Source organism: Beta vulgaris, chromosome 8 (assembly GCF_026745355.1).
Source record: "Beta vulgaris subsp. vulgaris cultivar EL10 chromosome 8, EL10.2, whole genome shotgun sequence".
Taxonomy (NCBI): domain Eukaryota; kingdom Viridiplantae; phylum Streptophyta; class Magnoliopsida; order Caryophyllales; family Amaranthaceae; genus Beta; species Beta vulgaris.
The window spans coordinates 38,571,341-38,715,519 of NC_079209.1; the positions used below are offsets into that span (position 1 = coordinate 38,571,341).

Below are 144,179 nucleotides of genomic sequence, written 5' to 3' on the forward strand. Positions count from 1 at the left end.
TTGTCATACAAACTACAAGTAAAACTTGGTTGATTGGAACAGTCTGGGAACAGATCTGAACCAGTCCTCTAAGGTTTACTTCAGGCATTCGTATTTTAGGAAATTTTTCTTTCCGCGTAAAATTGATTTTCAAAATACACGGATGCATGGTTTGTTACGTGAGCAAGATTTCTTAAGTATGGTAAGTGTGTTATATGATATTATATACTGAGTATATTTTCCTTGGAATAATTTCCATACTTCCGAGGAAAGTATACTCACATAATATCATGTAATATTTACTTAGCAAAGGCTTATTTAAGAAGGACTGCTAGCATTCAAACCTTAAGCTTTTGCACGCATATTTTCAAATACTCTAAGCAAAAGCACTTCATCTCTTGAACTCTCAAATCTAAGCATAAACCTGAATACCACATAGATCTTAAATTACTTTCATTCTAAGCGTGTAAGGCTGTTTTGTTCTTGAGAGAAAAATTGATTGTATTTGAGCATTCTGTGAGTTCAGTTTGCTGGGAAGTTGATCAGGGATCAACTTCATTTGAACCATCATAGTTGGTGGTTGAGTCGAACTTCCATAGGTGGAAGTTGGGGAATCATCTTGTGCATAGGTGCATAAGTGATTGAGTGTAATTCTTTTGTTATTCTGAGTTGATTAATAAAAGATGAGTGAGTGGAGGACGTAGACTTATTAGAAGTCGAACCTCGTTAAATCCTGGTTTTTATTCATTGCTTTTATTTCCGCTGCTAGAGAACTGTTTTTTACTGTTCTTACTATAATCGAAAAAAATTACAACATTCGGACAAACACTCAATTCACCCCCCTCTTGAGTGTCTCTTGCACTTACAATTGGTATCAGAGCCTAACTTCTTGAAAGGGTAACACCTAGAGAAGGAGGACATAATGACTACTCAAGAAATGACCAGTGGACCCGGAGGATCAAGGCTACCAAAGTTCAATGGAACTAACTATCCTTGGTGGAAGAATTGCATGAGAAATCTGATCATTGGCACAGACTATGAGTGCTGGATGATCATCAAGAATGGACCAAGGAAGGTGGCTAACAATTCAGATGGAACAGAGAAGAAGGAGAGTGAGTACACTACTACAGATCTGAAGACCTTCGAGAAGAATGCAAAGGCCATGTCACTACTTCAACAAGGTATTGCTGATAATGAGGTAAGTCGTATATTAGCATGCTCTACTGCTAAGGAAATATGGGAAACCTTAGAATTAGCCTATGAAGGCACTAGTGAAGTCAGGAGATCTAAAGTTGATATGCTTATGTCTAAATATGAAACTTTTGATATGAACCGAGATGAAAATATAAGAGATATGTTTACTCGTTTCATGACAATTATCAATGAACTTAAATCTCTTGGAAAAGACTTTACTAATGAAGATTTGGTGAGAAAGATCTTGAGAAGTTTGACAGGTAAATGGCTGCCAAGGTGACTGCTATTCAGGAGGCTAAGGATCTAACGAATTGTCCATGAACAACTTATTGGGTCATTAATGACTCATGAGATGTTGGTGGAGTCAAAGGAGGAAAGCACAACCAAAAGTCGTGGGTTAGCTTTGAAGGGTGAGGAAAATGATGAAGATCTGATGATATTGGTCTCATGGCTAAGAGGTTTGAGAGGAGTCTCAGAACGCAGTTCAAGGGGAAGTCTTGGAAGAACAAGGGCAACTTGAAGAAGACCAGTTCAGCACTGGTTGCTTCAAATGTGGAGAAACTGGACACATGATCAAGGATTGTCTAGCATGGAAGAATGATAAAGCAGGATAGAGAGAGAAGAAAATGACTAAGAGGGCATGCTAGCCGCCCGGGGTTATTCTGATTCAGGTGGTGAAAGCGAGGAAGATGAAGCCCTAATTGTGTGACGCTCTGATTGGAGACATAGACCAGAAGCAGACCAGTTTAGGAAAGAAAGGACACATGTGCTCATGGCAGGAAGCAGCTCTTCCGACGAAGAACAGGTAACTATCTCTAATATGCAAGAACAAATGAGATATTGTGATAGAGATGAGTTACTAGATTTTATTGATTCTGCTATTGAACAAAATGTTAAAGGAAATGCTGCTTATAAAGCTAACAAAAAGAAGTTGAGAGAAGTAACTCGAAACTTAGACCTAAGTGAAAGCCGTTCTGCTGAACTTGAACTTATTTGTACAGAACTGAAAGAAAAAATTTCAGAGCTTGAAATAAGTTTGGATCAGAAGAACATTGAGCTTGAGATGCTAAGACCTCAATCAGATTTTTCAAAAACTGATTTTATCAAAATAATGATAGAGGATTTAGTAAACTCAAGGAGGCTGAAGTTGAAGGTATAAATTTCGAGTTACTCAAACAGAAAAGCTTTCTTTAGAACATTCTGATTTAATTTTGGCTCATAATATCTAATTGATGATGTGGAAGAATTGTTCAATGAGTATGTGGATTTGAAAGCTTCTTTTGCTAGCACAAGTGGTCCTAGTGTTAATGTCGAAGACTTATGTTTGGAATATGAGGGTAAGATCTGTGATCTTCAATCCGAATTATAGAACTAAGAAAAGGCAAGAACATTGGACCACTTCTGAACCAGATCCAGAACTGGTTTCAAAACTTAAGGATGAGCTTCATAAGGCAAAGTTGGATCTTGCCATTGCTGCAGAATTTAATGAAGCTCAACTTAAGAAACTTGAAACCAAGGAACAGGATTTGAGTGACTGCTTGAGACAGATGAAAGGTTGCTCGATGCTCAGAGTACTTTAAACATTCTGACTCACAACCTGGTAATCCTCAGAGGTTTGGATTAGGGTATTCTGGAACCAGTTCCCAACAGCCACCAAAGTTGGGAAGAGATGAGACTTGGATTTCGAATTCAAGAGAGGTAAGTACGTGTTTGCAAAGGACATGCACGTATGTACCTACTTGGTAAGAATGGTCATGTTATTAATACTTGTTGGACTAAGCAAAAACATGATAAAAGAAACAGTCTCATGTTCACAATGTCCTTTATCAGAAGGGTCACACACACAATTGGTCTAACAATGGAAAACATGATAAAACTAAGAAGACCAATGTAAAACAAATCTGGGTTAGAAAGGACAGAGTCAAACCAGTTGCCAAGGACAAGGAACCCAAGAAAGTCTGGGTTCCTAAAACTAAACCTTGATTTGTTTGCGCAGGTTAGAGTGAGAGCAAAACCATACTGGTATTTGGACAGTGGTTGCTCGACACATGTCAGGAGATAAAAGTCAATTTCTCTCACTCGTAGCCTATGAAGGAGGAAGTGTCACCTTTGGAGACAATAGCAAAGGTTTGATTAAAGGTATAGGTAAAGTTGGTAAGACACTTTCTCAAGCGATTAATGATGTTTACTATGTAGAAGGTTTGAAACATAACCTCTTGAGCATTTCCAACTATGTGACAAAGGAAACCATGTTGAATTTGAAACCAATCTTTGTCATATAGTCAACACTGAAACAAGGGAACTGGTCTGCAAGGGATTTCGACATAACAATGTTTACATAACATTTTTAAGTCAGATTCCAAAGACCAGTGCCACTTGTCTTAGTGTTATAAAGGATGATCATTGGCTGTGGCATAAGAGACTTGGACATGTGAGTTTTTCTTTACTAAATAAACTGAGATCTCAAGACTTGGTGACAGGTTTACCTAACATCAAGTTTGCTGCAGATCATATTTGTCATGAATGTGCTAAATGTAAACATGTCAAGTCCTCTTTTCAGCCAAAGAAGTTTGTAAGCACAACTAGACCTTTCGAACTTGTACACATGGACTTGTGTGGGCCCATGCGGTGCAAAGTCGAAATGGTCATAGTTATGTGTTTGTGTTAGTTGATGATTATTCTCGTTTCACTTGGACAATCTTTTTGAAGTTTAAAAATGAAACTTTTGAAGAATTTGAAATTCTGGTAAAACAAGTCCAAAACAAGATTAGTCATCAACTGGTCTCTATCCGGTCTGATCATGGTTCTGAATTTGACAATGTCAGCTTCGTAACCTACTGTAATGATCATGGTGTATCTCACAATTTTTCAGCTCCTAGAACTCCACAACAAAATGGAGTGGTTGAAAGGAAAAATCGCACTCTAGAAGAAATGGCAAGAACAATGCTTCTAGAGAGTGGTCTTCCTCGAAACTTCTGGGCTGAGGCTGTGAGTACTGCGTGTTATATTTTGAAAGAGTAATGTTGAGACCTTTACTGAAGAAAACACCTTATGAGCTCCTTAGGGGAAGAAAACCAAACATTCACACATTTACGTATTTTTGGGTGCAAATGTTTTGTACACAACAATGGTAAATCAAGTTTGGACAAGTTTGACCCTAGGAGTGATGAGGCTGTTTTCGTTGGATACTCTTCACACAGCAAGGCATACAAAGTTTTCAATAAAAGAACCTTGTGTGTTGAAGAAAGTATCCATGTCTTGTTTGATGAGACTAACATGTTCAGCAAGCATGTGCAGGTTGAAGATGCTGATGAGTTCGAAATTGGTATGCTGAACTTTACAGGGCTAAGGATGAAGAAGGTGCTGAACCAGGCTCACCACACAACTCTCATAGAGAGGAAGAGTCTGGTCCAGCACAGAATCAGGTAGCTCAAGAGGTAAGGGAAGGAGATAGTGACTCAGATGCTCATCCACATGAAGATGATGCAATGAGACCACTATGGAAACTGGTTCACCTGCTCAAAACAACAATGAGACAGGGGGAACCAGTACAGGAACAGGTTCAACATTAGAAGGCACAAATGCAAACTTTGATATGAACAAATCTTTTAAGTACAAGTCCTCTCACCCCACTGATCTAATCATTAGTGATATTAACAAGGGGGTGCAGACAAGGAATCTATTCTTGCAAAACTTTTGTGCATTCTATTCCTTCTTATCAAATGTTGAACCTACTGACTATAAGGTTGCTTTAACGGATCCAGATTGGGTTTTAGCCATGCAAGATGAACTCAATCAGTTTGAGAGAAATCAAGTATGGCATCTTGAACCCAGGACGGAGAACATGTCTGTTATTGGAACTAAATGGGTATTCAGGAACAAATTGGATGATTCAGGAATTATAGTCAGAAACAAAGCTAGGCTAGTGGTTCAAGGGTTTAATCAACAGGAAGGAATTGATTATGATGAAACCTTTGCTCCAGTAGCCAGGCTTGAAGCTATCAGGATATTAATTGCATTTGCTGCTCAAATGAATTTTAAATTTTTCAAATGGACGTTAAGACAGCCTTTCTTAATGGCTATTTGAAAGAAGATGTTTATGTAAAGCAGCCCCCTGGTTTGAGGATAGTGATTTGCCAAATCATGTTTTTAAACTCGATAAAGCTTCTATGGTCTCAAACAAGCTCCAGAGCTTGGTATGAGAGACTTTCCAGTTTTCTTTTAGAAAATGGTTATAAGAGAGGATCAGTTGACAAGACACTATTCTTGAAAGAAAAGGGGAACTGATCTGTTAGTGGTCCAAAATTATGTTGATGATATTTTGTTTGGAGCTACTAATCCTGATTTGTGTAAAGAGTTTGCAGATTTGATGAAGAGCGAATTTGAGATGAGTATGATGGGAGAGCTTGGATTCTTCCTTGGTCTTCAAATCAAGCAAACCAAAGATGGAATCATGATCCATCAACAGAAATACCTCAAGGAGCTGCTGAAGAGGTATGGTCTGCAAGATAGCAAGTCCTATGAAACACCTATTCCAACTTCTACAAAATTGAGCCTTGATGAGAAGGGAAAGGATGTTGAGGGAACGCTATACAGAGGTATGATTGGCTCCTGCTCTATTTAACAGCCAGTAGGCCAGATATAGTGTTTTTCAATAGGGTTGTGTGCGAGATTTCAAAGTAACCCTAAAGAATCTCACCTAAAGGCTGTTAAAAGGATTCTTTGATATCTCAATGGAACTGATGATATGTGTTTTGTGTGTATCCAAAGGGTAGCAGCATGAGCCTCATTGGATATACAGATGCTGACTTTGCTGGTTTTATTGTGGACAGGAAGAGTACTTCTGGAATGGCCCACTTCTTAGGTTCTTGTCTCATTTCATGGGGATCTAAGAAACAAAATTCTGTAGCTCTATCCACAGCTGAGTCTGAGTACATTGCTGCTGCTTTGTGCTGTGCTCAACTCTTGTGGATAAAGTCACAACTAAAGGATTTTGGGGTCTGTTTCGGAAGTGTTCCGATTTTATGTGATAACACAAGTGCAATCAATATTTCGAAAAATCCTGTCCAACATTCTAAAACCAAGCATATTGAGATTAGGCATCATTTTCTAAGGGACAATGTTGAAAAAGGTAATGTTGAGTTGGAGTTTTGTAGGTCAGAAGATCAACTAGCTGACATATTTACAAAACCTTTGAGCAGAGAAGTGTTCATCAAGCTTCGTACCTTGTTGGGTATGATTAAGATTAGACAATGAGCTCTTAGGTCTTGACTTGTCCCTTTGGCTAGTCAAATGATGTCATTTGTGTACATATTTCTTTTTCTTCTGTAGATTTTTTTCTTTTTGCTTTTTAGGGCTTACAAAGTTCTTATGCGATGCTGAACTGATCATCTTAGTACTTGGTACTTAAGCATAAGTCTTAAAAAGGTAAGTTGGACAGACCAGTTGCAGACACTTGGGAACCAGATTCTTGAGGCGGTTATTCTCTGAATACTTGGTTTATTTTTCAAATTTCAAATTAGGAAAATAAATGAAGTGACGGTTGTAATTAAGGCAACTGCAGTTTGCGAAGAACGGATATATCCGTTTGATTTTTTTCTTTCTTACCATCTTATATATATTCTTGCATTGATCATACTTTCCTTATTTCTCTTCATTCTCTTTGATCACATATTTTCCTGATTTTTTTCTTTAGTTGCGTACTTTCTCTCGATCAAACCCTAATTTCTTTCTCGAATTCTTGAAACACAAATTGTTCAAGTTTTCTTTTCTTGTTCTCAAGTGCTCACAACAGAGTAAATTCAGTCTCATCATGTCAAAAAGAAGGAGTTCAAGGTTGGTCGAAAAGGAGGTTGAAGAATCTCCTGAAATTGAAATGAAGCAAGCAAAGGAAGTAGTTGATCCGGTTGTAGAGGAAGAGGTTGAAGAAGACGAAGTAGTTCCTATGATATGGAGGTCTTCAAAGAAGCCAGCAACTGCAAAATCCACCACTACAAAATCAACAACACCACAAAATCTACCACCACAAAAGCGGTTACTTCAAAATAAACCGCCAAAAACACCAAAACCGCCCCTCTCAAAATTACAAAAACCACCACTCCCAAAAAGCCTGTCACACCAAAATCAAAGGCTCTCTCACCAAAACCGGTTGAGGAGTCTAAGCCAGAGGAGTCGGAAAAGATGGAGGAGTCAGAATCTGACAAGGAGTCGGAGCCGGTGGATGTTCGAACCGGAAATCAGGAGATGGAGGAAGAAGAATTGAAAGGAGGAGTTGTAACGTTGAAAAGGCAAAGAAGGTTGTTGCCCAGAAACCGCTCCAAAGCGGTTAAGTCTGTTGAGAAACGGTTCCAAACCCATTCCTACTAAACCATCAATCAAAACCACCAAGCCAAAATTCTACCCTACAATTCACCCAACCAGTGGAGAAATTAAAGAAGAAAGCAGATGCTGATGTTGAGGGGGAAGTTCTAAAAGGAGACTGTTAAGGCTGGTGCTAGCAAGGGCCCTAGGATAAAGACGGTTGCTAGGAAGGTGCTGAATCTTCCAAAGGCAAGGAGATCAGGAGCAGGAACCGAATCAGACCGGTTCCCTGCTGACAAAAAGAGGAAGGTGCCTGACTGCTGCTGCTGAGGGTTCTAAACCCAAGAAAAGTAAGTCTATTACTCCTGCGCCTTTGTATGATTTGAGGGATAGGTCTATACTGGTTGGTTTTTCTGTTGCAAAGAGTTGGGTTAATCAGAAATTCTTGCATGAGGTTAAGGAAGCCCTAGATTTTCGAAATGGTCTGTCTTGTTTGTCAAAGAACTTGATGTGTTTATGCCTTTGGTTGAGGAATTTTATGAACACCTGCATACTAAGGACGATGGGTCCTACTTTGCTTTTGTTAAGGGCACTCCCATTAATTTATTTGAGAAGAGTCTGGCTGAAATTCTCAAAGTCCCACACAAGGGACTGGATGAGTACTCAAGGGAGAACTGGCCCACAGTTAAAGGCCTCACAGCAGAACAGATCCAGACCAGGTTGTTCACTGGTCCTCCTGACCCTAAGCAGGGGTATACCATTGGCCATCTAAGGGAGCCAATCATGAGGATCTTTCATACCATAGCCTCAAAGATTGTGTTTCCCATAGCACAAGGGCGCATGAGTGTTTGGTTGATGGATAGTGTTCTTATTTACTGTCTCATGGAACATATTCCAGTCAATCTCCCTGCTATGATTTTGGGTCACATGATCGATCTGCTGTGTGGAAAAGGCCAAGCATGCACTGCCCTATGGAGGATGGCTGACCTTAGTGTTCACTCATTGGAAAATTCGTATGGTGGGAGACTATGGCACCATGTCTCACCTTACGAATCAGATTATAGGTCAGAAGGGCATGTCATATGCAGGTGGTGTTCTGAAAATGAAAGTGCAGCAAAGGGTGCTGCTATTGGTGAAGGGACCAGTACGGAATCAGTTCAGGCTACTTATGCCTTGGTGAAGCAGTTGAGTGACCAGAATCAGATGATGCAGAATATGCTGAATAGTGTTACTCAGCTTTGCACTGCTCTTCAGGAATCCCACAAGAGAGTTGAGGTTCGCCTTGACAAGGCTGGTATTCAGGGTAGAGAGGATTCTGAGGAAAAGGATGAGTCATCCCATGCTGCTGGTGATGAAGATGATGAAGAGGAGGAGGCAGAAGAGGAGGAGGAAGAGCAAGAAGAAGAGGAGGAGGAAGAGCAAGAAGAAGAGGAGGAGGAAGAACATGAAGAAGATGCTTCAGAGAACCTTGAGGAGGAAGAAGATGATGGGACTGAAAATGACTCTGGAGCTGATTAATTCTCTTTTCTTCTTACTATCTTTTGCTGGTAACTCCTCTTTTCTTAAACTTTCTATCTGGTTACCCCCCCTCCCCAAATTACAAAAACAATTGATCTTCTGTAATTTGGTCTACTACTGGTCTGTAATAACTCTTAATTAGGACAAGTAGCTTTTGGTACTCTGCAGGAACTTTGGTAGCATCAGCATCCCTAGAATGTTGTTTGAGCTGCCTATTTGGCTTGAATTAGTTTATATTATGTTCCTTTGATTGTACCCTTGATTTATTTTGATGATGCCAAAAGGGGGAAGCAGGTGCGAAGTTTTGTGATCTTTTCCACCTAATCTTAGGGGGAAGTAGATCTGGTGCTATAAACGTGTGTGTTGCAGCAACTAGAACAAGGTGAATGCCTTGTTAGAGGTGGCAGACTAGACTGGTCTGGAAGTAGTGTATTCAAAGCACTTTACTTCTTTTCACCCTAATGACTTAGAAATAAGTCTGAACAACTAGGATGTTCTTCTTGCGAATGCATGTTTAAGTCTAAGAGCTCTGAGTCTAATTAGTATTTGCCTATGGTACTTAGAAACTCTTTCTTAAACTGTTGTCAGTTAGTTGTGAACTGGTGTACTTGTAAATAATGCTTAATCTGCAGGAATAGTACGAGACCAGTGCCTTGAGTTCTTTCTTAAGAAATTCAAATTTTTGAATAAGTTCTCAAAACAAATGATATTATTTGCATGGGGAACGTCAGGTTTGTCATCATCAAAAAGGGGGAATTTGTTGAGTTCCCTGTTTTGAGTTTTGAATGATGACAAACCACGTTGAACTATTATATTGCATGCATGTTTTTGTTTACATGTGTAGGTGCCAACGTACAAGTTCAATGGATAGAAAGACGAAGCTAGTGAAGCCAAGTCCTGACGAAATTGCATGAAGACCAAGATCAAGTTGTAGCTTTTAGGTCTTAGATGCAATGTAAGTGGTATAAAGGTTTTGATGCACTATAAAGGTTTGAAACTTGAGAGATGAGCTAGTTGTGAATGACAAGTAACCTCGGGTACTTGTCATACACAACTACAAGTAAAACTTGGTTGATTGGAACAGTCTGGGAACAGATCTGAACCAGTCCTCTAAGGTCTACTTCATGCATTCGTATTTTAGGAAAGCTTTCTTTCCGCGTAAAATTGATTTTCAAAATACAAGGATCCATGGTTTGTTACGTGAGCAAGATTTCTTAAGTATGGTAAGTGTGTATGTTATATGATATTATACTGAGTATATATTCCTAGGAATAATTTCCATACTTCCGAGGAAAGTATACTCACATAATATCATGTAATATTTACTTACCAAAGGCTTATTTAAGAAGGACTGCTAGCATTCAAACCTTAAGCTTTTGCACGCATATTTTCAGAATACTCTAAGCAAAAGCACTTCATCTCTTGAACTCTCAAATCTAAGCATAAACCTGAATACCACATAGATCTTAAATTACTCTCATTCTAAGCGTGTAAGGTTGTTTTGTTCTTGAGAGAAAAATTGATTGTATTTGAGCATTCTGTGAGTTCAGTTTGCTGGGGAAGTTGATCAGGGATCAACTTATTTGAACCATCATAGTTGGTGGTTGAGTCGAACTTCCATAGGTGGAAGTTGGGGAATCATCTTGTGCATAGGTGCATAAGTGATTGAGTGTATTCTTTTGTTATTCTGAGTTGATTAATAAAAGAGTGAGTGAGTGGAGGACGTAGACTTATTAGAAGTCGAACCTCGTTAAATCCTGGTGTTGTTTATTCATTGCTTTTGTTTCCGCTGCTAGAGAACTGTTCTTACTATAATCGAAAAAAATACAACATTCGGACAAACACTCAATTCAGCCCCCCCCCCCCTCTTGAGTGTCTCTTGCACTTACAAGAAGAGCCATGGTTGCTGCCTGGGGAGAATCGGATTCAGACGAGGAGCAGGAACAACCAGAAGAGGAAACAGCTCATTTATGTCTCACGGCAAAGACAGACGAGGAAGAAGACTTGCCAAACAACAAGGTACGCATTAATGTTATTGAAGAAGAGTTAAAAGAACTTTCAAAGAATCAATTAATAAAACTACTTTGGAAACTTTGGATGATTATAAGGCCATTTGTGTCAGAGAATAAAATTTAGAAAAAGCCTTAGAAGTCACCAAAGGACATTCAAATTGGTTTAAAACAGTGAATGCAAACATTGAGGAAAGATTCTTTGAAGTTTTTGATGAAAATCGACGTATTCGAGAAGCTTTTGAAAATGCTAAAAATGAAAATTATTTTTTGAATATGGAAATGGCTAAATTGAAACTATTCGTTCCTGAAGGAACCAGTTCCTCTATAAATACCAGATCCGACACTAGTGGAAAAAACTGCTTTTGCTACTTATCAAATGCTCCGGTTAACTAATCAACCCGAGCATTTGTGAAAATTTCAATAAAAAAATTCCCAAACGCTCAGGTTGATTAGTCAACTGGAGCATTTGAATTTCAAATGCTCCGGGTTGGTCAGAACCAACCCGAGCATTTAGACCGTCTCTCAATTCATGTTGCATTGTACATATTTCTAGGATACTTTTATTTCGACCCTCATCATCTTTTTTTTCCCTCGATTGTTTTCCCTCCCTCAGTCCCAATTCCCAAGCCCCTCGCTCAAGTGAAGTTTCGCACTGTACTCCACCACCATCGTCCCTCCCTTCGTCGTCCTTTACTCACCCCACCATGTCCTTCGTCGTTCTCTCTCTCTTTCCCTCTCCATCAAACTGATCAAACTGCTTCTCTCTCTCTCTTCCCCTCTTCACTCTCGGTCTACTCCTTGGAATGCATGTCCAGGTAGTTTCCTTCGACATTTATTATTGTAATTTAGTTTTATTGCTGTATTTTAGGTTTTTTTTTGGTTTTCTAGATTTGGGGATTTTGTTAGGGTTTTCTTTGATTTTGTTTGGGGTTTTATTTGGGTCAAAAACTTTATCTCTTACCTCGATTTCCTAATTCTCTCGCCCTCTTTCGTGATTCTTCCAGATCCGGAGCCATGATTGTCATCGTCTTCGGTAACCTCCAACTCGCCGGCGAACAACACGCTGTCAAATTTAGTCGAATTGATGACTTTCATTTAATTGTTCTTTATGTCGTAAAAGTTCGAATCACAGGTTCATAATAATTTGTATTCATTTGAGTGTAGTTAGTAGAATTAGATTGTTGTTCTACTGATGAATTTATCATTCTGAAGATTAGCAAACAGCCAAACCTCCCTTCCCCATATTCAATGCACTACACCTCTGTTTCGCAACCTCTCTGCCCACTGCATGCTGCCTTGTCACACACTCACCGGTTTTTAAGTGTCTGATTTCATTGTTATTGTTTTAGTTATATTCATGTCATTGCAAGTTGTGAAATGTGGCATCTTTACATCAATTTAAGAATGATTGTGGAAAATATATTTTCAATTTATGTGAAAGTGAATTTTGAATGGAAAATCTACACTAAAACATATCCTTTTGCTTTTTAATGTGTTCTTTCCTTGCATTTCTGACTGCTAATCATGTTCCTATATTTTCAATTTATGTCAATATCACAGCTAGAGAATGATGTTAAGTACTCAAAGTTATATCAACTACTGAAGATTTTCCTGACTCAGAGGCTTGATGCTTACGTAGATTTTGAGGCAGCAAACTCTTCCTTGTTGAAGAGCTATGGTAAACTACATTCCTTGTACAATATGTCCTTTTTCTGCCAGGGAAGCTATATGAGATACTTGTATTAAATTTATATTAGGAAAGGAAAGATTGATCTTTGAAACTTAAGCTAAAAGAGTGCCATACAAAGATATTATAGCTGTCACTATATACACAAAGCATCCCTCTTCAACCAAATTTCACCACAAACTCTGGAATGATTATTTTTACTTGTTTTTATCCTTTTTGTCGAAGATTGTGATTTTAGTACTAAAGGAAAACTTACATATATGGGGGGAATATGAAGGCTCCTCAAATACTACAAGCCGGAAGTGCTTAGCGTGGTCAGTGGTATTGATGGTGCAGTGATGATAATGGAGTCTGCTTATATCTTAAGCATATGTGGGAGGAAGGACTTGGATTGAGCAAGGAAGGGACTCAGTGCAAATCTCACATCGTCTTTTGTGTCTTGACCCTTCTACCAATTTATAAACCATTATTGTCTCCACTTGTTATCATATCAAGTTATTAACGTCTAATAGTGCAAGTTCGGTTGGAACGGCAGGAATTGGTGCAATGCAAATGATGGTTTTAGAGGGTGGTGAGGGAGGTCAGACTGTTGCAGAACTCTTGATAGTCCTTCCACCACCCTGTTCTCCACTAGTTAACATAAGAATTTTCACTGGTGCAACTCATTTAGAGTATGAATGGAATTGACTCATTGCTATTGTAACATTGTCGCATTTATTTTGTTGGGGGTGGGATGGGAGTTGGAGGGGGGGGAGGAGTTGACTTTCTTCCATCATCCCATAAACCATCCTCTTCCACCATTGGTATGACTGTTGCTTGACGACATATGAGCAAGGACTCCTTAAAGCCAACTTTTCATAGCCTTGCTGAAGAGCATTGTGCATGGGGTTGGAGGGGGGGAGTTGACATTCTTCCATCATCCGATAAACCATCCGCTTCAACCATTGGTATGACTGTTGTTTGACAACAGATGAGCAAGGACTCCTTAAAGCCAACTTTTCATAGCCTTGCTGAAGAGCATTGTGCATCAACCACTGTCGATATTTGCTGTCTGTTAGATATATACATTCGAAGATCATGTTGTCCACTTGTCATATCTTGTATTCTATATAGCTCTGTTTAAGGATCTGATTAGAAAAGATGTGGTCTTTGTCTTGTACAGCTACAATGGGCATTTCCATCTAAGTTACAAGATTTTGATAACTATTGACTAAATATCATTTTTTTATGACTTGGTCTGTCTTCTTAATATCACAAATTCATTGTACATTACTAGAAAATCAAGGTCAAAGATTTGAGTTTGAGTCAAATTTCAAGTTGAGAAGACAGTGGGGTGGTGCACTGGTTAGGGTGATGGAAAGTTTATTGAACTCTTCCAAACTAATTAATAATTTCTTTTTTGTTTTTGTTGTTGTAGTCTTTACTTTTTTAAATAATTTTGCTTACTGCTCAAGCTCTGTATACTTAATATTGGTCTGTTTTAGACTTTGTAGGTGATGAAACTCTCCAAAATATCGATATTTCATTAAGAATGGATTGTTCTGCTGTTCTCCAAGTGAAGACTATTCACATTAGTTCTCCAATATTAGCTTTTTCATTCTTCTGGTATTTTCTTTTACAAGACAAGAATATATACATGAATTTTTGTTTATTAGTTTTGAATTTCGATCGAAACGAATGATTCGTTCTCTCATTGTGTGGCGAAACATAATAACAGCATTAACCAAAGATTTTGGAAAACCAATGGTTAGAAACACTGCCAGCTGCATGGGTGCCAATTATTTGCTAATTTTAGTAGCCAATTGATGCAGCTGAACATGCTGCAGTGAAGTTTCTCTGTTTATACGACATAGGATTTGCTGCCTTCAGATTCTATCTTATGTCAGAAACCTGTGTTAGTATAATATGAGGTTCTCCGCTCCTTTAGCTTGTATTCTTTCTCTAGTATTGGTTAGGCTAATATGTTATTAATATAAGTACCCTTTACTACTAAAATGTTTTTGTTCTGCTTTGTTTTTTTACCTGAATACATGGTATAACTGTAATTTGACAGCCTGACGGGGTGAGATTAAGTTTGAACTTCACAACTTTTTCTACTGCGGCTTTATCTTATGGATATAATATATCTGAAGAGTAATGAAGTTGATAGATGGGCATTTTCTGCTTCCTGAATAGGGGAAGTTTGCTAAAATCTGTTGTCTATTTGTCGTAGTCACAAAAGAGAGGAAAAAACTTATGGATGTATTTCTTTGCTTACCTATACTGGGCACCAATCTTCTGGCTTAGTAAAACAATGTGAATGCCTCTTTGCTATGCTTGTGAGTTTCAATGGTTTTCGTCCCGAAATTTCTTCACATTCATGTTATTCTAATCATGTATATGAAGCATACGTAAGAAATGAAAAGCGTGAGATAAAAGGATAATCTCACTGATATATCTCTTCTGTGATGTGAAATACCTTAAACTCTCCAAACTAACATTTTGATCAATTGGGTATGGAAGATGACCGACAAAGAAAATTCTCCCAGCCATACCCTAGCTTATCCTGAGGCTGTTTTACTCACCAACCCAATTGAGCCAGAATTTAAAGGAGAGGTACTTGTCATCTTTTGATTTTCACTTCTATGATTGTAAATTTTAAAGTATTGACCCTGTTACAAAAGTTGCATTACTCGTATTTTATCTTAATAAAGGTGGTATGTGGCCAGTGGTCTAAATCTTGCAACTGATGAATCATATCTAATTAAGTTATCATGCTAGAACTTTGTCACAGATCTTAGCTCAGTAGAAGGAATATATCATACTTGTTGGAATATGGTGATAATAAGGTTTCCACATCTGATGAGTACACTGGTTTTTTGAAGATAACCCAGTGTCTCTTCTCTTTTGAAGTAGGAATTTTCGTAAAGCAAACAATTTCTGCTTGGACTCTGTTGTCTGTACTCATTTTGTAAGTTGAGATGGCTATAATCTTTTGCAGACGCAGAAGTCGGTCAAGCTCCCCCCATCGTCGTAAAAGTCGTTCACCTGTAAGGCGTCGTAAGAGCCGTTCTCCAACAACACGGCATTACAGGACAAAGAAAAGTAGAAGTTCGTCTCGCTCTCCTCCAAGTAAGTCCCGCAGTCCAAGTGTTGCATCAGCTGAGCGCAAGGAAGCCAAAAAGAAACAGAAAAAGGAAGAAGAAGAAAAGAAAAGGTAGTTGCAGTAACGCGTAAATTATGCTTCAAATATCTAACCCTCATCTGGTCTAGTTGTTATTCTGCAAGTCTACGGTCTGCATACTTCCTTATTGTCAACTGATTATGAAAATGTCTGTGAACACAGGGATTCCGCACAAGCTGGTGATTCATTTGTCATCTGATTCTTTTTGAAGTCTGGGTTAGTGTATCAGAAAAGAAATCACTCATTTTTTTCTTCATATTGTTGTAAATATTCTTTGTTTCTACATCTATTTGCTTGTACTTTCAGTTTGTTGGCTTTTGGTTTTGCCTTCGTGTAAATTTTGCTTCCTTCCTTCATGTTTTTGCTTTCGTGTTGGACCTTTCTGTGTAGCTATCTGTCTGGTTAGCAGCAGACTTCTTCCATATCTTATGAGCTGATTCTGACATGTGCTTCTCTTGGATTTATAATTATAAATATGCTACGGGTTGCTTGAGCTTTAACTCTGGTGAACCTGTTACGCAAGTGAATGACAGAAAATGATTGGAACGATGACAGACCTAGCTAAGCTAGCTATACTTAATTGTTTTGTTAATGTAAACATTATAAACCAATGACACATATATTTTATTGTATTTATTAAGTTCTGGAATGCTTCTCATGTTTCTTGATCCCATGTGCTCAATGGAGCATAGGGAAGAAGAGGGGAAGAATTTGAGACATGCGTAAAAGTTGGAGCTATGCTTTATTGTTTTGTTGATGTAAACCAATAAATCATAGATTTTGTTACAGTTGATACATTTCTTCGCTACTCATGTATTCAGTTGTGATTTTTTGGCTCCTGTTATAAGATGGAATTTTTGTTTTGTTTTCTCGTGTTTTGCAGACCTGTTACTCATGCTGCTGGCCAGCAGGGGTAGTAGGTCTGATTTTTTTTTTATAAGAAAAGCTCAAATGCTCCGGTTGTTAAGGAAAAACCGGAGCGTTTGTTATAACAAATGCTCCAGTTTTTCCTTAAAAACCGGAGCATTTAAAAACAAATGCTCCGGTTGTAAACCGGAGCATTTGTAAAATGTACAAATGCTCGTATGACATTTGCTACGCGTTAAATACGGAGCATTTGGGGCCTAAACAACCGGAGCATTTGAGGTTTTTTCTACTAGTGCGATTTCGAAAAGTTAAAATTCGAACATGAAAAGGTTTTAAGTAAATATCTGGTACTTAAAGAAAAAATGGAATCTTCAAGAACGAAACTTCCTGATCTAGTGAGTTGGATACAAAAATATAAAAATGAAGGAAGAAGTGGGTTAGGTTTCAATCACAAGAAGAAAAACAAAATGAAAAAATATGTTGATCTTCCAAGCAGCCGAATATGCTCTTATGGTGGGAACAGTGGACACCTAGTGTCTGACTGTTCCTCCAGAGAAGAACATATTGAGATGAACACTCACTTAATTAAGCAAGCGTGGAAAGTTAAGAGAAATACTAGCCTAACAGAGGAACCCAAGTCAGACTGGGTTCCTACCACTGACTGATTATTGTTTTGATACAGGCTAAAGTGAGGGAGAACAACCTGTGGTACCTCGATAGCGGTTGTTCTAAACACATGACAGTAGATAAAAAGAAATTTCTCTCGCTTTCAGCCTATGATGGAGGAACTGTGACCTTCGGAGACAATCTTACCGGTAACATTGTAGCAATAGGGAAGGTAGGAAAGTCTAAGTCACATTCCATAGATAATGTATTTTTGGTTGAGGGTTTAAAACACAATCTGCTTAGTATTTCTCAATTTTGCGACAAAGGGAACAATGTAAATTTTACTAATGAGTATTGCGTAATAAGTAATGCAGGAATAGGTACCAAGATTCTGGAAGGAACTAGGAAAGGGAACACTTACGTTGTTGATCTCAACCTTGTTACTAGGAACAATCTAACTTGTTTAAGTGCCGTCGACAATGAACCACTTCTTTGGCATAAAAGGTGTGGTCACGCAAGTATTGCTCCATAAGCTAAGTGGTAAGGACTTAGTTGTTGGATTACCAACAATCAAAGTCTCAAATCATGAAGTTTGTGGACCATGTGCAAAAGGTAAACTAGTTAGATCATCGTTCAAATCAAAGAAAATGGTAAGTACACAAAGTCCTCTTGAATTGATTCATATGGACTTATGTGGCCCTGTTTCGAATCCAAAGTCGATCTGGTAAGAGATATGTGCTTGTTATAGTTGATGATTTTTCAAGATACACTTGGGTTATTTTTCTTCATAGCAAAGATGAGACATTTGATGAATTTGTTAACTTTGAAAAAGAACTCAAAGAATAAGTGGTTTTAAAATTAAGCACTTGCGTTCTGATCATGGTAAGGAGTTTGAAAACTCCAAATTTGATGAGTTTTGCAAAACGAAGGACTTGATCACAACTTCTCAGCTCCTAGACTCCACAACAAAATGGCGTGGTAGAAAGGAAGAATTGCACTTTGGAGGACATGGCAAGAACAATGATCATAGCAAGCAATCTTCCGAAGAATTTCTGGGCTGAAGCAGTGAACACGGCATGCTACATAATCAATAGAGTCATGCTAAGACCCATTGTCCTGAAGACCCCTTATGAGCTACTCAAAGGAAGAAAACCCAATATCTCATACTTTAGAATCTTTGGTTGTAAATGCTTTGTACATAACAATGGTAAAGACAATTTAGGAAAGTTTGATGCTAGAAGTGATGAGGCTGTTTTTATTGGATATGCTTTAAATGGTAAAGCATATAGAGTTTACAACAAACGAACAATGTGTGTTGAGGAAAGATCCATGTTATTTTTGATGAAACTAACTCCCTGCAGGAACTAAGTCATGAAAATGACTTTGAAATAGGACTGACTCGTTCTGAGGAGTCAGTGAACATTGATGAGGAACTAACACCTGCAGGAACCGACAAAAAGCATATTCCTGAAGAAGAGATAGTTGTTCCTGATCCTGTTATACAGGAGGAACAGGCAGCAGAAATTCATCCAGTAAACGAAACGAATGAAGCTCCTCAAGCTGGAGGAGCAGAGACAAGGAGATTTGAACCAAAACCATGGAAACCTGAAAACTCATCCATTGGATTTAATGTAAGTGATATTGAAAAGGGAACTCAAACGAGATCCCAACTGAAAATTTTTTGTGCTTTCCATGCCTTTTTGTCTATGACAGAACCACGAGATCACAATGATGCCCTACTGGAGTCTGACTGGATAAATGCCATGCAAGAGGAACTGAATGAGTTCCAGAGGAACAAGGTCTGGCATCTTGAGACCAAGCCTAAAAACCAAAAGGTGATTGGACTAAATGGGTCTTCAGGAACAAGCTGACGAACATGGAACAGTCATAAGAAACAAAGCCAGACTCGTAGCCAAAGGGTATAATCAACAAGAAGGTATTGACTTTCGATGAAACCTTTGCTCCTGTAGCTAGAATAGAAGCAATAAGAATTTTGATTGCCTTTGCGCATTCATGGGTTTTAGGTTGTACCAAATGGACGTCAAATGTGCCTTTTTAAATGGATATTTATTGAAGACGTCTATGTGGAACAACCTCCTGGTTTTGAAAACCCGGATCTTCCTAATCATGTCTATAAGCTAGATAAAGCTCTTTATGGGCTTAAGCAAGCTCCTAGATCATGGTATGAAAGACTTTCAAAATTCTTACTTTCTAATGATTTTATACGAGGAAAAGTTGATAGGACCCTGTTCCTTCGATCCAAAGGAACAGACATCCTAGTGGTTCAGATTTATGTGGATGATATAATTTTCTGTGCAACTAACGAATCTCTTTGTAAAGAATTTGCTGAGTTAATGCGTAGTGAATTTGAAATGAGCATGATGGGAGAATTAAACTTCTTTCTCGGTTTGCAAATCAAGCAAACTGAAAAAGGAACAATGATCCATCAACAAAAATACGTAAAGGAGTTATTGAAAAATATGGACTGGATCAAGCAAAAACAAACCATACTCCTATAGGAACAGGTACAAGGTTAGATGAAGACCAAAGTGGTAAATCCGTAGATCAGAAACTCTATAGAGGTATGATTGGTTCCTTACTTTATCTAACTGCTAGTAGGCCTGATATCTTCCTTAGTGTTGGTTTATGTGCTAGATTCCAATCAAATCCTAAGGAATCTCATTTGACAGCTGTCAAAAGGATTCTTAGATATTTGAAAGGAAGTGATGATCTTTGTTTGTTCTATCCTCGAAGTGACATCTTTGATCTAGTAAGCTATTCCGATGCTGACTATGCTGGAGACTTGGTAAATCGAAAAAGCGCCTCGGGTATTGTCCAGTTCCTAGGGTCAAGCTTGGTTTCTTGGAGCTCAAAGAAACAACACAGTTGCTCTTTCCACAGCGAAGCTGAATACGTGGCAGTCTGCTTGCTGCTCTCAGGTATTATGGATCAAGCAACAGGTACGTGACTTTGGCATAAAATTTAAGTGTGTTCCTATACTCTGTGATAATACTAGTGCATTTGCATTTCCAAGGATCCAGTTCATCACTCTAGGGTCAAGCATATTCACATTAGACATCATTTCCTAAAAGACAATGTAGAAAAGGGATTAGTCAAAGTTGATTTTTGTCCAACTGAAAATCAAATAGCTGACATATTGACTAAACCTCTATCTAGGGACAGGTTTGAAAAGATAGCTTGGAACTAGGAATGATAAAAATTTTTAAATGTACACATGATGTTGATTCCCCTCAATTGTTTCTTACTAAGTATGTCCTGCAACTTTCATGAATTAAAATTCATACACCTAGGGTCAAGTATAAGGACTCACATATGTCTTTGAATATTATATATCCTTAGTGCCCTTGCACATATTTGGTACGTATGTAGTTTGTACATTATGGATACATTTTATCATATGCAAGAGTAATTTTTGGTTTGCTATTTTTCTAATTTTCCCTCCAAATTTCCTTGCTTCTCTTTCTTTTCACACCTTTCCTTCCAAAATTAAATACGTTAATATGAATTATAGCCACTATTACGCGTTCAATTAATCTAAGTTAAATGAAGAAACTTCATTAAATGCCTTCCAAAACCCCATAAACCATTTCAATAAATCTAACTCTCCACTTCTATTTCACACGGTATTATGATTACTTTATAACCCAACCCATCACATCAGTGACCCCTCATAATTTCCAACTCTCACATCAACTCATCTCTCTTTCATCGCTCATCTTCAACCTCTCTCTAAAACACTTTTACCATGTCTTCCAAAACCCAAAATACCGGTGATCGCGAAAATTTCCCCAGAGAGAAAACACCGTCTCTTGATGAAATCAGTGCTCAAGAATCATCCAAGACTAAATAAGATTTTGCCGGGTCAAAATCGAAATCATCTGCTCCTATTTCTCTCTCTCCGAAAAAAGAAGATGGTGAAAATGAGGTTGAAAGCGAACAAGAAAAGGAGATTTCAGTACCTACAAAGCGAGGTAAGAAAATAAAATCCTCACAATTTCTTGTGGGTTTCTGTATCGATGTTGCATGGTGCAAAAAGTCCAAGTGGACTGAATTATTGAACATCTTAAAATTTCAAAAATGGTGGAAAATTGTCAGTTTGGATGAGGGTCTTTATGAAAGAGTTTTGTTCAGGTTTTACTAGAACTGAGGGTGTATGTGTGTCTGTAGTAAATGGCTCTGTGGTCACTATAACTGAGAAGAAACTGGGGGAATGGTTTGATGTCCCAATTGAGGGTTACAAACATTATATTAAGGGTAGAGCAAAGCTGAACATAAATGGAGTTTCAAATGCTAAAACTCTTGCTTTCTTTAACGACAATTCTAATGCATTATCTTTAGATAAAAAAGAATTGTCTCCATTTCACAAATTGTTATTCCATTTTGTTTGGCGTTTCATTCTACCTCGTTCCTCAAAAAGAACCCAGGCGAGTCTAATGGATCTTTCCATTATGTACTGCCTTGCTCACAACATCAAAATCAACCTTCCCTCTTTGATTATTTCACATCTCTCTCACTACATTTCCCATAACACCAAAGTGGGTTATGAAAATCTTCTCTCTTCTATTTTTAAACACTGCAAAGTTAAACTGCCTGCCAGTCCCTCTTTTTCCCTTGAGCCAGAAAATTATCTTACAAAGGACACTCTGACCAGGCTTAGTTTAAGGTTGGTCAATAGGAAGATAGACTTTGAGAGGGAGGAAACGCCTGTCAAGGTTGAGGTGGGTAGTAAGAGGAAGATGGGTGAAGAGGGGGTTCCAAGTGGATCTGTGAGGAAGACTCAAAGGTTGGCTGGGTCCAAGTCTCTGAAGGAGCAGGATCAAGGTGAAACAGTGTTTATTCACCTAGACTCGGATCCAGTTCCTTCTACTACTGTGGATTTTCCGTTGTTGTTTACTACTGGGCTCAACAAGCTTACGGGAAATTCAGGACTCCTTGACCCTTCTGCACACCAGGATCAATGCCATAGAGACCATTGTCTCTGTTCTGGACTCTCAGCAGCAACAACAACTGATTGCCATCAAGAATGCTAATATGGGGATCAGGAACAAGGTGGATGGTGTGCTCTCTAAGATTGATTTTGTGGTCTCCTCTCTCTTCAAACGCTCCAAGCCCTAACTTTCTTTAACTTTGGAACAATTGAACAAGTTTTTTTGTGCTGTAATTATTAAACAATTTGTTTTGGATTTATCTTCTTGTGTCCTTCTGAGACACATGAAGCACTTTTAAATTTCTCTTTAATTTCTTCACTTTCTTCTACTTTACTCTGCATATTGCTTAAAATCTGATGTCCGTATTGTTGCTTTCTGCATGCTTATTTTGTTTGTGTGTTTGGATGGCTAATATAATGAGATATATGTTTGAGCAACTTGCTTGATGCTTAGACTGTTGACTCTCTAGTGCTGTAGGTACATTTCTTGGTTTTGATAATGACAAAGGGGGAAGAGATATTGTGTCTAAATTTTTTTTATCTTAGTTCCTATGCATGCTTTTCTCATCCCTGTTCCAAGTCAAGTCTGATCCTGTTCCCAGTCTTAGTTGAGTTTACTTAAGTCTAGTTTGTGTATTTTTTTTGTTTTGTGAGTTATAGTCTTAGTGTCTAGATTTTTTTTCCAAAACATAAAAATATATAAAAAAAAGTTAAATTATTTGTCATAATCAAAAGGGGGGAATATTGTTGTTTCATTATTTTGATAATGACAAATAATTAAACTTTATTTGATTTTAGTTTCTTTTTATCCGTATGAATCTAGTTTATTTTGTTAGATTTAATAACGTGTGTTTTAACTTAGTTTATAGTGTAGATTTATACTTTCAGTTTAAATTAGTGTATTTATTTTAAACTTCACAAATAATATGTTAAATAACTTATGAAGAATTGATTAGGAGATTAATCAAAATTAAGTCGTTAAACTTTATTTGTGACAAAACCGTTGATATTATATGGAGGTAAAAATTATGATATGTTGTGATTCCATAATATTCTGTCTAGTTAGTTTGTGTGCAGCCTTTTGTATATTCCATAAACAAGGAGCCGCCAAAAAGCTAACCTAAACAAGCGCCTAAAAAGGATGTGTTGTGGTAGTTCCTATATTTTAGGAACCACAACAACCAACCTACTACCAAGGCTGGGAAAGTGGAGATGCGCTCTTAGTGGCTGAGTTGTGGACATAACTAACCAACACGGTCATATATCAACGGACATATTATGGGAGAAGTGGCTGAATTTAAGCTCGTGTGATCATGGAGAAGATCATGGAAAAGATCGTGGAGAAGAACATGAGAAAATTGGTCTCTACAAATAAGTTGTTTGTAACAATCTTTTTTATGTATGCTTTCAGAATTCTAAGTGTAATATCTTAGTGAAAGTGTATTCGGTTTTTACTCTTCCTACTCAGTGCATTATAGATTGGGTTGAGTGAATCTAACTCTGTAATCATTTTGAGAGAAAAAGAGAAAGAGAAAGAGACGAGAGAAAGAGAAAAGACTTTGAGTGAAGTCAAGAGAGAAAGTCAATTGTTCAGGAGGAACAAGCTGACTGGGAACCAGTTCCTAGTGGAACAGAGTAGGTCCAAGTTTAGGTTGTACAAAAGTGAGTCTTTTGGCCTAAAGTTATTAAAGGGAATTGAGTCAAAATCTCTCATGGTCAAGGTTTTTCTTCCTATTGGGCCTAGGAAGTTTTCCTTGTAAAAATCTCGTGTTCCTAGTTCTTTCTTGTTCATGCAATTACTTCTTTCTTATTCAATCATTCTTTTATTTCCGCAAAAAGTTTGAAAATCTCCCCAACTACAATTCAAACCCCCCCCCCACTTGTAGTTGTTTAAGTGTTCGTCCTAAACTAACAACTCGTATGAAAAAACGAAGTTACTTTTGTGAACAAATGAAGTTACTCATTTGAATAAATGAGGTTACTAATCAGATTACTTTTATGAATGAATGAAGTTACTCGTTTGAATAAATGCGGTTACTTTTGTGGACCTTTGGGGTTCCTCGTATGATTAAATGAGGTTACTCGTATGATTTATTGAAGTTACTTGTATAAATAATAAATGAGGTTACTAGTATGAATTAATTGGGTTATTCGTAAGATTAAATGAGGTTACTCATAGATTAAATGACATTAATAGTAATAATTAATTGGGTTACTCATATGATAAAAATGGGGTTACTCATATAATAAAGGGTTACTCGTCCATCTTCCTCAGAATTGTTCACAAAAGTAACGTCATTTTATTATATGAGTAACCCTATTTTTATCACATGAGTAACCCAATTAATTCATACTAGTAAAGTCATTTAATCTATTAGTAAACTCATTTAATCTTTTGAGTAACCCAGTTAATTTATACTCGTAACCTCTTTTATTTATACAAGTAACTTCAATAAATCATACGAGTAACATCAAGTAATCATACGAGTAACTCTGAAGGTTTACAAAAGTAACCGCATTTGCTTATAAGAGTGACCACATTTCTTTATAGGAGTGACACCTTTTTATTGTTAAAAGTAACCACATACTCAGACAAGTTACTCCATTTAATAATAAGAGTAACTCTATCTGTTCATAGGAGTAATTCCATTTGTTTATTTCAAAAGGTCATATCTCATATAACACTTAATATTTTGGGAAGATTCAAGTTGGATAAAATTTGGCTCGATAGCTTTCCAACGCCTGATCAAAATCTTGATTACGACTAGAATCGAGTTAGATATGACCACTTGCAAATGAGCTGATGGGTTGACAACGTGTCGTGCGTGCGGCCACACCTATAACTTCCCGTGTGGTCGGTCACATATAAGAATTTGTGATTAAAGATAGATTGGATATTGCACGATCGAGCCTTTCATAAATGGACTGATGTAAAGCACTTTTTCCAAGAAAATGAACTTTGCAGCAAGGGGATGTCTTGCGCATTGGCATTAGAGAGAAGATTTGGTAGTACGACCACCCAACTTGTCATCAAAAGAAAGTATTTCATTAAAATCGTCAAGGGCAAGCCAAGGCAAAGTACATGAGTGAATGAAAGTTTCTAAATCATGCCAAAACTCTAGCTTATTTCGTTCTTGATCTGGTCCATAGAGTCCAGAAATTAAAAAGGCTTGATTTAGAGGTTTGAAAGTAATATTCAAATGCGCACATCTATTCGTGGTTTAATGGCTAGAAATATCAATTTTATTATTATTCCAAACGATCCAAATACAACCACAATGATCAATGCAATCAATAATTAATTTGTTATCAAAATGTAACGCTTTTAGAATTCTTTGACTATTTTGGTGCGAAGTCATAATTTCAAGGATGAACATGATGTCCAGTTTATATTTGTTTCTTAGAAACACAAGCTCGACAAGGGCTACGGGTTTCTTTCCGCCTTGAATATTCAAGATCTTCATATGATAACCATTGTGATAAAAATGGGTGCAGAGAGTACTAAAAGGCCATAGCGGATGATTATCATCCGTTTCATAAGAGGTTGAGAAAACCCAAATAAGAAATACAAACGAAAAATACTATAAGCAAGAAAAATGGTGCAATGCGAATAGCAAAACAAAATACATAAGTAATACATCAGATCCAATTTCGCGAAATTGATTGTCTGAGAATAAAAATCATGGACCAACCAATACGAATTAAAGAGTTGCCATTTAGAGGCAATCTTTTCATGAACCTGAACAGTATACCAAAGATGCAGGGTATCTGTGCAAAGGATATCCTTGATAGTAATTCATCTACCTTTAGAGCTAACTTCCATTATCCCTAAGAATTTTGTGTTGCCGATTTGTCTAGTACAAGGAAAAACGAATTTTAATGGGGTGAAGGAAACCCCCATGCCCTATAGTAGGTGGCAAAGCAACCGGTACGTTTGGGATTGTAAAACCTGTTCCAATACTATATAAAGTAATCTTTGTAATAGTGAGAACATCACCAATCTTTCATAGTAGATGCCAAGCATATGTTTCCAAAGCGGATGGATAGGCATCCAATCCAATAAGATAGTAGTAGCCAAAATAAGTGCATTACAAAGACGTATCTAGAAATGTTGTAAACAATGAGTACCTAGGATCCAAATTGCATTATCATTCGGCAAAAGCCATCTCATTTGACAAGATTTCACCATCAAAACCCAACCTATACTTTCCAGAATTAGAAGACAAAACTCAAGCATAGCAAAAACTAGCTGCCAATCAAACAAAAGAAAAAGCCACAAAGAGTTCCCAGATTATGAAGAACTAACCAAGTCGATTAAAGGCGATAATTAAAATTTAAACATGTGCACTACTAACAATAGCAAGAAGGAGGGAAGTGAGAGAATAGTCTTTACACACAACATGTAACACCAAAGGAATTAACAGTAGTAGAATGCCAAACTTCAACAAATTTGGGATGAAATGGAGGTAACTACTACCAAGAGAAATCATCCCTTCATAATGATAGTTCACTGGCCAACTTTTTCTCAGAACTAAATATAGCTTACAAACCAGCTTATCATATCATATGGAGAAATCACACAATATAGTACAATCATGATAGACAAGAGTCAAGCAAAGATCAAGAGAAGTATCCAATAGCAAGCATATAATTAAAGAATAAGGGCCTTTAGTAAGAAGCGATAAATAAGATAAAAAACAGATTGAGAAAATTTAGAGTAAACAACATCCGGAAACTAATTAACATTACAAAAAAAAATACGAAGCAAAATATGGATAAAAAAGCTTGGATCCTGCGGTGGAGGAGCGAAACAGCCTCGCCATCTTGAACCGCCACCCTTCGCGAAAACACATCGATTCTAAGCTTGGCATGGTTCCGACCATCTGTGGTCGAACGCGAGACACGCCGTGAGAATTTTGACTTGAGAGAGCAAGGTTCCATTGATTTTGCAGAGAGAAAAGCTTATGGGTGGCAATTTTTTGGTAGATATATCTTGTATTGAAGGTCTTGAAGGATGAAGGAGTGAGAGGGCTATGGATTTTCAGAGATTGACAGACAGGGCATCGGAAGCATTTAGATGAAGCAATACTAGGTCTGGCTTTTCTTGGGGGTTTCTTGCTTTTTCTCTTTCTCTCTCTAGAAAACTTTTGCATCTTTTGGTTCGATACAACTAGGTACTAGTATTGTGTTAAATTTCGTTAGTTTAACAAACTAGTAAAGCACAAACAATAGTTTTCTACCAATTGTTGGACTATTGAAAATTCTTCTTAGAAATTGATTATCGAACTAATGAAAGTGTTATTTATTCAACGCTTTTTAGGGCCATTAGCCAGCGGACAAGCCCGATTCGTTTTTAGGACGGGTAAGGATAAAGAAGTCAAACTCACAAAAAAGGGCTTGGTGATGCACTATTAGGCCCGTCGAAAAAATATTTTAGGAATGGCCCGTCCCGATCCCGCAAATGATCACCTCTACTCATAAACTGGTGATTGCTTTTCTTAAATTTGACAAAAAAAATAAGTTGATCCAAATCTGAGACACAAAATCAAGTTTGCTTGGTGGAGGTGGTGGGGAACTCATCTTGTGACTTTGAGGTGACAAGTTCGAGCCCCACTACCTAGTTATGCTTGGGAGTAGTGATTCCCTTAATCCTTCCCTACTCTCAAGCATTGACCTGTGCAGCTAGACTGATTGACTTGCGATATGTGCTGGTCCAGTAGGGTCCTTCTTCTTACCAAGGGGTTCCCAGTGGTGACGCAAAAAACAAAAATCGAGACACAATATTCAAATCTATTCTAAAGTACTTCCTCCTTTTTTACTTTAAATGTTTTCTGTTTATGAAGTTGCATATTACTTGCAACATTGACATTTCAGCAATATATTCTCTTATTCTCTAACCTAGCATACTCCCTCCATTTTCTAAAGATCTTCCTTGTTACTGTTCCTACGGATACCAAGAAGGATATATTTGTGTGGGGTGGGTAAAGTAGGAGAGAGAAAGGAGTTAAGATAAATAAACAAATGAAAAGGGGGTTAAAGAAGGAGAGAGAAAGGGAGTAAAATTGAATTAATAATGGAATGGTGGACCATATGACAGGGACATGAGTAGGGGTGCTAATCGAGCGAGTCGATCGCGAGTAGGGCCTTGCTCGACTCCACTCGAAAACTCGCAAACCTTGCTCAACTCCACTCGAAAACTCGTTAAGCTCTTGCTCAACTCGTGCTCGTTAAATTTTTTTCCAACTCGAATCGAGCTCGATAAGCTCGGTAAGCTCGATAAGTTCGACAAGCTCGATAAACTCGATAGGCTCAAATCATTCTATCGCCAATAATGAATAATGTAAATTAGTTTTACCTTGTTTTTTTTCAAATCATTAGAATTACTACAATTACCAAAACATATTAAAATTATTCAAGTTCTTCCATGCATCCTTGCCTCCATTTGATTATTTTAAATAAAGGATAAAATTATCTCTAAAACAACAATATGATCATAAGATGCAATTACACAACTCTTAACCTCTTACATAACAAACATCCTATTACAAAACAATTTTAAAACATTCAAGATCCCAAATATTTCTTCATAAAATACTCTGTTACAAGTTTGATGCTTTAATCTTCTCCAAAAGTCCAAAACACCGACTAACATTTATGTACAAAAAAAATAGTAAGGATCTTCATTGTTTTGAAAAAACACACATGATAGAAGTATTAATAAAATTTATTACCAACTTTAGGGAATTGGAAGAATGATTTATTTTGCCTCATCTTCAATGTTATTCTACATGATATAGAATAAGTTAGTATATATTTGGTAAAGTATAGGGGCAGCCCAAAAGAAACAAAGTAAACCAACAACAAGAAATGTAAAAAACATAAATCGAAACCAAATTAAAGAAAGTGAAAGACATATACTTAAGAAAAATAATAATAGTCTTACTTTGTTTTCCCTCTTTACTCATGGAGAGAGACACCAATCTCCACTACAAATCAACATTTGCACGATCTTCAGAGATAATGAAGCTTTATAAGGATCAATGACCCGACTCTCCGCACTAAATGTAGCTTCCGAAGCCACGGTTGTTATAGGAATCGCCAAAATATCGACGGCCAACCTAGACAAAATGCGAAACTTCATGGCTTTTTCTTTCCACATACTATAGGATCAAACTTTTCACCCACTTGAACCATTAGCACTCCATCCTCAAGGTACTCATCAACTTCGGATTTTTGAGCACCACCTACCTCCGAAGAGGCCACAACTTGTAAAAGTTGAGTCAACTTCGTAATGTTTCTTTCTCCAACGTCAACTCTAACACCACTTTCACATTCGCCACTATGTTCCATGGTAGGAGGAAAATACACACTAGCATACTCATCAAATAGCTCATGTAAAGTTTCTCTAACTCTACGCATATTATCTCGAACCTCTTCACAAGAAAATATTGAAGGAAATGTAATTTCAACACCTTTCATTTTCAAATGAGGATCCAACACCGATCCTATTCCCATAAGCAAGTTACATTCACCCCAATACTTATCAAATCTATCTTTCATATTCTCTACCACACTTCTAACAAATTCATTAGAAGAATCCATATTCTTATCCAACATTACTTTAATCCTATAAATCTCACTAAGAAATAAATTAGAAGTTGGATATTCGGATCCCGATATAATGTTAGTAGCATCACTAAAAACCTTCAAAATTTCAAGCAATTTCTCAATTTTCACCCAATCATCGTTACCTGGACAATAAACATATTTTTTATCCTCCAAAGAAAGTCTAGAAAATACCTCTTTAAATTTGATTGCACAAGCTAACATATCATAAGTTGAGTTCCACCTAGTCTTGCATTCAAGCACCGATCTTCTCTCCTTTAAGTTGAATTGTTGAACAAGCTCCAGAAAGTTTTGGAACCGATACTCACTACCATTGATGTAATCAACGGTATCATGAACATTCTTGATGATTGTCTTCACTTGCTTTAATCCATGTTGAACCATAATGTTCAAGATATGCTCACAACAACGAACATGGAATACCTTCCCACCACAAATCAACCTCTTAGTCAATGAAAAATGTTTCTTTCAAGATCTCTATGCATGTGTCATTTGTCGTTGCATTGTCAACCGAAATTGTGAAAACCTAAGAAAGAAGTAAAACCTAAAATGAGTAAATTGTAAATATAAACTAACAAGTATGTAGAAAGTACTTAAAGAAGTAATGAACTTACTTTATTTTCAATGTCCCACTCCTTCAAACACTTAAATATGCAATTGGCTATGTCTCTTCCTTTTCGAGGCGGAGGTATATGAACAAAGCTCAATATTCGCGGAGCTTCCAATCATGGTCAACAAAGTGAGCCGTAAGAACCATATACTCAATTTTTTGAGGCTTTGAACGCCATAAATAAGTGGTCAAAGAAATCCTATCTATGGTATTTAACAAATCCTTTAACTTCTTCTTTTCAATCTTATAAGTTTTGAAAGCATCGTTTCTTATGGTATGGCGAGACACACTTTTCCATTGTAGGATTCCTCTCTTTAGCATCAAATTAAGACCTTCTTTCTCAACAACTGAAAATTATTTTTCATGCATGACAATCCAATGTGCAATGCCTTCTCTCATCCATAACATGTCTAATTTACCATTATGTAAAGCACTAACAAAAGAAGACTCAGGTGTTCCAGCACTAGAATCAGATGGCAAAAAATTAAGCAATGTACTTTGCCTTGCTGTTTTAGGACATTTGTCTAAGTGATGCTTATAATGTGTAGTACGACTAGAGTTAAGAACTTTAAGTTTAGTTTCACAATGCTTACAAAAAGCAAACCATTCTTTGTTAATAAATTTTGGGTTACTTAAATCCTTCCAAACACCAGATTGCCTTGCTCTCTTAAAAGGACCCGATAGAAGTAGATCATTGTTACCTTCACGAGTGTTAATTGGTGGATGTACTTCCTTTACCTCGGGTTCTTCTTCATCTTCCTCCATCTCATCATTGAGATTCACAAGGAACTCCTCAACAACATTAGGATTGTTCGGAGCGGTCGTTTCTTTGTCAACATTACTAGATAATCTGCATTTAAAGGATGATAATATTACATTACTAGATAATAGACAATAAAGACAACACACCACTTACTACACACACCACTAACATAGTAGACAAGTTGCAGTGACAAGAAAGACAAACAGTAAACAAAAAACAGAAAAACTTTATCTACACATAACAATTCACCATACACCACACACTACATTACACACCACACCACACCACACGCCACACTACTCCGCACATCACGCAGCACACCACACCACCCTACACACAACACCACGCTGCACACCACACCATCCTACACACCACACCACGCTGCACACTACACACCACACACCACACACCACACCACCCCCACACACCACACCACCCCACACACCATACCACGCTACACACACCGCACGCCACATCACGCAGCACAACACAAAACATAGCGACACAACGCACAAAAGAAGAACAACACACAACAGTGCAACACACATCACAACACATCGCACAAATGGATACTAAGCACAAAGAAGTAACAATTTAATAAACATATTCATAATAAATCGAAAAACTTGTGCGCAAACTAAATCAAAAAAACGATATAATAAATCGAAATTAGAAAACTAAATCAAAAAAGGGAAAAACAAATGGAAAAAAAGATAACGTGTACCTGTCATATATTAGCCGAAAAACACCAAAAACTTGCCGGAAAACCTTGAGTTTTTATGTCAGTGACGAGCTTTTACGCCGCTAGTGATAAGGTGATGTTGAAGACCGACGTGAGAACGGTGTTGCTGAGCAAAGGCGAGAGTCCGAAAGAGAGAGAATGAGTGAGAAGACGGCTGGGGCGTTGGGCTGGGAATTGGGGGGAAATGAGGGACTAGGGTTTTTCTTTCAATTTTCAAACAAATCTTTTCTTTTGTGTATTGTTTTTAAAAAAACTTTTGTTACTAATTTATGATATGATCATGAGTTCATGACATGGACCACAAAGTAAAAATTATTGGGCTTGGTTAGTTGGTCCATATATCTCAAGTTTTTAATAAATTTTTTTATTAAAGAAAATAGTATTTAAAAAACATTATCGAGCTGCTCGCGAGCTTAACGAGTCAAGTAGGGTCTTGCTCAACTTGTGCTTGTTAAGGTTTCGAGCCGAGTCGAGCTAGTTGGAGTCGAGTTTTGACCGAGCGTTGACCGAGTCAAGCTCGAGTTGCTCGCGAGCTGCTCGACTTGATTAACACCCCTATACATGAGAGGGTAAAAAGGGAAAAAAATTTCAAATAAGAAATAAAGTAAAAGAGGGAAGATCTTTTGGAAACACACTTAAACAGAAAGAGGGAAGATCTTTAGGAAATGGAGGGAGTACGAGGGCTTTTTTTATTTATCTCTCACATCTCCTAAATTCTTGTGCAACGTTTTAAGGTTGTTTGTTTGCAGCTTTCAAGGTAGCTTTTAACTTTTTACAAATTATTTAAGTATTTGACAAAGTAGCTTTTAGAGGTAGCTTTCATGTTGCTTTTAGCTTTTGATTCGCTTATGCCAATAGGTAGAGGTGATCAACTTGGGTCCGGCCCGAAAATGGGCAGGTTTCGGGCACAAATTTTCGACATGTTATCGGACTCGGCCTAGTAGGGTCACGAGAAACTTAAATATGCAAAACAAGTCTAAATTTTGACACAGCCCGAAAATGGCCGAAAAACCCGTTTTACCCAACCCGAATTTGTGGGTTTTGGCCACGATTCGGCCCGCGATTTTGGCCCGAAATGGGTCATTTTTTGGCCAAGTCCGGCCCATGATCACCTCTACCAAAAGGTAAAATCCGAAATTAGGTTTATGGGTAGCTTTGAGTTACAATTTTTACATATTATTTACACATTACAATTTTGTGAACAACTATTATTACTAAATACTTGTACTTTAAACTTCTAAAATCACAACTAAAAGCTAACAACTACCTTCACAATTAAAAGTTTACAACTAACAACTATTTTTGTCAAAAATACCCTTAATATTACAAGTAAAAATAAACAAATAAAGCTAACGGTTTTTTCACCATATACTCCTGACAAATTTTTTTTGCATCATATACCATCGCAAGTTTCCAAATTCACCATATACCCCCAACTTTTCAAAAAAATACATCCACCTACCCTTAACGACTAACGACATTACCGTTCGTTAGTCATTAACCCCTAATCCCTCCCTAATCCTAATTGACTAACCTAAAACTAAGCCAAACCCTAACCATAACACCCCCACGCCCACCCCCACCCCGCAGCCCCCTCCCCCCTTCCGCCACCCCGCAACACCGCAACTCCCTCCCCCTTCCGCCACCTCTACAGTCCCCCTCCCCACCATCCCCGAGTCCCCCCTCCCCCCTTTCGCCACCCTGCAGTTCCCCTCCCAACCACCCCAAAGCCCCTCTCCCCCTTCCGCCACCCATGCAGTCCCCCTTCCTACCACCCCCAAAGCCCCCCTTCCCCCCACCCCGCAACACTGCAACCCTTCCACAGCAAAATTGCGTAACCCCCTCCCCCTGTTTCTTTCCTTCATCTTCCTCTTCGCAGACATTTTTATGTTAAGTCTTCGCCTTCTTTGCCAAAGGAATTCAAAGAAATCTGCGGCCGACAAATTCACAGAAAGACGAAGGAAAGAAACAGGGGGAGGGAATTGCGCGATTTTGCATGGGGAGGGGGGTTGCACGATTTTGCGAGGGTGGTGGGGAAGGGGCTGCAGGGGTGGCGGAAGGTAGTGGTGTCAAAACAGGTTGTCAAACAGGTTCTGGGTATACCCACGGCGAACCAGGTCATACCCGGACAGGTCAAGATTCTGATTGTCAGTGTTCCAGGTCATGATTGGTCAGGTTTTGTTCAACTGGGTCGAACACATTTGAATCATTGGATTCCCGGGTGCCGAACAGGTCTGAGCGTTCCATTTACGAACCGATCCAATCCCGGATATGATCACCCGTTGATATCTTTTTTACCCGGTTTGCGTCGGTCGTATTTAAGTTTCATGTACGGTTGTGTTAAGTCAAATATACTCAGGCTAAATTAGTAATGACCTTAGTTCGATCATTGTGAAACATCGGGTCCATTCGCTATTGAACGTCCATTCAACTTCAAATAACTCCTGATCGCGCCATCTTGATTTTGTTATGTATTTTGTAAACGAATCATATTAATAAAAGTATTAATTTAAGATCGACATATATATACATACGTGTGTGTGCGATAAATATATGGATGACAACGAAAAACCAATAAAAACACTATATTGATTACTGTGATGTTTAGTGTATTCTCTTAGTCAACTCTTATTTCGAATAATCAACTGCGTAAGACCACTTTAATGAGTAAAGGACTAGAACGACTCTTCATATGTTTTAATATTATATACTATAACCAACGATAATAATAACGAGTAGACGATTAATTTCAAACTTTATATTGATGATCTATTACTATAAGCATTATGATTGATATATAAGTTTGTAAATAGCTATGATGGGATGAGAATAATAATACTAATAAACATAAAGCGACAATGATAATATATAAAAATACAAATAATAACAGTAATAGTAACAAGGCTAACAATAGCAATAGTAATACAAATAAGAACAGAAATACTAACAATAACAATATAAATACTAATATGTTGAATCATATTAATATAAGATTGATGTCAAAATAATTGTATAACCAATCTAATACTATATTGATTATAAATTAGTATAACGACTCTTAATATGTTATAATACTATAACAAATGACAATCATACATTCATGTGTTTCCAATGACGGTTATGTGAGGCCTAAGTGATTACAACGAGGCCGGATTCATAAGTTGCACAACCATATAGTAATTTGACACTTAGACAGTTACTCGGTTATTCCCTTGTCCATAAGCATTATCATTTCTTAAATCTCATATCATTGACCAAAAAACAATACGAGTATAATGTGATCATAATTGGTGATAATGATGATTAAAGTCGATCAACACAAGCTAATACGAGTATAACGTGACGGAAGCTAATGTAGGGGGTAATCATTAGGCTAAACTAAATTAGTACATAGATTAATGTATTGCATTTCGACTATATGTCAATGTATAGATAGTGTATAAATCAATGTATTACATTTCTAGCTAGTATACATTAGTATAAATACAAAGTAATACAAATGGATTAGTGTATAGATTAGTCAATGTAAGTGGGTAATCATTATGATAATCGTCCTCGAGTGTAATGCATTTCATAAACAAAGAAATCTACTTGAATGATTCAAATTACATATTATACTAAACGAATGTGTCAATGGTAGTTGATAGGCTAATTAAGATAACAATACAATATTGAGTTAGTCGTCTTTATGAGAAATGCATTTTGAAAAAAAAAACATCTACTTGAGCTATATGTCTTAACTTTGTATATAGTGACTATAAACAAACTATTTTATCAGTAGACTTAAATACTCTAGTACGATATAATAATATAGGAATCATTCTAACTAATACGCGATTGATTATTAATGAGTATAGACTCTTAATATGTTCTAATAGCATAACTAACAATAATAATAATAAGTATTATATTATTATTTGAAAAATGGGGTTATAAGGTATGAGATTTGGGGTTTAGGAATGTGAAATATGGAGATTAGTTGTTATAAATAATAATTTGGTAGGATTATTTGTTTTCTTAAGGCAAAATCCAAAATCATCTAATGGGCAAAATCTAAACCGTTAGATCATCATAATCAAGGGCACTCAAGAAAATAACACAAAGCACACGGATCATGAATATTAACCGTTGGATACATGTCATAAAACAAAATCAACCGTTAGATCGTCTCCTACCCTATTACCTTCTCCCATCTCTCCTCCAAACCTAAAAATCCTATCTCTATGTTCAGCCGCTGCTCTTTCATCTCCTCAAAAAAAAAAAAAAAAGTCGCTGCTCTTCCTTCCTTCCTTTCTCTGTCCTTGCCGGAATTGGACGCCACCACCACGGCACCACCCTTCCTCCCTTTTTCGATGCTCTTTCTCTCTCATCATCCTCGCTGAATCGACGCTCTTCGCTCGTCGTCGTCGTTCGTTGTCGTCGTTGTTCGTTGTCGTCGGTTGTCGATCTTCGTTCGTAGTTCGTTGTCGTCAGTCGCACCAACACCCTCTCGTCTTCGCCGTCGTTAAGCTACGATTTTTCGAAGTCGAAGCTCCGGTGAAGTTAGGGTTTGGATCTCTAATTTCATTATAATTCTTGAATGATTTTCGATTTTTATTTTTGTAGTTGTTTTTGTTAGATCTATCAAATGTATAATGTTGTGAATTTTTCCTTGAATTATTTTTGTAATTACTCATTTCAGTCATGTTTCTCTTTGATGAATTAGTTTATATATTCTAAATTTATTTCAATTTATGAACATTTTTTTTGTTCCTTACTTTTAACTACATTCACATGATTATGATGAATCAATTTGGTATAATAGAGACATCAATTTTTTTTTTTTTTGTTGTGAGTAATGTTTTTGTTAATGGTTGCTGTTGAATTTGAAGCATGGGAGATGTTCCTGATTCTTTGTCAACTTCATTCCTCTTCTCAGAATGTATTTAATGTAATGTATTCCGTTGTTTCTCGAATGCTGAAGAATTGCAAACTTAGCTTAATATTCTTATGGCTACTTTTTGCAATACTGGTGTTAGAATGCCCATATTGCTCCCACCATTCTCCAGATATTAAGTAATGTTGTCTGTTAGATTAGCTTTTGTCATTTATTTTAAATGTCAAATTAAAACAAGAGAGTAATGTACATAAATAATTCAAAAATAAATGAAAATAAAAATATAAACCAATATATGATATTGAAAGTGTAACCTCAAATAGTCAAATTAAATGTAATTTAATTTTTTATTTAATTAATTATTAAATGTAGGCAAATTTATAAATTAACATATTTAAATGATTTTGTAGATATAAAAAATAATTGAATTTTAATAATATCTTGTTGATTACGGTCGGGTTCGGGTTTGAAAGCAGGTCTGTCTGAACAGGTCAGGATATAATCTTGTCAGGTGCCGGTCAGGTCTGGGTAATCCCAGGTCAGGTTTCGGTCAGGTCTGGGACTGACCCTCACAGGTCGAACCAGGTTCAAGTCAGGTCAGAATCAGGTTGACCCAGCGGTCAGATCTGTTTCTGACACCACTAGCGGAAGGGGGGTTGCGGGGTGGGGGAAGGGGGACATCGGGGGTGGTGGGAGGGGGACTGCATGAGTAGGGGGTTAGGGTTAGGGTTAGGGTATTAGGATCAGGGTTAGGAATTGATATAGGTTAGTTAGGATTAGGAGTAGATTTAGATTAGTTAATTAGGGTTAGAGTGGGGATTAGGGGTTAATGGCTGACGGAGTTTAACGCCGTTAGTCATTAAGGATAAGTGGATGTATTTTTTCAAAAAATGATGGGTATATGGTTAATTTCAAAAATCGAAAAGGTATACGATGCAAAGAAAAATTTATCAGAAGTATAGATGAAAAATCCGTAAAAATAGTCCGAAAAATTAAAAAAAAATGAAGATAAAGTCCGAAAAATAAACAAATGAAGTATATACCCTAATTACTTTGGAAAATGCGATATTGATTCTAACCATTATAGTCTTTTAGACCAATTCTTTTTTTTTTTTGATAAAAGAGCATAGCATAAAAACAGCTCAAGGTGGAAACCTCAAGGCTGGATCATGAAACTAGACCAATTCTTTATACTTCGGTCTTCCCCCTGCAGTTTTACTTTTACAGGTGAGCGAATTGCAACACCATGCACTCCCAATCCATTTCTTCCCTATCCCCTCTCAATTTCCCTCCAAACTCGAAACCCATCAAACCCACACCCTCTTTCACATTCTCAAGTAAGTTAAACCCACCTTCATCTCCAAACAACTCCAAAATTGAGATAAGGGTGTGCACAAACCGGACTTGCAGCAGACAAGGATCTTTGCAGATTCTTGAAACTCTAATGGGTGTTTCACCAGCACATGTCTCTATAAATTCCTGCGGCTGTCTCGGCCGCTGCGGAAATGGTCCCAACCTTGTGGTCTTGCCGCTGGCTGCCATGATCAGCCACTGTGGAACAGCGGCTCGTGCCGCTGAGCTGGTTGTTGATGTATGTGGTAGAGGAGCTGATAATGCTGATCTTGTTAGGAGGAGTTTGGATGCTCTTGCTTTTAGGAAGAGAGCTCAGATTGAATTTGACAACCACAATTTTTCTGAAGCTGAGGCATTATTCTCTCGGGTATTCATTGTTTTTCCTAATGTGCTGTTGGTATCATTTGAAATATGTGATTTAACTGATTTCCCTTCTTTGCCTTAACTCTTAAGCACTGCCTGCAATTTTTTATGCTTTCTGAATGCAAAAATTTCAAGCAAAAGTTGGATGGCTAAAGTAATATTGTCACGTCATTTTCTTTCTTGAAGCAAAATTGATGATTCATGTTAATTGATGATTTGATGTTAGGAACTTGAGCATATGTGGTATGGCGATTCTTAGTGTTGGAAATGGAAACAGAAGAACCATTTAGTTTACATTCTGTTTGGTACAACGGGTGGAGTAATAGTTTCGTTTCTTGAGGTTAAAAATTTTCACCCAATTATTACCCACCTCAACCTCATGGTATGCATTATAGTATCCCCCTAATCCCATAGAAGTGTTTCCGTTTTATAGTGGAACCAAACACGCAATAAAGGTAACAATTGTCTTTACCATTTGTTCCCTTTATTTGATTTACTTCCCTTTATATGAGTTGAACCAACCATTCACTAAGTATAATTTTTATAAATATATGTTGGTAGAAGAGATGACGCTGGCATGTTTGCTGTTTCAGGCTATAGAAGCTGAACCAATCGGAGGCGTTCATATTTCATACAAGGGAAGGTGTGTGAAAGCTAATGTCTTATTGCATTAACAGAAGATAAGAGCACTTGTTTTGGTATAAAGAGCGAACAAGGAGTGAAATTTGTTACATGATTTGCGACTTAGGTCGCTGATAGCTTCACTATTCTTTATTGGTTTAACACTAATGTTGTCTTTAGGATGCTTCTTATCTTCATTTGGATTTGATTTTCACAATAAATATGGCATGTAAAATTTTCAGTTTAGAAGCTGTCTTCACTGAATAAGTGGGCATCCTGTCTCCACTCAGGTCTGCTGTAAGGTTGGCATCAGGCAACTTCAGTGGGGCACTTGAAGATGCTAGGGAAGCTCTAGTTTATGCCCCACATTATGCGGAGGTGGGTGGTTACTTGCGGTTCTAGTTGTAGGGAGCTTCATGGTAACTTGTGGTTTTTAAAGCACTTCTTGGACTGTAACCGATCGTTGGTTATGTCAAAGTTTAGCTTAGTTATATACAGTGATGAAGCTATCCTCCCTCTTAGAGACAGTATAACTTTGCTTATGTGGAAGATATAGTTTTGTGAAAAACTAATAGAGTAACTAGGACTTTATATGTGCCTTTATTAATATTATCTTCTAGTTTTGGTGGTGTAGACTATAAATTTACATGGATATGTGCATTATGTAAATAGTATAATCAATTGTGCTTCGGGATATGTAGAAATCTTTCTAGAAATTAGTAAAGACGCACAAAGCAGTACTGTGGCCGCTGGTCTTACTGTGAGCTGTGCTACTCGACATGGTGAGAAGGGGGAGTACTGTCTTCAGGATCTGCAATTTTTTTGCAGTTTTGTCCGCTTAATTCATACAGTTTCTGTACAGATTTATGTGTTCCTCTTTGAAGTAGTTGTTTAAATCACTTACATAGAAGTAATAACTGACTAAGGGAAGTTAGTTATGAATTTGACATTGCTTAATAATGTGGTAGATCTCAATGACTGACTTAAGTTATGTCACATGGATTTATATTGCATTTATGCCATGATGTGGCACTCAACTTGTGTGTTAACAAGTTCTAGCAGCATATCCAATTTCAAGGTTTATTTTTTGTATTTGTGATTGCTGTCTTCCTCCTTCCATGCCTGGGAAACTTTAGTGTCCTTGAGCTAAAGTCATTTCAATAACGGTAACAAGCGCACACTTTATTTTGTCGATAAGATAATTCTCTTAGGATCTGAGACGTATGATTGGAAACAATTAACAGGTGTACTTTAAAAGAAGATAGTACAGTTCTACTGTCAAATTCACCACCCCTCCTCAATTAGACATATACTTGGGTGTCAATCTCTCTTGTTTGGTTTTGTTGATAGAATCATAACAAGTGTCTAGAATATTTTATTAGCCTTTGGGAACACCACCTTGTTGCATGCTAAATGTCTTCTCTTGCTGCTCAATCAGGAAAGTTCAAGCTTAAAGTTTTCGGTCAAAATGCAGAAACAATTGTTTGGTAATGCTGCACTTGAATATTGATTTTGGACAAAGCAGATCATCAGATGCTTTTCAAGTGTAGATGCATAATGGTGCATTTATGCCATCTCTTGTGGAAATTTATATGTAAAATTCTTTCCTTGCTCTCATAAGAAGGTTAAGAATAGATCCACAGGGGGTGTGGGGAAGAAAATAAAATTAGCCATATAGCCTAGCAACGCATGTATCATACATCATAGCAGAAAGTAACCTTTGAATGAGATGGATATTGGATAGGAAAAATCACGCTAAAGGATATAGAAGTATTAATTTGAATAACCCTTTTCAGTAAGATAGGCATTGGAATATGGAAGATTGTTATTGAACATCTGCGATTTCAAGCTTTCCCTGAGAGTTACATAGACATAGTATTAAGATGCATTAAGATATGTTTATCAGGGAGAAGAGCAAGGAACCTGTAGAATAGCAGTTTAAGTGCTAAAGGAAAATTTGGAACTCACTGAAAATTTATCTTACAATCAGCAATATTAGGAATCTTGCTTAATGCAATTTGCTAAAGGACAGTTGATTTTCAACGATGGTTATACAGTTCAGAGAAGTACTGTGTACTATATAATTGAATCAGATTGGAAGAACTCATGGAAGGATGACTCCTTTTCTCTTATCACATTCTCTATATTTTCTTTGTCCTTTTTCCAAGGGACAAGCTAATAGGAAATGAAATCCAGAAACTTTAAGGTCGCATAGGTTTGAATGTATATTCTAGAATAAGTCTTGGTTTGGGATGTTAATAATGTCCCATATGCATGCTTTTGTTGTATGCTTGTATGGACCTAGTGATATGTTTAATATTTCTCATGGTAGTGTTACCCAAGTGGTACACTTTATGATGTCTTGCAATCTTTTGGTGGAAGGGGTATTAACTTCATACAGAGTCATTGCCATACTGAAAACCAATGGTCATAATATGTGAAGTCACAACAATTATATATCCTTTTTTATGGTATTGTGCTGGGGTTTATCTGATACTTTATAAATCTTAGGCTTATATTTGCCAAGGTGATATTTTTCTAGCAATGGATCAACTAGAAGCAGCTGAAGAGTCATATGCCATGGCGCTGGAGACTGATCCTTCTCTCCGTCGTTCTAAAGCTTTCAGGGTAAGTTCTCTTAGGACTTTTGCGTATAGGCTATGTTTTTCTCACATTAGAAAACTGAGTTTCTAAGAAAAATAAGTATTAGGTTTAGAGAAAAGTCAACTTTAAAAGGAATATATATGTAGTAAAGGCCCTCCAGATTTGGGTCCCTGAGCAAATGTACACCCTGTACTTGTTGATGGACCGCTATGGCGTAATCGACTTGTAAGGGATGAATGAAAAGCATTGTGACCGATGGGCGCGTGAATTTTCGTCACATTAATGGGTTTTCAAGCTTATTTGTGTCTTTCTAGTTTAAAAAGTATTCTTTTTAACATATCATGACCAACCTATATAGCATATGGTCTATATTTGGTGAATGAAGAAACTTTTATAATATTATGTTTAATCAACTATAGAATGAATTAATAAAACATTTTTTTTCCAATCTTGACAAGAGAGTGAACGTAAAGGGAAAAAACATTCTAATACCTCGAGTCACCATTTTGCAAAGGACGACCCTGTGAGGAGCATGTGATTTTTACCGCATCGTTCTGTATCGAAATTTCACAGTATGACTATTCGAAAATCTGCTACACTTGGTTTGTTTTGTAACGGATGGTCTTGAGTTTTAGTTTCATGGGTAGTACTACATGTGGCACAAGTAGGCTATGGGAGATTTATCTTGACATGTTCAAACAAAGAATGGAGTTTAGCTTTAAACCCATCAAAGATAAGCAGACAAAATCCATAATTTAATCAGTGCTGGAGATGGTATTTTGGTGATAATGCTATATGTTTTAATGTGATTTGACTACCGCCTTGCTGCATGGCCTTACTTACATTGGCATTGCCTCTTGAGCTACCCAAAATTTGCAGGGGTTTGGCTTTCTGTTGCATCATATTTACTCTTTAAAGTGACAAAGAGCTATATCTTTCTTTTACAGGCCCGAGTTCAGAAGCTTCATGAGAAAGTGACTTCTGAAGCTATGTCTTGACATCCTAAGAATTTTGCTGAAGCAACTAAAGATGGAGCTCTTCTATATTGTTGAGGTTTGATTTCTTTTTTACTTTTAAATTTCTATAGTCCTTGATCATGTAATGCCTTCTCTGCCTTGAGAACTTCTCACTCAATTAGAGGCTGGGAAACTTTAATTTGCATAAAGATCTCCTATAGTGTTTCTTGGTGCTTCGTATTTTTTATTTATTTATGCTTCCTTTATCTATCTTTACCAATTAATAGATTTTGTTGCTGTTTAATGAGTTTATGTGAATTCTGATAGTTGCATCCATGATCCAACACATTGCGGTTAGCTCCTCCGTAGACATCGGACTTATTTGTGAATTTAATTCTGAAGCCTGAATCGTAGTATTCTGCTTCCGTTTCCTTTTTTTGGGCCTTTTCACCTATGGTGTTTATATCCACCTATTTTAGAGAAAGTACTGCCAAGTCATTATGTGGTATAAAGTTCCTTCTCGTTTATGACATATCACGCATGTGATCACTACTAATCTAATTCTCTTCCCCTTTTATGCTGTGATGGACTTCTTAGTTTTAGCTTGAACTCTTTGTTTGACGTAATGGTTGATACTGATTTTAGCAATGTGTTTCACTTACTTTACATAACCTGACTTCTCTCCGTCGTAGTTGCAGCCGATGTTGTGGTTGTTCGTCGGTGTTGTGGTTACAACCAGTGTTGCTGCAACTCCACTATTTAGCCGGTGTTGTGATTACAACCAATGTTGATGCAGCTCCGCCGTTTACAAATAGAATGAGTCACATGTCGGGCACGTGACTTTTGCTTATTGCAAAATCGTGGTCAACGCATGAGAAAATCGATTTGGTAGTGGTCAGCAATGGTTGTATAGCTAAGGTATTTGGGACAATTTTGCTTGGTTAAATAGTTTCTTGCAAAGTCTCTAAAAGACAAAGTTGTGGTAGTTTGGACAAAAAATCCTGATTTTTATTTTAGATGGTTGATTTTGTGATGATATTGTTGATTATGTCATAATATAGCTGATTTTGTTATGATATATTGGGTTGTCATGATATAGTAGATTTTATTATGATATTATTAGTTGTCATGATATTGTTGGTTTAATTTACGATATAGTTGGTTTTGTAATTATATAATTAGTTTTGTCATAATATAGTTGGTGTTGCAATTATATAGTTAGTTTTGTCATGATATAGTTGATTTTTTGCTGATATACTTTGTTTTTTCATGATATAGTTGTTTTTGTCATGATATATTGCATTTTTGTTGATATGTTTGTTTTGTTCTGATATAGCGTGTTTTTTTGTGTTTAATATTGCAATTGGTTTTGTGCACAATATTCTGGATCAAAGGATGTTTATGATGTATTTTAGTTTCCTCTACATGAATGAAATGATGTTGTTGATGATTCTAGGGGAGATAATGCAGACAATTCACATTTTGACTTGAAAGCTAGTTGGAGAAAATATTTTGGAGTTTATCTTGAGAAATGACATTCCTATGCCTCTTGTTCTTGTTGAATTACTTCATCTAGAGGATAGTGGGGAGTTGTTTAGGAAGTTGTATGTGATATGTTTTCTCTTCATTTATAGCTCCAATTGTCAATAACATACTAGATTTGGGGCGGGTGTTCGCAGTGCATGAGGTTTGTAAGATTGCTTCTTTCAATTGGTGTAAGTATGTATTAGACATGTTTAAGCATGCAACTTGTCTTTACAAGAATGCATTGTTCACAAAACGTTCTCATGGTCATTTTAATGGGTACATTATCTTGTTGGAGTTGATTTACTTTTGTTACTTACAGATTAGTAATGGTTCACTTCCAACTAGCCCGCCTTTGTCGAGTTATTTGGAGAATCAATCAATTCAAAGGAGAATTCATCTTGAGGTAATGCACCCAGTAAAATAAGAACCTTTTGTGAACAATGCATTCTTGTAAAGACAAGTTGCATGCTTAAACCTATCTAATACATACTTATACCAATTGAAAGAAGCAATCTTACGAACCTTATGCACTGCGAACACCCTCCTCAAATCTAGTATGTTATTGGCTACTAGGATTTTACATGAAGAGAAAGCAAATAACACATACAACTTCCTAAACAACTCATGACCATCCTCTAGACGAAGTATTTAGCAACAACAAGAGGCATAAGAATATGTCCTTTCTCACGATCAACTCCAAGATATTCTCTCCAACTAGCCAACTCAAAATGCGAACTAGACGCATCAACAACATCATTTCATTCATGTAAAGGAAACTAAAATACATCATAAAAATCGTACTAGTTGATCTTAAACTCTTTTCCCTATCCAACCCTAAACATAAGAGAACCACCAAAAGAAATTATTAGTCCTAGTAATTCTTAAATCAGGAAGAGATCTAACCAATTTCTATCACAATAAATTAGTCAAAACTTTTATGCAAATCACACAACTTATTACCACAACAAGTTGATTCTTGTTGTGAGAAATAGAGAGAGAAGTTATGCAAATATATCAGAGAGTTTTGTATATTGAAGTATTTTGATCTGATGCCCATATGTAAATCTTACGCTTACATATTTATAGTGGTAAATTATACCACTGTTTACATATAGTAGAGTAGTAGGGCGGTAGAAAATTGTTGCATTGCATTGAATGTTGATGGGCATTGTCAAAGTTGGTATGCTCCAAAGTCCAACCTGACAGTCACAACTGTTGCAACACTCCCCCTTGAATGTCAGTGTTGGTTCTATGTTTTATATGCTTTTGATATACTCTGCTCATTAAAAACCTTGTCAGGAAAAACCCGGTGGGATAAAAACCTGATCGAAGGGAAAAAGAGTGCAGCGCATATAATACTCCCCCTGAATCTAGCATATATCACGAGATGATGCATTCCAATTTTTCGGACTAATTCTTCAAATTTCTTCGCCGGAAGGATTTGGTGAATAAATCTGCAAGATTCTCACATGATTGGATTTGTCGGATGTTGATCGTCCCTTCCTTTTGGAGGTCATGAGTGAAGAAGAGCTTTGGTGATAAATGTTTAGTTCTGTCTCCTTTGATGTACCCTTCGCTTACTTGGGTGATGCATGCAGTATTGTCTTCGTAGATGATAGTTGGATTTGTTGTTATTGTTTCCATCCCGCATTCTTCTTGGATATTCTTGATCATTGACCTTAGCCATACACATTCCTTCCAGCTTCATAAAGAGCAATTAATTCTGCATGATTTGATGATGTGGCCGTCAAAGTCTGCTTCGTGGATTTCCAAGATATTGCAGTACCTCCATAAGTGAATAGATATCCGGATTGAGACTTAGCCTTTTGTGGTCTGATAGGTAGCCAGCATCTGCATATCCAATGAGTGACGCATTTGGTCTGACTGATAGAATAATCCGAGATCTTGTGTTCCTCGAAGATAACGTAATAAGTGTCTGACTCCATTCCAATGTCTCTTGGTTGGTGCATTGCTGTATCTAGCTAACAAGTTTACTGAAAAAGCTATGTCAGGTCGAGTATTGTTAGCCAAGTACATTAAGCACCAATTGCACTTAGATATGGTACTTCAGGACCAAGAATCTCTCGTTTTCTTCTCGTGGTCTGAATGGATCATCTTTCTCATTCAGGGAACGCACTACCATTGGAGAACTTATTGGGTGGGCTTTGTCCATGAAAAACGTTTCAGGATTTTTTCTGTATAGTTTGATTGATGGACAAAAATCCCATTTCTTAGATGTTCCATTTGCAGGCCAAGGCAAAATTTTGTCTTCCCGAGATCTTTCATCTCAAATTCTTTCATCAAGTATTTTGCAGTCGCTTCAAGTTCTCTAGGAGTTCCGATAATGTTCAAATCATCGACATATACAGCAATGATCGCGAATCCTGATTTAGATCGCTTAATGAAAACACAGGGACTGATTTGATTATTTTTGAATCCTTCTTTCAATAGGTATTCACTAAGACGATTATACCACATTCTTCCAGATTGTTTTAACCCATAGAGTGATTTTCTCAATTTTATTGAGAACATCTCTTTGGGCATGCAATTTTTGGTAGTTTTAGTCCTTCAGGAACTTTCATATAAATATCTGTGTCAAGTGAGCCATACAAATATGCGGTCACTACATCCATCAATCTCATTTGCAATCCTTTCGAAACTGATAAACTTACCAGAAATCTTAGTGTAGTTGCATCGACTACTGGAGAATATGTCTCATCATAATCAATCCCTGGCATTTGCGAGAAGCCTTGGGCTACTAATCTTGCCTTATATCTAGTAACCTCATTTTTCTCATTTCGTTTTCTCACGAATACCCATTTGTACCCAACTGGTTTTACACCTTTTGGTATTTGGGTTATTTGACCGAATACTTCACGTTTTTCAAGTGATCTCAATTCTGCTTGAATTGCCTCTTTCCATTTTGGCCAATCTTTTCTACGGCGACATTCATCAACTGTATTTGGCTCTACATCATTTTCATCGTATGTCATTTCAACCGCTATCGAGTAAGCAAAAATTTCATTCAAGACAACATCTTTTCGATTCCATTGTCTCTTTGTAGAAACATAATTAATTGAAGTTTCATTGTTGTCTACGCTTTCATGTTCCTTTTCTTCTGGAACACGTTTCTCTTCATTTTTGTTTTCATCATGCTCTGTTGGGAGATTTATATTAATTTCGTTCGTTGTCTCCCCTTGCCTTTTCATTTTTCTCGGTTTTAAATCTTTAGAACCGGGTGGTCTGCCACGTTTTCGACGTGCTATTGACTCATTTTCAATTGCCTTATTGTCATTAGGAATTTCAATCCGTTCCGGAGCATTCGCAGCAGGTACATGTGACTTTGTCACTTTCTTAGAATCTGTGAATGCATCTGGCAATTGGTTTGCAATACTTTGCAGATGAACAATTTTCTTGACTTCTTGTTCACATGAATTTGTTCTCGGGTCCAGAAACGACATTTGCGATGCGTTCCATGTAATTTCCGATTTTATATTTTGTGGGTCCACTTTCTCTCCCCCTAAGGATGGGAATACCGACTCATTAAAATGACAGTCGGCAAATCGAGCCGTAAATAGATCACCAGTTGTTGGCTCTAAATATTTGATAATTGATGGAGATTCAAATCCAACATATATTCCCATCCTTCTTTGTGGACCCATTTTAGTACGTTGGGGAGGAGCAATAGGTACATGTACAGCGCACCCAAAAATTCTCAAATGTGAGATATTCGGTTCTCGACCAGATACTAATTGTAATGGTGAGAATTTGTGATAGGCTGTCGGCCTTAATCTTATCAATGTTGCCGCATGTAATATAGCATGACCCCAAGTAGTAGATGGCAATTTTGACCTCATTATTAATGGTCTTGCAATTAATTGTAGTCTTTTGATTAATGATTCAGCAAGACCATTTTGTGTATGTACATGAGGTACAGGGTGCTCAACAATAATCCCAATAGACATGCAATAGTCATTAAATGTTTGGGATGTAAATTCCCCAGCATTGTCTAATCTTATTTTCTTTATTGTATGATCTGGGAATTGAGTTCTTAATCGAATTATTTGAGCCAAAAGTTTTGCAAATGCAACATTTCTGCTTGACAGAAGGCTCACATGTGACCATCGAGTAGAGGCATCAATTAATACCATGAAATAACGAAATGGTCCACATGCAGGATGAATAGGCCCACAAATATCTCCTTGAATTCTTTCTAAAAACATTGGAGATTCAGTGGCAATCTTATTTATAGATGGCCTGATTATCAATTTGCCAAGTGAGCATGCAGAGCATGTTAATTCATTTGACCGAGGAATTTTGACATTCTTTATAGAGTGTCCATTTGAGTTTTCAATGATTCTATGCATCATTCCTGTGCCAGGATGGCCTAATCGGTCATGCCATAGAGTAAATGATTTTCTATTATCTAACTTCTGGTTAGATATCATATTAATTTCAATCGGACGTATATCTATGCGATATAGTCCCGAGGAAATTGCTGGCAATTTTTCATAGATGTATTTCTTGCCGTTTTTCTCTGCCGTTAGGCATATGAATTCCTCTTTGTTCACCGTCATTGTTTCCAAATGGTAACCATTCTGACGTACATCTTTGAAACTTATGAGGTTCCTTCGAGATTTACTCGAATATAATGCGTCATTAATTATCAATTTTGTCCCATTTGGAAATATAATGCAAGCTTTTCCAGAGCCTTCAATTAGCTTGGCTGTCCCAGAAATTGTACTAACATTTGCTTGGAATATTGTAAGTTTTGAAAAATACTCTTTATTTTTCAATATGGTGTGTGTTGTCCCACTGTCCAGGAGACATTGTTCTTTAATTCCAACTTCTGATGAATTCATATCTTCATAAATAATAAATACGATGATTAGTATAAGAAAAATACGTATTTTTATTAATAATAAAGGAACAAATACATGAAAGTGGATATTGAAGCAGTTGAAATAAACTAAGCACATTAATCGATTGTGATCTAAACAAACTTATTTTCAACTTCAGCATCATCCATAAAAAAATCTGAAACATCAAGGCTGGGCATGGATGTAGTGGCTTCATTAACAAAGTTTGCTTCAGCATTTTTTCCTTTGTTTTTTATTGAAGCTTGATATAGATCTACCAAATGTTTGGCAGTACGACATGTGCGGCCCCAGTGCCCGGTCATGCCACATCTATGGCAAGTATCATTTCCTTTATAGGACGTCTGCCTTGATTTCCAGATGATTGTCCCCAATTTTTATCAGAATGTTTAAAATTATTATTTCTTGGGGAAAATCGGCCTCTTCCACGTCCACGCCCTCGGCCACGGTAATTACCACGTCCTCTCCCACGACCGTTGTAATTACCGCGTCCACCACTATGTATAGCATTTGCTTCTGGTGGATTAGAGCTTTCTATAGCATTTATCTCATGAGTGGCTGAAGACCCCGTAGGTCTAAGATTATGATTTTTCAGCAAAAGATCATTATTTTGTTCAGCCACAAGTAGTACTGAGATTAGCTCAGAGTACTTTTTGAAAGCTCTGAACCTGTATTGTTCTGCCAATATGATATTAGAGGCGTGGAAAGTGGAGAGCGTTTTGTTTATCATTTGCTCTTCTGTGATGGGATGATCACAATATCTTAACAATGATACAATTCTAAACAATGTTGAATTGTAATCACTGACCGTTTTAAAATCCTGGAACCTCAGATTGGTCCAGTCATAATGTGCCTTTGGGAGAAGCACATTTTTGTGATGCCCATATCTTTCATTTAGGCTATCCCATAGTTCTTTTGGATCATCCACAAGTAGATATTCACTTTTTAAACTTTCATGTAAATGATGTCTTAGGAGGACTAAGGCTTTTGCCTTTTCTTGTACAGTCGCAATTTTAACTGATGCGGCTGTTGTAGTTGCATCCCCTTGTTGGGTTGTCACATCTTTAATTGTATGTTCCAGTCCTTGGGCCTTTAAATTCATTTGGGCGTCCACCGTCCATTCTAAAAACTTTTGCCCAGATAGATCTAGTATGTTAAATTGTCTTTTCACTAGATCTCCCATTCTTTTGACTACAAATAGGTAAATATTTGAAATTAGTAATGATGATAAATCACATATATATATATTATCTCCCCCTGATTTATATCATTATTATTATAGATAAATAATACAAACAAAAAAAACTAAAAATAGCGTACAACAATAATGAAGCTAAGCAAAAAAAACAAGAAAATACCAGAAAAAGAAACAAAATACAACAAGTGAATAAACAAAAAAAACTTCCTAAAATGCACTGAAAGACAAAAAAAATTGATATTCATGTGCATTTTTCGCCATTCTTCCGGGGGAAATTTTTTTTTTGTCTCCTATTTATGTATTAGGAGATATATCATTAATGCCATGAGGAGGAAAAAGAAACCGGCTATAAGAAATAAGTAGAGTTTTATTTTCCTAAAATCCTCTTCAAAAGAGGAAGATGAGGGTGGAGGACGGTTGTCGTCGGCGTTAAACATGGTGGCCGGAAGGTTGAGGAAGAAGGAAAAAAATTTGTGGGTTTAGAGAAAGAAAAATCGGAAGAAGATAAGGGATATGTGGTGAAAATGGGGATGGTAATCCGCTTTTATAGAGGGTTATCCCTAACTGTGCAGTTCATATACAGTTAAAAAATATACAAGCAATAAAATTCTAATATTGACAAATATATATTAGAGCATGCTAGTAAATTGGTAATATAATATATGTAACTATAAATGCAAAAAAAAGTAGAAGATTAGAGACAATAATATATAATAATGTTCTGAATGCTTGTTCCCTGCATACATACGACATTATTGCACATATAAGACATAATAATGCTATCATTTCACTAGGCCGTCCATATAGGTGGCAATAAAAAAATTAACCTGTCCATATAGGCGGTTTAAGAGCAGATAAAATAAAATAACGTAAATAAAATGTCCTTGCCCTCCATGAAGGTGGCGTTAAAATTATTTGTTTTCTGCGTTAGTAGTATGGTGACGTTTACTACTAGTTTCTTCCTGTTCATCTCTATCTCTTTTATTACTGGGCGGAGGTTGATTTTCAGCTGTTGTATAGGAGGGTTATTATTGGTGTTGGGAACAGGGGTTTGTGGGTTTTCTCTGGTATGAGTATTTGTACCGTTGTTACGGTTACTGGGTCGGGGCTGTATTACAGTTCCCCTCGCTGGGTTGGTAGTGAATGGCACATTATTTCGCTCTATCCAAAAATAAATACCCGAGACAGAGACATTGTGTAAAACAATGTTAATCCCGTTACTTTGTTGGTCCATGTTCGGGTAGTAAAAGGGTTGGGCTTGGAGAAAAAAAATTTAAACTTAAAAACAACAAATGGATGTAAAAATTTTAAAGATACCTTAAAAAAAATTTCCGGTAGAACACTCGTGCTGATAACGTGTTGTGAGAAATAGAGAGAGAAGTTATGCAAATATATCAGAGAGTTTTGTATATTGAAGTATTTTGATCTGATGCCCATATGTAAATCTTACGCTTACATATTTATAGTGGTAAATTATACCACTGTTTACATATAGTAGAGTAGTAGGGGTAGAAAATTGTTGCATTGCATTGAATGTTGATGGGCATTGTCAAAGTTGGTATGCTCCAAAGTCCAACCTGACAGTCACAACTGTTGCAACAATTCTAACCAATCTTCTTAGTTGTTGCATTTGAAGTAGTAACAAGTGTACCACGAGGATTACTAGAATCATTTCTTTTATTAACGGGAGGATTACTAGAATCATTTCCTTCAACTTGATGTTCACTAGCATCTTTCTGCCCAACATCCTTTGATCCAGAATAATTGTGGAGGTTGCTCTGCAACAAAATCAATTGTAGTGTTAAACAAAAAAAAAAACACACTGTATCTTAACAAAATAAACTATATCAACAAAAACACACTATATCAAGACAAAAACAATTGTATCATGAAAAAATAAATTATATCAACAAAAGTTAACTATATTATGACAAAACCTACTATAAATTACAAAATCAACTATATCATGACAATTAATAATTTCAATAACCAAAATCTACTATATCATGACTCATTCTATCATTACAAATCAGCTATATCATGACACAATCAACAATATCATCACAAAATCAACTATATAAAATATAAATCAACTATATCAAATAACAGAAAGTATTGGGTCAGACCGTCTGACGTATTGTTTACTGTCAGACGGGCTGAGCCCAATACATCTTCTCTCTGCTTCACTTTTTAGGTCACATTCTCTCTCCTCTTTCTTCTTAATCAATCTTCAAGGATTTGTTCAATCATTCCGTCGGTAAGGGGAAACCGGAAAGCTTTACTTTTGGTGGACCGGAGTTTGTAAAATTATATTACATTCAGAAACTAGATGAGTATTGATAGTTTGTAAAATAATCGGCAGAAATAACCTGATCAGTAGCATTTATGATCTAAATTGAAAGATTATTTCACAGGCAAAAGTTCGTCATACCAAAATCCATTTCAATGCTTTGTAAACAAAGTCCATTTATGTCATAGATCAGTAGCACTTAACACCTGATATTGAAAATCCATCGCACCCGCAACCAACAAATGGGAAAAGAAGTGTGGTTTGTCAAGAAAAAAAGCATGATCAAGAGGAATGAAGAAGAAGGAGAAAGTGAAAGAAAGCAGAGGTTAGTGTTTTGTTTTTCAGTTGGACTTTGTTTTGTTTCAGTCGGACTTTGTTTTGTTTAAGTTGGACTTTGTTTTCTTTCAGTTGGACTTTGTTTTCTTTCAGTTGGACTTTGTGTTTCTTTCAGTTGGACTTTGTTTTGTTTCAGTTGGACTTTTTTTTTTCAGTTGGACTACCTGAAAAAAAAATGAAGACTACCTGAAAAAAATGAAGACTACCTGAAAAAGAATAAAGACCAACTGAAACCCAAAGTAAGTCTAACTGAAGTACAAAAACCAACTGAAAAAAAAAAGAAGACTAACTGAAAACAAAATGAAGACTACCTGAAAAAAAATGAAGACTACCTGAAAAAAAAATTAAGACTACCTGAAAAAAAATTAAGACTAACTGAAAAAAAATTGGAACCACCTGAAAGTCGTCCGACCAAAGATTATGGTCGAACGAGTCCGACACAATACGTTCTCATCAAATAAATGCCAACTATATCAATTCCAAGTTATTTATCACATAAAAATCAATATATTTAACCTCAAAGCGACTATAAGATAGAATAAAACAACCACTACATACAACAAAAATCAACCACAACAAAACGACAATAACAATATCACACAATAAAAGTAACAATAACAACTCGCAAATTAGGTCAAACAAAAAATACCTATAAAAAACAACTATATCATGGTCTCTTACAAGACCAACTGATTATTCTATTAGCTACTTGACCCACCACATGGACCACTATTACAATCTCTCACAACCACATTCCCTCTTGTCTCTTATTAAAAAAATAATAAAGTACTCACTTGCGCACTAAATAATAAATGACCCACTTGCATACTCTCTCCTCTTTTTCTTAATTTATAAAGCTATAGTGAATGAGTAGAACTTTATAGAACAAAAGTAGTAATGTGCAAGAAAAGTATATAAAAATCGTTTTAGAACTTATTTAGAGAGAAAAAAAACTTTCGGATTTTGGAAAAGTTAAAGGAAAGACACAATAATAAAAAAACACGAATATTAGAATCATGCTAAAAAAGGAGATCGTTCGGTCAAACCTGCAACAAAAAAAAAGAAGAAAAAAGAAATGCCCGAAGCGTCCGATCGGACAAACCGCAACCCCGCGCAGGCAAACCGTTGCCCGATCAAGCGGTTCTCAGATCGGAAAACACGGCTTAAACAACGTGACGCCATAGCTCGCACCACCCTTCCTTTGCGTTAATTTCATCAACATCCAAATCTATAGCAACAGATTTATTTCTTTCTCTAAATTTATAGGGACATTTTTTAACAGAACAAGAAGAAACAAGTAGAATTCGAGCCTGTTCTCCCCAGCTTATTTTCAGTTCAGTTCAGTTCAGCTCCAATAAGTTCAGTTCAGTTCAGCTCCAATAAGTTCAGTTCAGATCAGTTCAGTTCAGTTCAGCTCAGCTCAGCTCCATTCTTTTATAATCATTTTGTTAAATATTATTATTATGTTGGTATAATTTATTTTACTAATTACTCTTATTATTATTATTATTATTATTATATTATTATTATTATTATTATTATTATTATTATTATTATTATATTATTATTATTATTATTATTATTATTATTATTATTATATTATTATTATATTATTATTATCATTATTATTATTATTTAAATATATATCATTATTATTAAGTATTATTATTATTGTTGTTGTTTCTATATATTATTTTGTTTATTATACCTTTACTCATTATTATTACTATTATTATTAGGAGGAACATGGTTTAGGTCAAAGACAAAATAAACCCACTTTTTTTAGCCCATAAACCAATCAAATCGCGTCAAGACGTTTTATGATGTAATTTTCGCGGTCCAACCCAATCATTATTTTTATTACTAAATATTTTTATATTATTAAATCTAATTATTAAAATAGTAATATTAATTTATTTCTTAGATATTATTATTATATCATCATCAAGTATTAATATATTAATACAAATAATATAAAATAATTATTATTAAGTATCATTATTATCATTAATTATTATTATTATTATTAATTTATGATTATTAATATTATTTATTTATAACTATCATTTAAAAATATCCAAAATACTATTATTATTATTATTCATTATTATTACTTATCATTATAATTATTATTTAATATTCACATTATTATTGTTTAAAATATTATTTATATATGTATTACATTCAATTTAATTCAATTTAATTTAATTCAATTCAATTCAATTCAGTTCAGTTCAGCTTCGATAAGTTCAGTTCAGTTCAGTTCAGCTCCAATAAGCTGTTTTATGCCGAAGAGAACAGACCCTTCCCTCAAACATAAACTAGAATTTTTTGCACGCGATGCGTGCTTAAATTTTTTTTCGAAACGGAAACTCGATTTTCTTCGGCATAAGAGTCAAAATTTGAACATTAAACATGCGAAGTATAATTGTTTTTAGTTGCAAAATTTGATTGGTTTAGTTTCTGTCACTTAAATCTCTCACCATTCTTTTTGTGTGTGTGTGTTTTTTTTTTTTTTTTTACTTTTTAAAGTTAAATTCTACGAACAAAATAGAAATTTTATTGAATTTATTTATGATTTCTAATATTATAATTTTTTAGTTGATTTTTGAATTAAGTACAATACTTCATAAAGTGTAAAGAAAGTAGACACTTTGATTTCAAGTCAATTTTTTCATAGTTTGTAGTTTGTAAGTGAATTTTTAAGTTTTTGTAAAGTTTCCTCATTTTAGTGATTTGCATAACGTAAATTATGCAATTTTATGATTTTAATTGACTTGTGAGTGATTGTTATATAATTATATTTTTTGATATTTTTGTTTGAAGCGTCCTTTGATTTGTAAGTGAATTTGTAATTTAGAATGGGAAGGAGGTAACATAGTCTCTTCATTCATTCGGGGACACCATAGCTCCCCCCCTCCCCTTATATAATAGAGATATGTTGTACTTTAATTCTTGAATGATATTTTACATAAATCTTTTTTACCTTGATAATTAATCGCTATTATGTAATAGAAAAAAATAGGTCCAAATATATGTAAAAGTTTCATTATATATAGGAAACACTATAAAAAAGTAAATAATTTTTTTCCTTGCTTGTCTAACTTCTAAATTTTGATTTCACTACAAATACACCTCTATTTATTTTTTTTATCATGACCCACCATTAATTGTGAATGGTTCTTGAGAATAGTGATTTATAAGTAAATTTTTGTAAATATTTTTGTATGTATTGACGTTCTAGGTTATTATTAGCTAGTTTTAGTTTGTATGTTAATTTCAAGTTTTAATAAAGTTTTTTGATTATTTGAGTGATTTGCGTGATTTTTATAATGTGATGATTTTCTCAATTGTATGGGTGAAGTGTAAAGTTTCTTCTTTTAAGTGATTTATGAGTGAGTGTTGTAAATTTATTTTAGGTAGTTTTCTTTGAGTGTCGATTTTGATTTTAACAATCCTTTTGTAATTTAGCAAGGGAAGGGGGACAAAATAGGCGTTTCAAAAGAGGACACCATTGCTCCCCCCTTCCCTTATATAATAGAGATAAATAAACTCCTCCCCCGGAATAAAAGTGGAGGACAAATCTATGCACCGAAGCAAAAATTACATAAATATAATTTGTTAACTTGTAGTTACATGCGATTACAAAATATATTAGGCACTACTAATTTATTGATTCTACAAATATACTTCCTTTAGGCTTGCTATTTCTGAGAAAATACTAAGACCAAGATCCAAGCACCAACATACCATTGAGATTAAAATTCTACCAAATTAACACTCATGGTATCAAATAACCTAAGCTATAAGTAGCAACATATTACAGTACTCAGTGAGCAACGGACTTCGAGGGATGCGGTGTACAAAGAAACAAGAGATCAGAATTCTTAACCTTGTTCCACAACTTAGAAAATTTGACACCTTTCTTGTCAATGCCTCTTTCTCTCTCTCCTTCAAAGCAAGCTTCTGTGCTCACACCCTCCACATCTTTGCTCTTCACGTCCTCCCCCATACTCGTACTAGTTTCTTTGCATGAAGAGCATTGTATCTTATCGCGCTTCACCAGTTGTTGATGATACTCTCGGTTCCTCCTCTCCAACCCGAAAATCTTACCTTGAAGCTCCTCAATTTTACGACTAAGCATACAAACTCGGTGATTCTCCCTCATCTTTAATACACACCTAGCTAACTCTCCTGCTTTCCTCTTCATGAACATGGACTCTGAAGCTAATCCCTTGTTCTCTTCAATTAGAGCACCAACTTTATACCTCAATCCCGCATTTTCATTCAAAAGAATCATCCTCTCGGATTCTAGAACCTCCAAGAGGCTCCTCTGTAACTCTATCTTCCTTGAAGAATCATGGCCTTGCCTTTCCATCATCACAAGCTCATCAACCATAAGATCATACTCCACATTCTTGATGACTAACTCGGATATGATTTCATCACTATGATTGTACTCAGGAATTACTGAAACTGATGATCCGGATGGTAATTGGTAGGAAAGTGAGCTTTCAGCTTCAGATTGGCAGTCTTCTTCACTGGGGTTGTCATGGAAAGAAGAAACTGAGACGTTCTCAGAGGAGGAAACGGCCCTGTGGTGATATATAGGGGGATGATTATGATGTTTGTGCAGAGATTGACAATAGCGTTCTGCCAACGAAAGATAGGCATTGTAGAGGTCTAAGAGAAGAGATAACAATTGGGGTCTTTGCTGGTAATAACTCTCCGCTCTTTGAGCAAATGTATCTGCTTCACCTTCATCTTTGTCCTTGTTAGAGCTATGGACTAAGGTTGTTATCTTCTGGTCTAGATCTGCAGTGTATACAACATGATGCAATCACTTCCATAACATTATTATGAATGTAGTCTACATCTTAGTGCAGTATATGTAACATTCAAATATAAACATGTCCAACTTTTTTTTTGAGAAATTCTAGAATTATATACTTCCTCCGTTTTTTTTACATGTTACACTTTTCAAATAATGGACTCCTAGACCATATTGGAGAGGAGAGAGATAGAGACAAAAAAAAACAAAAGGGTCCCGTGTGAACATGTGATAAGAGAGAAATAGAGAGAAATTATTATCCAAAATAAAGTATGACATCAGATTGAAACTTCCTAAAATAGAAAATGTAACATATAAAAAAACGAAGGAAGTATATCATTTATTAATAATTTGTTATTCAAATTTTAAACTATATAAATTGATAAGAAAATGCTATTTTTATACTTATACTCTCTCTATTTCTTATTATAACTTGTTCCACTGATTTTTTTTTACGTTTTCCCGTGCACAATATTGGCCATTAATATTTTTAACAGATTTTTCACCAAGTGTCCTTGAGGTTTTACGAAATTCATGAGGTACCGCTACGATTTCGAAAATTCATCGAGTACTTTAAGTTTGCATGTAATGTACCAAACACCCTCAATAACTTACTCGTGTTGATTATATAAACTTAAATTAACCAAAATTAGTTGACCCATATCCTTATCCCAATAATATTTCATATTGTACCCAATAATTTCTTTTAAAAGCAGACAAAATTTTCTAATAGGTACTTGCGTCATCATTAAACTATTTTGACCGCATAAAAACAAGAATTTATATCACCATAAAAGGATTTTTTTTTGCATTATGTGTGTTAATAGGCGAATTAGGTTTGGGTTCAAGTTATTTCATGTCATTTAAGTTAATAGAATCAACACCAATCAATTCTTGAGGGTGTCTAGTACATTATATGCAAACTTAAGGAGTACCTCATGAATTTCGTAAAACCTCAAGAGTACCTAATGAAAAATCCGTATTTTTAATCCTCAATTAGTAAAGAATTTAAAAATTAATAATTTAATCGAGTACATTACGAAAAATCTTATGACATTTTACATAATAAAGTTTGCTTGTGTAAGTAAAAGAACATGGTCGATGTGAATTATGTGGACAATACAAAAAGTCTAAGCGAAACAAATAAAAAAGAAAAAAATTGACATAAATAATCCTAAATTTCTTCCGTTTTCTCAAAATAATCCCAACTTTAGATTATTCCATAATAATCTCAACTTTAGATTATTCCACAATAATCCCAACATTTGAGAAAACCTTCTCAAAATAAGCCAAACTTTTTTTTTGCCTACAAAAACCCATTTTTGGTCTATAATATATTAAAAATTAATAGTTCAAATTACTTTTTACAAAGTACTAATTTAAAGTTAGAGATTATTTTGAGAAGGCTGATAAAAATTGAAATTATTCCTGTTAATTTTTCCTAAAAAAGATAATAAGGAGTATTTTGTAACGAGACCCTTGATGCCACCGACGGTTCAATATAAAGATCATTAACAGCATAGGGTATGAGCCCAATAAATATATCTATAGAGAAAACATATCAATCAGTAAATTCAGAAACAGAAGGAAAAAAGAAGTATATAATTGATGTTTGATCAAAGTAACACTTTGAAAATGATGTGTCCATTTTCATGATTTGATAAGATGAGAATGAATGAATGATGTGTTTTATACAACAAATTTAGGTTTCAGATTTATTTTTCCCACCGTTGAAAAGTCTGGCAACAAGGGCAGAGAGAGGGAAGTTTAAAACTTAAATTTGCAAATGGAAGGTAAAGTCCAGAAAGCGTGTCTGACAAAGGAATCCTTTAAGGGAAAAGATACAGGAACTGCACAAAGAATAGAGAGGTTTTGTCGCATGAGACCAAAAGTTGGATTTCATGAGAGCTTTGCTCTGCAACAACCATCATTCCTGTACCACCACTCATATCCTTAGCAAACCCAGTCACTAATTCAGATGAGTATGCTTATTTGACTAAACTTTAGTACTTAATCTGAATTTTTCCAACTTTAGTGGAGAAATTTTCCAAGAGTTAGGCTATTCGATTCAATTTTAGCGAGCTAAATTTATCTTTCAACTCTTCCTGTCTTTTTAAGTACATATATACTGCTCAATTTTTATAAAGGTTGCACTATTTTTTTTCCGCTCTTCAATGTATAATTTTGACTATTGATATTTCCAACTACATAATATAACATAATATATTCTGAAAGATTTAATACTCAAGTACATACTAACACGAATGTAACAAATCACATATTATCGACACCAATTTAACCTGACCTGACTTGTTCCAGCACTAAGGATGAGTATTCTAACCTTGGATTAGAGAGCACGTGGACACTAAGAATAAAGTAATTATCAGTCAAAGCAGGGAGGACTTTGAGAAACACTAGCAAGGTCGATGATTCATAAACCAATGCTAGCAAGGTTTATCAGAGCATTCTATTAGATTTAAGAAGGTTCTGCACTTCTGTCTAAGTTCTTAACTTCTGCAGTTGATATACACATTAATTATAATAGAGAAGATCTTAATAGAGAAAATCTATCTTCACAACTACGTAGGAAGTAGGAACTATGAAGGTTTTCATTGTCAATATGCCCCAAAGTACTAAGCTTAACATCCCTAAATTTTTATCCATTTTCCTAAGAAGACTCAGAAGGCCATTTCATTTCAATCTAGAAGATTTTTTTTTTTTGTTGTTGATAAATCTACAAGGTGTCTTTAGTAGTAATCATTCGAAAATACCTTCGATTTCATCTAGTCTGCCAATTTAGCAACACCATATTTTTCAACATGGCATAAATTATCTTATCAAATTCACAGATCCAAGGAAGTAAGTTGTATAATGTTCATAAGAATCACAACACAAGAATGGAGGATTACATGACAAGGGGGCTTGAGAGTTGCTATGAGCCCTATGACAACTGTAGTCTTAGGGATTTCATAATGATTAAGAAATAATTGCCTAATCCAAAGCTACTACCACATTGTTAAATTGCAAGTGCAAAACTAGAGATTAACAAATTCAAAATATGGGGTACATTATTATTTCTCATTGAGCACCTCCATTCATGGGGCACCCCATTTTTTCTCTCTCCTCACCTTATTTGTCCACCTCATTTTCCACTACCTCCCCATTTTACCTTACTCAAATTTGAAACACATACCTCCACTCATCTACCTCCCCATTTATCTTCTCTCTCTTATTTCCTATACTCCACCACCTTTTCTCTCTCCTACTTTCCCATACCCCACCAATATTTTATCTATTTATTATATACCCCACCACCTTTTCTTCATTTGGGCACCTCCCCTAAAACTTGAGCATCCTCATTAAATGGGGAACCAACCCCACTCATGGGGAGCCCCATTTGAGGAGAGAGAGTCCATATGGGGAGGGTAAAATTTGCCATTGGAGGTGCTCGGGTACTTTTACATGATTTTGGGAGCACTTGAGTGACATTAAAAAATCCAACAGATACACATTTATACAATTATACTTCCTCCTAATTTATGACAACAATGAATACTACCTTATATTCTTTTTACTTGTTTCACATCGGCCTCTAACGTTTTGCAATGCAAAACTTTAATTATTAATAATTTTAGTTAACTATTAGTAAAATTGATTAAAAATAATGATGGATTAAGAATATACTACCTCCTTTTCTACATACATGCAATGTTGAATATTTTGGTGTATTGTTATGTGTGAAGTCAACAAGTTGCTTGTATTTAGAAGCGGAGAAAGTATGATGAGACAATTCATACAAAAACATTTCTATAACAATACTTATTTTGACATACTAGAAAAGAACACTGTCAAAGTAGAAGGAAGTACTTTTTTTAAATTAAAAAGACAAGTCCAAACCAAAATATAATTTTGAATAGAAAAAGCCAACACTAGACGAGAAGACTTTATCTTGACACTATTTGAAAGGAGTAAAATTGTCAATGTATATGGAGAAAAGTTGTCAGTCAAATAAAAAAGTGATCTAAAAAATTGGACACTATCAGTCAAACAAAAAAGTGATCTCGAAAATTCCGATGCTAATATATATAGTGTTCATGCTACTACAACTAGTGTTCGTGTAACTATAACTAGTGTTTTTGCAACTAAAAATAGTGCTTGTGTATAAATAGATAGTGTTCGTATTTTTTTTTTTACATATCTAAATAAGAGATAGAGAACAGTAAAATAAAAATATGATGAAATTATATCAAAATGGATGTCTATTTGTAAAGAATAAAAATATATGAATATTGGTATATTTTTTATTTTTTAAAAAATATTTTTTTTTTTGAGAAGTTTAAAAATTGCAAAACGTAATTTGTTTTGGACAAACAATATCGTGACATGTGTGCTACTTATATGCTGCCACATATATGTTAGATGTTTGGCAAATATCTAGCAAGAAGAGATTTATCATCCCTCATTTGAAAGCTTTACCTACTAATCTACTGCTTGTCTGCAACACCACACAAGTACAACCACAAAATGGAAGCCATATCTAATAGTAAAAGGTAGATAGGTGACAATTATGGGAAATGGAGTAATAGTAATTCATTGTAAAGCAATATGGGCCATATGATACTACCCATAACCAACTCTACCTTTGTCAAATTTAAGAATCTTCCAACAATACAATACAATACAAACAAAACAAAAAGAGTAGCAAAAGCAACAAAAAGAGTAGCAAAAGCAACAAAAAGAGCAGCAAAAGCCATTTTGAAAAACAATGATAGAAGTGTTAAGAGTAACCCTTACCAGCAAGGGTGTTTAGTAGCCAAGCCGGCCTACTACAGCAGGATACCCGCCGTAACTCCATTTGAATTGAATAACCTCCACTGTCATCAAGTGTTTTCCACCGCTTCGTCGTCGTCCTCTTCATACCTTCGACTTCCATACCAACAGAATCACTAGTTCAGGACAAACACGTTAAGATTTCAATCATGCATTCATGTTATGTTCCTGTTCGTTATGTCTTCATTTTCAGATTCGAGTTTCATGACTACCAAAAGTATCTTCATTTTTCAGATTATAGTTTAATGAATACTAAGAACAGTAATACGAAAATCAGAAGAAGAAAAAAAGTTGTTTTCTAGCTTTCTATTGTTGGTATTAAAAACAAAATGACGAATTTGAAGTTCTTTATGCAACTACATGATATGAATTCTTAAATTTTAAAACAACAAAATGTGAAAACGGGTAAAAATATGGAACGAGATGTTTAAAGTGTATTTTCTTCCCCTTAATTTTCTCAACTTGTCTAAACTTATTAAAGCATGGAGTATATTTTTTTTTTGATCCATATAAGCCACGAAGGCGGTACAAGCATAGAGTATATCATTATAATTAATCTTAACTTATTAGAAATATGCGCTTATCTAGATTTATTAAACTTGAAACTTGGTAACAAACAACTTATCCAAAATATTTTTGTTGAAAAATCAAAGCAAACAAAAAAAGAAAGCATTTAATTAATGACATGTAGGTGAAAGAAGAACATGAATTTGTGCCACAGATCTCGAGGTGACAGACAACATTAAATTCAACAATAATTACAAATAGTACTAATGCTCAAATCTCCACTTTCCTCCCATGATGCAATTAAACCATCCGCATCTTTTATTTTATTTTTTCTACGACAAATCTAGGTGAATCTAACAAAATTTCACACTCCCTCCGTTTCATTTTAATCTGCACACTTATACTTTTTCACGCATGACAATGAAAAATTTTGAGGATATACTACCTCTGTTTTTTTAGTTGCAACGATTTGACATAAAGTAGAGAGGAAAAATGTCTAATCGTTGCAACTAAAAAAACAGAAGTAGTATATCTTTAGTTTTGTATTTGTAAAAATTATAAAAAGTGCATATTAATAAAATACATGTTACGATGAATTTAATAAAATCCCACATGATTATATTTTTATCCGCGTATAAATCACAAATAATGGTCGAACTAAAATTTATGAATAGTGTAAAATATCAAAGTGTAGAAATTAAAATGAAACGGAGAGAGAATAAGACAAAGGGAGTACCATTTACAAGTAATATATTACATTAACGTGTTACTTAAACGAGATTAAATGACTGTTAATCATGTTATTCAGAAAACGTGATTCTGAATCTCATATTCGTGAAATTTTTGGACAAGTGGAATAATTTGGTACAATGTCTGATTGCAGTTTGCAGGCTTATTTTCTTGTCATTTTTATTCAGAATTCTTACTAAGAACAATTAACGAATTATATACTACAATTAAAACAAAAATTCCCAACATTATTATACACTTAGGCTGTTTTTACTCATTTATTCATTTAGAACTCTTCATATTGTGCAAATTTTACATATTTTGAGGTTTTTAATAAGGAATGATAAATATTATCGCAGCGGTGTATGATAAAAATGGCACCAAAACACAAAAACATTTTAGGCTAACAGATATGAGTAAATTACCCCCTTAAAAAGCTAATTATCTCGATTTTACTGGTAATAATTCGCTAAATTGCAAAAAAAAAAAAAGAATTCACTACAAATTAATACTAAATTACTAATGCAGAAATCAATTAATTGAAGCAACAGCATCACACAATTCACAAAGTGAGAAAAATAACAGCAAACTGGAAAGTATTGAAGTTTTATATAGTGTTAAATTACGATTATCCATAAAATTATGAAGTTTTGTTATAAAATTTCAAGCAGACAGAGCATTGCAACAAAAAAATCAGAAATGCGTAATCACAAACAAAAAGGGAGATGATGAAATTATTCGGCTATGGAGTACTTACAAGAAGAACGTCTTGAGAGAGGGTGAGAGTGAGACAGTGATAAATCTGAAAAATTGAATTCAAGTGAACGGGTTCTCTTTTAATTTTGTAAGGAGTAACTTTTTGAGTTTGAAAGAGGATAAAAAAAAAACAGGGGAGTAGTACTGTAGTCTGTAGTAGTAGTAGTCACTATCGTAGTTGAGTTCTCAAAAACTGCTGGATTTTAAAGTGTGATGGGATTGGGACTGGGTCTAAAAACCATAGACTTGCACAACACGGCATAGTCATGCTACACTCACCTAACCTACCCTACTTAGGGTTGTCTATAAAAAACCGAAATCGAAAAATCGTATCAGAAAAATAAAAAATTAATTTAATGGTTAAAATTTTTGTTATGGTTATGGTTACTGTAGGCGTGGATCTTTACTTTTGTGCTTATCTCGATTTGAATTCGTCAATAAATCTTTAAAGGAAGATTCATAAATTTTCCAATATATTGAAACTGTATGAACATGACTTGTCCAATATATAATTCTCCGTCTAGACTCCATAAATGATCAGAAACTAAAAGTTGAGTTTGGAGTTAGGGTACAAAACAGTCAGTAACTATGTTACCCATTGCTGGCTTCTACTAATTATCGATTTATCATAAATTTGTTGGAAAAAAAATCATATAACGTTTTAAATACCCTAAAAATAATAAGTCTATGTTGGTTCTGAAAACACATAAAAGACTAATTTTTAGTGACAAGTTATCATGCGATCATATTATAAAGTTTATAGTAGGTTGTCCAAATTATCTGAATGATTTAGAACAATTCTTTAGGTCTTGTTTAGCCATAAATACAAAGTAAATCGCAATCTGATACAGGAGTAGTTGATGCAAGTTTACTAGCTCTTGTACACAAGAATGTGTCAGTAGACCTTGGCTCAATTGATGTACATGGAGGACTCTTCATGGGGATGACTACTAAGGTGGTAGCATGCTTGCTAACCAACCTAGGTGGCGTGTGAAATTGCACATGTCATGAGGGTTCTAGTTCTGTTAAAACTCATATCTTTATTGCTTTCCTAGTTCTACTTGTATTAGGAATCATGGTTTTGCCTACGTTATTAAAACAATGGATTTTACATGATTCAAGAAGTATAGACAGTATAGGACTTAGGGACTTGTCCTAAGCCTGTTAGAGTTCTTATTTATGTTTCCTATTAGGATTAGTCTATTTGTTTCCTATTAGGATTAGTATGTTAAACTAGTATAAATAGGGTTAGTTCGAATATTTAGATAGTGATTAATAATAATTCGTGAGTTTATAAACTTGAGTGTTTACACAAATTCTCTTGATTGTTGGTGGCTTTGCCATTATATATTCAAAACCCTTAGATTTATTCCTTGTGGTGGCTATGTCTGTATCATTGAATAAACTAAGTACTATTCTGATTCTTTGGTTTTTTTAAATTGTTCGAACATTACTACTTTGATTACACAAATTCCGCACTTTTATTTGATCTTAGAAGATTAAATACATCACAATTAGACATAAAAAACATGTTCATGCAAATAAATAAAAATAAGAAAATAAAATATGAGTTAGAAGAACATACAATAATACGTTAATAATCTATATCAAGAATAGAATATTAGTACTTCAAGAAAATAATAAAAATAAATAAAATAACTTTAGTTGATTTAATTGACACTTATAAATTATACCTGCGTCCGAGTTGTACGGATTTTGGAAAATTGAATGGTAGGAGTTTTAAAAAAACAGTGTCTTGTGTTGTATGATGTTGCGTCGAGTATTAATACTATGATACTAATATTAGTGTAGGGCGTAAGATAGGTGATGATTTTGGTGATAATAGGCGCAGGTATAGTGCGGTGAAGTATTGGTGCTGTGGCGCAAGGTGTTGGGATTAGGAAATTGTTTTTTGCGCATGTGTTATTACTTATTAGTAGGTGTATTATGTAGGGAGGAGGAGATTAGCGAGTAGGTGAGTGTTCATGAGGGGTTTGAGAATTGTGTGAGGATGAGTGCAGTGGGTTTATTTTGTTTTTGAGAGGAGATTGTGTCGTGTCTTTTGTATGTTGAGTCATGAGTGAGATGAGTAGTGTACGTAGGTTTAGATAGTTGTATTGTAAAAGATTTTTGAAAGTTAGTAAGTGTTTAACAGATTTTTATAAAAAAAAAGACTTAGAAAATAGTTAGTAAAAGATATTTAAAAACACTTTGGAGAAAAAAATTATTTTTATAAAAGTTATTTTTATTAACAAAACTAATTAATCCTATTAACTAAATTGGGCTTAGAAAAATGGGTTTTATAAAATTGGGGATTTCATAAAACTGTTTTTAAAAGGTTTTTGGAAGATGGGCTTTTCAAACTATTTTAAACCTTTTTGGAAATAAGCTTAGTAAAACTATTTATAAAAAAGACTTTCAAGAATGTGTTAATAAAGATAGTTATATTAAGGTTTTCGAAAATGAGTTAATAAAAAGGGTTAGAAAATGGTTTGGGCTCAAAACATTTTATTTAAACTTGTTCTTTGTTCTTTCCTCGATCCAAACCGATTGGAGCGGGTTATTAGTCACTATAGGGTACTTAATGGGGAGACACGATTATGTGTCTGAATTTTCGTGATGTTTCGAAAATTTAAGTGTCCGAAATTCTTTTTTAGAGTCGAAATTTTTTTTTTTCGAATGGATGAATGATCCGAATTTTTTTTTTCAGAAATCGATTTTTTTTCAGATTTTTAAGAATCGATTTTTTTTTTCTGAATGTCTTAAGATCTGAAATTTTGTTTTTGTAGTTGAAATTTTTAGTTTGATGTTTCATCACTATTATTTTTTAAAGGATGCTTGCATTATTTTCATGCCTTTAAAGTTTAAATTGTTGCATTGTGAGAATGAGTAATATAGGAAGGGCATATAGAATAGAAATATTATATGTCTGCATTGAATAGTTAGCTCAACACCATTATTATTTTTCTTCCCTGCTAATGATGCATTATTATTTTTCTTCCCTGCTAATGATGTATGATTAATTTTTTTTCTTCCCTGCTAGTTGTTCATATTTTCTTGCCTGCTAAGTGTTATTTTTTCATGCCTATGATGTGGTGTGGGATTGCGTTTGTGAGAGTACAAAAATATCATGGTCTATTTGTGTTGTACCTCCCTAAACATGTCTGCCAGAATAGTAAGTTATTATAACCCCACGTCTTGAGTGACGATGAAATTGATGGAGACATTACACCCATCGATGATAGGGAATATACTGACTTAGAATAGATCATGCGTAGAATTCTGAGGTCAGGAATGCCTAGTGATGACGAAGTCATTATAGAACTTGACCATGCTAGAGGCAATACTAGAGAGGATATCTATCATGCATGTTTTCAGGTATGAAACTGATACTGAACATAAGGAAGATGAAGATACTCAACCTGGCCTATTAGAAGATCCAAGCGGCAGAGGAAGTATATCGACTACGATGAGGATGGGGAAGAAGAAACTGATGATGAGACATTCATGCCTGAACAGTACTAGGAAGCTAAGGTAAGACTAACAATGTAGTACCTTAGATCATTATATGTATCTGATTAACAATATATATTATATTAGTATTATAAAAATAATGTTGATAGTTGACCAACAGTGATAGAGTAGTTTATAAAACCAATGTTTTTAGGAAAATATAATATTATAGTAACATTCATTTTTTTTAAGTACCTTTATGAGAAATAAAAACATTATTTTATTTATTGAGTGAGTAAGAATTTATTCTGGACGTGATGGGAATATTTTTATTATTTAAATTTTCATTATGTGATAATTCTTGCTTGCTGTTCTACTTCATGTTGATGTGAATATATTGTACATGGATAATTATATGTTTATTTGAGAACAATTCATGTGAACTTGAAACTAGTTGAGAAATTGTTTGTTGATGAGATATTTAATGATCAAATCAAATGTTGCCTTCTTAGATGGACATGTAAGTTATACTGGAACCTAAAGTAGAGTTATATTACTTTCAGGTCCCGAAGTAGAATGGCTAACAACAACGACCTAGCTGCTGCTATTCGCCTCTTGGCGGAGAAATTGACTCAGGAGAGAGCTGAGCGTCCTAAGACTGCTGGGGAAATGTTGAAAGTAGCTAAGGTTAAGCCACCATAATATAAGGGGCAATCTGACCCGACCTTCTTAGAGAATTGGATTAGGGAGTTTGAGAAGCTGTTTGAGGTTGTGAACTGCCCTAAAAATATGAGAGTGGGTCAGGTTGTGCTATATCTGAAAGATGAGGCTAATTTATGGTGGAGAAAGAGTGGTGCTAGACTGAATGTTGTTGAAGGATTTAATTAGGAAGCATTTGTGATTACCTTGAGAGGGAAGTTTTATCCTGCCTTTATGAGCAAGCAAAAAGCTTAAGAATTCATTAACCTTAGGATGTCTAGTATGACCATCTATGAGTACTACGGCAAATTCTTAGCCCTGTCTAGATTTGCACCTGAGGTTGTAGCCACTGAGGGACTTAAGGCCAAGGTTTGAGCAAGGTTTAACTGATGAGATACATTGGGATTAGGAGGTGAGACCTTTACGTCCTAGATGTGTATGGGAGAGCATCTCATATTTATGGTTACAGTAAAGGAGAGATAAGAAAAATGGGGTAGTAGGTGAAAAGAGGAATGCTTTTAATGATGGGGGAAACCAAGGGAATTTCAAGAGAAACCGAAATGGTAATGGGATTTTTCAAGGGAGAAACAACCAGGATAACCGCAACAAGGGTAAACCTAAGAGAGTGCATCACTGCAAGTTCTGTACAAAAACCATCCTGGGAAAGACTGTAAGGAGACCTAGTGATTTATACACTGCCAAAGAAGGGTCATAGGGAGTATGAGTGCTATTCTAAGCATGGTAAAGATCAGAAGAGTCAAGGGAATGGTAATTAGGTCAGATCAGGATACAACCAGTCAGGAAACCAAGGTCCTAAGCCTGGAGGATAGCAGAATAATCAGCGGAACTATAGTAAACCTGCAAGTAAGAACCCCAACCAGAGTAAGCTTGCGAGAAAGATGTACGTGATGAGTCGAAAGGAAGCTGAGAAATCTGCCGACGTAGTTTCTGGTAATTTTTTTATTAACTCAGTCCTTGTTAAAACGTTATTTGATTCGGGGGCAACTTATTCTTTTATATCATCATCTGTCCTAAAAAGTCTAGGGTTGGTAGATTATGAAGAGATTGAGTTGTCTATTAGTATTCCTACTGGAGAAATCATAAGGTGTACCAAGTTGTTTAGAAATATGCCATTGAAGATAGGAGGTTGTGTCTTTTCGTCTGACTTAATAGAATTTAATTTGGGAGACCTAGATGTAAATTATGGAATGAATGTTAAGTCTTAAAGGCATAGCCATATATTCGATTGTGAGATTCAAAAGAGAGTAGAAACCCTTTAGGAAAATTGACCTCCTATAGACGTTTTGGGAAACCTAAGAAATTAGGAGTTATCTTGCAAGTGAGGAAATTGATGAAAAAAGGAATTATTTTTCTGTAGTGTGCAGGATGTGAGTAAGGGAGTCGAAGTAAAACTTGAGGATGTCCCAATTGTGAACGAGTTTATGGATGTGTTTCCAAGTGAGATTTCAGGTATGCCACCTGCTAGAGCTGTTGAGTTCACTATAGACTTAGTTCCTGGAACGCACCTATATCTAAGGCACCCTATAGAATGGCACCTCCTGAGATGAGGAGTTGAAGCAATTCAAGAACTTTAGTAAAGAGTTATATTAGGCCAGTGCATCACCTTGGGAGCTCCTGTGTTGTTGTGAAGAAAAAGGATATGGGTATATGATTATAGGGAGTTGAATAATGTAACCATCAAAAACAAAAATCCTTTGCCTAGAATAGATGACATATTCGACCAGTTGAATAGAGAGAGTGTGTTCTCAAAGATCGACTTACGTTCAGGATATCACCAATTGAGGGTAGCTGATAAGAATGTACCTAAGACTGCCTTTACGCGTTATGGTCATTATGAGTTCACTATAATGCCATTTGGGTTAACCAATGCTCCTGCTATTTTTATGGATTTAATGAATAGGATCTTTCATGAGTTTCTAGGCAAGTTTGTGTGGTTTTCATTGATGACATCTAATATATTCGAGGAATGAAGTGAGCATGATGAGCACTTAGGATATTTTAGACATTAGGAAAAACCAATTATATGCCAAGTTATCTAAGTGTGAGTTTCGTTTGGAGAAAGTAGCATTTTTGGGTCATTATGTGTCTAAGGAAGGAGTCTCAGTAGATCCTGCTAAGATTCAAGCTGTGAGTGAGTAGCCAACTCCAATGAGCGTGTCAGACATTAGAAGTTTCTTAGGTCTAGCTGGCTATTATAGGAGATTTGTGAGAGATTTCTCGAAGATAGCAAGACCTATGACCAACTTGATGAAAAAGGAGTCAAAATTCGAGTGGAGTGAAAAGTGTGAAGAAGCCTTCCAAATCTTGAAAGATCGTTTAACCTCTTAACTCTGCCTGATGGGAATGAGGGATTTGAGGTATATAGTGATGCTTCGAAAAATGTTCTAGGATGTGTGCTACAGCAGAATGGGAAGGTAATAGCGTATGCGTCGCGTCAATTGAAACCTTACGAGGCTAATTACCCTACTCATGACCTAGAGTAAGCTGTCATAGTGTTTGCATTGAAAATTTGGAGACATTACCTCTATGGAGCAACTTGTAAGATATTCACATACCATAAGAGCTTGAAGTACATTTTCACCCAAAAAGACCTAAATATGAGGTAAGAAGACGGCTAGAGTTGATTAAGGATTATGACCTAGACATCCAATATCATGAAGGGAAAGCCAATGTGGTTGCTGATGCCTTGAGTAGAAAATCGAGTCATAGTTTGAGTGCCTTGATAGTCCCTGAGGAGCTGTGTAGAGATATGCAAAGGTTGAGCTTAGAAGTTTTAAATCCTGGGGAGAGTGAGGCAAGACTTAGTACTCTTTCTTTGGGTTTGTCAGTTTTCGATGAGATCATAGAGGGGCAAACTGGGGATGAGCACCTAGATAAAATCAAGGAGAAGATGAAGCAAGGAAAGGAAGCTGACTTGAAAATTTATGATGATGGGAGTATAAGGTTTAAAGGGAGGTGGTGTGTACCACAAAAGTGTAATGATCTTAAGAGACGCCTTATGGATGAGGGGCATAGTACTCCATATTCTGTGCACCCTGGGGTGATAAATTGTATAAAGGCGTTAAGGTTATCTATTGGTGGCCAAATATGAAGCGAGAGGTAGCTGAGTATGTGTCTAAGGGCTTAACCTGTCAGAAGGTGAATATAGATCATAAGAGACATATGGGGAAGGTTCAACCTTTAGAGGTTCCTGGATGGAAGTGGGATTCTATTTCCATGGACTTTGTGACTGCTTTACCTAAGATAAGTGGAAATGACACCATTTGGGTTATCGTGGATAGGTTGACTAAATCCGCTGTGTTCATACCTATTTAGGAGACATGGAAAAAGAAACAGCTCGCTAAGACTTACATTAAGCATGTGGTGAGACTACATGGAGTTCCAAAGGATATCATTTCTGACCGTGACTCTAGGTTTATTTCGAAATTTTGGAAAAAGGTCTAATTAAGTCTTGGGAAAACATTGAAAATGAGTACACCTTTCACCCTAAAACTGATGGTCAGACTGAGAGGATTGACCAAACTATGGAGGACATGTTGAGAGCATGTGCGATTGACAAGGTAGTTGGGAGGACCAATTAGATTTGATTAAGTTTTCCTATAACAATAGTTATCATGCGAGCATAAAGATGACACGTTTTTAGGCATTATATGGACGGAAATGTAGGAGTCCCATTTGCTGGAATGACTTTAGCGAAAATATAGTCTTGGGGATAAAATTTATTGAGGAAAACGTCAAGAATGCCAGACTAATTCAGGATAGAATTCAAGCTGCGCAAGATAGGCAGAAAAGTTATGCTGACTTGAAACGACGCGACGATGAGTTCGCCATAGGTGATAAGGTGTTCTTGAAAGTATCACCCACTAAGGGCGTCATGAGATTTGGGAAAAAGGGCAAGCTAAGTGCTAAGTATGTAGGCCCATATGAGATTTTAGAGCGCATTGGAAAAGTAGCCTATAGATTGGCATTGCTAATGGAGTTTGAGAAGATGCACGATGTATTCCATATTTCCCAACTTAAGCGCTACATCCCTGATGAGCGTCATGTCCTAGAGCCTGAAGATTCAGATCGATAGTAGCCTCACATATGAGGAAAGACCTGTCAAGATTCTCGACAGGAAAGTGCGTAGTACACGCAATAAGGATGTCCACATCGTGAAAGTCCTTTGGTCTAACCACGAGTCTGAAGAGGCAACGTGGGAAGCCGAAGATGATATGAGAAAGAAGTATCCAGACTTATTCCTTGAGGTGAGTTACGAGGGCGTAACTCGTTTTCTTTAAGGGGATAGAATGCGTTAAATTTCGCCCTTTTTGTTTATTTTTACGAGATTTTTATGCATATGTATGCCTATGTTGGGCAATTTGCACACGTTAGTGCAAAAGAAGTAGATTCTCCGCATAAGAAAATGTGTTCATAAGTAATACAAGTGTTTTAAGATTGGGAAAAGTGCACAAGTGGCACAATTCTTGTTAAACTTTTCAAAAGACGAGTTCAAACTTTTGAAAGTATGTGAGTTTTCGTGTCAAGTTTCGGGACGAAACTTCTTTTAAGGGGGGTAGACTGTAATCCCTCATAATTTCAAAGGATTTTGTAAATATATTTGAGTATTTATATATTTATATTTAAACATAATCTAGTTTTAAAATGATTTGACTATTTTAAAAGTCAAATGAAGTTATTTTAAGGATTTAAGAAAGTTTAAAATATTTTAGTTAAGCATGCTTTGATAAAAGTTTTAAATACTAAATTATATTGGAAAAGAAGTTTAATGGACTTGAGGAACCCAAAATCCTAAATGGATAAGGAAAAGGGAGTCATGTTGATGATTATAATTTGATTATCCTATTTCGTCATCAATTTTAAGTGAACCCAATCTCCTTTTCCTAAGCACAAAAGGAAGCCTCTTTATAAATACCTCAATACACTAGTAGAGAAAGGTCGATTTGCGTCGGACCTGGTACCCCTATTTGCGTCGGACTTGGGTCCGACGGCACAGGTCACGATGCAGATGACCTATAATTGATCTGCGTGTATGCGGAAACGACGCAGATCTTTTAGATATTTGCTTCGTACGTTGTATATGGTGCGACGCAAATCAGTAATATGCGACGCACATATCCCAACATATGACGCATATGGGAGATACGCCCATCCAGCAGCCCATCCAACAGTAATTTGCGTCGCACCTAATGCCACATGCGACACAAAATACTGAAATTTGATTTTTTTTTTTAATTTCAGCTTTTATTTTTGTAAAATCGCACAGTATATACAAAACAAATAATTCCAGATCGCAAATTCAGACATGATTCCAAAAGTAAATAAATCCCACAATATGACTTAAAATAGCAATCGAATTTTTGCATTAATATGTAAATATTAGATACAAACATATGCAAAAAATACTTACAATATATACAACATAAATTACATTGTAAATATGTAAACAAATTAAAAATGAATCTAAAAAGGAACATTGCAACGGCCGACGTTTTTCGATGTGTTCGAGGGAGACGACTTCGAGAAGAACCAATTCCAGATCTGAAAGTTAAAAAGTAAATTCTAAATCAGAAAATAAACCATAAAAATGCCAAAAAGTAAACAAAAAAAATTAGATATAAAAAATAAAAACAAAAACTAAAGGATCAAAGTTTTTAATTTTCATTTGCATGAACTAATTTTTTATTTTTCAGATCTGAAAATGAAAAACGAATTTTCAGATTTAAAAACTAAAAAGAAAATCAGATCTAAAAATGAAAAAACATATCAGATTTAAAAATTGAAACAACTTCAAACCTGTCAAAGCGAGAGAGAAAACGAAAGATGATGTGATTTGCCGAAAAATAGAAAATCAGATCTAAGATGCACTGAAGTCGTCCGCTGAAGTCGCCGATATGATGTGATTCGTTCGCTGAAATCGTGCGCTGAAATTGTTCGTTGAAGTCGTTCGCTGAAGTCGACAATAGCAAAGGGAAGATGAGAATTTGAGAAGGAATGTAAGAAGGCTCGACAGAATTTGTGAGGAGAATTTGAGAGTGAGGCTTGACAAAATTTTAGAGGAGAGGAGAATTTGAGAGTGAGGCTCGACAGAATTTGAGAGTGAGAGTTTGAGAGTGAGAGTTTGAGAGGAGAATAGAAGGGGCACGACTGAAAGTAAGGGGCGTGGTTGAGATTTTAGGGTAAATTTTTGTTGGGCTAGTATTGTGGGCCGAGGATCTGCGTCGGACAGGCCATGAGGTCTGAAGCAAATTGGAGAATCATCTGCGTCGTACGTGAGGGGGGATACGACGCAGATTGACTATTTGCGTCACACGTGGGCTTCATGCGACGCGCATAGGTCGTATTTTGTGTCGATTCCTTATTGCATGCGACGCAAATGAGTCATCTGCGACGTTTGTCCTGTTATGCGACGCAGATGGTGAGACGCAAATCGTCATTTTCCTACTAGTGATACCCAATTATTTTACCCCACATAGAATATTTTCTCTCTCCTCTTCCTCAAACCACACGGCCAGCCTTGTGTTTCTCTCCTCACCGATTTTCGAATTATCTCTCTCTAAAGTTTTCTTCTTCTTCAAGTAATGTTTCTTCCTCAACAAGAAACATCACAAAACAAAAATTCAGATTTAGGAGTGTGGATTTGCTGCTGCGTGGCCTGCTAAGTTCCAGCGCCTTTGTCTTCTTCTTGGTTCTTTGTTTCTTTGGTTAATTTATTTTCTTCTTCCTCAAGATTCCATGAAAGACTATGTTTTTATGCTTTCTTTTAATGTTAATCATGATTATTGGTTTTAATTTACTGTTTTAATAAATAATATGGATTCATATATATTATATATTATGAGAATAAAAATTCAGATTTGTTTATTATGGTTAGATTGAGGTTTTAATCATTAAAGCATGGATTTTTAGGGTTTTAATTACTAGAAAACCATAGTAACATGTTATATACTATGAGATTGATTTAGATTATGATTTTAATCATGTCTACATATGTTTATAGAGGGTTTTATGATTTTTAAAGTTGCTGGAATTTAAGAAAGAATTTTATTAATGGAGTTTTAAGAGTTAATTCCTAGTATGGTAGTACTATGCTAGGAATTAAAAGTAATGGAAGTTTTGATAGTAAAATCAACTTTTGAAGATGTTTAAAGGGGATTTCAAATATTTTAGAATTGCTGTATTTTTATTTAGGAAAAATTGTTGGGAATAAGTTAACCTTTAACCGGTCTTCTTTTAATAAGTTAACCTTTGAATTATCCTGGAATAAGCCATCTTTTATATCATTTAAGCATTAAACAAGTTGGAAAATAATATGACCTGCTACTTCAGGGAATAGCCGGTTTTGTTACCGTTGGATTTTTTTTTCCTTCAAAAAGTTATCCCTTAGGTTTAGGATATTTATCCCCCCTCCCAAAACCATTGTTTCCCTTTCTCCCCATTAACCCTCTGTATTTTCTTCATCTTGAAGACTTCAACACCTCTTTTTCCTCTTTCATTTTCTTTTTTTCTTAGTCACCATGTCTGCTAAGAGGCATAGTTCTTCTTGGTCAACTAATTTGTCAAATTCAACAAGGATTTTACATCCAAAAGTGAAATATATTACAGTAAATAAACTTGTTTAATGCTTAAATGATATAAAAGATGGCTTATTCCAGGATAATCCAAAGGTTAACATATTAAAAGAAGACTGGTTAAAGGTTAACTTATTCCCAACAAATTTTCCTTTTATTTAAGAGTATTGATTTTAGTTTATATTGATTTCTAGGCGGAGAATATTCTGTCGGAGACTTTTAAGGAGTTAAAAGTGGTTTGTCGACTAGTTTACACAAGGTACGTACATACCTGTGTGCTATGTGATTAGTATCCTGATTTAAGGAGAAAGAATTTTAGTATCATGTATAGGGACTTATTAAGTTCATAAGTAATTTCTGGTTATTGATTGTTACATGTTTTATGCCTGTGTACAAGCATGTGATTTTTGAGATTTATTATGAGTAAAGATTTTCATGTTTGTATGGAATAATTGATGCAAGCATGTGGAAGAGAATTTTATTTATTAATTCACATGAGGAATTAATATTTGTTATAAGGATTGTATTCATATGTTCCCTTATATATTATTTTCACTCCTTTATGAGGACTGTGGGCCTTATTTGGTAAGATGATAAATTATGCCTTTTTAAAGGTAAGTTGGATTATTGGCTAGGTTCAACAAATAAGAAGGATTGAGATTAAAGGAAAATAATCTTGGATTGTAAGTTGTGATCACTTATTAAATCCTAAGATAAAAGAAGTCCAGTTGTGACTATTTGATTGTTAATTTTGTGTTGCTTATATGTGTGTCATAACAAGTAATAATTGGTAATTAACGTAAAGTGTAACGAAAGTAGATATAGTTGACTATTTGACTTGTGCACGTCTAAAGTTGGAAATTGGGAGTTGGAGTACATGGTGGTAGCCCATGGCTTTTCTAGGAGATGGATTGATCATCATCCCTCTTTTATTTTCGAAGGTTCCTCGATACCGCAGGTCATTCTGGAATACGGAGTCGCGCCCGTATTTCGTCTTCTTAATGAAGGCATTAGTAGATAAGACAACTCAGTTCCAATAACTATTCCATTTGAGTAATAAAAAGATGTTTAGAGTTAGTTCAGTAACAGTTGTCTACCGAATGTTATATGATTATATTATTATTTATCCCTGCATGTTATTTATTTAGTATCATGTTAGGAATGCTTATGTTTTAGTATGTAGTACTCAGTTTTGCTGATTACGTGTTTTATTTGTGTGTGTGATCATTTCTTTGCCTTATTGATCCTATGATGACCCATTTTGGTGAGCAGATTCAGTAGAGCATTGACATTACAGGTTCGCAGATGTGCATCATTGGGAATCTGGAATGGAGAGAATGTGTAACCAGTTTATTTTATTTTTCTGCATTATTAGGAATATACATTATTAAGTTGGTTTGAATAAGACTCATTTAGATTGTTGATTTTTAAATGCTTGTTTATTTATTTATAATAAAATGTTAAGATTAGTTATATGTTTTCCGCTGGAAAATTCTGAATAATTCGATACGTTATCACACGGGCGATAATACTTGGGTAATTCTCTAAGCTTTATATTATAAAGGTATTTTAAAAAAAAGAGAGAATTATCGGGGTGTTACAATGTAATTGTGAATGGTTCTTGAGAATAGTTATTCGTAAGTATTTTTTTGTAAATGTTTTTGTATGTATTGGCGTTCTAGATTATTAGTTTTAGTTTGTATGTTAATTTTAAGTTTTAATAAAGTTTCCTGATTATTTGAGTGATTTGCATGATTTTTATAACGTGATTTTCTAAATTGTACGAGTGATTTGTAAAGTTTATTCTTTTAAGGATTTTGTGAGTGATTTGTTAGCGAGTGTTGTAAATTAATTTTCGGTAGTTTTCTTTAAGTGCCGATTTTGATCTTGACATTCCTTTTGCAATTTAGAAAGGGAAGGGGAGCAAAATAGGCATTTCAAAAGAGGACACCATTGCTCCCCCTTTCTCTTATATAATAGAGATTTTCACTACTTTATGAGGATTGTAGGCCGTATTTGGTAAGTTGATAATTTATGCCTTTGAAAGGTAAGTTGGTTGCTGGCTAGGTTCAACAAATAAGAAGGATTGAAGTAAGAAGGAACTAATCTTGGGTTGTAAGTTGTATGATCACTTATTTAATCATAAGATAAAAATGAATTAAGTTGTGAATGTTTGATTATATGTATTTGTATTGCTTGTGTGTCATAACAAGTAATAATTGGTAAATCATGTAAAGTGAAACTTGGATAGTAATAAACTTTAGACTGGTGCACGTCTGAAGTTGGACAATCAGGAGTTAGGGTACATGGTGAGCGTGCCATGGCTTTTTCTGGGAATTGGATTGATCATCATTTCTATTTTTATTCAAAGGTTCCTCGATATCGCATGTCATTATGGAATGCGGAGTTATTATTTATCCCTGCTTATTATTTATTAGTATCATGTTATTATTTATCCCTGCTTATTATTTGTTAGTATCATGTTAGGAATGTATGTGTTATTATGTAGTACTCAGCTTTAGTGCATTGTCATCTACAGGTTTGCAGATGTTGCATCATGGGGTTCTGTGTAACAGATTGATTTAATTATTATTTCAGGAGATATATTATATTAAGTTTGGTTTGAAGTTAACATTGATAGTGTTGTTTGATTTTTAAAGTACTTTGTTTATTTATTACATTTCAATTCTAAAGTTTAGTTATATGTTTTTTGCCGTAAAATTCTGAATAAGCCGATACATTATCACACGGGCAATAATGCTTTGATGATTCTCTAAGTTTTATATTGAAAATGTATTTTGTAAAAGAGAGAATTATCAGGATGTTACACTAGATTAGCAGATTTTATTGTTGATTTACCTGTCTTACAACCTACTCACTCTTCTGCCACTGAATCTATATCTCACAGTTTTAATGTCTCTTCTTCTCTTCTATTTTCTACATATACTCCTGAACATTTAACAAGCCTTATTTATGTTCTTTCTACTACTGAAGCTGCCAATTACACACAAGCGAGCCAAGATAGTAGATGGCTTGAAGTTATGCATAAAGAGATTATCGCTTTAGAACAAAATGACACTTGAGACCTTGTTTCCCTTCCTCAAGGCAAGAAAGTAATTATTGGTTGTAAGTTGAATCCAGATGAATTAATTGAGAGATGCAAAGCTCTAGAGGAGATAGACAAATTGAGGGCAAAGATGTCAAACACACATTCAGTCCAGTTGCCAAGTTCAACACAGTTATAATTCTCATTGCCATGGATGCTGCTTTTAACCTTGAACTACATCAGTTAGACATCAATAATGCTTTTCTTCATGGCTACGTTGAAGAAGAGTTATATATGCAACCACCTCTAGGTTATTCTAAAGCTTCTCTAGGGAAAGTATGTAAACTCAAGAAATCACTTTATGGTCTAACGAAGGCCTCTAGGTAGTGAACCTAGAGTTAATGAAATATTTGCTTAATCATGGGTGTGTCCAGTCCAAGCTGGATTATTCCATGTTTACCATGCACAATGATTCAAATTTTACAGTAGTTATTGCCTATGTTGATGACCTATCAATAATAGGTAACAATCTTTCCACTATACAACACCTCAAAGATCAATTGCATCAAGCCTTCACTATCAAACACCTTGGTGCTTTGAGATATTTTATGGGGATAGAAATTACAAGATATTCATCTGGGATTCTCTTAAATCAAAGGAAATATATCCTTAATTTATTAAAGAATTGTTTTATGGAAAATTGCTCTTCTGCTATCGTGCCTCTTCCTAATTAAGGGTTTAAAACTCAACATTTATGATGGTGATAAACTTCCTAATCCTGGAATCTACAGAAGAATTATAGGCAAACTTCTCTATTTGAACATGACTAGACCAGACATAAGCTATGATGTTCAACAACTTAGTCAAATTTTTTATATGACCCAAGAATGCCTCACTTCCTAGCAGCTCAGCATGTTCTCAAATATCTCAAAGGCACCTTACATATATCATCGGTTGTTCTATTCTGCTACCAATTCTCTTTAATTAAGAGCATATTGTGGTGCATATTGGGGTAGTTGTCACTACCCAGGAAGAACCTTGACTGTTTACAACATTTTTCTTAGATCATCTCTTATCTCTTGGAAAACTAAAAAGTAAAAGGTTGTTTCCAAAAGTTCAACAAAAGCTGAGTATAGAAGTATGAGTCACAATTCTAGTGAACTTGTTTGGTTGGATGGGTTGCTTCATGATCTAAACATTCATCCAGCACTTCTTCTTCCTCTCTTTTGTGACAATGTAGCAACTGAGCACATTGCAGCCAATCCAGTCTTTCATGACAAAACCAAACATCTTAAGATTGACTGCCATTATATTAGAGAAAATGTGCAATATGATTTTATAGCCATCCATCATGTTAGCTCTCATATGCAAATTGCTGACATTATGACCCAGACACTTGGTTCTGTCCAACATAAATTTCTCACTGTTAAGCTTGGAATGGTTCTCTAACTGACTCTTATTCCAGCTTAAGGAGGTGTAAATAAGCTACTAATGCTTATTAATTCATCACTGCTAGCTCACATTAGTAAGTTATAAAGTTAGCTTCTACAAGTTAGTTAGAAGTTTGTATGAGAAATTTCATTGATGTATACTACCTCTGTTTTTATTTAGTTGCAACAATTTCTACTTTTAGGTGTTTTTTTTAGTTGCAAGATTTCCCTTTTTAGGAAAGCTTTTGGGATAATTTGACTATATTACCCTTAATTTACCTACTCTTCCCATTTAATTACAATACTAGTAATAGGGGCAAGTGGGTCAATTATACTCTCTTTTCTCATTTCTTAAAGTTTGTGCAAAAAGGTGAATGTTGCAACTAAATAAAAACAGAGGTAGTACTCCCTCCGTCCCAATTTATTTGCTACATTTTGCCATTTAGGTGTGTCCCTTTTTATTTGCTACATTTGCCAATCTTACTACAAATGCTAATAAAACAAACAACTTAAACTTCAGCCTAAAAAATTAGCCCACTTAAACAAATACCCTAAACCCACCCAACCCACCTAACTCTATTTATTACCCAACTCCCCCCATTTAACCCTACCCCAACCCCCCTATAATTACTCCCTCCAAAACCCTAATCTCATTTCTTCCGTCACTTTCCTCTCTCTCCTTCTAACTCTCTCCCTCTCCTTCTGATTCTCACTTTCCTCTCTCTTCTTCTTCTTCAAACCCTCAGATCTAGGGCTTTTCACTCCAAATTTGTTGAAAAAAAAGTAGATTAATTATCTACTCTTTTCTGCGATCATTATAAACCTAATTTTTGTGGTTTTTGAGTGATTTAAGAAAAGCGAGTCCCCTGTTTCTTGGTTATTTTTGGGTATTTCATGAATGAGTTAACTCCGAAATCAAAGAAACGACTCTTTGATTTGATGGACGAGTTGGATGCGGAGGCTAAAAATTCTAGGGTTTCAAAAAAAACCCTTGGATTTTGGTTCGTTTTGTTGGGCTTGTGGCGCGCCTTCAGGAAAACCACCAGATCTTCAATTTGGTGGTGTAGTTGAGGGCAAAAAACCTGAAAACTTGGAAGATCCACCTCCGGAAGGCTTTAAATCATGGCGAGCTTACCTCTGTTGGTATAAAAACCATCTCGAAATGGTTTCCGAGCGTCCCCTTTCAAATTTTGGCTCAGATCGGTCCACTCCTTAACTTAAATCTCTGTTTTTAAAATTTTAGGAAGTTTTTTTTAACATGCTTTGCCTGTGGGGTTGCGTTTGTTTAGATTGCATGTTTAGATTTTTGTGTTTTTTTTCATGTTTTTGGCTCGATTTGTTTATACGCATGTTGTTTTTGCCTCGATCTGTTTAAAAACTTGTTTATTTTCCCTTGATTTGTTTTATGTATGTTTATTTTGCCTCAGTTTTGTTATATATATGTTGATTTGGCTTGATTTGTTCGAATAAATGCTAAGGTTGCCTTGATTTGTTTGATTTTTCCCTTGATCTGTTGTTTTTGTGCTCTAAATGTGTATAAATGTTTGATTTGCCTCGATCTGTTTAAAAACTTGTTTATTTTCCTTTGATTTGTTTTATGTATGTTTATTTTGCCTCGATTTTGTTATATATATGTTAATTTGCCTTGATTTGTTCGAATAAATGTTAAGGTTGCCTTGATTTGTTTGATTTTTCCCTTGATCTGTTGTTTTTGTGCTCTAAATGTGTATAAATGTTTGTTTTTGCCTCGATCTGTTTAAAAACTTGTTTATTTTCCCTTGATTTGTTTTATGTATGTTTATTTTGCCTCGATTTTGTTATATATAGCCTTGATTTGTTCGAATAAATGTTAAGGTTGCCTTGATTGTTTGATTTTTCCCTTGATCTGTTGTTTTTGGCTCTGAATGTGTATAAATGTTGATTTGACTCGATCTGTTTAGAAATATGTTTATTTTCCCTGATTTGTTTTATTTATGTTTATTTTGCCTCGATTTTTTTATATATATGTTCATTTGCCTTGATTTGTTCGAATAAATGTTTAGGTTGCCTTGAGTTGTTTATATTTTCCCTTGATCTGTTCTTTTTTGCCTCTGCATGTGTATAAATGTTTGATCATGTTTATATGTTCTTTGATCTGTTCTTTTTTGCCTCTGCATCTGTTTATAAAAGTGTTATTTTCACTTTATTTGATCATGTTTATATGTTCTTTGATCATGTTCTTTGTTTCATTTGATCATGTTCTATGTTCTTTGTTCTGATTTGATCATGTTCCATGTTCTGATTTGTTCATGTTGTATGTTCTTTGTTTCATTTGATCATGTTCTATGTTCTTTGTTTGCTTTGATCATGTTCCATGTTCTGATTTGATCATGTTGTATGTTCTTTGTTTCATTTGTTCCATGTTTTATGTTCTGATTTTGCTTTGATCATGTTCCATGTTCTCATTTGTTCCATGTTCTATGTTCTGATTTTGCTTTGATCATGTTCCATGTTCTCATTTGTTCCATGTTCTATGTTGTGATTTTGCTTTGATCATGTTCCATGTTCTCATTTGTTCCATGTTCTATGTTCTGATTTTGCTTTGATCATGTTTCATGTTCTCATTTGTTCCATGTTCTATGTTATGATTTTGCATTGATCATGTTCCATGTTCTCATTTGATCATGTTCTATGTTCTGATTTTGCATTGATCATGTTCCATGTTCTCATTTGATCATGTTCTGTGTTCTGATTTTGCTTTGATCATGTTCCATGTTCTCATTTGTTCCATGTTCTATGTTCTGATTTTGCTTTGATCATGTTCCATGTTCTCATTTGTTCCATGTTCTCATTTTGGTTTGATCATGTTCTATGTTCTGATTTTGCATTGATCATGTTCCATGTTCTCATTTGTTCCATGTTCTATGTTCTGATTTTGCTTTGATCATGTTCCATGTTCTCATTTGTTCCATGTTCTACGTTCTGATTTTGCATTGATCATGTTCCATGTTCTCATTTGATCATGTTCTGTGTTCTGATTTTGCTTTGATCATGTTCCATGTTCTCATTTGTTCCATGTTCTATGTTCTGATTTTGCTTTGATCATGTTCCATGTTCTCATTTGTTTCATGTTCTATGTTCTGATTTTGCATTGATCATGTTCCATGTTCTCATTTGATCATATTCTGTATTCTGATTTTGATTTGATCATGTTCCATGTTCTGATTTGATCATGTTATATGTTGTTTGTGTCGGTGTGATCCTCTAGGATGAAATGAGATGTTACATCCAAATTATTACTCCATTTTGCATTTAAACACTGGTAAAATGATTAGGATTGTAGTATAAAGAATTGATGAGGCATATGTGTTACATTTTGGTTCTTGTTTGGCTGTCCAATAGAGTTTTAATGACATAATATGTTTACTTGAGAGGTGCACTTTGTTCCTCAATGATGAATGAGGTCTGATGATTTAACAACCTTTGGACATTATGCCTTTTAAGACTAGACACAAGCATATTGCCACCAATTTTTTGTGCTCTTCTTTTCAACTTTACCTTTGTTTTAATAGCATGTGTTGAGTATTATGGATGAGTGGGGACTCCTTGAGAGGAACTTTAATCATGCCTAACTTGTGTATTTATAAAATTGGCCTTCATTATCATTTTGTTTTAAATATGATTGAGAAAAAAATGAAATCTGATTGAATTTTTCTTGCAACAATGTTTAATTTGATTTTCTTTTTTTTCTCAATCATTTGTTTGATACAATGAACTCCTGTTTTTTGTTCTTAACTTCACATGAACTTTTTATTTACCATAACTTCACATGAACTGTTTTATTAACTTAACATGAAATACTAACATGCACTACTGTTTTTTTAAACCTGACTATACATGAACTATTTTTTTAACCTAACTGTTTTATTATGGATGTTATATGAACTGTTTTTTTTTTTACTTAACATAACCCAAAATGTTTACATATTATAAATGTAAAGGTTTAATACAAAATGTTTGTAACTACATATACAAAATGTTTAACAACCTATATATGTCGTATTTTACTTACAAAAACTTATGTTGTTCTTGCACTCTAATGCCCAAAAAACTGGCCTTCAAATGCTCATTGCTTGCTGTATTTTGTTTATATTATCCCAATACCATCATCTGAATCTGATTCCCCATGGTTTGCTTTTTCTTCTTCATCTTGAAAATGCCCTTCTTCTGCCCATTTTCTGCTCTCTTCTACTAATTGTGGACTAATGACAATAGATGTTGGTAACTCACCCCTCCTCTCTAGTGATTTCTTCTCCATGTGTGGTATGTGGTAATTGTTGTTACCCTTCACTATTAGAGTCTCCTTCATCACTTATTGTAGAGTTAACCAAATATGATTGCATAGCTTAGGATCATAGTTGTCAAATGTCTTGTTCACTGCCTTCACCAACTGTTTCACACTTCTAGGTGCTATTTGATCTTTTAATGTTTGAATTGCATTAAAAAAACCAAGATCTAACACATTCATATCTGGTGACTGTGCTGGCTGATTGATTAATCTGATATCAAAACCATCTTTTTGTGCTTCCAAAGTGAACTGCACATCATTACTTGCTATGTGTGGCCTTGCATTGTCTTGGACAATCCATATTTGCTTGCATCCATCCTCTGGCCACTTCTCTCTTATAGATGGCAATATGTGCTTTATCAACTTCTCCCTTATGACATCTTTTGTGATGCTTAATTGAGGTTTGGTTTCAATCACCCCTGCATCTCTGTTACAACTTGACCTCTTTGCTGCCACCTCTTCTATGAATGGGAAGATTCCTATCTTCCCATCAAAACTGACCTCTCCATTTAGAGTTATGTGTGGCCTTGCTAGTGCAGCTATGCACATGACTTTGACTATGAATCATCTTCTATATGGCTCTACTTCACCCGGAGCTAGGTAGTACCTTTGAGAAATTTTGCTCATGCAAAACCATTTCTCATCCAGAACCAAATTATACATGTTGCTGAATTTTGGTATTGTTTGGATAGTGTTTGGTATGATGGAACCCAAACACCACAACACCCTTGCAACCTTATGTGCTGGGGTCAGATGTGATTTATGGCATTAGTGTGTTTTTTTATAGCCCCCCTTTTCACCAACCTCTGCAATGTAGACTTATCCATACCTAGGGCTGCTGCTGTTGCTCTTACACTTGTCCTCTTTCTTAGAGGAATTGCAGTTAATTGTTGAGGATCCAATTGAATTCTTTTTCTGCCTACCCTCCCTGTTTTTTTGTGATTCACCTCTATCATTGCATTTTGTTGGAGTTGTTGTCTTACATTCTTCCATATTCTACCAATTGTCCACCTTGAAGTCTTTAACTCAGTTGCAATTCTTTTTATAGCCCCCTGAGTTATAGTGAATCTGCCATTTACTTTTCTGTATGCTACTTGTTGTAGTCTGTTTGCAATATGACATCTTGCATGATTGTGCAAAAAATGGGTCCTGTTGACCACTTGTTCTGGCTGTTGCTGTTCTTCATGTTCTTCAGCTGATTCACTATCTGTCCAATCATATTCTGAGACCTGGACATCTGAGTCATCATCTAACCACTCAGCAACAAACTCATCTTGACCATTTCCATGTTCCATTTCTTTGAAGAAATCTGCTTCTTCTTCAAGTGAATCTGCTGGTGCTCTGTTAAGGTCAAAGGCCTCTGGTTGTGGTTGAAGTTGTAATTGTGGTTCTGGTTGTGGTTATGGTTATGGTTATGGTTATGGTTCTGGTTCTGGCAGTGGATCATTCAGATCAAAAGTTGGGTAATTTTGTGGTGAATTAAGAGCTGATGGGGATGGTGTTGAAGTGTTATCAATAGAACTGTCTAGGGGGGCCATAGCTAAGCTATGGATGGCAGACATGTTCAAGCTGAGAAAGCTTCTACACATTCCTCAAGTGAAGCTATGAAATCAGAAATGGCTTCTAAAAAACTCTATGATGATTTTTCTGAGAGTTAATCTACCCAAACCCCCCCCCCCCAAAGGAAATGGCTACTGTTTGGTGTCTTTGATGGTGGTGGCTGGCTGCTGGTTGGTGTCTTTGATGGTGGTGGTGGCTAGCTGCTGGTTGGTGTCTTTGGTTTGGTTGATGGCAGTGCTGAAAAAATTTAATGCAAGTGCAAAAGTGGTTGTGTATATATAGTCCCCTGTTGCTTATAAATTTTTTCCAAGTTTTTTGGAGGAAAATTCAATTCCCCCTTAATTTCGAATTTTTGGGGAAAATTTCAAACCCCTGTTATGTAATTTTGCTTAAAAATTTTGGAGGGAAAATTTTAGTTCCCTTTGGTTGTATAATTGTAACTGAAATTCAATTCATTAATTATTCCTTGTAAAATTTTGGAGGGAAATGAATTCCCTCCTTCAATATAAACTGTCGCCTTCTTTTAAAAGCATGTGGGCCAAGACCTTTTTTTGGCTTTTAATCAGCTTTCTCACACTATAACTAAACACCATTACTTTTGTTTAATTTCCCCTCTGTACAGTGGGCCCCACTGTTTTCCTTGGTCTTTGTGAAAAAGTGCTTGTAGCAAATAAATTGGGACGGAGGGAGTATATATATAATCATTATGTTAGATTGTAATAGTTAGATTCTGGTGAAATAAACATAACTCTACTTTCTTCTTCAATTCTCTCTACTTCTCTCTAATATTTCTTCATTAATTCAGCTTAGTTAGCTTGAATTCACAAAAATTTATTCGGATCAGGTGATCAAGCAACAAAGATTAAAGTATTGATACGATAGTACTCGAAATATTTATAGATTACAGAGAATGTCACACTTTTTTTGCTGCGCAACTTGGGTGCCCATCATCTTCATAGCATGATTTTGGTCGTTGAACTAGAAATTCTTTAGGTTCGATCCACAATTGATACAAGGTATAATGGCCAATTTGCGCCAATTAGAAGGGTTTTAATTTTTTAATTGACTGTCATTGTGTAAGGAGCAAAAACACCACAGCAATACCATTATAAGAACAATTCTTACCCAACGCCTCAGATGTTTGATGTTCACTGTTCTATGGGTGACTTTTCCACAGTTGGACTCACTTTGTTTACCCATTTGAGATGATTTCTACCTCCTACCCTCAAATTTCAAATGTAGACTGTAAATAAACAATACATACAGGTCGTAAGAACTGAATTCATTTGAGCTTGAATTAAGCTTACATTATTGCCTCACAAAGCTCCAGCCACCGAGAAAATCATCTTATATAATTCCTTATGCCAAGAAGAACCAACTCTAAACACGACGATAGAGATCCACAAGCTGCATCTCTCAACTAGTATACACCTTTCAGCCACCCGTATCCGAGCTTTGTTTTACCCAGAAAAAGTGTAAAGCTGAATAATAGCACTGAGATCGAAAGCTTTATTCAGTTATTGAGAGAATGTGAGTGCATTGACCTAACTGTATATCCTGTAGAACTCAGTTATGTAGATATAATATGAAAAAATTGAGCAGCATATCATTGTTTACCCTGATAATATATGCTGAGATCTAATTTGGCATGTGAATTACACAGCGTAGACAGTTCCCTTTATTCATTAGATCAAAAGCTTGGTTGATATCTGCAAACCGAAGATTATGAGTGATGAACTGATCTACTGGAATTTCCTGTGGCCGAATCAAGAACAATATATTAGTGGGTGAAAAAAAAAATAAAAAACAATTATTGGGGGCAAATCACCATATTTCGAAAGAGAAAATTTACAATAATCCAATTTTATGCAGAAAAAGTCACACCTAACAATAAAGCTCCGCCCTTGCCTGCCAAAACTCACTAAGCGTTAGACAAGTACTACTGTTTCACAGGAAACTAGAACATAAGTGGGGATGTTTCCACAGCAAGAATGACTCGTATCACTTAGGCTCCGTTTGATAGGGTGTAAAATATTTTCCATGAAAATGAGTTTTTCTTTTTCTTTCATTTTCCGTTGTGTTAGGATATAGTGCTAATAGTGCATAAATAATATACGATATATAAATATAAATATGTATTGAATATTATTCTTAATAATGTTATTTTGTCTCTTCAATGATTACAATGCTTATATAGTAGTGTGATTACAACAATAGTATAGTTATATGCTAAATAATTAAAGGTTGTTCTTATTATTCTAACAATAACATAGTAATTAATAGTTATCAAATGCTAAAGATAGATGAAATGAGGAAGGCCTTCAATATTTTAACACTCCTCCTTGAAGAACTTCCTTTGAACGCCAAGCTTTTCTCTCAAGTACTCGAAACTTGTTTTCGAAAGAGCTTTTGTAAATATGTCAGCAATTTGTTCTTCTGAGGCACAATGAATTAAGTTGATCTTTCCTGCACTTTCAACTTCACGTACAAAGTGATATTTTATTTTTATATGTTTAGTCTTTCGATGTAGTAGTGGATTCTTAGCAATAGCAATAGCAGATTTACTATCACAATATATCTTCGTTGGTTGTTTTTGCTCTTCTCCCATTTCTGCTAAAATTCTTCGTAGCCAAATAGTTTGATTTGCAGCAACACATACGACAATATACTCTGCTTCCGCTGTTGATTGAGCCACGATATCTTGCTTTTGACTTAGCCAAGAAAATACTCTATTTCCTAGTGAAAATACATATCCCGATGTACTTCTCATATCATCTATGGATCCAGCCCAATCGCTGTCTGAATATCCAATTAGTTCAGAATTTTTAATGGGCCTGTACCATATTCCATAATATGAGGTTCCTTTTAGATAGCGAAGAACTCTCTTGATTGCTTGTAAGTGTATTTGGCTTGGTTTCTGCATAAACCTTGCTAACATGCTTATAGCATACATCATATCTGGTCTTGTAGCTGTAAATATATATAAACTCCCAATTATGCTTCTATATTGTTTAACATCAGCATCTTCGGAATCATCTTCCTTGACTTTTCATTCTGACCTAACGGAGTGGAAATCGGTTTGCAATTTTCCATCTTAAACTCTTTTAAGATGTTTTCTGCATATTTCTTTTGACTTATGAAAATCCCTTCTTTGGTTTGTTCAATCTCCATACCAAGAAAATAATTCATTAGACCAAGATCAGTCATTTCAAATTGCTTCATCATGTCTTGCTTAAATGCTTCTATCATTGTTGGATTGTTTCCAGTATTGATTAGACATCCACATAAAGTGATAAGATTATGACATTAGTCCCATCCATTTTTAGGTATAATGTTGCTTCATTAGGACTCCTCTTGAATCCTTGTTGAATAAAGTAACCATCAATTCGACTATACCAAGCACGTGGAGCTTGTTTGAGCCCATATAGAGCTTTCTTTAGCTTCAGTACTTTATCTTCCTTTCCTTTCACTACAAACCCTGGAGGTTGTTCAATATAGATTCTTCTCGAGAAATCCATTTAAAAAAGCAGACTTTACATCAAGTTGATAAATTTTCCATTTTCGTTGTGCAGCTAGAGCAAGAATTACTCTAACTGTATCTTGTCTTGACACCAGACCAAATGTCTCATTATAATCAATGCCGAATTGTTGTGAATATCCTTTTACTACCAGTCTGGCTTTGTGCTTTTGAATTGAGCCATTTGGATTGAATTTTGTCTTGAATATCCATTTTACACCAATGACATCTTTGTTTGGTGGCTTATCTTGCAATTCCCATGTTTGATTTTTCTCAATCATGCGAATTTCTTCTTTCATAGCAGCTCTCCATTCTTCATATCGAGAAGCTTGCTCATAGTTTATTGGTTTATGAGTAGTAAGACAACAAAATTCACATTGTTCAAGATCAAGATATGGGATTCTTTCAGTAGTGTCGTATATGTCAGAGATTCTCCGAGTCCTTCTTGGAGGTGATTCTGTAGAGCTACCAAAATCAAATCCATGAGAATCAGATTCATTATTGTCGATCGCCTCCTGCGAGCGTTGACCCGTCTGATTAATAGGAATAGATATTTGTGGTGTAGAATAGTTTTATTGTTGTTGTTGTGATACTAATGGTGTTGTCACATATCTTTTATCAATGTCATTTTGCTCCCAATTCCATGACGCACCTTCGTCAAACACTACATCCCTGCTAACTTGAATTTTATGAGTATATGGGTTATATACTCTATATCCTTTAGATTGAGAGCTATAGCCAAGGAAAATTCCCTTTTCAGATTTATCATCAAGTTTGTGACGCTTTTGATCAGGTATATGAGCATAACATATGCATCCAAATACCCTTAAATGACTTACAGATGGTTTATATCCAGTCCATGCTTCAATTGGTGTTCGGTCTTCTATTGCTTTTCTTGAGAGTCGATTTTGAAGATACACGGATGTATAGACTGCTTCTGCCAAAAACTTGTTAGGCATTGCCTTATCCTTTGAGCATTGATCTTGCCATCTCCATTACGGTTCTGTTCTTTCTTTCAGTCACGCCATTTTGTTGTGGTGTGTATGGAACAGTAAGTTGATGACGTATACCTTCCGCATCACAAAATTTGTTGAATTCTGATGAGGTATACTCTGTGCCGTTGTCGCTTCTGAGATTCATGATTTGTGAAGAACTTTCTTTCTCAACATAATTCTTGAATTTATTAAATGTTTTAAAGACCTCAGAACGATCTTTCATGAAGTAAACCCATGTCATTCGAGAATAATCATCAATGAATAAGATGAAATACCTGCTATCATCAAGAGAAGGAGTTCTCATTGGACCACATACATCTGTATGTACAAGTACAAGCTGTAATTTCTTTGTCGCTCTTCGTGCAAGTCCTTTTGGAAATGGGTGTCTTGTCATTTTTCCCAATTGACAACCAGGGCAAACACCAATTATATTTGACATAACTAGTATATCCTTCACCATATTTCTCTGTGAAAGAAGTTTTAGATTCTGAAAATTACTATGACCAAAACGTTTGTGCCATAGCCATGTAGCTTCATCTTCTTGAGCTTGCATTACCTTTTCTTTCCCTTCATATTGCCAATTTAAACATTTTCATTTTAACATTAGCAACTTGATTTTTTTTGTGGGTCCAATATTGCACATGATTCATCCTTAAAATGGACAGAATATCTATTTTGAATCATTTGAGGAACACTAGGGACATAAAGAACATCTTTAATAAACCTTGTCCCCAGTTTTGTCTGAACAACAATAGTGCCATTGCCTTCAGACTCCACCATTGATCCGTTACCCATTTTGATAGGGATTTTAACAGATGTGTCAATGTTGGTGAAAATATCAAATTGCTTTGTCATATGATTTGTGCATCAACTATCTATAAGCCAATCATCCTTTTGTAACTATTATTTTGATTAGCATAAAATAGATAACCTTCTTCATCAATTGTTTCTGAAACGCTTGCTTGTTGTTTCTTAAATCCGCATACATTTTCAGTATGACCAAAATTCTCGCAATAATTGCATTGCAGTTTTCCCTTGTGCCAACAATTCTTTTCTTCATGATTTGTATTTTTACAAATTTTGCAAGGAGGAAATTTACCTTTTTGATTTTTCTCTCTATTGTTGTATGAATTCTTGTGCTTGAAATTTCCTCTTGAATTATTATGAGGTTTCGACAATGAGGGTTTATGCCTTGATTGGAAAGCTACCTCTGGACCTTCTGACGATGTTTCATCATCCCTGATATTCACTCTCAATTCATGTATTTGTAGAGAACCAAGAGAATCCACAAAGAGATAATTTTGTAATATCTTTTGACTCTTCAATTATTTGTGCGACTAATTTAATTTTTTTTGATAAAGTTAATAACATTTTCTGCACAACTCGTCAATCAGTTATATCTTCACCCATGGTTTTTAAGTGATTCACAATTTCTATCACTCTTGCAGAGTAATCTTTTATACATTCATCTTTTTTCATCTTCAAATTATCAAACTCAAGTTGAAGAGATTGTAATTTGACAGCCTTCATTTTCTCGATTCCTTGAAATTCACTTTTCAAGGTATCCCATGCTTGTTTTGCTGAGGTAGCATTCATTATTCGAGGAAATACCGAGTCTGTAGTAGCTAAGTGAATTTTGGCTAATGCTTCCGCATCCTTTTTTTGCCAATCAACTCCTCCTACAGCAGATTCTCCTTCATTTGGTGTAATTGTTGGTACACCTGATTCAACGACTTCCCATACTCCAAAAGCACGTAAAACAGTCTTCATTCGAATGCTCCAATATTCGTAATTGCTACCGTTGAAAAGTGGAACTTCTTGTTGGTTTATTGTGCTTGTCAATGCCATTCTTTTTTTTTTTTTTTTTTTGTTTTTTTGTAGATAATATTGTATTTTATGAAGTATTTCTAACTTTGCGGAAATCATGCTAGAGCCTTCTTGATCGTTCTAGCTCTTGATACCACTGTTAGGATATAGTGCTAATAGTGCATAAATAATATAAGATATATAAATATAAATATGTATTGAATATTATTCTTAATAATGTTATTATGTCTCTTGAATGATTACAATGCTTATATAGTAGTGTGATTACAACAATAGTATAGTTATATGCTAAATAATTAAAGGTTGTTCTTATTATTCTAACAATAACATAGTAATTAATAATTATCAAATGCTAAAGATAGATGAAATGAGGAAGGCCTTCAATATTTTAACACGTTGTTTGGTTTGATAAGGGGTGTAAAACAAGATTTCCATCAAGGGAGCTTTAGGTGAAAATCATTTTCCTTTCAAAAAGAAGGGAAAACATATTTTCCTCCCTCTTCCTTAGCAACCTTTTATTATCCTCTTATCCATCCTCTCCCTTCCCCTTTCAATTTTCTCTTTTCCATAACTTTTTTTACATTGAACCAAACAAAGGAAAATTAGTTTTGCATTTGAATTTTCCATTGTAAAATGTTTTACATGAAAAATCATTTTACATTGAAAATGTTTTACATCCAACCAAACGGAGCCTTACAGGCTACAACAGTATAATAATAGTATATGAATTATCTCCAATTAATGTGCAAATGCATGGAAGTCAATTAAAAATTAAACCATGTTCCAGTCGAAGTAGAACCACTTTAGGATATATTAATGATACAGATACAATAAGGTAGGATTCTTTTATGAAGTTCATTTACCATTTCTCACAAAGATGTAAAAAGGTTTATTTGTATAATTAAGAAAGAAGTCAAAGAACCAAAAGAGATATAAACACAACAGGAATCAAGGATAATTAGACAAACTCGTCATGTTGACACTGTTTTGGTTTCTATCGAGAGACATTCCGCCAGTTCATGACCTAATAAAATGGCCCCTATGTTGGAACTTAAAATTCTATTTCCATTTACAAAATCTTAATTTCTAGTAAGAGCATTAAGAGCATATCGACTGGAAGTTAATTAACACTACCCCTAGTGCTCAATCCAAACCCCCCCCCCCAACCAAAAAAAACCACTGTAAAAAGGCCCCAATGTTGTTTTTGTTGTATTTTTCGTCACCAAGTGGCCCAAACCCATGAATTCTTTTTCACTAATGCTGTTGCTTGACAGCAAGGCAACTATCTCCTTAGATACTATGTAAAAAAAAGTTTCACCCTCATGTATTCCATAATGTCCTAGGATTCCTTTCCAGATGTCCTAAAATTTGTCTTCTTTTTATACCATTCACATTATGGGTACCAAATGCACACACATCTATTTGTAACTTGTAATAGAACAAACGCGAAAGCCCATTCACTGTCGGTGTCAAGCCCAGATAAAGGAGGAGAGTTGTCGTAGCCTCGTAGGTTACAACCAATGTAAAACTTAGATGTATCCATTAGAATGCATCATTATGATATTTCCATAAGGGTGTTCCCTACAAAGCGACCTGCTGCATTCTTAAACCTTGGTGCAGTGAATGAAGTAAATGCTACTTAACCTTGGGAAAATGTGGGAATGAAGAGAGCATTGCAAACTTTAAGGACACTAAACAAAGTCAAAGGTATATCAAAAAGCTAGAGTCAAGAGATGATGAAAAAGAAATATATAGGACAGGTAAAAGAAAACAAGTGTTGAACATGGATCCCAATGATCAAAATTCAAATGTGTGAGTGATTAAGACTAAAGAACCCTAATCCTGTAAAAAGAGATCAAGGATAGATGGAAGAATACCTTGATGAGTTGTTAATGTAATCCAACTTAGTATAGCATGAGACATCATTGTCGAGGAGTGGGAACTGGGAGTATGCGTACTTTAAAAAAAAATAGAGGTAGAGAAGGCATTAAAGAAAATGAGACAGAAAAAAGAGTAGCTAGCCCATATGGTATTTCCAAGTGAGGTTTAGAGGATTCCTAAGGAATGTTTAAATATGTTAACAAACTTATTCAACAAAAATTGGTTTTCTTTGGAAGATTGGAGGCAAAACAAATAGATACCGTTGTACAAAAACAAAGGAGAAGGCCAATACTCCTCAAATCATCAGGGATAAGCTTACGCGTCCTACCATGAAATTGTGGGAGAGTGTGATAATGTACGAGCAATTAAGAGAACCAATCTGGGTTATGCCGGGATGGTCTACCATGAAGGCCATTCATCTTATGAGAGATGATGTAGTACAGGGTGAAAAAAAAGGACCTATACATAATTATTATTAACCATGAGATGGCTTATGAAAAGGTATCCAGATTCCAGAAACATGCTTTGGTAGGTAATGTCGAAGAATGGTGTACCATATTAATATATTAACTAAGTTTAAACATGGTATCCAGATTCCATAAACATGCTTTGGTAGGTAATGTGGTAACTAGCTCCAGAATCGAAAAACCACATATCTTGTTGATTACTAGCTTCTTCATGCGCTAGCAACAATGTAGGACTTTCTTCATTGTTTCTTGACGATTCAGCAAAATTCAATCGATTTCCTTGATCCTTATATATATTGCAACAATTGGATGCATAATGTCCATATTTTTGACAATTAAAGCATTGAACATCTTTTGCTTTACCACGTTCATTAAAAACTTTTTCCTCTGTTTGACCCTCTTCCATGGCAAAAGTTTCTCTCATTGCCTTGGTTACAAGGTTGACAGTTATCGCGAGGTTGGTAGTTATCACGACCTCTACCTCGTCCATGGAAACCACCTCGTCGATTTCCACCTCTTTGTTCATTTGATGACAACTTTGATTCAAGTGTATGCTCTATCATAGCTGGTCCATCATTCTTTTGAATTCTTTGTTCATGCACTTGAAGTGATCCAAGAAGCTCTTCCATCTATAAGATATCAATGTGTGTAGATTCTCCAATTGCAGGTAATACATGATTAAATTTTCTATTGCAAGATCAAAGTATTTTCTCGACAATCTTAGTATGTTCAATCTTTTCTTTGGTCAGTTTTTGCTAGTTAACATTTGTTAGAAGCACATAATCATTATCAGAAATAGACTCAATTTATGTCATCCTAAATTTCTAACCCTCTCGACTCCTTTAAATATCGTTGCGAGTGCATCCCAAGCTTCCTTGCTTGTGGTTGCGTTCGAGATCTTTACAAATGTTTAGCGGTCTAATCATGGATAAAAAAAAATACGGTTTTTTCATCAGATACCCCTATGGTTTTTCAAAATTCATGGGGTACCCTGGTTTAAAAAAAATACACCAGTACCCTTACTATTTTCACAAAATGCATGAAATGCCCTTAATGACTAACAGTGTCAAATTTCCATTAGTCATTAGGGTTAATTAACCCTTCTAACCCAAAATAAACCATCTAAACCTGACCATAACCCTAACACTAACCCTCTAACACTTCACCCCCACCCTCCCACCACCGATCTTCAACACTCCCACCACCCTCGGCAACCGCCCTCCCCTCACCCCACCCTCCCACGACCCTCGTAGCTGCAACTCCCCCCCTCCCGCAGTTGTCGAATCCCCCCTCCATAACTAAACGGTTGGGCTCATCATCTTCCTCAATAAAATCACAATCTTTTGACTCTTGAGTTGTTTCTTGATCTATATATTTTCCTTCCATTGCATAGAGTAATATGGTGAAAAAAAATTAATGGAAAGGAAAACTTTGCAATTCAGACCTTCCATGTCACTCAAAATTCTACTCCAAATACTATAGGGGGGTCGGGGGATTCGACAACGGGTGGGGGAGGGTGGGGGAGCTGCAGGTATGGGGGTGGTGGGGGGTGGGGTGAGTGAAAGGCGACTGCATGGTGGGTTAGGGGAGGGGGGTTGCCGAGGGGGGTGGGAGGGTGGGGTGAGTAGAGGGCGGCTACAGGGTGGGTTAGGGGAGGGAGGCTGCCGAGGTTGGCGGGAGGTTCGGGTGAGTGGAACGCGGCTGCAGGGTGGGTTAGGGGAGGGCGGGGACCGGTGGTGGGAGGGTGGGGCTACTAGGGTGGTGGGAGAATGGGGTGGCTGGGGTGGTAGGAGGGGTGGTGGAGCAGTGGTTAGGTTAGGGTTAGGTTAGGGTTAGGGTTAGGGTTAAGGTTAGGGGTAGGTGTTAGAATTAGGGTTTAAAAATAGAAAATTAGAGTTAATGACTAACGAAAACGTGACACCGTTAGTCATTAAGGGCATTTCATGCATTTTATGAAAATAGTAAGGGTACCTGATGCATTTTTTAAAAACAAGGGGTACCCTATGAATTTTGAAAAACAACAGGGGCACCTGGTAAAAAAACCCTAAAAAATAATGCTCTTTAATCATTTTTCAAATTTTCTTTCAACTCATCTTCTTTTCTCGATCTAATGAGGCTTTTGTCTCATATGATGGTTTTTCAAACCCATCACTAACAATTTCCCACAAATCTTAAGAACCAAATAATGCTTTCATTTTGATACACAAATCTTCATATTGGTCTTTTGCTAATTAGGGTACTTGAGGCCGAACAAAGTTGACAGACATTACCAAATATTTTAATAAACTGGCTCTGATACCAAATGTAGCAGTTAAAAATAATTTACGAATTGCTAACTCAAATAACAACAATAATTATGTGAAGGAAAATTAATATGGGTTACAACCCGGATAACAAAACAAATTCTTAATATATATAGATATCTGAAAATAACACTTTTAACTTCATATCTCCCTTGTTTCTTTTTATTCTCCTCTCTTACATTAAAAATAAAACATTGGATTTATATTATCTAATTTTGTAAGCATGTAAAGGATGAGGATTCTTCTCATTTCCAACCTCTCACTAATTTTAACAAACATTAATTAAAGTAAACTAATATTAGTGTTTTCTAAATCAAGTTTGGTGATTTTCAACACTCTTCCTCTACCATTTGAGTTGAGTAACAATGAGGTTTTTAGTGGGTTTGTGGTGATGTATGGTTACCACATGCACACGCTGCCCGCCCGGTCTGGGTCAGGGTCATGGGTCATGGGGAATAAACTTAACTTAACTATCTTTTTGGATCAATTATTTAATAACATTTAATGACAGTTTTTTGTAACCAATAAAGTTATTGTTTCTCCCTAAGTGATCGTTTTCCTTAATTTCTCTCCACGTCTTTTGCCATTAACCCCAGTTAACCGTTTTTTCCACTTCTTACAAGTCGTGTATCCCTGAAGGTTGATTGTTGTGAGTCTGTGTGTTGTAGCGGGGCAAATTAGACTTTAAGGCGGTGTCTAATTCACGCCACGGTTGTTCAGATAAGTTTATTTAATTCATTACCGGTTTATGTTCCTATATTCTAAAGTTGAATTTTTTTGTTTATGTTCTTACAAAACTATGCCCGGTGATATTCCTAATAATAATGTGCCTATTTTGAATGTCGTCCCTGTTACCAATCCCTTTGTCCCTGATTTATCTTAGTTAGAACCTTTTAATGGGTAAAATTATAAAATGTGGTCTGACCAAATCGAATTTTTCTTGGGTCAAATTAGGGTTGATTATTATTTGTCTGTTGATGCTCTTGAGAATTTCGCTAGGGATTTTGTAAAAGATAATAAGACTTGTCGTGGGATGTTATTGCACTATATGACTTCGGCCCTTTACATGATTTATAGTAAGTCAAAAAATGATAAGGATATTTGGGATGCTTTGATTGCTAAGTATGGTACCAATGATTGTAATTGTTGGTTGAAGTTTTTCCATATCTGATGATGTGTATGTTTTAGATCAAGTTTATGAGTATGAGACTTTATGTGCTGGCGGAAGCCACTTGTTTACTTGAAAAAATACCTATTTCATGAGAAAATTTTGTTCATTCCTTTGAAGCACAGAAAAATTGAGGAGTACAACCGTATCCAAACCAAAAGGAAATCAATTGATCACTCTTCCTCTACTGCTAATAAAGCTGTATGTAAAGGACCAAGAGGTAAGTGTCCAAATCAGTTTTATGGTACAAGGCAGACCAAAATAACTTCAAAGGGAAACATCAGTTTAAGGGAAGTTGCTTCATCTATGGTATATATGTGCATGCTCCCAAGGATTACCGTCAAAGAAAGGAAGCTCAAAGCAAACCAAAAGAAAACAAAGCTCAAGCCACCCTTGCCGAAGATGACATCATTGCTGCTATGGTGTTCGAGGTCAAATTGGTAAGCAATGTTTAAATGGGTCGTGGACACTGGTGCAACCCGCCACATCTGCTCCAACAAGGAGATGTTCCAAGACTATAACAAAGCTTTAGAGGAGTATGCATCTTCATGGGCAACTCAAGCACGCACTGTGAGTGTTTTAGGTAAAGGAAAGGTTTTCCTAAAACTAACTTACGATAAAACCATTGCTTTGCATAATGTTATGCATGTCCCCGATATCCGTAGAAATCTCATTTCTAGTTTTCTTTTAAATAAACCTAGGATCAAGTTAACTTTTGAATCTGATAAACTTGTAGTAATCAGAAATGGTGATTTTGTGAGTAAAGGCTTTTTTAATGGTGGACTTTTTGTTTTGGATGTTGTTATTGATAAATAAATTTCTACTGCTTCCGTTTATATTGCTGAGTCTGTTTAGGTCATGTGAATGTTCATCCTTTAAAAGGCTAAAACAACTTAGTCTTATTCCTGACTTTAGCAATACATCTTTTGATAAATGTGAAGTATGTGTAGAAGCTAAGCACCCTAAGAAAGCATTCAATAAATATGTGTCATTCCTCTACTTTATTAGAGTTAGTCGATATGGGAGGAAAGAAATATTATATTACATTTGTTGATGACATGTCAAGTTATACTAAGGTTTAATCTAATAAGGCCGAAGTTGAAAACCAATTAGACCTTAAGATAAAGAGAGTGAGATCAAATAGGGGTGGAAAATATGATGGAGCTCCCGATACACTCGAACGAAATGGAATAGCTGAGCGAAAAAATAGGACCCTTAACGATATGATGAATGCAATGCTTATTAGTTTAGGTATGCAACCTAACATGTAAGTGAGGCTATTCTTTTTACTTGCTATGTTCTTAATCGAGTTCCCCATAAGAAGTTAGATAAAACTTCCTATAGATAAAACATCCTATGAATTGCAGAAAGGTTATAAGCCTAATTTGGGCTACCTCAAAGTGGGGGTTGTTTGGGTAAAATAGGAATTCCTCGCTTTCAAAGGAGTAAGATTAGACATAAGACTCTAGATGGTATCTTTATTGGTTATGCTTCTAACACTGCTGCATATAGACTCATTATTAAAGATGCATCTTGTTTTGGGTCCTATTAGAGAGTCATGATTTGTTGAATTCTTTTGAGCATGATTATCGTACAATCATGTTTGCCTGCTGCATCTTCTTCGACTTTGTATCATGACATTCCATCATCTGGTGAAACCTCATAACCTAGGAGTAAGAGCTAAAATTGAGTCTAATTTCGGACCTAGAATTGAGTCTAGTTTCGGACCTGACTTTATTACTACCTTTCTAGCTCAGAAAGAGTGTTTAAATGAGATGTCAATGCGTTTGTATTAGAAGAGAACCCTAGAACCTATTTAGAGGCCACGAGATCTATAGACTCAAAGTTTTGGTAAGAGGTTATTAACACTAAAATAAAGTCTATTATGAGTAATAATACTTGGATTTTGTCAGACCTTCCTAGAGGTTGTAAGGCCCTAAGTAGTAGGTGGATCTTTACAAAGAAATGCAAGCTTGATGGGTCCTTGGACAAGTATAATAACAAGGCTAAACTTGTAGTTGGAGGGCATCACCAAAAGAAAGGCTTAGACTTCTTTGATACTTATTCTCCGATGACTAAGGTAGCCACCATTAGAGCATTAATTGCACTTGCATCTATTCATGATTTGGTTGTACATCAAATGGATGTGAAAATTGCATTTTTGAATGATTAGTTCAATGAGGAGATCTATATGAAGTAGCCTGAAAGATGTGGTCCCGGTCCTGGTTAAGAGGACAAGGTATTCAAGTTTATTAGATCTTTGTATGGTTTGAAACAAGCACCAAAACAATGCATAGATAAACAAATGGTTTTTTGGTAAATGATTCTAATGCTTGTGTTTATTCCAAAATTGATGAGCTTGGTTATGTTTTCATATGTCTATATGTGGATGATATGTTAATTTTTGGGACCAATATAGACGTATAGCAAATGCAACTAAGAGCTTCTTAAATTCTTATTTTGAGATGAAGGATTTAGGAGAGGCTGATGTTTTTCTTAAAATAAAGATTACAAGAACGTCATATGGGATGTCTTTAAATCAATCTCATTATATTGAGAAAATATTGAAGAAGTTTGATTAATTCATTGCAATCCTGTGAAATATGATTCTAGTATTCATTTGAAAAAGAATAAGGGTGATAGTATATTACAAGAACAATATGCAAAAATAATCGGTAGTGTAATGTTCTTGATGAATTATACTAAACCTGACATAGCTTATGCTCTGAGTAGATTGAGAAAATATGCTCACAATCCTAATCGAGGGCATTGGGGTGCCTTGATTAGATTGTTGAAGTATCTAAAAGGCACTATCAATTGGGGTCTGCATTATCAAAGGAAACAAGTTGAAGGATTTTGTGATGCTAATTGGGTGTCAGATAATGATGAAATTCAATCTACTTGCGGTTATTTGTTTACTCTTGCTGGAGGAGCTATATCATGTAAATCATCAAAGCAAACATGTATTCCAAAATCTACAATGGAATCTAGTTTATTGCTTTACAATTGGCAAGCCAAGAAGCAGAATGGGCAAGGAGTTTCCTTGCTAATATTCCATTGTGTGGGAAGCCAGCTCCATCAGTTTTTGTGCGGTGTGACTCGCAAGCAGCAATTGGGGTAGCGGATAATCAAGCCTATAATGGAAAGAGAAGGCATCTTCGCTTTAGGCATGCCATAGTTAGAAATTCGATTAAAAGTAATGTATTGTCACTCGAGTATGTAAGGTCAGAGATAAATATTGCTGATCCTCTTACCAAAGGCCTTTGTAGAAAAATGCATAAAGAATGGGTTTAAAGCCTATTGTGGAGTAAATTATAATGAATATCCTTCCTTGGAAATCCTAAGTTCAAATGGTCAAATGAAATCACAAAAGAACTCAAGTTATTGTATACTATTATCATACCTATTAATAAAAGTGATGTAGTATTTTGTTTTATTATAGTGTTCCATGTGTAAGGTTGAGCTAAGAGCTCTTAATAAGTTTATAGCCTTAGTTAAGGTGGTTTGTGATAATACAAACTTGATGAACTTACCTATGTGAATGTTGGGGTTATGCCTAATCCCCTATGAGAGTCACAAAACCTACTCTAGAGCATTCATAAAAATCCATGCTAATTGTGGGGCACACCGATATTCCAATTGCGAGAACGTTTATTGATATGAAAGAGGTTGAGTGCGCAACTATCCTTTGCTAACTTCGTGAAATGTTCAAAGAGAAATCTACTTATTAAAACAGTAAGATATATTTGTATGCAGTGAGTGTCCATTCAAGTCCATAAGACATTGACACTTCAAAACCTAGTATCTATTGCCCATATCATCTTCTTTCAACCCTATTTCTTTCTGTTTTCTTCTTTTGAATCATGTGGGGGATTGTTGGAGTTTAAGTTTTGCTTCAAAAGAATATGAAAAATCTTTTGCCTTTTGTCCCATATTGAAAAAATAGAAGGGAAGAGTAAGGTTTATAATTCTTACTCTTGCTCTACCCTTTGAGTTGAGTAGCAATGAGGCTTTTAGTGGGTATGTGGTGATGTATGGTTACTACACACGTGCGCCGCCCGCCCGGTTCGGGCCACGGCCATGGGACTTGGGTCTTATCACGTTTGTTTTTCCACTTCCTATAAATACCAGTGTTTGGGTATTCGTTGAAGACAGAGAAAGCCTAAACACATCTTCCTCTTCTCTTCCGATTTCCTCTATTCAAGCCAATATTCTTGAGCGTTCTCAATCTACTTTTTTGTCGACTCCAAAAAGGTAGAAGCCGTGTATCCCTGGAGGTTGATTGTTATGAGTCCGTGTGGGCGGGGTAAATTTAACTTTAGGGCAGTGTTTAGTTCACGCCAAAGTTGTTCAGATAAGTTTATTTCATTCGTTAGCATTTTACCTATTGAATATAATCACATTGGCAAAAATGGAGAAAAGCAACACGGAAATTATTATGACCATAGTGTACCTCTAAATGAGTGGATTTGATCATATATTATTCTATCTTTGCTATTTGGTGACCAAACTAAAAGACAGAGGGGCGAGGAGGCATGCCGCATGGCAGTAGTTGCAATAGAAGAGGATGACGTAGGTGATGGAGGAGAAGAGAGTGGCAAAGGGGTGGAAGAGGAAGGTTGGTGAAAGAAGAATTGTTGCTTGTGATGAAGCCGAAGTCTGACAAGGGGGATAGGAGAAATACTATTGTTGCTGGAGAAAGGAGGAGTATTTCAGGTTCTTTTGTGCAAACCAAAGAGTTTAAGATGATGGGTTTTCATTCTTTGGTTGAACCAAAAAAAGAAAAAGAAAATATTTTCTGAATTTGTTTCCTTAGCGTTCTGTATCTTAATCCTTTTCTTTGCTTTCCCAATCTATATATCTTTGCTTTCTTGCTGGAGAAAGGAGGAGTATTTCAGGTTCTTTTGTGCAAACCAAAGAGTTTAAGATGATTGGTTTTCATTCCTTGGTTGAACCAAAAAAAAGAAAAAGAAAATGTATTCTGAATTTGTTTCCTTAGCGTTCTGTATCTTAATCCTTTTCTTTGCTTTCCCTATCTATATTTCTTTGCTTTCTTATTAGTGAACCAAACATCCCCTTGCTGTTTTCATGCCTTTATATCTGTTGATCTACAACATGTGTTTGTTTAGAATCCTAGAATTTTACTTCGGGTTGCTACTGATGCAACCAGCAATTGTATATGGTATATTAGCGTGTTAGCTATCTATATCTGTGGGGTTTTTTTCTTCTCTTAGTTTTCTTTTGATTGTTGTAGTACCATTGCCTTTGGAATGACATAGAATATTTACCAACTTCCGGTGAAACAACTATTGTGGAATGCAGCCTGTAACACTACTTGGCTCATGATAACAAGCCAATAAGGCAAATTATTAGAAGAGTTCTTGAAGAGAATTTTGTTCTCACCTTCCTGATGTACATGTCCACCAATTTAGGAATATCTGACTTAGGTTTCCACCCTCCAATTAGTGATCCTTTCAATGTTCTCCCAGAAAGAAACAATCCATAATGAGCTCTAACTTCAGGCTCCACCTTTGGTACTCCAAGAGTAACTGTCACACCCCATCCCTGGAAGAACCACAGAACGAACATTTAAATTTAAATTCAATCAATATGTTCTCCTTAAAAGGGTTTAGGAAGAAATGAGGATATTACATCACAGCATGAGAGCAAAGCATTAGTTACAGTTCCAGTATCACCCACACACTCAAATGCATAATCAGCACCTCCACTAGTCATACGCTTGATGACCTGCGTAGGAACAGCAAAAACATGTGATATTTTGTGAGCTTATGCAACAAACGCAGTCATTGCTGCAGATTCGATATCTGGGATCACAACAAGGCTCATTAACAAAATTCCGCAACACAAGCAGCCAAAACAAGGGGGAAGTTCTTTATAACCAGAAATTCCAATTCATATCTGTGCGTGTCCATGATATAACAGCCACTAAACGCCACTACTAACCTGATGTATAGGTTCTTCATGGTCTGTTGGGTTGACAAGTTGTGTTATTCCAAATGACCTCGCTGCATAAGAATCACCAATAGTAATCAGTTTTTCTAATCTTTTCTGACAAGCAATACGGAGAATTCAACAAACAGAACTTTTTCGCACCCTTCTCAAATTTCTCAGAGTTTGTATCAACACCAATTATTTGGGAAGCTCCTCTTAGTTTGGCACCTACAGCTACCTGATGGACAACAGGATTAACAAGGCGCAAACGCCCTTAATAGCAGCCCATTGTGAAACATAGCACATGAAAATATAAAATGCACTACTTACCGAGAGACCAACAGTTCCAAGGCCAAAGATCACAACCGTTGATTGTTTTGATATATCAGCAACCTTCCAAGCAGCACCTAGACCTAACTCACGTTCACAAACTTTAATTAGAAAAGCTCGTGTAAGAAAATATTTGATTGAAGAATTATGATACGGTTGATATACATTATGTATGAAGCATGAATAATACTATAGACGCAGTTCAGTTTACTGTCCATTGTTTTATTTACCATGCCTAGATACTAGCATGTAAAATAGGATCGGTTCAAATAAAAGATAACAATAATGTCACAGAAATAGAGGCCCCTCGTATCACCTTGTAAACAAAAAGAATGAAACACGGGAAGGAGGAAAAGAGTCTGGGAAAAGTGATAATAAAACACAAATCTAGATCTCAATCAACCTTTTCGGAAGTCCTCACCTAATAGCAGATTCAGAGGTATGAAACCATTTGCATTTAATTATCATAAGTCTAGATAGAACTGATCCAGTTCTCGAAAATGTTTTCAAGGGTTATAAGTTATACTCATTTTATCCCCAAATAATATTTCAAATCTTGGGTTCGCATTGGGATAAAGAATTTTTGTTAAATGGATAAATATATGTATTATTAAAATCGGGTATAGGAAACAAGCAAGAGAAAGTGTGAAGCTCAATTTGGGACTTATGAAAAAAGGAAGTACGAAAATTACTACGAGGTGGAGGAAATAAATACTTTATTTGGCCTTCCATTCAAGAGCTTTGGAGTTGTGAGATTTTATTAAGGACAGCAAGAATTTCATAAAGCCACATGAGGAAGACTAGACTAAGAGACAGCAGTTGATAAATAGGTGAGTCCACTATCTATACTTACCTGCAGCTACTCCACAACTGAAAAGACAAATTTTGTCCAAAGGAGCGTCAGGTCTCAATTTAACAGCACAACCAGAGTGAACAACAGTGTACTCACTGAAGCTTGAGACTGCACAGTAATGATAGACAGGCTTGCCTTTGATTGAAAAACGTGTCTTCTGGTCACTGTGCATGACACCTTTCCTTTCCAGACCAAGATTCTGACACAAATTGCTTTTACTAGATAAGCAATGTCTGCATGTCAAACACTCTCCTGTAAATAATGTAAGCACATGATCACCTTTTTGGAATTCTGTCACCCCTTGCCCCACACTCTCAACGATCCTGCAAGGTTATACCTTCCGTTATCTAACTGTCTCTTGATATCATAAACAAAACTGCCTCTACCAGAAAGAAGAATGCTCCCTCCAATACCTTGCATATTTTCCAACTCATTGGTACGATATATTTCTATGATACAATTATACTTATACGCAAGTTTATCATTCTCTCACTCACTCGAGATTCTCCATAGGATATACGCTATGAACAATAGGCCATCCACCCAGAAATAAATCACATTTCCCAAATCCCTGAAAGTAAGGGATTCACCATATATGTTAACCAAAACACCCTCTGTAATAGTTTTTTTGCTTTTCATCCTCTCTCCACCCTTTGTAAAAGGGATATTCAATCATATTAAATATTATTTTAGAGAATGTGATAACATTTTTCAAACACTCTGAATATTATAGGTGAATATAATTTTCAGATGGAGGACGAAAGAATTGATGTTACTAAAAACAAAATCAGCTAGCTAAACAGCCTCCTTGATCAGAAGTCCTGGCTCGATGTCAGGCTAGTCCCCTGGCAGAAGCAAGTGACATGCACTTCTCTTCTCCCCAGGGTTAGATATTAGACTAATGGATAACGAAACAAAAATGACATACACTAGGGGACAGGTGAATATCTGATAAGTTTGAACTTGAACTGCATGAACTAGATAATTTGAGTACATCGTTCCTACAATTTTTTTTTTATATTCAGTATTTGTGCAGTCAGGTCATGCAACAAAATAGGACATTAATATGAATTAATTCTGACCATGCCAAACCAGTCCATTTGATTTAAAAACTGTTACCCATAAGTGGAAATTTCATGTTGACGAGTCGAGTACTATTTGTTATCTGAACTCTAAAAAGGTGAGTTAATGTTAATCAAAAGTAAATATTTTTAAAAGTGACTTAGAGCAAAAGAGTTTTTTTTTTCTTTTTGGGAAGTGATAAAAAGTTATATTACAAGACACCTTGGGATATACCTATAAATGGAAGGAGGCTAAGGATAAAAAAAGCTCAAGCCCTTAGGCTACCATCAAGCAGCTTAGCTACAAAAAGTAGCCTCGCAACAGAAAACTTCACTCCAACTATAGTAAAGCCTCGGGATTGGAGCTTGATTGCTTGAAACATTGACGTGAATACCCTTAAAAATCTCTCGAAGTGCAACACCAAATTGGCAATGGAATCATTTTCCACACATCAGCAAAGGAAACTTTTTACGTCCTTTTCCACATCTTCAGAGAACATGGTTGAACCCAGCTTAACCCAAACAAAGCTAGCTAATATTGAATGCAAGGCTGGAAACATCACATGAAGCACAAGCTATATTTAATCCTATCAAATAGACAAGTACTCCCTCCGTCCCGAAATACTCTTACATTTATCAAGGCACGTAGTTATAGATGATAAATTGTTATTTGGTTATCAATTGTTATTTTATTGAAAAGTAGATGTGATAGGAGTTCAGAGTTACTAAAAATGGTATTATTTTATTGTAAGGAGAGAAAATATGGGTCATGGTTAGACTTGGTAGGTAATAAGAGTGATATTATTTTATTTGGAGGAGAGAGAGAGTGTGGGCCAATAGTTAAAAGGTAAAATGATTAAAATAATGGTGGGTCATATCCCAAAATAGAAGTGTAAAGAGTATTCCAGGACAGGTAAAAAAGGAAAGTGTAAAGAGTATTCTAGGAAGGAGGGAGTAATTATAAATCAACACCTTGGTGGTCTTGTTAGGTATCTAGATTGGATATGTTTAGGAATAAGATTGTTATTCCTAATCTATGATGAAGTAGGACTCTCTACTTAGGTTGTATAAATATATTCTATTGATGAATGAGATAGATGATTGAAATTAATCCTAATTTAACATGGTATCAGAGCCATAAATGCAGAGAACCCTCCTAAGTCATTTAAAGAAGCTATGATGCATGACGGGTGGTGTGGAGCCATGCGAGCTAGAAAAAAAGCTTTAGAGGATCAAGGCACATGGGAATTGCAACCTCTTCCTCCAAGTAAGAAGGCTTTGGGGAGTAAGTGGGTGTATACAGAAAAATATGATGAGCATGGAAAATTGCAGAGTTTGAAGGTCAGATTGGTTATCTTTGGCCATAATCAGGTGGAAGGAATTGCCTATAATGAAATTTCCCCTGTAGCAAAAATGACAACAGTTCGTACTTTCCTAACCATTGCAGTTGTGAAAAAGTGGGATATTTATCAGATGGATGTCCATAATGCATTTTTGCATGGTGATCTAGAGGAAGAAGTGTATATGAAAATTTCTCCTAGTTATTAGGAAGGAAATACTAATCTGGTGTACAGGATGAAAAAACCATTATATGGTTTGAAGCAGGCGCCTAGATGTTGGTTTGCCAAGTTGGCCACGGCTTTGAAGGCTTATGGGTTTGAGCAGTCTTATTCTGACTATTCCTTGTTTACTTTGACTAGGATGATATGATTATTGAATCAGGAAGCTTTACTAAACTTCAAAGCTTACCTTGGAAATTGTTTTAAAATCGCTTACTGACTTATAAGCCTGAAAACGAGCTTTCTTTACTTTGACTCACTGGGTTCTTTACAGAGTATGGGGCTCTTCTGCTATCCTGCATTAATCATTAATTATTTCATTCCTTTTCCACTTCTTCTTCTTTCAGCCTAATCTTTCCATCCAAGAATTATCGGCTTTGAACCTTTGATCCGGGGGCTTGAGTGAAGACAATGAGTGGCTTAACGCGCTAAAGACGAGGGCAACCTATCTCATATTGGGAAGAAGTGTACCGCTCTCGATCAAAGTCAAAATATCATAATAGAAGAAAACTCTTAGCCTAGGGCAGATTCAAGGTACGATCTGGCTTTGTCAAAGCGAGGGATGAGGGAATACACAAGATCTTGATTTTTCTCAGCCGCTCTCCCAGGCAGAATATGAAGGATTTAGGTGCTTTGAAATATTTCCTAGGCCTTGAAATTGCTAGGGGACAGCAGGGACTTTTTATGACTCAACGAAAATATGCCTTGGATATCATATCTGAGGCTGGCTTACTGGGTGCCAAGCCTGCTAAGTTCCCTATGGAGCAGCACCATCAGCTTGCTTTGGTTGATGGTCCTTTGTTTGATGATGTCGTGAAATATCGCAGATTGATGGGCAGGTTGATTTATCTTGTTGTTACTAGACCTGATTTGGCATATTATGTTCATATTTTGTCACAGTTTATGCAGGCTCCTAAAGGTATTCATTGGGAGGCCGCTCCGAGTGGTTCGTTATTTGGAAAAAAATCCAGGATAAGGAATATTATTTCGTTCTGACACTGATCTCCGCTTTGAAGGGTGGTGTGATTCTGATTGGGCAAGGTCTCCTATTACCCGAAGATCTCTGAGTGGGTGGCTTGTATTGTTTGGGTATTCTCATGTATCCTAGAAAACTAAGAAGCAACCTACAATATCTCGCTCGTCTGCAAAGGCAAAGTATCATTCTATGGCTGCTATTATGTGTGAATTAAAGTGGTTAAAGCAATTGTTAGGTGATCTTGGAGTTCAGCATCCTGCAGGGATGAGATTATATTGTGATAGTCAATCTGCGTTATATATTGCCCGAAATTCAATCTTTCATGAACGTACTAAACATATTGAAGCTGATTGTCACTTTGTTCGTGATGGAGTGACAGAAGGTCTTGTGAATCCGTCATATGTTCCTACTAAGCTTCAGTTGGCAGACATTTTTACTAAAGCACTTGGTAGGACTCAGTTTGAATTTTTGTTATCCAAATTGGGCGTTCGCAATTTGCACGCTCCAACTTAAGGGAGGGTGTTAGGACTTTAAATTGGATATGTATAAGGAATAAGATTGTTATTCCTAATCTATGATGAAGTAGGACTCTCTACTTAGGTTGTATGAATATATTCTACTGATGAATGAGAAAGATGTCTGGAACTAATCCTAATTTAACAGGTGTGCAAGATGATATAATGAACAAAAATCTCATTATTGGATCTTAATTGCTTGAAACATTGACAAGAGTAAGCAATACCCTAAAAAATATGTTGGTTTCTTTCTCTCGAAGTGCAACTCCAAATCGCCAATGGAATCATTTTCCTACATCAGCAAAGGAACCTTTTTTCGTCCTTTTCCAAGAAACAGACACGTATTTCGAGAACAAGGTTGAACCCAACTTAAACCAAACAAAGCTAGCTAATACTGAACGCAAAGTTGGAAACATCACATGAAGCACAACCTATGTCTGATCCTATCATAGACAAGTAACTATAAATCAAGCCGTTAGTGGGCAGCAAGATGATATAATGAACAAAAAAATGGAGTTTCACCATTTGAAACTTCATACGTCAAGCAGCTTTCAGCACATTACCATGGAATTAAATTTGAACTTGCCAGCGAAATTGCATCACAGTGAGTGATAATCCATAACCGGTGTGCGTTAACACTATTGCGATTTGCTATACTCATTCTACTGTGCATCTGAGTAGGTATCGGGCATCTGGTATGTGTTAACACTTTCTTGCGTCACAATACACCGTGATAAAAAAATGCTTGTTGTGTTGTCCAATACGTAATGTTAACTCGCCACATTAAAGCATTGCTTTTTTTCCCCATTACGTCCACTCATTCTTAGAATTGGCTAAACAAAATAATGAAAAGGAAAACTTGCTTTGCAACCAAGAAAACATGCACATGCTAAAGAAAGGAGAACATGAGGGGGGCTTCAAGTTGGTAATATGAGTTGTTTCTATTCATATTAATAATAGGATGGGACTTCATGTTTCCGATAGATTTATTCATGATATATTTGGTTAGAATGTTGAAAGAATACTTTTTAAGTTAGAAAAATGTGAATTTGAGGTTGAAAATCCAATAATGTCTTTCTTTTTCAAAGATGTTTAAGTTGTGTTAACCACGATCTAGTCTATTCATCCATTACAAGCCACTTCCGCGACATCATGACCGGTTATTGCCAGCACTACCACATCCATAATTTTTCCCCTTGCATTTTACCCAATCAGTTAATCCCCAACAACCGCAGGCCTAGTGCCCTATTTATGAGTAGTTTTCCAGATATATATCCACCATTCTGCTCTACAAAGCAATTCTACACTTACAGCTGGTCCAGATTGTGTGACTGGTGCTGGAAAAGCTAGTTTTAGACCTTCAGTTAGCTCCTTCAAAAGCTATAACCTCAATAAGCCACTAGATCTCGTCTTTACTACTTTGTTGTGAAGTGTAAACCACAAGTCCACAACGCTAACCTATTTCCATTAACATCTTTACCTTTGTGTCTACGACTTCATAGGTAGTTCGTAATGTCTTCCAAACCTTTTTCTTAACTTTTCAGTCATCAAATTGAGAATAAATTCATCACTACATTACTCAATGTAAGCAGTAACCAGATACTATAGATAGTCTTCCTGCAATTATATGACTAGTATTTGGAATCTGAAATTGCAAAAAAAGTCAATTTCCTCGTAAAGGGAACACATTGTTTACCTTACAAATTACTAATTAGCATAGCATAGTCAAAAAAATTATTTTAGTTCATAAAGCTCAAAGTTTCCAAACGATGAGACTTTATTTTTGTGCACAAAGAAATAGAGAGTTTAGATTGAAAAGTACATACAGAACATGTGCATTCAACAGTTTAGTGTAAAGCTTTAAGTTTACTTAAGAGACCAGAGGTAGGTTTAGATTGCAAGAGACGATAGAGGAGTAGGTATATGATTACCAAAGATTTTGTTACATGATTTTAATTTGTGAGTGTGAGACCCCCTTTATAATTCTGAATTCAATTTTTCTTTAGTTTTTGCCATGTTAAATAGCAGATTATTAAGGACCAAGGTCAAGGTGAAATGTATAATAGAGCTACCTGTGAGATTAAAAGCCCCCATATATACTAAAGAACTCACGTGAAGCTGTTAGAATAAGTCCAAAGAATAGTCATTAGAAAGTGTATACTTGTCTTCACAGCTTAGTATTATCGCAATTTGTAGTATCAACTAGAAATTAGAATTGTCTTCAGAACTTTACATGGACCTTGAAGCTTCACTACTATCATTTAAATTTTTCAGCAATTCCAAGAAACATTCAACCAGTTTACAAATAATCATAAATACCTACCCTGATGCTTCATGGCCAAATATCCGAGGAAAGATTGAAGGAGTTGCCTGCAGGAAGTCAGGAACAGCCATCTACCATCAATTCTAACATTCTTTTTGCTATCTTGCACAAAAATGTAAACATTACACTTCCAATGCAATATATTTTGCTTTAACACGGAAAATTTGCAGACTCTTAATCAATCACCGTACTCAAAAGGAACGAACAGAATGTACTGTACATGCTACATTAATACATGACAAATGACATAAAAAAACAAAAGGAGCTGTAGACTATAGTTGCAATCAGATATATGTTATTCTTACTCCTCTATTGCACTACCTAATTAGTCTACCCGCTGGCCTCTACGAGAACGATATGTAAAAGTGCTTCCAGAAAGTTGTAATGATATCTTGGCTGTGTTTGCTCATTTACGAGAAGTTCAAGTTGTGCTTAAGAAGGGACAACTATATTTGAGGTAAGTGAAAGCAAATTTTCAGACTTATATCCAACCCATCATTACCCGTGTCACTAGGAAATTCCCATTTAGAATATTTCCTACACAACTGAGAGAGAAGGCGAGAGCGCGAGAGAGATACTGAGAATAACTTATCATGTTTCCTTTTTCCCATATGCTGCTTGTATCTCTAATTTTTTACACTATCTTTCTTCTTACCTAGCATCGACAAGTAGTGTAACGGGGGAAGAACACCAAACTACACGCAAAAAAAGATCTCTGAAAAATAATACCAAAAAGCCTTGTAGAACACCAGACGACTCGGCCTGGTAGCCAATAGTAGATGGTGGTAGCGGTTATGAGCTTATACGTATTTTTGTAAAGAAAGTATTATGTCAAATTGTCAATGCCTTTGATAATGAAACTCCAGCCTACTAAACGGGCCATTAGCTTTTGATTATTTCACTAGATACATACAAGAAATTAAGACCAATCAAAACCAAGACTACTGCTATTGATTAATGTTACGTTTTTCTTTCGAGTTAGATAATGGTATAAACCAAAGAAGTTGTATCAGAACAAAACCCAAGAGACCACTACGGGTGGATGATGTAAAATTCAGTGATTATTCACATGCAGAAGCTAAATTCATAGTCAAGTGAACACTAACAAAGTCTGAGCTCTGAAGTACAGTTGAGAGTTGACCTTCTGCAGATTGTATCAACTACAACGAGGGTGCGAAAGCTTTAGTAGATGATTAACTTGACTGATTCAAAATTCATCTTGGGTGAATACTAAACAAAAACTTCACTAAGAAGAGGGACCGAATTATGTGGACAGAGAACATTTTTTCAGTAGCAAACACTGCCTATTATGTATCAGAAACAGATATAAAAACAACAATATTTGATTGGAAAAGAAATGAATACTTCCTCCATTCTTTTACTTGTACCATCTCGTTTTTGGCATTATTCATCAACCAACTTTGTTAAGCTATCTCGCATCATTATATAAGAACAAAACATAGTCAACTGGGGTCTTGTTAGATTCGTATCAATGCAAGGATTCCAAATATCAAATTTTATAATTTTTACTTATACCCAATCAGTCATTAGAGATATTAATGTTAAAAAAAGCGTCTCAGCAAAGTGAAAAAAGAAATGGTGCAATTAAAGAATTATAGAGGAAGTATGTATTAAGCTTACATCCAAAGTTTAATGCACAAAATTGACTCCTTTAGAAGGCGTCAAAAAAATATCTCTAGATATATTACAAAACAAGTTAATTAAACGAAGTAAGTATATTGTATTATCTAGAGTGACAACTACACATATCTGGACTATATAATCATATTGATGGACTATAATAAAATATCATCACTCTATCATATCATATCAAATAGCTACTATATTGTATCTTGATAACAACTTATCGAATCAAGTTGCTAGTGTATTATTGTATTGAAAAAAAAAAAGATGTCAACAAAAACTTCCTCAAACAAAAGTCCTTTTTCATAACAATTACAAAAATGTCATTTCTTTTATTTTCTTTTCCAGTTTGTTAGGATGTACTCCTTCCGTTTCATTTTAATCTACACACTTACATTTTTTACACATGTCAATGCAAAACTTTGAGGACATATATCTTCAGTTTCATATTTGTAAAAATTATAAAAAGTACATATTAATAAAATACATGTTATGATGAATCTAACAAGATCCCACATGACTATATTTCCATCCGCGTATAAATCACAAATGATGGTCAAAGTGAAATTTGTGAATAATGTAAAATATCACAGTGTAACAATTAAAATGAAACAGAGGGAGTATGTGGTAGACTTACCTTGGGGGTAAGAGACTAAGAGATCCCTCATTTGTTTATTAGAATAACCATTTTTATTGCTGTGGCATAATTATAAAAATATTATATGAATAACCTTGTTTAATCTTGTGAGTAACTACAATTAAACACAAAAGAAATTTCATTTGTTCATATCAATAACCTCATTTAATAATTTTCTTAAAATAAGGTAAGGAGAAACCTCGACAAGTTGGGAGAATGAAGTGAATCCCAACTTGCGAGAATCGATCTCATAACCTCCTAAAACCGAAAGAGAAGCTCTAATCATTGACCTATCCCTCACACTCAACTCATTTAACAATATGAGTAACCCAAATTGTTCAATTTGTTTAAAAAAGTAACTTCATTTTGTTTATAAGAATAACCCCTTTTATTGTTATGCATAATATTAAAATATTAGTATGAGTAATTCTATATACTAATGGCTCGTACTGTTTGATGCATATTTATTTCCAATCAACAGAAATAGAAAGAAAAGGGAAAGAGAAGCACCAGCGATTGCCAAGCAGTGATGTCACTGCGGCAAAGAGAAGTGCAGACAACTTTGACCCGAATTTCCAGTGGTTGTGGTGGACCCACTTCTACCTCCTCCATCACCAGCTCTTCCCCGGGTCCCCATGCCACCGCAGCTGCTCCACCACACGAACCAATTACCAAAAATTAAAATTATTTCTAGAATGATTTAAGAAGCATTAGCAGCAAGATCATAAGAAGTGAACAAGATTAGAGCTACTTGTGTCTTCTGAGTATTGCATTAATAAGTAATAAATAAGGGATTAGGAGTGTACCGTTGCAGGTAATGATCTGAGATGATCGATTGATGGATGAAATGGAAGATGACATAATGCTTTGAAGAATTAAGAATTTGGTTGATAAAATGTAGAACAAGAAGAATAACAACGGTTAGGTGAAAGTGTTGTGATGAACATGCGCTAACAGTAATATAGGTTGTAATTTCAGATTTGGTTATTTCAATGTCTTATTCATTCACCTACCACGCCAAGTCGCCAACATTTTTACAACGGCTATTTTAAATTTTTGATGTTATTCAATGGTTGTCGTATGATTTATGGTCAATAACTAATTTTTTTTTTTTTACAGATCGTATTGTGTCGAACGAGTCGGACGACTTCACTTGAGTTTCACGTAGTCTTCATTTTTTTTTTCAGGTAGTCTTCATTTTTTTCAGTTAGTCCATTATTTCTTTGAGTTGGCCCATTATTTCTTTCAGCTGGACTTTGTTTTGTTTCAATTGGTCCATTCTTTGTTTCAGTTGGTCCATTATTGTTTCAGTTGGTATACATATTACGAAACAAAGTCCAACTGAAACAAAACAAAGTCCAACTGAAACAAAAACAATAACCAACTGAAACAAAACAAAGTCCAACTGAAACAAAAACAATAACCAACTGAAACAAAACAAAGTCCAACTGAAACAAAACAGTAACTAACTGAAACAAAAACAATAACCAATTGAAACAAAACTAAGTCCAACTGAAACAAAACAATAACGAACTGAAACAAAACAAAGCCCTGGTTTTCCTCCAAGCCATATTCATCTTGCTTTACCATAATGTCTTAATACATGTCTTCTTCCTTCTTGCTCGAAGACATTTTCAATGCCTCATTTGTTAAGCGTTGCTGAGGAGTCGTCCTTTCTACCACCTTCTTGAAATCTCTTGTATATATCTCCTTTGTAAAATTTTCTTGTTCTAGCCACAAGAATTAATGACACAAGTGTAGTAAAAAATGTAGCACCCGCGATTATTATGTAGGCTAACTGGTAGCACTTAACTCCAATGCAGTGCAATTCTTCCCCTTCCTTCCAAGTGAGCCCCAATGCCTGGAGTTGGCATTGAAAATGTCTTCGAGCAAGAAGGAAGAAGAAAGCTTGCTCTGAACTGTCTTGGAAAACAACATCGATAAAATTGTCATTTATGCCTACCAGATTGGAGTCATTGGACATAAAAAAACATACAATTGCCCCAGAATTAAAGGGAGACAGACTGTGTTGTTGACGCATTTCTCGCGAGACGTTGAGTGGGGAAGATGACAAGGAGGCTTTGGCTTATGCAAACCTAGGCCAATAATGGTTTTGATGTATTGGGCTCAGCCCGTCCAACAGAAAGTGTTGGGTCAGACGGTCTGACCCAATACTTTCACTTTTTTTTTAATAAGGAAAGAAATCTAGATTAATTCTTAGAAAATAAATGATCAATCCAAAATTTCTTACAAAAGAAAAAGACCAATCTAAAATATTTTCGTGGATGATAGAGAGAAAACAAAGGTTTGGAAATTCAAACAAGTGATGAAGAGAATGACACGAGTGATTTTTATAGGGCATGAAGTCAGCAGCCTGATTAGCTTCATAGTAGCAATGAGAGAGAGACATATTCCTAAATTGAAGCAAATCAAATGGTCAATCTCCCAAGGAATTTTCCAAGTCTTCTGTAGAGAATTAATTACTAAAAGATTGTCGCCTTCAATGCACATATTCCTAATCTCAAGCGCTAGAGCAGCACGAATCCCTTCTCTCATACTCCAAGCTTCAGCAACAAGAATATAAACATTATTATGCAGGAAAAGAGCCCCCCATAAGACTAATATTGCCCATCGAGTCTCGAATAATAAACCCACACTAAGCTTTACCATCTTGCAATTTGGAACTATACCTGCTAGACCTCTCTAGGCATCCTCACCCCAAGACCCGAAATACTACTACTAGACACCCTAGTCTGAGGAGAGGAAACTTCATCACAATCCAGTAAAAACCCACCAATCCCTCGCAAAGTTTCTAATAAGAGCAACCGACTTGAAGACCGGGACCTCATCACCCTGAAAGATCAATTTATTTCTAGCAAACCAAACATGCCACGAGGATGATAGTCAATTTACATATATCATCTGAACTAACAATATCTCTGAGAGAAGTAAAAATAGCATCCATAGGCAGCAGATTATCAACAGTAAGAATCAACGGCCACCCACCAGACTAAGATAAACCAAAAGCAACATCATGAGAAAAACGACAGTCAAAGAGAAGATGATGAGAATCCTTTAAGTGGAAGCCACATAAAACACAATGTTGGGGCATAAAAACATAATACTTCTCTAAACGGACCTTAGAAGGAAGACCATTAACACAAACCTTCCATAAGAAAAATCTAATTTTAGGCAGGACATTTAATTTCCAAATCCAATTAAAATCCACCTTTTGAGAGCTGGGATGATCCAAATTCTGAAAAAGTTTAACCCCCCCGACTTAATCGAATAAAGACCGTCAAGGTTAAGCCTCCAAACTATATTATCACAACAAGCACTAGAAGGAATGAAAATCCTCAAAATATCAGAAACAAAATCAGGGGGAAGGAGATCATTAAGAAAATCAGGAGGAAGGAGATCATTAAGAAATTCAACATTCCATTGCTTACCCTCAATCAAACAATCACTAACCATCATTTCATCAAAACATAAGGATCGCTAATCAGAGAAGCAATAGGGGAATCATACACCCAACTATCATACCAAAATGAAATATTAACGCGATTACCTAGTAGCCAACGTAAACCCTTCATAAAAATAGGATGAAGGTGCAACAAACTTTTCCAATGGCACGAAGCGTTCACATGAGGAGAATAAGACCATATAGAAGAGCCTTTCAAGTATTCTTTTTATTGATTAAATCAACCCAAATATTTTCAAGACAAGAGATCATTCTCCAAAGCAACTTTATTTGAAACGCCATATTAATTAGTAAGTTTAGCTTTTTTGAGGCCTAACCCTCTAAAACACTTAGGTTGACAAATTGAATCCTACCCAATAAGGTTAGCAGCACCACTATCAGGATCTTTATTCCAAAAGAAGTTATGATTAGTACGATCTAAGTCCTTAAGAATTGCAGCGGAAGAGAAAAACTCTACATTGAAAATTGGCTTTAGAGGCCAAATGAGATTGAGATAAGAATAGTGCCCCTGCATGAGAAATAAAGTTAGTCTTCCATTTAGTAAGTTGCTTGACAGATTTATCAACCACTTCTCTAAAGGTACTTTTAGAAACCCTAGAATCAAAATCGAACACCCAAGATATGTACTAAGAGAAAACGCATTATCCATACCAAGGATATCCTTGAACACTTGACAATCCTCTTCGGAAATATAGTAAGCCTGCTAGTGAGAACCTAAACCAAAATGAGGCTCCGGGTAAACTGTACGTGATGAGTCACAATGAAGCTAAAACATCTGCCGACGTAGTTTCTGGTACTTTTTCTATTAACTTTGTCCTTGTTGAAACATTGTTTAATTCGGGGGCAACTTATTCTTTTGTGTCGTCATCTGACCTTAAGAGTCTGGGGTTAGTAGATTATGAAGATATTGACTTACCCATTAGTATTCCTACAAGGGAGATCATAAGATATACCAAATTGTTTAAAAATTTGCATCTAAAGATAGGAGAATGTGTATTTCCATCTGATTTAACAGACTTCAATTTGAGAGACCTAGATGTTATTCTTGGGATAAACTAGTTTTAATCAATTCAAGGCTAAGATAGACTGTGAAGTTCAGAAGGTAGTGTTGAGAAACCCTTTGGGAAAATTGACCTCCTATAGACGTTTTGGGAAACCTATGAACTTTGGGGTTATCTCTGCGATGCAAGTGAGGAAGTTGATGAAAAAGGGGTGTGAATTATATTTTTATTGTGTGCAAGATGTGAGCAAGGGTGAATATATATCGAGGATGTCCCAATTGTGAACGAGTTTATGAATGTATTTCCGAGCGAGATTTCGGGTATGCCACCTGCAAGAGCCGTTGAGTTCACCATAAACTTAGTTCCTAGAACTGCACCTATATATAAGGCACCCTATAGAATGGCACCAACTGAGATGAGTGAGCTGAAGATGCAGTTGCAGGAGTTGCTCGAGAAGGGTTATGTTAGGCTTAGTGCATCACCTGGGGATCTCCTGTATTATTTGTGAAGAAAAAGGATGGGAGTGTGAGGTTGTGTATTGACTACAAGTGTAACACCCCTGCCGACCCGAACCCTTCTTTAATTAATAAAACTCGAGATTGGAGGAGGGAAATCCATGAGGGTTCGACTCGACGGGAGGCGCTACCGCCGCACTTATCTCCTTGGAAATAAATGCAAGGCTAAATTGAAACATACTAAACTCAATTTCATTAATCCTTACAACCAAGTGAATCGTTCATTAAACGTTACTAATTACTTAAGTGTTTCAGAGTTCCAGCGGAAGCTAAATCATTGGCTAAGTGGATGAAACTCTAAATGATCTCCCTTTTGTTCCCCTGTCGATCACCCACCTGCACAAATACATTAAAAAGAGACAAGAGAGCCAGGCTTCAAAATCGAAAAAACTGAGTAATTCCAACGCCATCCCATAAAATACTTAAGCTAAAGATACTTTGTAAAATAGTAAGTTAATAGGTTTGGAAGTCATAGCACATAGACACATATATATAAGTATACACTGAATAATCACATAATTAGATCAATTAATCCAGTTATTCAAATAGAGCAAAGAGAACGTCAGTAACCTGGGGTCAATCCTCTGTAACCACTTACTTCAACATTGTAAACCAGGGTCAATCCCCAATAACCACCTACTTGTAGGCCGGGGTGTAACACCCCCAAAATCCATACACGCGTACGACTACGTCGCATCGACTTTGGGAGTGTTACCGTCGCGATGAAATGCAAGGCTTATTAAAAGGAATATTAAATCAAATCATTGTCTCAAAAACTGAAATGCAGCGGAAATAAGATGTAACTACAACTCGGGAATCATCAACGACCCCTTTAATTCAAACCACAAACTAATTAAGTAAATCATAATAATCTTATAATACTTAATTAAAACGCTTTTAAGTTCAAAGACTAAGGACTACCCCCGAATACTCATTATCATGCAGCAGCTCCAGTACACCTAGTCTGCTCCCCATTGTAGCATCAATGGTTCATTGCAGGTCAACAAACACACAATAACACATAATCAGCTATGCTGAGTACATAGTCAACCATCGAATGCATACAAACATAAACAAAGCAATAATGAACAATTCTTGACATGATACTACAATAGCATTACATCCTTTACCCTTTATTTGATTGGCAGCGAACGAGTATCGTCATCTTACTAGAATCATACGGGCTAATTAATCCTTAATAGAAAACATGGTCTATTAGATGAAATGCAAATACGATTTCGTTCCGTCTCACACCCATCACCTTAGTATGCATATCCCCAAGATCGTATGGAACCTTCCGCCTACTTGAGTTATCAAAATTTATAAGGACGCTACTGTCGTCACAGTAGGCCTGCATAGGAGTTTAGAACAAGTTCTACACTCCCCCCATTGTTCATCACTTGTAGGGAGTCCACTACAAGTTTATTGCCATAGTTCATTCTTAATACTGTCCATGAATACCACAATAACATATAATCGTTTCACATGTTTTCTTAGATATAGTACTCAAATCTTTTCTCTTGTAACACTCTTGTTACACCATGGATCAAATAATACAAATCCAATGCTCATGTTCATAATACGATAGGATTAGGCATTTCAATGCCACATATCGATTTCCAATCATAAACATGTTACCAAACAATCTCAGCAATCAAAATCGTTCCCTATTCATGATTCTAAGTTCCGATGGAATGAATCACAACCTAATCGTAACGGAGAATTTTCGCTGTCTTAACCAAACGTTCAGCTGTCTTACCCAAACGTTCCGCTTATGAAATTGGGACCCAAAGGATTAAGTAAGTATTTCAGTGCTACGTCCTTGATAATATTATCAACTAATACATGACTAACTATATCGACTTAGTAATTCTAAGTAAAAATGATAGCTAATCTCATTATTTATTAACTTCCTTTTCTTTTCTACTCTGTTGAGTTTAACGTCTTTTAAGAGTCAATGTTAGTGAGCAAAACTGATTTTAGTTAGTTTAATAACCCAATACCTTTACCAAGTCCATTCAAGTCTTATGTCCAATACTCCTAAAATCAGGTTCGATTAGCAAAGGTCATTATAACTTTCCATCTAAAATCAATAAACTACTTTCTTTACTTCCCACCTTACTCAATTACAACACCTTAAATCAGATTTACAACTTAAATCAGATTAGTAACTTAAACTAATTATACAACTTAATTAATTACTAATTTACTCAAATTACAAATTAATTAACTTACAACTTAAATTAATAGAAAAATAGAATAATACATATTAAAACCAATATAATATATACTATACATATTAGGTTTTAATACCGCTAAACTCGCCGGTAACCGAGTTTCGGCGACCGATTTTCGACAACGACGCACCAGAGTCTCGTAGCCTCGATGACTCGTGGCCTTGACAATGCTTGTTCGCACAACTTTCGTTGCACAACCTCGTCGCACACTCGTCCACTCACCCACACAGCGTCGCACACACACCCGCACAAACTCCTCATCACAAATCACTCCGTTGCACACACCCTCGTCGACTCGTCGCTCGCTCGCACAACACTCCAGCAGCGACAACTCGACGCTCGCTCACACAGCACTCGCCCAACTCGTACCGACCTTCGAACACCACACAAACCTCGCACAATTCGTTTGCTCTCCCTCACAACACGCTCGAACACCGACCCCCGTACTCCCTCGCTTGTTTGCACAGCAGCCGAACTCCACACACACTTGCGCGCACGCCAACCTCGTCAAAGGTTCGAAGGAGGCGACGAGAGAGAGGATTAGAGAGAGGAGCGAGAAACTGAGAGAGAGAGTTTGAGAGAGGAGAGAGAAACTGAGAGAGAGAGAGAAACGACTAAGGGAGGAGAGAGGAATTTAGGGTTTTCTTTTTTTTTTCCTGATATTTTTGTTCTTATTCTCTCTATTTATAGTGTGACATATCTAGGTCTAGTAGGAATCAGTTTAATTTATTAATTTCGAAATTAAACTAAACCGAACTATAATAGATTACGTTAAAGTTGTAAACGTACTCAAATTGCATTATTATTATTCTATTTTTTTTTGTAATTAATACTAAAGTACCTTCCAATTATAATCTTTATAATTTCTTATTTATAAAGAATTAACTCCAAAAATGGAGTATTACACGGGGTCAATCCCTTGTAACCACCTATGGATAACATCATGGCCATAATAACAGAGCCCCTAGTGTGCACACCCCTTCTACTTGGATCACAACAAGATAGAAGGAAACAATAATAGAATAATCAGAATAGTAACCAGAGAACCTGTAGGCAGGGCCCGCTGAACATCTCACACAGGGCAACTTGTTCATCATTTCCCTCCGATATTTCACTTTACGTGATTAACATCTTTTAATTCAAGTCATCACATAAATCACGTACACATTTACGTCATCTTGTTCAATCCAGTGTGAACATATTCAATCCATCATAATCTCAATCCATGCATAGCGATTTCAATAACTCATTTCATAAACACAACCGTCACTTGAGTTCATTTAGTACTTCAGATTCATAATTATTTTATTATCACAAGATCTTACTAATTCCAACTCTCATAAAACCTCAATAATAATAATAATAATAATAATAATAATAATAATAATAATAATAATAATAATAATAATAATAATAATAATAATAATAATAATAATAATAATAATAATAATAATAGTAATAATCATTATAATAATAATAACCATAATAATAATAATAATATACATAACATTACTAAATGACATTAAACCATCTTAATAACGTTATAACAAACATCTTTGTCTTATCGTACATTGTCCATAGTCATGATTCATAGTCGAAATCCATAATCGTTGTCCATTTTGTTCTTCGTATTCATAATACACATTAAGTCGATAATCCATAATTATAGTTCATTCTTATAAATTTTATAAGCACATATTCACGTAATCAATTCGTTTTACGCTAACGGGATCTTTGTTTAGATAGACATCGGAGGTTACCTCGTGACGCGTGCCAAAAAGTTAAGTTGATTAGCACTCTTGATATTCCTCGCCTACGCAATCAGAGTTTAAAATAGGTATTAACGAGATCTAAGATAGTTCCTAAATAACACCTTTTTATATACGTATTTAAAATAAACGATTTAAATAATCCAAATAACTTAAAGAAATTCTGAAGGATTTTAAGAAAGTTATAAATCAAAGTTATGGTTTTCAAATCAATAATGAAATCATTTTAAGTAATTAAAGATTACCTCAACTTTATTTTTATTAACTTAAACAATTATTTTAACATGGAAAACTAACTTTATTTTACTTCTAATTCTAATTTAGAAAATTAGAAAAGATTATCAAGTTGTAAAAGATTAAGTCAATCTAAATATACTAACTTAATTAGGTAAGCTAGTTTAGGAAAATTATGGATTTTAATTTTAAAAATAAAAGTAAACAAACAAAACTAATTAAAAACCCAATATAAACTAGGAAAATTTGTCAGAAACCACCTTTTATAATCACTTTTTTGTGAGAAACCACCTTTAAAAAATATTTGGTTAATTAGCCACCTTTTTGGTTCTTTTTTTGTTGGAAGCCACCACTTGCCGGAATCCGGCGTTGACCTTGATTTTCCGACGTTGACCATCAGATTTTCGCCATTTTTCCCCCTTTATCTTTCTTCCACCTCCCCCCTCGCATCCCCGGCAACCCCTCTCCCCCCTCGCATCCCGACAACCCCCCTCCTCCCTCACAACCCGCCGGAAAACACCCCCCACGACCATCCCACCCTCCCAAACCTAAGTCCATCACCTCCCTCGCATCCCCTGACATCTTAGGTGGAAGAAATGGCGAAAATCTGGAAAAAAAAATGGCGAAAATCCTTGATGGTCAACGCCGGAAAATCAAGGTCAACGCCGGATTCCGGCAAGTGGTGGCTTCCAACAAAAAAATAACCAAAAAGGTGGCTAATTAACCAATTTTTTTTAAAAGGTGGTTTCTCACAAAAAAGTGATTATAAAAGGTACTTTTTGACAAATTTTTCTATAAACTTAAAGGAAAGGAAGTTTTAACAACAAAGTTAGTTTCTCAAACTGAGCAACGAAGCAAGAGGAGACGAAAGAATGCAGAGGAGCGAAGCAGGGGAAAAGAAGGAGTTTGTGGTGCCTGTTGTTTTGGTGTACGGCGGCCAGAGGGGCGGCACGGGGCAAAAAAGGTCGGCTGGGATTGAGGGTGGTTGGGTGCGAGTGGAGGTGACAGTAGGGGAGCTGTAGAGGCCGCAAGGAAGTCGTGCGGGATAGGTGAGGCTGAGCTGCAATGGGTTTTGTGTTGGCGGTTGAAGGTCGGATTTCAGACGGTTCAGATGGTTATGTGGGTGGTCGAAGGTGGTGCAGTGGTGAAGAGAAGCAGAGGAATTGTAAATGGTGGGTTTAAATTTCATTTTTAATTTTCAAAATCAAAAATCAGAAATTAAGGAATAAGAGAAAGAAATTGAAGCAAATCTTTTGAATTGTTTGCTTGAGCAAATTAGTGAAAGAAATTTGGTATTTATAGAGGATTTAGTCAGAGTTTTTGAGCTTTGGTCAAGCTCCATTAATGGTGGATGTGTGAGGTGTGAGGTGTGAGGTGTGAGGTGTGAGAGCTATGGTGTTTTTAGGGGTAGCTTTTTGACGATTTCACCCCTAAAATCTGAAATTGTGGACTAAAATCAATTTGCACTAACAAAGGCTGAAATTTTGTGTTGAAAAAATTACTCCTTTGAGCTGGAATTCAGACGTGAGAGAAGGGAGGGGAGGAAGATGGTGGAATTCAACCTTTCATGGGTGGAAGTTTGTGCTGAATTTCAATAATGTACCCGCGGTTGTCTGAAGCTGTTTCCAGAACTTAGATAAGAATCTTAAATCCCTATCCGAAAAGATGTCCTTTGGAATACCATGTAGCCTAACAACCTCATTAAAGTAAGCATATGCCAACTATTTCAACGACCGAGTATCCTTCATTGCCATGAATCTTGCCGTCTTGGTCAAACGGTCCACTATTTCCCATATTGCATTCTTTCCCGACCTCATATTCGGTAACCCCGTGATGAAATCCGTAGAGATAGATTCTCATTTCCATCCTGGCACTTCCAACGGTTGCAATTTTCCTCCAGGCTTCATATGTTGTATTTTCACCTTCTGGCATCTTAAACATTTTGCCACGAAATCGGCTACTTCTTGCTTCATCTTAGGCCATCAAAAATGCTTCTTCAAATCCTTATAAAGCCTATCTCCTCCTGGATGTATGGAATACGACGAAATATGGGCTTTCTTTAGAATTCTCATCTTGAGTTCCTCGTCCGGTGGTACACACAATCTCCGTTTATACTTCAAAAATTATGCTTGCAAATTTCAAAAGTTTGGCGCAAATTCTTTAGTTTTCCCTCTATTATTTTCACCAAATTTCAAAAGTTTTATCTCCCTCGAATTTGGCGCAATAATTATGCTTTCCCTCAAAATAAAATTCACCAAATTTCAAAAGTTTTATCTCCCAAATTCTTTAGTTTTCCCTCTATTATTTTCGCAAAAAAAATTAACCCCACCGCACCAGTACTGGATTATCTCCCAAATTTGTTCTTTCCACTGTACAATTGCTCAAAAAGTTCGAGCCTCAATATTTTCCCCAAAATTATACCAATTTTCGGACTTCACTCAATCAACAAGAGAAAAGAGGCAAAACTTTCAACCCTAAATTCAATTGTTAGGGTTTGCGATTGAGGCGAGCAAGGGCTTGCAATTTTTGAGATTGAGGCGAACAAGGTCTAGATTGTTCGGGTATGCCATTGGATCGAGATTGTTATTACCATTAAGTCGCAAGGTTGCGATTTTCAACCTAGAAAAGAGGCGAGCGAAATTCTTCAACCCAAGGTTGCGATTTTAAACACAAGGTATCTTTCATTTTTTTTGAAAAGTTTATTTCTTTTTTTAGATTTTCAGAATTGATTTTTTTATTACAAATTGCAAATTAGAGTTTTGAGTAATGCTAGTGACTTGATTTCATTTTTTCATTATTAGCTGAATCATATGATGAATGCAAAGGTTAGTTTCTTGCATGAACTTATCTACCGATACTTTCTGTTATGTCAAATATGTTGCCTTAAAGGCAAAATAATCAAGCAGTTGGATCTTCCTGTTATAACTAATTGAATCAGTGACGTTGGTTCTTATGATTATATTAGAAGCATGATGAAGTATGTAACAGATAGGTGCTCTAAAGTTTGAATTATATTATAGTAATTTTTGAAAGATTAGATTCGATAATGTCGCATGAAAATGTTAAAAGCAAAAATAACAGAGAGAGTAAATTACACACTACCCCTAAAAAATCCTCTAGCTAACAAAGTGGAATTTCACATTTGCTTGTATTAGATGGAGGCATATATTGGATCATAGGTGTGTAATTTACTGCAACTTATATTCGTAAATATATAAATAAGAGAAACGACTTATCTGACAAATAAAGGGATGTAAGTCTACCTCAAGAAAGAAACGATAAAGCCCACTTGCTAATTGTCACTCTCAATATAATCTATAATAAGTAATCATGAATGTGTTAGATAAGTTCAAGATTCGTGTGGGGCACATAATAAATATGTCAAAGAAGTATGTTTTCATTAAGTTTAGCTATACATATTGGTAAAAATGTTTGTAAAACATGTTCTATCAAAATTTCCATATTATAAATATAAAACATATAAAAATAGTGCTGTAGAAGAGCTTCTACAGTTATGTGAGTAATTAAAAAATGTAACACCTTGCGTATGATCAGTTGCAAGTTGTAAACCCCAATTGCTATTCCTATTCAAGTTCATAACCGACAAATCTACAAACAAATAATGCTACTTGAAATTTGTATACAGAGAAAAATAAATTCACCTCACTTGGATTTCTATTTTTCGGATACTCTAGTCTATTCCCTTTCCCCTGGTTCGTGCATTCTTTATCTGCCTTATTGTCAATAGTTTTTAGTCTACTCCCCTGGATACACTACTTTTCTATCTTTATAGCAAGCCAAACAAAGTCTGAATTTTTTAATAGAAGAATAGATTTTTTGCAGCAAGATTCAATAATAATCCAAATTTTGGATAGCAAGCAAACAATAAGTAGTCAACTGGTGTGGAAGGAAGCAATAATGGTTGTTCAGCAAAGTCGTTACAAAGTCAGGGAACTAATAGTTAGTGAGAAGATGGTTGATGAGGTGTAGAGAGATATACAACAAGTGGGGAAATTACTAGTAGTCTGGAAGTGAAGAGAGAGCCTTCCATAAGAGATAAATTGGGTTTTTCACTATAGCTAGCAATTTTACCTTTGCATTTGAGTTAGCATTTCTAAGCTCTGCATATGCAGTTGCAATATTTTCATATGCCTATACATAAAAGCCTTAAGAATTAGCATAAGTATAGCTCTCAAAATTGTATTAAGCTAAACATATAGAATTACTGAAAGCCATTAGTTAATAAAAAAAACAGGATGGATAATACGTTACCTCATCGCTTAGCTATGTCTGAACTATGTACTTCGCGTAATGTATATACTTCTTAAAAAATAGAGGAAGTATAAATTATTAGAATATTGGGAACCACTCATCAATTTAATCCTTCGCAAATTGCTAGCATCCCCAAACCCCTATTCTTTGTCTTTTCCTTAACTTAGCCAAGACTACAATTGAGGCAAAAGTGACGATTCACATTTGATGTACAAGTACAAAAGGTAATATGTATTATAATGATGATGTATTACTTGATATACGGATTGCATCTCTTCTCAAACTATAGGTAATGGATAAAAGAAATAAGCAGTGGACGTTTCCTAGATGGAGTGATGAATATGAACAAGGAGCTGATGAGTATATTGAAATGGCTTTTGCTAGCAAGTCACAAGGAAATGAAATTTGTTGTCCGTGTGGTTCTTGTCATTTTAGATATTGGCAATAAAAGGATGTCATGAAGGATCATATAATTTGCAATGGTTTTGTTCCAAGAAGAGACAAGTTGTTAGATTTAGGGATGGACATTGAAGGAGAAAGGGCGGTGTTTGATCACGATGAGTCAGCAAACATGAACGTTGATATAGAGGAGTTGTTGCATGATACTTTGAGAGAGGGACCAAATGATGAGGCAAAAAAGTTTTTAAAGTTAGTTGAAGAAGGTGAGCAGGAACTTTATCCAGTATGCAAAGGATTTTCTAAACTTTCTTTCACAATTCGACTGTTTATATACAAGTGTGACCACAAGTTAAGTAATACAACAATTGCAGAGTTGTTAGAGTTTTTTAGGGATGTGCTACCGGTGCAAAATTGCCTTCATCTTTTAACGAAGTGAAGAATGTGCTGAAAGTTCTAGGGTTGGATTATACTAAGATAGATGCATGTCCCAATGATTACATGTTGTATTGGGAAGAGCATGCAAATGCAACAAGTTGCCATGTTTTGTGAGAATCTTAGGTGGAAATCAAATGATAAGGAGCAACCAAATGGGAAGACCCATAGAATTCTCTTAAAGATTCTATGGTACCTTCCAATCAAGAAGAGGTTCCAGAGGTTATTCATGTGTCCTGAAACTGTAAAGCTCTTGACTTGGCATGCAAATGGGCGTGATAAAGATAATCTTTTACGACATCCAGTGGATGGTCAAGCTTGGAAAAACTTTGACAAGTTGTATGCAAATTTTGCGAAAGAAACTCGCAATGTGAGGCTTGGATTAGCCAGTGATGGATTTAATCCTTTCAACTCGATGAGTATTGTACATAGTACATGGCCAGTAATCTTGATCAATTATAATTTGCACCCATGGATGCTAATGAAGCCCGAGTTTTTGATGCTAGCATTACTTATTCCCGACCCATAATCCCCTGGTAATGATATCGGTGTATATCTACAACCACTAATCAAAGATCTTAAGGATCTCTAGGATTTCGGGATAGAAACGTATGACGCTTCTAGTAATCAAAGGTTTGACATGCATGTAGCTTTGGTGTCCACTATTAGTGACTTTCCGGCGTATGCAATGTTGTCGGGGTGGAGTACAAAAGAAAAACTTGCATGTTCTTGTTGTCATTATGAAATAGAAGCTAAATTATTCAATCATAGTGACATGCATTGCTACATTGGGGGTTACCGTAGATTTTTGGATTCATCACATCCCTAATTCAAAGTTTTCTAATGGATTCCGAACATAAAAGCAAAGAGATCAGATGACAATACGAAAAATTCTTAGATAAAATACATTTCTAGACCAAATATTATCCATTTTTTGGATCCAAATTCTTTATCGCAAAAAAATGAAACGAATCAAAAACCGATTCATTGGGTGGAAGACAGAAATAAACGATTTCATTTTTTTATTTATTTATTTTTACTTCAAAATTGAATTATATTTGTTCAATATACTCTTGTCAATATGAATATTAAAAAAAAATATTTTTGAATTTCTTTTTTAATATTTAAATTTTCTTTAATATTAATAGAATTATTCGAATAGAATATTCTAATATTATAAAGAGAAATACAATATATACAATATCGATTTTGACATTCAAGTAGAAAAAGTGAAATATATAAGAAAATTTTTGTGTTGGATTGGCACTACATAAAAAATCTACAGGAATAGAAAAGGAAAAAAAAGTTCTATCAAACTAGAACCGCATTCTCTTTGTTTTTTATTTCATTAATTGAACTTCGTTTGATTAAGTCGAAATTCTTTAAAAACCTCTATGACAAGAGGAATTTTAATGGGAAAATTGAGGAAAGAAATGCACCTGTTCGTTTGAAAGGGACATAAATTGTTGAGTTACTTCGTGATTTTCCAAATAATTTTGGAAAGAAGTAGAAGAAGGAGAAGGACCCTAATGATAAAAATCCAAGGAAAAAGCTGTCTATACTTTTTAACTTGCCTTACTGGAAGCATTGTTCAATTCCTCATAATCTTGATGCGATGCATATAGAAAAAACGTATGTGATAACGTCATTGCGACATTGTTAGACATATCGGGGAAGAGCAAGGATCATATAAATGTTCGTAAGGATTTGAAAGAACTTAACATGATGCCAGAGCTTTAACTTATAGAACTTGAAGATGGAAGCGGAACAATGCCACGATCACGCTTTTGGAGACAGTACAAAAGCGTTTGTTTTGCCAAATGATAAAAAAAGCAAAAATACCGCAAGGCTATGCTTCAAATATTTCTCGATGTGTACAAGTTGAAGAAAGGAGAATATCTGGATACAAGAACCATGATGCTCATTTTTTAATGCATTATTTGCTTCCACTTGCTGTGAAGACAACACTACCCAAAGATGTTGCAACTCCCTTAATACGATTGTCTAACTTATTTAAGGGTATATGGAAAAAAGCCATTAACCCTCGAGATCTTGACATTATCCAGTATGAGATAGTTGAAATTCTTTGTCAATTTGAAGGGATTTTTCCACCTACTTTTTTTTTGACATAATGGCACATCATCCTATTCACTTGGTGGAAGAAATCAAGCTTGGTGGACTTATTGCAATAAGGTGCATGTATGCAATTGAGAGGTATCTCCGAGAGTTGAAATCTGATGTTTGGAACAGGGGTCGTCCCGAGGGCTCAATGGCCAAAGGTTACTTAGCCAAAGAAGCCTCTAGATTCCGCGCTAGGTACTTAAATCGGCCGAAATCTTCTTCAAATAGTGGTTTGAATCTTAGTCCTTCACTACAGTTTCTTCCTAAGGTTGGACACCCTGTGTTATTTCCCTAGGAACACTACAAGAGGGGGGGTGAATTGTAGGTGTAGAAATAAACGTAACTATTTGCGGAAATTAAAACTTAAACGAATAAACAAGCTAGAGGAACACAAGGGATTTTTACGAGGAAAAACTTCTTGGGCCCAACAAGAAGAAACAACCTCGACCACTAGGGATTTTAAACTCAACACTTTCACTAATTAGGCCAAACAACTTGTTACAACCTAATTCTAACTCGAGCCACACCTTGAGTTCCTAAACTCAAGTTCCTGAGCCACTGTTCCCTTAACAGCAGTTCCTCTCAACTTCACTCGAAGTTTTCTCACACATACAAGCTTCACTCAAAGCCTCTCTCTTACAGAACTTCACTCAAAGTTCCCTTACCCCAAAAACCAAAATACAATTGATCGAAATAAGCTTAGTGGAATTAGAGTAAGGAAAAGAACAAATGGCTATTATGAGAGAATGAAGGCACTGACACTTAATTAGTTAAACTCACTTAATTACTTAGTCAGACACAATTGTTGAACTTATCTAGACTTCTATATTTATAGTGTTAATCATGAAGAACGTGGGATTAAATAGAGTACATGTTTAGTCCATTAACCCATGATGTTCCTTCCCCTAAGGAACACGTTTCACATCATGTCCCATGATCCCATGAACTATAAATGAACGTGGATATATTTAGCCATTACTCCTAAGTAATAGGAGTTCCTTGAGCTTTATCCGAAAATCAGTTTATTTAAAAACACTTTTTATCTTTAAAACTGAATTTTTAATCTTTAAGAAAATAATATCTTTAAAAAATCTTTCTAAAACCGGATATTTATTTTCTTATTTTCCGAAAAATAAAATCTTTTCTAAAACAGATTTTCTTTTTAAAACTGATTTTATCATTTGAAATTAGATATAACTAATTTCCTATAATTTAGGCATGACTTACTCATATCTTTTAACCTTAATTATTGCACGCCTAAGTCTAGTTCCTTTTATTAACTAAGTTCCTTTAACATATTCGTTAGTGCCACTTAGTTTGTTCCTTACAAAGGAACAAACTCTCATTCTCAAATAACTGCCACAATTCCTTACCATTCTTTCTTTGTTCCTTTACATTGGAACTAGAAAATAAAACGCCTAGCTTCTATTCTTCTTGATCCAATGCTTGCTCCAGTATCAACATAGAAACTTCTTTACTTAGCCTTTGAAATCCTCTCTTGACTTCTTCTTGACTTCGTATTCTCCCAGTTCCTTCATTGATACCTTAAACACCATACACTTAAATAACTTCATTAGTTCACTACTTAGTTTGTTCTTTGTTTCTTTGTCATTATCAAAACTAGGGTTCAACAATTTCCCCCTTTTTGATGATGACAACAAAGGTACAAACTAAGGAAAATAACAAATAATATAAGTGAATGAAATAAAAACATAAAGAAGAAAATGAAAAATAAAACACAATTATGTGAGTAACTGAATTTTGATTTTTCATTTACCTTAACCTATTTTTGATTTTTCATTTACCTTATCCATTTAATTTTTTAATTTTTTTCAATTTTCAATTTTTTCAAGTTTATGTACAGTTTGTTCCTTAAATCTATTTCCCCCTTTGTCATCCTCAAAAAGAATAGACTCTGCATGTATTGATGAATTGATTTAACACCTTAAGACCAATATACAAGCACCATTGTGGTTAAGTTAGAAAATCAAAGAGTAAACTTGCTCAAACATCAATCACATAATACTAGCCATTCCAAGGAAGAAATTATGCAAATCATTTAGAAACAAGAAATATAGCAAAAGTCATTGATTATATAGCACTTGTTCCATAACAAAACAAAAAGAAAGAAAAAAAAAAGATAAACAAAAGTTGTGTTCCTTGATGAAGGAAACAGGAACAACAAAAAAAAACTAAGAAAGGGAAGGGGAATGGTGTTCCTCTACAACTTCTTCTTCAACCACATCCTCAATTTTTCATCACCACCCCATGTGACCAACTGTTCCTTCAGCTCCTCCAAGGCACGGCCATAGAGTCCATCTTCTTTTGTTGCGCAACCACGTATCACTCAATCTTCATAAGACTTACATTGTATCAGTTTTGGCATCCAAAGTCCAATGAAGATGATTATAAAATTTTATCATATGTTGGCAGGAAGCAACATTCATTAACCCAGTAGCATCATCCGGAGTTCCTGTTCCTTACCCTTGGAACTGAGGCAGATGGGGATTTTGTGAAGGAACTGGAGGGTTGATGGAAGGTCATCTGTTCAGGAATGGAAATAGAAGGTGAAGGGTGATAAACGGGAGGAAGGAATGGTGGTGTGGTGGAAGAATTGTGGAGGTGGAAGCAAAAGGATTTGGGCCTTTTATTTCATCCCTCAACAGCTCAAAACTGGAAGGAACAGAGAAAGATGAAGGTGAAATGGAGGGCATTTGTGAAAGGAACAGAGAGTTTGGAGATGGAGGTGGAGTGGTTCCTTGAGAGTGAGGGTCCTGTTCCTCATTATCCGAAAGGACTAATGGAGAGTCCTGTTGGAAGGAACAGAAACTGAGCAATTTTTCAGAGTGCTCTTCCTCACTCTCTAGGAACAGAGGTTTAGGCTTATGGCAATGTGTTTGCGCCTCTTAGGTTTCGGTTCCTCCGGTTAGGAACAGGGTTCATCCAAGATAACATCATTATCTTCTTCTAATCAGTTAGGCAGTTTTCTTTTCTGAGGAACTGGAGCCATTCTCCTTGATGAACCCTTCTTGGACAGACAACCAAGTCCATTTAGGTCTTCTCATTCAAGATGTTCCCTTGTTTGACTCCTATTTGGTCCAACCCGTAAGTCTTACTTCAAAGTGATGAAGTAAAGAAGTTATCAAGGCACCGTACCCAATACACAATTTTCTAATACAATGAGTTAAGATGTTGAATGAAGAGGGAAGGGAAATTGATTTGTATTGGTGGTCCAAGCAAAACATGTAACACATATCCAAGAGACCCACTTCATTCCTCTTTTCAGTTCGAGGAATGAGTGCTCTCCAAACCAATTAAATAGCACTTTGTGAAGGGGAGAGAGTAGGTGTGTTAAGTTTGTTTTGGCCAGCAGTTCCTCCAAAATATTCTAAATTTTGTCTTGAGGAAAATTCGGAAAGGAAACAGTTCCTTTCCGTTTATAAATACAAATCAGTTCCTTTGCAAGGAACTTCCCATACTTTCCAAAGTGGCTTGATTAAACCTTATTTTCTTTCCTCTAACCTCAGTTGTGCAATTCCATTAGTATTAACAAAATTTGCACAAATCATCCATAGCTAGAGGAACAAGAGCATTTTAAAGGCGAATTCAAACAAGAATTCCATGCCTTGTTCCTTTAGAATGGAGTTAATTCTTAGAAATTCTATTTATTAGCCCATTCTAAATCGACGCAAAAACCCAAACATACCTAGATTCACTTCGTTCGACCCGTTTCTTGGAAGATGAAGAAACAGTTCCTTTGGAAGGAACAGGTGATTCTTCTTCTTCCCCCTGAGATTGTTCCGGGGTTTCTTCTTCATCGTCTTCCCCAATAATTTCTTCTCGCATACTCCTTCTAGGAGATTCTAATTGTTGTTCCTCTATGGGGTTTTCTTGAATTATGTCGGTTTCAAGGGTTTTGATTGGAGATGAAGAATTTCCATTTTTGAAGTTGGTGTTTTTGATGTTGGAAAAGGAGATTTCTTGAAGTTTTTGCCATGATTTGGAAGGTTTGGAGGTTTTTATGGAGTATCAAGAGGTGTGATGAGGTTTCGGCTATGGTGAAGATGAAGAGTTTGAAGGAACACGGTTTCTTATGATGAATTAAAGGAGGAAGTTTTGCATGTAATAGTAATTATGACACGCGGGAAAAAATAAAGCAAATAAAAATAAAAAAAAAGAAAAGATAATAAATAAAGAACCAAGATTTAATTAAACTGGTTCCCTTATTTTGGGATTTTTCGGATTTTTCGGATTTTTATGAATTTTAATTTTTGAAAGAAAATAAATGCTAAGGAACTTGTGCTATAGGAACAACTAATGCTACATATCAATTCCTTCATATCATGCATGTTTCTTACCTTAGGAACAGTAAGGGGAGTATTATGTGACATTTGTGAGTTGTTTAATTTCTTTGAATTCATGTTTATGTTTTGCAACATTCCAATTTGCAATGGTCTTAGGCAATTAAACACAATTATTTTTAGCACACAAAGTCACTCAAATTGATTCAAACATGGGGGAATGACATAGGAACAATCACTTAATTTTTATTAACCCTAACTCAAGCCTTAATTTTTCATATCTATCTCTTTGCAAAGGCTTAGTTAGATATCAGCAATCTGATAATCAGTTTGACAAAACTCAAGTTTAATCAAACCTTTTTCAACATTTTCTCTTAAAAAGTGATGTCTAATATGTATATGCTTTACTCTAGAATGATGCACTGGATCTTTAGATATACTATAGCACTTGTATTGTCACAATAAATAGGAACACATTCAAAGTTTATTCCATAGTCACTAAGTTGTTGTTTTATCCAAAGCATTTGAGAGCAACATGCAGCAGCTGCTACATATTCTGCTTCAGCAGTGGATAAAGCAACTGTGTTTTGTTTCTTGGTACTCCAAGAAACTAAACTATGACCAAGGAATTGTGCCATACCTGAGGTGCTTTTCCTATTTACAAGATCTCCAGCATAATCTGCATCTGCATATCCTTTTAGTTCGAATGTATCACTTCTTGGATAGTAGAGTCCAAGATCATCTGTTCCTTTAAGATATCTAAGAATTCTCTTCACAGCAGTGAGGTGAGACTCCTTTGGATTTGCTTGAAATCTAGCACACAAACCAACACTGAAAGCTATGTCTGGACGACTAGCAGTTAGATACAAAAGTGAACCAATCAAAAAGAGAGAAGATGAGTGTTAGAGAGAGAAACTCCTCCTTCTCTCTAGCTTTTTGAAAAAACTGTGTTATTGTTCCATTGAATCTCAGCGTAAAGCTGAAGCTATGGCAAAGGGTTCAAAGAAGGGTAATGGTAGTAAGAAGACTCATCAATCTAGTAAGAATAAAGGAAAGCAAGATAAGAGTAAGAGAGTACCACAATCAGGTGATGCTAGGAAGCAGAAGAACTTGGATGATATTGAGGATGTTTCAGCTCTAAGTTGGACATCGGAGGATGATGAAGAGGAAGTAGAATCACTTGCGTCGTTGGATGAGGCGGCATCGAATCAGGATAGAGCTAACTTTGAAGCTAGACAGAGTAGAATGGAGAGTTGGGTGGCTGCTATCAGAACTCCACAACGACAGACTAGTAGTGGAATGGTGAACCCCTCTCCTCATCCGATGCAACAACTTGAAAGTAACCCAGGTAATCCTAATCCATGGAGTAAAACGTTATTTGCGAATATTAGGGAGGAGGGTGTTGATTTAACTGTGGGTGGAATTGGAAATCAGAATGGAAGAGATGGAAGTGGGGAGAATGAGATGCTTAAAATTTCAGCTGAAGAGATTCAACCTGAAATAGACTATTGGAAATCAGCAATAGTGTGTTACATACTGGGAGTTAAACCTCCATTCAGGATTGTTGATGGATTCATAAGACGTGTATGGGGTAAATATGGGATTGATAGAGTTTCAATGATGAACAATGGAGTGTTTGTGGTGAGATTTAGGAACAATGAGGATAAAGTGAAGGCAATGGAAGCTGGACCTATATTATATGACAGGAAGCCAGTCATTATGAAACAATGGTCACCTGAGCTTGATCTGATAGCGGAGGATGTGAAGCTTGTCCCAACATGGGTGAGGTTTCCAAGTCTTCCATTGAAATATTGGGGGCAACAGACATTGACAAAACTGGCTAGTAGGATAGGTAAACCTATTCGAACAGATAGAGCTACAGCTCAAAAAGAAATTTTAGAATATGCAAGAGTGCTTGTGGAGGTGAAAGTAGACCAGGAATTTCCAAAGGAGATATTGTTCATGAATGAACAGGCGAAGATGACAGCACAACAAGTAATCTATGAATGTAAACCTATTTTTTGTGATGATTGCAAAGGAATAGGACACAACAAGGAAGAATGTAGACAAAAAAGGTTTGAGGTTGCAAAAAAAAGAATAAAACCTAAGCAGATCTGGGTGAGAAGACAGAGCCAAGATGTGGAGAGGGGGGGTCTATAGTACAGCAGCTAATGTGGTGCAGGTGGAGAATCAGCAGGAGGAGCCTAAGGGGCAACAGAGGAAGGAACAAGGGAGGGGCATAACAAAAAACATCTCTCTGAGCTGGGTACAATAGAGGAAGAAGTAAATGATCAGGAGGTAATGGAGAGGGCACAGGATAAGGCAGCTCCAGAAACTTCAACAGCAGCTGTTCCTGAGAAAGGCAAAAGTAAAATGCAGGTAGAGGGGAACCAATTACCTCCAAATGGATAGTATAGGATTCTGGAATGTCAGAGGACTGAATAGTCCTCTGAAACACATGATGTGAGAATGTTTCTCAATCACAATAATGTTGGGTTGTGTGGACTGCTGGAAACAAGGGTGAGGAAAAGTAATTTTGTGAAAGTGTATGGAGGGGTGTGTGCAAGTTGGAGTATTGTGACTAATTACCAAAGTCATCAGGGTGGTAGGATATGGTTAATATGGTGTCCTAGTAAGTTTGAGGTAGATATCCTTGAATGTAATGCTCAGTATATTCATGGGAAGATTCTACACAAAGCTACTGGGAAGAAGTTCAGTCTTACTGTGATATATGGTTTTAATGATGCTAAAGACAGGGAGAGCTTATGGAATGGGTTGATAACCATCCACAAGAGAATGAAGGGTCCATGGATAATAGGTGGTGATTTCAATAATGTTCTTAATCTCAATGAGAGACTAGGATCAGCTGTTATGTTAGAGGAGGTGATCAAATTTAGAGAATGTATGAGGGAGTGTGGGCTGAGTGATCACTGTACTACTGGTCCTTTCTTCACATGGAGGAATAATCAGGAGGGAGATAATAGAGTATGCTCAAAAATAGATAGAGTGATGGCTAATGAAGAGTGGGGCAAAGAATTTGAGAATGCTCTTGCATGTTTTTTGCCAGAAACAGTGTCTGATCATAATCCTTGTGTGGTTCAGCTGGATAAAGCAGTTACTAAGAGACCTAGAGCTTTTAGATTTTTTAACATGTGGACTAAAGCTCCTGAATTTTTAAACACTGTACAAGAAGTCTGGCAGCAGAGGACTAATGGAGTGCCTATGTTTAAGGTGGTTACTAGATTGAAGCAGTTGAAGAAAGGATTGAAGGTGTTGAATAAGGATCGTTATTCAAACATTGAACAAGCTGCTGATGAGGCTAGAATTATGCTGGTGGATGCTCAAATACAACTACATAAGGAGCCTATGCATAGTAACTTACAGCAAATAGAAGCTGAAGCTAGGAGGAATTACATGGAGAAGCATGAAGCTAGAATGAGCTTCATGAAACAAAAAGTGAAGCAAGAGTGGATAAGTAGTGGGGATCAAAATAGTAGATACTTTCACGCTTGCCTGAGAAAGAGAAGAGTGCAGAACCAGATTTGTAGAATACAAGATAAGAATGGGGAGTGGAAGGAGAAGCAGGAGGATATTGAAGAGGCATTTATTCAGTACTATAAGGAGCTACTGGGTAGCACTTATATTACTGGGGCAAAGGTCAGTAAGACAATCATCAAAGAGGGCCCTATGTTAGATGATACACAGGGGCAGGGGCTGTGTGAGAGATTTACTAAGGAGGATGTGAAAAGTGCACTATGGGCCATTGATGAAAACAAGAGCCCGGGTCCTGATGGATATAACAGCAAATTTTCAAGGAAGCTTGGTCATGCATTGGGGAAGATGTAAGTCAAGCTATTCTTTAATTTTTTCAAACTGGAAAACTGCTAAACAAATCAATGCAACAAATTTGTGTCTTATTCCTAAGATAGAACAACCTAGCAATGTTTCTCAATTTAGACCTATTGCTTGTTGTAATGTCTTATATAAGATTATCTCAAAAATGATATGTAGTAGGTTAAAGGTAGTGTTACCTAGCCTTGTGGATGAGGTGCAAAGTGCATTTGTAGAAAACAGGAAGATCATGCATAATATCCTAATCTGTCAGGATATGCTCAAGCACTATAAGAGAAAGAATCAACCAGCAAGATGTACTCTAAAGGTGGATTTGAAGAAAGCATATGACTCCCTGAGTTGGGAGTTCATTCAGGGACTGTTAGAGGGCCTCAACTTTCCTCAACAGTTTGTGAAGTGGATCATGGAATGCATAACTAGCCCTTCATTTTCACTAACTATAAATGGCTATACTTGTGGCTACTTTGCAGGCAAAAGAGGGTTAAGGCAGGGAGATCCCTTATCTCCTCTATTATTTGTATTAGCTATGGAATATTTTACTAGAATTATGAAAAAGATGTGTAAAAAAGAGATGTTTAATTTCCATTATCATTGTAAACAGCTTAGATTAACACACTTAATTTTTGCTGATGACCTTATGTTGTTTAGTAAGGGGGAAGTTAAATCAGTTGTAATGCTAGTGAGATCTCTTAAAGCATTTGCTAGAGTTCTGGATTGGAAGCAAGTCCGGAAAAATCAGCAATATACTATGGCAATGTGAAGGAGGAAGTGCAAACAAGGATATTTCAAATGACAAAGATCAGCAAGGGTGAGTTCCCATTCAGATATTTGGGTGTGCCTATCACCTCAAAGAGGATTAGTAGAGCTGATTGTGATGTGCTGATAGATAAGATTATGAAGAGAATCATGTGCTGGAGTACAAGGCACTTATCCTATGCAGCTAGAGGGGTACTAGTGAATGCTGTCCTAATGAGCCTTCACCTATACTGGGCTCAGGTCTTCTTGCTGCCTAAAAGTGTGATGCAAAAGATCACTAAATTATGTAGAGCTTTCTTATGGGAAGAAAAAACTGTACTGAATAGAAGCCCTCCTGTAGCATGGGAATTAATTTGCAGACCTAAGAAATATGGTGGCTTAGGTGTGCAGGACTGCAAGTATGGAATGAAGCTGCAATAGGGAAGTATGTATGGCAAGTGGCTCAGAAAGAAGATGTTCTTTGGATAAAATGGGTTCACAACATTTACCTCAAAGATGGGAATATATGGGAGTACAAACTCCTGAGAATGCTAGCTGGGTGTGGAAAACTATCTGTAAAATGAAAGACAAATTCAAGGCAGCTTATAATGGCACTCAATGGAAGGATGGATCGAAGAAATACACTATAAAGGAGGGATATCACTGGTTGAAAGGGCAACAGATAGTTGTGGAATGGCATAGATGGGTATGGAGCAGTTTCAACCAGCCTAAACATGCTTTTATTTCCTGGATGGCTATGTTAGGAAAATTGAAGACTAAGGATAGGATGTATAAGATTGGAGTATGTGCTGATGATCTATGCCTCTTATGTGGACAAGACACTGAAACATGTTCTCATTTGTTTTTTCAATGTCCTGTAAGTAGCATCATATTTCAAGGGGTTATGAGATGGATAGGAGTGAAAAAATACCCCCAGGAAAACATATACACGAGCTGGAAGAGATGGGGAAGGAAATTCAAAAGGAAGAAACAACAGCAGGTGAGCTATGTTGTACTGGCTGCTCTGGTTTACTACATATGGAGATGTAGGAATCATGCACTATGGAAGGAGTCTATTAGAAGACCTGAATTGGTGATCAGAGAGATTCAAAATGAAGTATTAAGAAAAGTGCAAACATGTATAGACATGAAATGGTCGAGTGAAGATAGGACCTGGATACAAAAATTGAGTTGTGAATGATGATGTGTAGCTAGAAATTGAGTTATGCTCAATAGGTTGTAAAAAATCTGTGGACCCTGTTTTGGGTTTCTTTTTGGTAATATATTGCTTACATTTTTACCAAAAAAAAAAAAAACAAAAGTGAACCAATCATTCCTCTATATTTTGTTTGATCAACACTTTTCCTATGGAGTCTTCATCTAATCTAGTTGAAGTTCCCATAGGAGTGTGATTTATCTTTGAATTTTCGAGGCCATATTTCTTTAATAGTTCCTTTATGTATTTCTGTTGGTGAACAATTATTCCCTTTTTCAGTTTGCTTGATTTGTAGTCCAAGAAAGAAGAGTACGTATTGTGTCGGACTCGTCCGACCATAATCTTGGTCGGACGACTTTCAGGTGGTTCCAATTTTTTTTCAGGTAGTCTTCATATTTTTTCAGGTGGTTCCAATTTTTTTTCAGGTAGTCTTCATTTTGTTTTCAGTTAGTCTTCTTTGTTTTTCAGTGGGTTTTTGTGCTTCAGTTAGACTTACTTGGATTTCAGTTGGTCTTTACTCTTTTTCAGGTAGTCTACATTTTTCTTCAGGTAGTCTTCATTTTGTTTCATTTAGTCCATTATTTCTTTCAGTTGGCCCATTATTTCTTTCAGTTGGTCCAACAGAAAGAAAAGAAAGTCTAACTGAAAGAAAAGAAAGTCTAACTGAAAGAAAAGAAAGTCTAACTGAAAGAAAAGAAAGTCCAACTGAAAGAAAAAAAAGTCCAACTGAAAGAAAGAAAGTCCAACTGAAAGAAAAGAAAGTCTAACTGAAAGAAAAGAAAGTCCAACTGAAAGAAAACAAAGACCAACTGAAAAGAAAACAAAACACTAACCTCTGCTTTCTCTCACTTTCTCCTTCTTCTTCATTCCTCTTAGAACTGAAAGAAATAAAGAACCTTCTCCTACAGACTGAGGATGACTTGTCACCTCCCCCTGCTGGATTACTTCCATGGATGGCCCAAAAACCTCGGAAAAAACTGCATAAAAGTTGGCAGAAGGCAACTAAAGGTAAGCGACGTAGGAGAGACTCACAAGAAAACGACATTGGTAAATATGCTGTTGCTTTTGTTGTGGGCTTCACTCTCGTTGGGGCGGGGTTGATTCTGGGATGGAAAGTTGGGTGGTTGCTACCGGCTTTCTAGGAGCGATACCTTGTTTTGAAGAATAGAAAAAGCAGAGCAGTCATAAATCTTTTACTCTTCGATATCTTCTCTGGTGTGACATACAATATCTTGAGGTCTCCTTCATTCTTTTCAAGGGCCTTATAAATGAACTTCTCATTATCGACGGTGTGGATGGAGCACTGTCGACGGCGAAGAGCTTTCGGGTAGGATTGGCAACATCAGTGACGAGAACTTGTTTTGGGCTCAGCCCGTCTGACAGTAAGTATTGGTCAGACGGTCTGACCCAATACTTTCACAAGAAAGAAATTTAACTCACCCATCATACTCATTTCAAATTCATTGCTCATGAGACTTGAGAATTCTTTGCACAATGTTTCATTAGTATCTCCGAATATGATGTCATCAACATATATTTGAACAAGCAAAATATCAGTTCCTTTAGATTTTAGGAACAAGGTTTTATCAACCTTTCCTCTTTTAAAATTGTTTTCTAAAAGGAACTTTGATAATCTCTCATACCATGATCTAGGTGCTTGTTTTAACCCATAAAGAGCTTTATCAAGCTTGTAGACATGATTTGGGAGATTATTATTTTCAAAGCCAGGGAATTGTTCAACATATACATCTTCGTTTAAATAGCCATTTAAAAATGCACACTTAACATCCATTTGATATAGTTTAAATCCCATGTAAGCAGCAAATGCAATTAAAATTCTAATGGTTTCTAATCTAGCTACAGGAGCAAAGGTTTCTTCATAATCTATTCCTTCTTGTTGATTATAACCCTTTACTACAAGTCTAGCTTTGTTTTCTACAATGGTTCCATATTCATCTAGTTTGTTTCTAAACACCTATTTTAAGCCAATTACCTTTTGTTGTTTAGATGAGGGAACTAGATGACATACCTTGTTTCTTTCAAACTCATTTAATTCAGCTTGCATTGCAGTAATCCAATCAGAGTCAGTTAAGGCTTCTTCATGATTTCTTGGTTCCATCATTGATAGGAACGCATGAAATGCACAAAAGTTCCTTAACTGAGATCTAGTTTGCGTACCTTTGGATGCCATACCTTGTTTCTTTCAAATTCCTCGTTCCTTTCCTCTTTCACTTCTTCTTCTTCTTGTGAATCTGCGTTCCTTGTACTTGGTTGTGCCAACCCTATCTCATAGTCATCAATCTGTATACTTGGATTGTATTTGTCAGATTCATCAAAGATTATGTGAATGCTTTCTTCAACACACATAGTTCTTTTGTTATATACTCTATAAGCTTTACTATGTGAGGAGTATCCTAAAAATGTTGCTTCATCACTCCTTGCATCAAATTTTCCAAGATTATCTTTTCCATTATTATGCACATAACATTTGCACCAAATGTTCTAAAATATGTGATATTGGTTTCTTTCCAAAATAAAGTTCATAAGGAGTTTTATTAATGATAGGTCTCATCATGGCACGATTAATTATGTGACAAGCAGTATTAACAGCTTCAGCCCAAAAGTTCCTTGGAAGTTCACTAGCAATTAACATGGTTCTAGACATTTCCTCCAAAGTTCTATTTTTCCTTTCTACAACACCATTTTGTTGTGGTGTTCTAGGGGCAGAAAAATTATGATCTAGGCCATTATCTCTGCTTAAGTCATCAAATTTATAATTTTCGAATTCCTTGCCATGATCTGATCTAATGTGCATTATTTTATGACCACT

The 144,179-nt window shown here is 35.7% G+C and overlaps 5 protein-coding genes across 17 annotated transcripts; 1 reads left to right on the forward strand and 4 right to left on the reverse strand.

The window, feature by feature from the left end:
• Positions 1 to 29,411: 29,411 nt before the first annotated feature.
• Positions 29,412 to 30,284, reverse strand: LOC104901514 (zinc finger BED domain-containing protein RICESLEEPER 2-like). The gene has a single exon (XM_010689102.1). The coding sequence runs from the start codon at positions 30,282 to 30,284 to the stop codon at positions 29,412 to 29,414; it is 873 nt and encodes a 290-aa protein (XP_010687404.1).
• Positions 30,285 to 30,864: 580 nt separating this feature from the next.
• Positions 30,865 to 35,247, reverse strand: LOC104901515 (uncharacterized). Its single transcript, XM_010689103.1, has 2 exons — positions 35,216 to 35,247; positions 30,865 to 31,360 (listed from the first exon to the last, which is right to left on the reverse strand). The coding sequence occupies exons 1-2, from the start codon at positions 35,245 to 35,247 to the stop codon at positions 30,865 to 30,867; spliced, it is 528 nt and encodes a 175-aa protein (XP_010687405.1).
• Positions 35,248 to 38,038: 2,791 nt separating this feature from the next.
• LOC104901421 (uncharacterized) lies at positions 38,039 to 43,866 on the forward strand. Of its 4 annotated transcripts, none has more exons than XM_048634776.2 (6): positions 38,041 to 38,611; positions 39,201 to 39,250; positions 39,519 to 39,606; positions 41,740 to 41,856; positions 42,780 to 42,885; positions 43,116 to 43,866. In XM_048634776.2, exons 1-5 carry the CDS (start codon positions 38,138 to 38,140, stop codon positions 42,828 to 42,830), a joined length of 780 nt encoding a protein of 259 aa, XP_048490733.1. In that variant the 5' UTR covers positions 38,041 to 38,137; the 3' UTR covers positions 42,831 to 42,885; positions 43,116 to 43,866. The 4 variants fall into 4 exon arrangements, with proteins under 4 accessions (XP_048490734.1, XP_048490733.1, XP_010687301.1 ...); XM_010688999.4 differs by having other exon boundaries at positions 43,481 to 43,866; XM_010688998.3 differs by having other exon boundaries at positions 38,042 to 38,611; positions 43,487 to 43,866.
• A 12,737-nt stretch (positions 43,867 to 56,603) lies between these two features.
• Positions 56,604 to 64,863, reverse strand: LOC104901422 (kinase-interacting family protein). 3 transcript variants are annotated; one of them, XM_010689001.4, is made up of 3 exons: positions 64,671 to 64,863; positions 62,642 to 62,773; positions 56,604 to 57,831 (listed from the first exon to the last, which is right to left on the reverse strand). In XM_010689001.4, the coding sequence occupies exons 2-3, from the start codon at positions 62,763 to 62,765 to the stop codon at positions 56,846 to 56,848; spliced, it is 1,110 nt and encodes a 369-aa protein (XP_010687303.1). In that variant the 5' UTR covers positions 62,766 to 62,773; positions 64,671 to 64,863; the 3' UTR covers positions 56,604 to 56,845. The 3 variants fall into 3 exon arrangements, with proteins under 3 accessions (XP_010687303.1, XP_010687302.1, XP_010687304.1); XM_010689000.4 differs by having other exon boundaries at positions 62,642 to 62,793; XM_010689002.3 differs by having other exon boundaries at positions 62,642 to 62,759; positions 64,671 to 64,862.
• A 22,919-nt stretch (positions 64,864 to 87,782) lies between these two features.
• Positions 87,783 to 115,820, reverse strand: LOC104901423 (alcohol dehydrogenase-like 6). 8 transcript variants are annotated; one of them, XR_791203.4, is made up of 11 exons: positions 115,591 to 115,807; positions 115,295 to 115,431; positions 112,504 to 112,550; positions 106,070 to 106,392; positions 105,217 to 105,299; positions 105,049 to 105,124; positions 104,899 to 104,960; positions 104,587 to 104,682; positions 104,338 to 104,499; positions 88,084 to 88,531; positions 87,783 to 87,995 (listed from the first exon to the last, which is right to left on the reverse strand). XR_791203.4 is itself a non-coding variant. In XM_048634459.2 (11 exons), exons 1-10 carry the CDS (start codon positions 115,643 to 115,645, stop codon positions 88,661 to 88,663), a joined length of 1,065 nt encoding a protein of 354 aa, XP_048490416.1. In that variant the 5' UTR covers positions 115,646 to 115,820; the 3' UTR covers positions 87,783 to 88,531. The 8 variants fall into 8 exon arrangements, 7 of the variants coding, with proteins under 7 accessions (XP_048490416.1, XP_010687306.1, XP_057247013.1 ...); XM_048634459.2 differs by adding an exon at positions 88,661 to 88,684 and having other exon boundaries at positions 87,783 to 88,531; positions 115,591 to 115,820; XM_010689004.4 differs by having other exon boundaries at positions 87,783 to 88,270; positions 88,394 to 88,531; positions 115,591 to 115,809.
• Between the last annotated feature and the right edge of the window lie 28,359 nt (positions 115,821 to 144,179).

Excerpts from the sequence above, each read along its gene's own strand:
- LOC104901515 (XM_010689103.1), bottom strand. The coding sequence starts at position 35,247 with ATGATAATGCTTATGGACAAGGGAATAACCGA. Across the intron at positions 31,361-35,215 it reads ATGGACAAGGGAATAACCGA|ATTATCTAGTAATGTTGACA; the intron begins GTAACTGTCTAA and ends CTTTAAATGCAG.
- LOC104901423 (XM_010689004.4), bottom strand. The coding sequence starts at position 115,645 with ATGTCATCTTCCATTTCATCCATCAATCGATCATCTCAGATCATTACC. Across the intron at positions 104,961-105,048 it reads CTCTGAGAAATTTGAGAAGG|CGAGGTCATTTGGAATAACA; the intron begins GTGCGAAAAAGT and ends ATTCTTATGCAG. Across the intron at positions 104,683-104,898 it reads ATGAAGAACCTATACATCAG|GTCATCAAGCGTATGACTAG; the intron begins GTTAGTAGTGGC and ends GTTCCTACGCAG.
- LOC104901422 (XM_010689000.4), bottom strand. The coding sequence starts at position 62,780 with ATGGAAGTCGAAGGTATGAAGAGGACGACGACGAAGCGGTGGAAAACA. Across the intron at positions 57,832-62,641 it reads GCTACTAAACACCCTTGCTG|ATCTAGACCAGAAGATAACA; the intron begins GTAAGGGTTACT and ends TATACACTGCAG.
- LOC104901514 (XM_010689102.1), bottom strand. The coding sequence starts at position 30,284 with ATGGTTCAACATGGATTAAAGCAAGTGAAGACAATCATCAAGAATGTT.
- LOC104901421 (XM_048634776.2), top strand. The coding sequence starts at position 38,138 with ATGCACTCCCAATCCATTTCTTCCCTATCCCCTCTCAATTTCCCTCCA. Across the intron at positions 38,612-39,200 it reads CTGAGGCATTATTCTCTCGG|GCTATAGAAGCTGAACCAAT; the intron begins GTATTCATTGTT and ends TTGCTGTTTCAG. Across the intron at positions 41,857-42,779 it reads GTCGTTCTAAAGCTTTCAGG|GCCCGAGTTCAGAAGCTTCA; the intron begins GTAAGTTCTCTT and ends TTTCTTTTACAG.